This window comes from Marasmius oreades, chromosome 1 (assembly GCF_018924745.1).
Source record: "Marasmius oreades isolate 03SP1 chromosome 1, whole genome shotgun sequence".
In the NCBI taxonomy this organism is placed as follows: domain Eukaryota; kingdom Fungi; phylum Basidiomycota; class Agaricomycetes; order Agaricales; family Marasmiaceae; genus Marasmius; species Marasmius oreades.
In genome coordinates, this window is record NC_057323.1 from 298,261 (window position 1) to 409,756 (window position 111,496).

The 111,496-nt window shown below is 46.3% G+C and overlaps 34 protein-coding genes and 1 non-coding gene across 38 annotated transcripts; 18 read left to right on the forward strand and 17 right to left on the reverse strand.

Moving 5' to 3' along the window:
- Positions 1-5,623: 5,623 nt before the first annotated feature.
- On the reverse strand, positions 5,624-6,531 carry E1B28_000062 (uncharacterized protein; the record flags this gene model as incomplete). Its single annotated transcript, XM_043145859.1, has 2 exons — positions 5,624-6,208; positions 6,262-6,531. The coding sequence occupies 2 exons, from the start codon at positions 6,529-6,531 to the stop codon at positions 5,624-5,626; spliced, it is 855 nt and encodes a 284-aa protein (XP_043014558.1).
- Positions 6,532-7,500: 969 nt separating this feature from the next.
- E1B28_000063 (uncharacterized protein) lies at positions 7,501-8,370 on the reverse strand (the record flags this gene model as incomplete). Its single annotated transcript, XM_043145860.1, has 2 exons — positions 7,501-7,755; positions 7,804-8,370. 2 exons carry the CDS (start codon positions 8,368-8,370, stop codon positions 7,501-7,503), a joined length of 822 nt encoding a protein of 273 aa, XP_043014559.1.
- Positions 8,371-8,454: 84 nt separating this feature from the next.
- On the reverse strand, positions 8,455-8,922 carry E1B28_000064 (uncharacterized protein; the record flags this gene model as incomplete). The annotated part of the gene is made up of 1 exon (XM_043145861.1): positions 8,455-8,922. The coding sequence occupies one exon, from the start codon at positions 8,920-8,922 to the stop codon at positions 8,455-8,457; it is 468 nt and encodes a 155-aa protein (XP_043014560.1).
- A 4,805-nt stretch (positions 8,923-13,727) lies between these two features.
- On the reverse strand, positions 13,728-15,343 carry E1B28_000065 (uncharacterized protein; the record flags this gene model as incomplete). The annotated part of the gene is made up of 10 exons (XM_043145862.1): positions 13,728-13,943; positions 14,013-14,136; positions 14,203-14,290; positions 14,352-14,504; positions 14,563-14,641; positions 14,695-14,716; positions 14,774-14,806; positions 14,855-15,095; positions 15,162-15,180; positions 15,254-15,343. 10 exons carry the CDS (start codon positions 15,341-15,343, stop codon positions 13,728-13,730), a joined length of 1,065 nt encoding a protein of 354 aa, XP_043014561.1.
- Positions 15,344-18,872: 3,529 nt separating this feature from the next.
- On the forward strand, positions 18,873-19,079 carry E1B28_000066 (uncharacterized protein; the record flags this gene model as incomplete). The annotated part of the gene is made up of 1 exon (XM_043145863.1): positions 18,873-19,079. The coding sequence occupies one exon, from the start codon at positions 18,873-18,875 to the stop codon at positions 19,077-19,079; it is 207 nt and encodes a 68-aa protein (XP_043014562.1).
- A 1,185-nt stretch (positions 19,080-20,264) lies between these two features.
- On the reverse strand, positions 20,265-20,682 carry E1B28_000067 (uncharacterized protein; the record flags this gene model as incomplete). Its single annotated transcript, XM_043145864.1, has 3 exons — positions 20,265-20,347; positions 20,396-20,621; positions 20,677-20,682. The coding sequence occupies 3 exons, from the start codon at positions 20,680-20,682 to the stop codon at positions 20,265-20,267; spliced, it is 315 nt and encodes a 104-aa protein (XP_043014563.1).
- Positions 20,683-21,656: 974 nt separating this feature from the next.
- E1B28_000068 (uncharacterized protein) lies at positions 21,657-21,836 on the forward strand (the record flags this gene model as incomplete). The annotated part of the gene is made up of 1 exon (XM_043145865.1): positions 21,657-21,836. A coding segment is annotated over one exon (180 nt), but the record flags the coding sequence as incomplete, so codon positions are not given.
- A 2,024-nt stretch (positions 21,837-23,860) lies between these two features.
- Positions 23,861-26,706, reverse strand: E1B28_000069 (uncharacterized protein; the record flags this gene model as incomplete). The annotated part of the gene is made up of 4 exons (XM_043145866.1): positions 23,861-26,320; positions 26,381-26,503; positions 26,565-26,645; positions 26,701-26,706. The coding sequence occupies 4 exons, from the start codon at positions 26,704-26,706 to the stop codon at positions 23,861-23,863; spliced, it is 2,670 nt and encodes an 889-aa protein (XP_043014565.1).
- Positions 26,707-32,713: 6,007 nt separating this feature from the next.
- Positions 32,714-35,291, reverse strand: E1B28_000070 (uncharacterized protein). Its single transcript, XM_043145867.1, has 11 exons — positions 34,827-35,291; positions 34,332-34,767; positions 34,102-34,274; positions 33,960-34,035; positions 33,846-33,893; positions 33,647-33,791; positions 33,413-33,574; positions 33,345-33,354; positions 33,037-33,288; positions 32,955-32,976; positions 32,714-32,895 (listed from the first exon to the last, which is right to left on the reverse strand). The coding sequence occupies exons 1-11, from the start codon at positions 35,262-35,264 to the stop codon at positions 32,843-32,845; spliced, it is 1,815 nt and encodes a 604-aa protein (XP_043014566.1). The 5' UTR covers positions 35,265-35,291; the 3' UTR covers positions 32,714-32,842.
- A 3,897-nt stretch (positions 35,292-39,188) lies between these two features.
- On the reverse strand, positions 39,189-44,113 carry E1B28_000071 (uncharacterized protein). Its single transcript, XM_043145868.1, has 25 exons — positions 43,508-44,113; positions 43,337-43,450; positions 43,275-43,283; positions 43,147-43,217; positions 43,007-43,082; positions 42,896-42,951; positions 42,824-42,834; positions 42,675-42,767; positions 42,565-42,612; positions 42,488-42,507; positions 42,310-42,430; positions 42,094-42,251; positions 41,969-42,042; positions 41,718-41,910; positions 41,609-41,635; positions 41,500-41,555; positions 41,351-41,426; positions 41,193-41,296; positions 41,078-41,137; positions 40,964-41,017; positions 40,647-40,907; positions 40,496-40,586; positions 40,053-40,432; positions 39,792-39,987; positions 39,189-39,733 (listed from the first exon to the last, which is right to left on the reverse strand). Exons 1-25 carry the CDS (start codon positions 43,655-43,657, stop codon positions 39,542-39,544), a joined length of 2,691 nt encoding a protein of 896 aa, XP_043014567.1. The 5' UTR covers positions 43,658-44,113; the 3' UTR covers positions 39,189-39,541.
- A 678-nt stretch (positions 44,114-44,791) lies between these two features.
- E1B28_000072 (uncharacterized protein) lies at positions 44,792-47,852 on the forward strand. Its single transcript, XM_043145869.1, has 5 exons — positions 44,792-44,938; positions 45,006-45,261; positions 45,322-46,360; positions 46,411-46,568; positions 46,629-47,852. The coding sequence occupies exons 1-5, from the start codon at positions 44,865-44,867 to the stop codon at positions 47,709-47,711; spliced, it is 2,610 nt and encodes an 869-aa protein (XP_043014568.1). The 5' UTR covers positions 44,792-44,864; the 3' UTR covers positions 47,712-47,852.
- Positions 47,853-51,100: 3,248 nt separating this feature from the next.
- On the forward strand, positions 51,101-56,253 carry E1B28_000073 (uncharacterized protein; the record flags this gene model as incomplete). The annotated part of the gene is made up of 14 exons (XM_043145870.1): positions 51,101-51,253; positions 51,311-51,445; positions 51,504-52,684; positions 52,742-52,979; positions 53,049-53,158; positions 53,211-53,401; positions 53,464-53,549; positions 53,612-54,232; positions 54,295-54,738; positions 54,809-55,265; positions 55,321-55,412; positions 55,474-55,589; positions 55,644-55,961; positions 56,037-56,253. 14 exons carry the CDS (start codon positions 51,101-51,103, stop codon positions 56,251-56,253), a joined length of 4,359 nt encoding a protein of 1,452 aa, XP_043014569.1.
- Positions 56,254-56,448: 195 nt separating this feature from the next.
- E1B28_000074 (uncharacterized protein) lies at positions 56,449-57,883 on the forward strand (the record flags this gene model as incomplete). Its single annotated transcript, XM_043145871.1, has 4 exons — positions 56,449-57,186; positions 57,243-57,332; positions 57,396-57,590; positions 57,656-57,883. The coding sequence occupies 4 exons, from the start codon at positions 56,449-56,451 to the stop codon at positions 57,881-57,883; spliced, it is 1,251 nt and encodes a 416-aa protein (XP_043014570.1).
- Positions 57,884-58,534: 651 nt separating this feature from the next.
- On the reverse strand, positions 58,535-59,402 carry E1B28_000075 (uncharacterized protein; the record flags this gene model as incomplete). The annotated part of the gene is made up of 3 exons (XM_043145872.1): positions 58,535-58,734; positions 58,806-59,270; positions 59,354-59,402. 3 exons carry the CDS (start codon positions 59,400-59,402, stop codon positions 58,535-58,537), a joined length of 714 nt encoding a protein of 237 aa, XP_043014571.1.
- A 3,146-nt stretch (positions 59,403-62,548) lies between these two features.
- On the forward strand, positions 62,549-63,296 carry E1B28_000076 (uncharacterized protein; the record flags this gene model as incomplete). The annotated part of the gene is made up of 5 exons (XM_043145873.1): positions 62,549-62,668; positions 62,732-62,771; positions 62,825-62,921; positions 62,982-63,089; positions 63,170-63,296. The coding sequence occupies 5 exons, from the start codon at positions 62,549-62,551 to the stop codon at positions 63,294-63,296; spliced, it is 492 nt and encodes a 163-aa protein (XP_043014572.1).
- Positions 63,297-63,842: 546 nt separating this feature from the next.
- Positions 63,843-65,703, forward strand: E1B28_000077 (uncharacterized protein; the record flags this gene model as incomplete). The annotated part of the gene is made up of 15 exons (XM_043145874.1): positions 63,843-63,871; positions 63,932-64,024; positions 64,088-64,115; positions 64,175-64,256; positions 64,314-64,346; positions 64,408-64,419; positions 64,486-64,499; positions 64,559-64,667; positions 64,729-64,796; positions 64,860-64,933; positions 64,990-65,011; positions 65,054-65,111; positions 65,167-65,248; positions 65,332-65,479; positions 65,548-65,703. The coding sequence occupies 15 exons, from the start codon at positions 63,843-63,845 to the stop codon at positions 65,701-65,703; spliced, it is 1,008 nt and encodes a 335-aa protein (XP_043014573.1).
- A 274-nt stretch (positions 65,704-65,977) lies between these two features.
- Positions 65,978-68,254, reverse strand: E1B28_000078 (uncharacterized protein). 3 transcript variants are annotated; one of them, XM_043145876.1, is made up of 9 exons: positions 68,115-68,254; positions 67,880-68,053; positions 67,694-67,815; positions 67,421-67,631; positions 67,232-67,362; positions 66,643-67,179; positions 66,403-66,574; positions 66,249-66,335; positions 65,978-66,168 (listed from the first exon to the last, which is right to left on the reverse strand). In XM_043145876.1, the coding sequence occupies exons 2-9, from the start codon at positions 68,025-68,027 to the stop codon at positions 66,065-66,067; spliced, it is 1,512 nt and encodes a 503-aa protein (XP_043014575.1). In that variant the 5' UTR covers positions 68,028-68,053; positions 68,115-68,254; the 3' UTR covers positions 65,978-66,064. The 3 variants fall into 3 exon arrangements, with proteins under 3 accessions (XP_043014575.1, XP_043014574.1, XP_043014576.1); XM_043145875.1 differs by having other exon boundaries at positions 68,111-68,254; XM_043145877.1 differs by having other exon boundaries at positions 67,421-67,815.
- Positions 68,255-68,487: 233 nt separating this feature from the next.
- Positions 68,488-71,143, reverse strand: E1B28_000079 (uncharacterized protein). 2 transcript variants are annotated; one of them, XM_043145879.1, is made up of 15 exons: positions 71,089-71,143; positions 70,966-71,041; positions 70,682-70,908; positions 70,592-70,631; positions 70,382-70,535; positions 70,199-70,326; positions 69,766-70,133; positions 69,510-69,708; positions 69,392-69,454; positions 69,279-69,327; positions 69,207-69,227; positions 69,030-69,148; positions 68,925-68,963; positions 68,770-68,871; positions 68,488-68,708 (listed from the first exon to the last, which is right to left on the reverse strand). In XM_043145879.1, the coding sequence occupies exons 2-15, from the start codon at positions 70,987-70,989 to the stop codon at positions 68,538-68,540; spliced, it is 1,704 nt and encodes a 567-aa protein (XP_043014578.1). In that variant the 5' UTR covers positions 70,990-71,041; positions 71,089-71,143; the 3' UTR covers positions 68,488-68,537. The 2 variants fall into 2 exon arrangements, with proteins under 2 accessions (XP_043014578.1, XP_043014577.1); XM_043145878.1 differs by having other exon boundaries at positions 70,682-71,041.
- A 1,747-nt stretch (positions 71,144-72,890) lies between these two features.
- E1B28_000080 (uncharacterized protein) lies at positions 72,891-73,966 on the forward strand (the record flags this gene model as incomplete). Its single annotated transcript, XM_043145880.1, has 3 exons — positions 72,891-73,307; positions 73,386-73,773; positions 73,837-73,966. Exons 1-3 carry the CDS (start codon positions 72,956-72,958, stop codon positions 73,964-73,966), a joined length of 870 nt encoding a protein of 289 aa, XP_043014579.1. The 5' UTR covers positions 72,891-72,955.
- Positions 73,967-74,503: 537 nt separating this feature from the next.
- On the forward strand, positions 74,504-75,598 carry E1B28_000081 (uncharacterized protein; the record flags this gene model as incomplete). The annotated part of the gene is made up of 4 exons (XM_043145881.1): positions 74,504-74,577; positions 74,610-74,724; positions 74,773-75,025; positions 75,081-75,598. 4 exons carry the CDS (start codon positions 74,504-74,506, stop codon positions 75,596-75,598), a joined length of 960 nt encoding a protein of 319 aa, XP_043014580.1.
- A 137-nt stretch (positions 75,599-75,735) lies between these two features.
- Positions 75,736-76,440, forward strand: E1B28_000082 (uncharacterized protein; the record flags this gene model as incomplete). The annotated part of the gene is made up of 1 exon (XM_043145882.1): positions 75,736-76,440. The coding sequence occupies one exon, from the start codon at positions 75,736-75,738 to the stop codon at positions 76,438-76,440; it is 705 nt and encodes a 234-aa protein (XP_043014581.1).
- A 1,026-nt stretch (positions 76,441-77,466) lies between these two features.
- E1B28_000083 (uncharacterized protein) lies at positions 77,467-79,651 on the reverse strand. Its single transcript, XM_043145883.1, has 8 exons — positions 79,320-79,651; positions 79,241-79,255; positions 78,872-79,173; positions 78,112-78,771; positions 78,022-78,060; positions 77,865-77,965; positions 77,690-77,811; positions 77,467-77,625 (listed from the first exon to the last, which is right to left on the reverse strand). Exons 1-7 carry the CDS (start codon positions 79,642-79,644, stop codon positions 77,712-77,714), a joined length of 1,542 nt encoding a protein of 513 aa, XP_043014582.1. The 5' UTR covers positions 79,645-79,651; the 3' UTR covers positions 77,467-77,625; positions 77,690-77,711.
- Positions 79,652-80,315: 664 nt separating this feature from the next.
- E1B28_000084 (uncharacterized protein) lies at positions 80,316-82,719 on the reverse strand. Its single transcript, XM_043145884.1, has 4 exons — positions 82,478-82,719; positions 82,183-82,429; positions 81,625-82,127; positions 80,316-81,562 (listed from the first exon to the last, which is right to left on the reverse strand). Exons 1-4 carry the CDS (start codon positions 82,703-82,705, stop codon positions 80,666-80,668), a joined length of 1,875 nt encoding a protein of 624 aa, XP_043014583.1. The 5' UTR covers positions 82,706-82,719; the 3' UTR covers positions 80,316-80,665.
- A 112-nt stretch (positions 82,720-82,831) lies between these two features.
- E1B28_000085 lies at positions 82,832-82,931 on the reverse strand. The gene has a single exon. It is a non-coding gene; the product is annotated as a tRNA-Gln (tRNA).
- A 59-nt stretch (positions 82,932-82,990) lies between these two features.
- On the forward strand, positions 82,991-84,250 carry SNX3 (Sorting nexin-3). The gene is made up of 4 exons (XM_043145885.1): positions 82,991-83,177; positions 83,243-83,353; positions 83,529-83,750; positions 83,805-84,250. Exons 1-4 carry the CDS (start codon positions 83,112-83,114, stop codon positions 83,868-83,870), a joined length of 465 nt encoding a protein of 154 aa, XP_043014584.1. The 5' UTR covers positions 82,991-83,111; the 3' UTR covers positions 83,871-84,250.
- A 1,848-nt stretch (positions 84,251-86,098) lies between these two features.
- Positions 86,099-87,483, forward strand: E1B28_000087 (uncharacterized protein; the record flags this gene model as incomplete). Its single annotated transcript, XM_043145886.1, has 6 exons — positions 86,099-86,105; positions 86,250-86,326; positions 86,376-86,779; positions 86,827-86,969; positions 87,017-87,409; positions 87,476-87,483. 6 exons carry the CDS (start codon positions 86,099-86,101, stop codon positions 87,481-87,483), a joined length of 1,032 nt encoding a protein of 343 aa, XP_043014585.1.
- Positions 87,484-88,780: 1,297 nt separating this feature from the next.
- E1B28_000088 (uncharacterized protein) lies at positions 88,781-89,311 on the forward strand (the record flags this gene model as incomplete). Its single annotated transcript, XM_043145887.1, has 1 exon — positions 88,781-89,311. One exon carries the CDS (start codon positions 88,781-88,783, stop codon positions 89,309-89,311), a length of 531 nt encoding a protein of 176 aa, XP_043014586.1.
- Positions 89,312-90,686: 1,375 nt separating this feature from the next.
- On the forward strand, positions 90,687-92,272 carry E1B28_000089 (uncharacterized protein; the record flags this gene model as incomplete). The annotated part of the gene is made up of 7 exons (XM_043145888.1): positions 90,687-90,762; positions 90,816-90,858; positions 90,913-91,138; positions 91,194-91,296; positions 91,349-91,523; positions 91,588-91,699; positions 91,760-92,272. 7 exons carry the CDS (start codon positions 90,687-90,689, stop codon positions 92,270-92,272), a joined length of 1,248 nt encoding a protein of 415 aa, XP_043014587.1.
- A 760-nt stretch (positions 92,273-93,032) lies between these two features.
- E1B28_000090 (uncharacterized protein) lies at positions 93,033-94,083 on the reverse strand (the record flags this gene model as incomplete). Its single annotated transcript, XM_043145889.1, has 2 exons — positions 93,033-93,898; positions 93,954-94,083. The coding sequence occupies 2 exons, from the start codon at positions 94,081-94,083 to the stop codon at positions 93,033-93,035; spliced, it is 996 nt and encodes a 331-aa protein (XP_043014588.1).
- A 1,407-nt stretch (positions 94,084-95,490) lies between these two features.
- E1B28_000091 (uncharacterized protein) lies at positions 95,491-98,435 on the reverse strand. Its single transcript, XM_043145890.1, has 11 exons — positions 98,371-98,435; positions 97,951-98,321; positions 97,702-97,893; positions 97,560-97,636; positions 97,417-97,508; positions 97,239-97,357; positions 97,084-97,172; positions 96,926-97,032; positions 96,154-96,872; positions 95,909-96,096; positions 95,491-95,851 (listed from the first exon to the last, which is right to left on the reverse strand). Exons 2-11 carry the CDS (start codon positions 98,122-98,124, stop codon positions 95,743-95,745), a joined length of 1,866 nt encoding a protein of 621 aa, XP_043014589.1. The 5' UTR covers positions 98,125-98,321; positions 98,371-98,435; the 3' UTR covers positions 95,491-95,742.
- Positions 98,436-98,541: 106 nt separating this feature from the next.
- Positions 98,542-100,195, forward strand: E1B28_000092 (uncharacterized protein; the record flags this gene model as incomplete). The annotated part of the gene is made up of 2 exons (XM_043145891.1): positions 98,542-99,362; positions 99,440-100,195. Exons 1-2 carry the CDS (start codon positions 98,604-98,606, stop codon positions 100,193-100,195), a joined length of 1,515 nt encoding a protein of 504 aa, XP_043014590.1. The 5' UTR covers positions 98,542-98,603.
- E1B28_000093 (uncharacterized protein) lies at positions 100,186-101,712 on the reverse strand. The gene is made up of 6 exons (XM_043145892.1): positions 101,277-101,712; positions 101,047-101,207; positions 100,882-100,990; positions 100,780-100,821; positions 100,555-100,718; positions 100,186-100,500 (listed from the first exon to the last, which is right to left on the reverse strand). Exons 1-6 carry the CDS (start codon positions 101,601-101,603, stop codon positions 100,296-100,298), a joined length of 1,008 nt encoding a protein of 335 aa, XP_043014591.1. The 5' UTR covers positions 101,604-101,712; the 3' UTR covers positions 100,186-100,295.
- A 3,047-nt stretch (positions 101,713-104,759) lies between these two features.
- Positions 104,760-105,266, forward strand: E1B28_000094 (uncharacterized protein; the record flags this gene model as incomplete). The annotated part of the gene is made up of 1 exon (XM_043145893.1): positions 104,760-105,266. One exon carries the CDS (start codon positions 104,760-104,762, stop codon positions 105,264-105,266), a length of 507 nt encoding a protein of 168 aa, XP_043014592.1.
- A 3,201-nt stretch (positions 105,267-108,467) lies between these two features.
- On the forward strand, positions 108,468-108,851 carry E1B28_000095 (uncharacterized protein; the record flags this gene model as incomplete). The annotated part of the gene is made up of 2 exons (XM_043145894.1): positions 108,468-108,545; positions 108,606-108,851. 2 exons carry the CDS (start codon positions 108,468-108,470, stop codon positions 108,849-108,851), a joined length of 324 nt encoding a protein of 107 aa, XP_043014593.1.
- A 1,716-nt stretch (positions 108,852-110,567) lies between these two features.
- Positions 110,568-110,924, forward strand: E1B28_000096 (uncharacterized protein; the record flags this gene model as incomplete). The annotated part of the gene is made up of 1 exon (XM_043145895.1): positions 110,568-110,924. One exon carries the CDS (start codon positions 110,568-110,570, stop codon positions 110,922-110,924), a length of 357 nt encoding a protein of 118 aa, XP_043014594.1.
- Positions 110,925-111,496: the final 572 nt, after the last annotated feature.

The window sequence follows — 111,496 nt, forward strand, 5'->3', positions numbered from 1 at the left end:
TCGATCTCGTCATATTTGTTATTGTAGTAATCTTGTAGGTCTCAATAGTGGTTCTGGAACTCAGTGAGCTCTTTGTTAACGCTCTGATGCTGACCCCAGAGGTAACCATATTCAGCCTTCTATTTATTGATGTTGCTTGCATGGTGTCAAGTTTTGACATAGTTCCAGAAATCTGAATGATTCACTCATCTCTCTGTACACAGACAACTAACCGGGAGTCAGACTCCTCAACAATGCCCTCACCACAGTGAAGTAAAAACATTTTGCATATATTGCATTCACTAATGTGTACAATCTGATTAAATTGGTGTGATTACACCAACCACAGGTCACAAACTCGCTGCACTCTGAGTACTCCTCCATAGCACTTCATGTGCTATCAGGACTCCTCCCATCCTCACACTTGATTGTTTCAATCTCTGCGATCATTCTCCCTTCAATTCCTTTGGTTCCTCACCATCGACCACTCTGTCTGACTCATGATCGCTGTAGACCATTATAGATAGAGAGGCCCCTGCCCCTTGACCCCTTACCCCTTAAGTAGTGTAGTATATAAGTACTCCAAGTGTACAGTAGAACTTCACTCTTGTCTGGTCAATTCTACCTAGGAGTCATTCTTTTCCACTTCAATTGTCAGCTTGTCTCACCCAAGGATCAACTCCTGACAATAGACAAGAGTACCCCAGGGGCGACCTGACCTTCTCTACTCTCACCAACCTTTAGTTTGGAAACCTCTCATCTTGATCGCTGTGCACATGTCTGCCACCTTAGATCAGGATACCCACATGAACCCCAACATCTCTCAACATGCTGGACCGGCTCTCCCCAATCCAGAAGTCCTCACTCAAGGAACTGAAGAATGGTTCCAGGGTCTTAACGCACAGCAGCAGGACAGGGAACTCAATGTCAACATTTAGCGACAACTTAGCCAGTTGAATACTCAGAACGAAGTCATTGCTAGGTTACTCGAGAAGAGTCATAGCTGGAGTAATGAAAAATCCTCTGCTACAAAGCCCAAAGCCTTCAACAGAACCCCCGAAGGCATCAATCCCTTCTTCACCCAGCTCTATATTTATTTTCAAAGAAATCCTGAGAAATACACTGTGGACCATATGAAGGTCCTTGAAACCCTTGCCCATCTGACTAACGGAGTACTACCTCCTAAATGAGTGGCTAATAAAATCTGGGAAATTGAGAATGGATGGTGGCCAGCGTCATTCAATGACCTAAAGGCAGAAATCCGTCGAGATTTCGCTGGTGGTGACCAGAAGGATATAGTACAGAGGAAGCTCCACAGCCTGGTCCAGAAGCCTAACGAGTTGGCTAGTCAATTCTTCCTCAAGTTCGAGGAGTACTGAGCTGAGTCCAGGCTCGAAGAAGAGGGACTCCTCATGCTTTTAAAAACGAATCTCAAACCGTTCCTCATTAGCCATATCTATGCCATGGATTCTATGCCACAGACCTACGACAAATGGAAGGAAGCAGCAATTCGGTTCGACCTTCAGAAGCACAGTGCACGGACTCTAAGAGCAGAGCATAATGTGCGTACTCCAGCAGCAAAACCTGCAGCAGCAGTACCCTGGAGTACCAACAATCCTTTCCGGAATCAGGTATCAATGGTACCCACTGTGTCAACCGTGACCTCGGGACCTGCAGAAGCTAAAACAGGAACCGGTATAACCTTCGGAGGTCAAGGATGACCTATGGAAATTGATCAAGCCCCTGCTCGTCCTAACGCTTGGAATGCAAACCGTCAGTGTTACAACTGTCAAGAAGTCGGCCACCTTGTGCAGGACTGCCCTCATCCCAGGGTTAATCGCATGTCTTGACTTCTTAACGAAATCCAGTCATTTAGTACTGCAGAGAAAGCAGAGTTCAGGAAAATTGGAGAGGAGGCGGGTTTTTAAAACCCCTTAGGAAGAAAGATACGCCACCTAAGGGATCCTTTGTCTGTAAATCCAATAACAATTGGTTCAGTGTTTGAACGAATAAGAGTGACTTGGTGAAAGACGAAGATGTATCAGAAAAACCCATGCCCAACTTATCGCCAAAAGCAAAAAGGGACAGAGTACCTTGGCGAGTACCTGCTCGAGTACCCCCTAAAACTAGTAATCCTGAACTCCCTTACCCCACATCAAAGAAGGATGCCTATTGGATCTATTGGAATTTGTGTCACAATGAGGGAAAGGGACGACATCTCCTAAAGAAATGGTCGCATGAAAGCAGGACATCTGAAGTCGACAACGACTTAATACGCAATATTCTCCAGATGACAATCCAAGATGCACTTTTGACCATTAAACAGCTAAAAGAATCTGTTCGATGGATCCAGAAGATTCAAGGAGATTCTGTGTTAGTGCTGACGACTCTGGAGACCCTTAACTCGCACAAAGGACTTGTTACTGAAGCCCTCCTCAATTTGTGGAGCCACTGGTTGCTACATCAATAAGGCGTTTGTGATGGACAAAGGACTCGAATTGAATGAGTTAGCTCGGCCAATTCCTGTCTATAACGCCGATGGTACTCCTAATCATGCAGGCAGGATTTCCCACACAGCCAAACTTCGAATTACGATCCAGGATCACACTGAAGTCACCACGTTTGCTGTAACCAATACGGGAAAAAGCAATGTGATCATAGGGTATAACTGGCTTCGGCATCATAACCCAACGGTGGACTGGAAAAAGGGGACCCTTCAGTTTAATCAATGCCCGCCAGAGTGTAAACGTCGCTGAATGTGGCAAATATGGAAGGAAGAAGATACTGAAGATATCGAAAAAGAGGATTGAATCTTCATGACGCAAATTCGCTTCGAAGAGAAAGCGGAACAGATTCGCGCAGCAAGGAGCATAGTGATGGAACTAGCTGCCCAGTATGCGCAGGAACAAGGAAAAAAGACAATAGAAGAAATGGTACCCCTGGAGTACCTTGAAAAGTACCGCTCGGTATTTGAAAAGGGAGATTTCAACTCCTCACCTGAGTGGAGGAAGTGGGACCATGCCATTGAACTCAAGGAAGGCTCAGAACCCTTCAAGAGTAAACTGTATCCACTATCAGCAGAGGAACAGAAGGAACTCGATGTGTTTATAGAAGAACACCTAAAGACTGGACATATTCACCCATCCAAGCCCCCCATATCCTCGCCCTTTTTCTTTGTAAAAAAGAAAGACAGGAAACTGCGTCCAGTACAGGACTACCGGAAACTGAATGCAATGACGATCAAGAATCAGTAGTCCATTCCCCTCATCTCCGACGTACTCTATAAACTCCAGAATGCCAAGATTTTCACAAAATTAGATGTATGATGGGGATACAATAATATCAGGATTGAAGAAGGGGACGAACAAAAGGCAGCATTTGTGACCAACTGGGGCCTTTTTGAGCCCCTAGTGATGTTCTTTGGCCTAACAAACTCCCCCGCAACCTTCCAAACTATGATGAACGAAATCTTTGCAGATCTCGTTATCGCTGGAAAGGTTATTGTCTACATAGACGATATTCTGATCTTCAGTGAAGACATGGACTCACACAGAGAAACAGTGGATGAGGTACTCCACATTCTACAGGAGCATAACCTATACTTCAAACCAGAAAAGTGCGAATTCCATAAAGCTGAAGTGGAGTACCTGGGTTTAATTGTTGGGAATGGCTGTCTACGTATGGATCCTGTAAAGGTTGATGGAATAAGAAAGTGGGAAACGCCTGAATGCCTTAAGGACGTTCAAAGCTTTCTAGGCTTCACAAATTTCTACCGAAAGTTTATTCACGGGTACCAACCCTTGAATGACTTGACAAAAAAGGAGCATGTATGGAAGTGGGAAGGCCCCGAGCAGAAAGCATTCGACTCGCTAAAGGACGCAGTATGCTCAGACCCGGTACTCCATTTCCCTATCAATCATGCACCATTTAGGATTGAGGCAGATAGCTCGAACTTTGCAACAGGAGCAATCTTATCCCAGAAGCAAGAGGATAGGTGGGTGCTGATCGCATTTCTATCGAAAGGACTGAACGAAACTGAGAGAAATGTTAGGAGTCATGCACATTCACAGACTCACTACAACTATCAGGACTAGTGGGGATTAGAGGCAAAGTGTATATAGTTAGAATATCTACTTGTACAGTAGGTTTGGTGAATGTTAATGATGATCTTTGCAAAGCAAAGGGTGCTTGGGTGGTGTCTTTGAGGGGTTTGATGCTTGTAATAATGTTACAAGGCCGTAATTGAGGTTGTTCACACAGTGAGTGGGCTTGTAAGGTTGAATATTATATATTCAGTAGTAAAAACAAGAGGTAAGAGTTCAGAAGAGAGGTAACTTGGGGGGAAAAGGGTACAAAAAATATCTAGGCTGAGGTTTCGAGAAGAAACCTCAAAGTTTATATAGTCTACTATGTATGTACTTATTTATATACTTATTTAACGAATGTGGGCTATTGTATGTATTTTGAGATGAGGTGTACATTCTGCACGGGGTTCTCGGGGAATTTAATAAAGGAGTCCCTGGGGAATGGGGCCTTCTCGGAAAGGGGTACTCGGGGTACTCGGAAATGAAGGAGTACTCGGCGAGGCTGTACAGGCTGTGTGTATGGCTGAATTGAGTGGGGTTTGTTGGTAAAAAATTATAAGGGGACTGTCCATTGGTTAGCATGCTTTGGCAGGCCAGAAAAGTGAATGGTTCGTAACAAGAAACTACGATATCCACGACAAGGAAATGTTGGCTATCATGCACACACTTTCGGAATGGAGGCATTTGTAACATATCGTATGTCTCGTAATAAGGAAGTACTACGAACACCCGAAACGTTGTCTACCAGCAGGGAACTGCTTGGCACTAGTCAACTTAGTACTTAAGGAGGTGGTTAGTTGTGGTGAACACAAGGGACTCAGAGGGAATTCTGGCAGGTAAGTCTGGTATAGACTCAGTTGATAGGTTGATTCACAGATGGGCAGTTAGACTCAGAGAAAAGAAATAGATTGAAGAATACGAGAAATACTGATAGTCAGGGAGAATAGCGAGGTTGGGAAACCAAGCAGGATAGTACATGGGTTTATATACTATTTAGCTAGCTAGTCTGGAATGTTCCACAGTATTCTACAGTATTCTACAGCATTCTACAAGATATGAGTCAGAGTGGAGCCTTCTAAATGGGTAAGTAACCTAGTCAGATGATTAGCCTTGAGGATGAATCTGTGGAGTAAGATGTCCAGGATGTCCAGGATGCCCAGGATGCCCTTGCAGCATGCCCAAGGTGTCCAGAGTGTCTATAAAAAATATATAGGGGTCCCAAAAGTGTACGGTACATTACAGCATTATCTCATGAATGGAGTACTGACCTATTTCAGTCAATCCGGAAGGTCACAGGTCACAGCCGCTCAAATTTGCGAAATTTTTCGGATGGTCACAGGTCACAGGGGGCTTGTCCAAAACCAAAAAAGTGTGACCAAACTTTTTTCTTTCTGACTGAATTCTGACCTGTAAGAGTTTCCAGTTTCGTTAAATACAATTGAGTACAAACTACAGTGAAAATATCATTCGAGAAGCATCGAAACCAGTCACTGCTCAAAGGGAGTTCCCACACTTGGCATCTCTTCTTCATCAACCGTCATGACAACGCGAAGGAGCTCTTAGAACCGCTTTGGTGTGTTCTTTTTACCTTCCCTTCCTTTTTGCGACTGATTCTTGGTCTCGGTCCTGGTTTGCGAGGCTAGACCAACAATCTCTGAATCCATCCCATTCTCGGCATTCAAGCTCAAGTCCTGGTCTTGGTCATTCACGTGCCTCCACCAACCGGTATACAACCGATTGGGCTTTCTTTCTCGCTGGCTCTTTCTCTGTGCATCTGTTGCCAAGACTTCTGCAAGTTCAGGTAGATTGCCCTCGGCTTCAGCACAGGATGAAAGCCCTGCCTGTAGTGTGCGTTCAGTATAACAGTGGTTTCTCCCGGGTTTCTTCATGACATGCACGGTCAAGTCTGCCATAAGTACGTCGCTGTCATCAAGTCCTCCTTCATCATTGAGTTCCGTTGCCTCAATATCCTCTGTTAGCTTCTCAACAGTGGCTGGGCACAGTTCATCTGTTGTCGTTGTGTTGAGTTCTCGCCAGAACTCCGGCCGGGTATGTTTTATGTTTCTAAGATTCTCACGGGCTGTGAATGACGTGAGACTTTTGTAGGAGAGATTTAGGCACCCTGTGGAACACATTTCAAATGCCTGGAAGTCAAGTCAGCTCCGTATCTACTACATGATTTTGGTACGAGACCCACCCTTTGAACTAACACAGTTTTCTGGATTGCTGAGAACGCGTTCCAAAGCCATCCAATGCTTGCATCACGCATAGGTCCAATAGAGGTGTCGAGGGACATGTCTTTGCCATGTTTCATCTGCGACAGCAAGTTGTCGACGAGCCATGCATGGTAAGAAATTTTCAACAACTGTTTGAATATGCAGTTGACCACAACATCTAGGGGTTGCGCAACGCTTGTGCATTTAGCCGGCACAAAGTTGATCAAGATAGTTGGGTGAGTTGCTTGCATCCAGCCATGAAATGCTTTTGACCAAATGTACGGACCAGACGTCAATTAGCCACAAAGATTTCTGAGTGGGAGGAAGGCCCAGCTCTTTCTTTTGACGCTCGAAATAAGGTGCGAGGATTTTGTCAACAAATCGCCACATGGTGTTCTGATTTGACCAGTGATTCAATTTAACTCCCGATGGAACAAAATCGAAGCCAGCAGTGATACAGTCACTGTAATTTGGTGCCGCAGGTGAAGGGCATACACGGGCAGTCTCGCCGCCAAACACGCATTGGATAGGAAGCATGTAACCGTCGGCTGAGATTGATAGTAGGGCTGTGAATGCCCATTTTTCCTCCAGGTCAATAAGGGACACTTGCTTTTCTCCTCATGGTGCCCATGTGAGTTTTGAGCCAGGGTTATAGACAATGGGAGTCTGGTCAGAATTGACAAACAACTCAATGGGTATGTCTTCCTCTTTGATTATGAAGACTTTTCAGTAACACGAGTCCTCACAGAGCTTTTCCCAGTCATCAGGCAACTTGTGTGCTGCCTTCGTTCCTTTTCGCTCCGACCAAGCCATCGTATCCCGGAGAAATTGACGACAGTATGACTCTGACACTCGAAAGACAGACTTGTCTTTGAACTCCTTCAGGAATAGCGAGGGTTCTTCATACTCGATAATGGCCACAATGATTGCTCATACGGAGATGAGCGAAAGCGGTGCACCCGCTTCATGAAGTCCTGTGAGCTGGCTTTGAATTTTCTTAACGAGTTGTGGGTAAGGTGTCTGTACTTGCATGAGTACAAAACCTCTAAATATCTCAACAAACATACCAGAATACCCTTGCTGCCACCATTGCCATGGCCCGGCATATTTCCCCGCTCAGCACACTTCAAGACCGAGTCCTTCCATTTTGGTTCGAGACCTGACTGGTCAATCCAGTCAGAAACTGTGCTAGTACTGAGCTGCCCAAAAGTTCGTGCATCTCATTTTTTCAACTCTCGCACGATCTCAGTAGGACTCATCCCTGTCTTTTTCGCCACAGTCTTGATCTGGGTCCAACAGAATGGTGTCAACCAATTCACATATCTTGCAGGGCGCTTTTCGTGAACCGGGTTCTCCAATAGTTTATGACCAGCAGCCTTCCTCGTTTTCAATTTTATCTTCTCAGCAATGGCCCGCGCTGGTCGTGACTCTTCCGCAACATCAAATGCCTCTGTAATATCATGAAGGTCCATGGTCTATAAGTATATGAGTGTTTGGTCCTCGTTGAGAAGTTGGACACAGACTTTTTGTCTCTTGGGCAGCTGACCATCCTCATCTCTTATACCCTGGACAATCTCTTGTTTTCGTTTTCGCGCTCGACTTTTCTGCTTCCGCAGTCGATTCTGTTCTCGCTTTTCCTCTTCCATCCTCATTTTCCGGCGCTCTGCTTTCATCATCGCAGCCTCAAATCGCTCATTGTCAGCTTCAGCCTCGTGCTTCAAACGGTCCTCATGTTCCTCCTTCGTCTCTCTTTTGAAGTAACGGAGCAGTCCCTCAGCCTTTGATCTTTTCGGAGATTGGTCAAGATTGGACTCAGTGTTGACAACCTTCCTTTTACAAGCCATGTCACCAGTGATGGATCCGTTGTCATCATTGTCGGATTCAGATTCAGATGAGTAGTGAACTAGTGGATTTCTGGATTGTGGTGGTGAGTTTGGCGAGACGGAGAACGGAAATTCTGGAAGATCTTGGTCATCACAACTCGGCTTGTCATTGTTGTCAATATTCTCGTTTGGTGGTGAAGATTCAGATGGAAATCTAAATGAGAACTGACACTCCAATGATTCATTGTGGAAGTCCTGTTTATTCATGTAAGTTCCGAAGCTCATTTACAGTAGCAGGTCCATAGCTACCTTTGCCTGATGCCGCTCAATCACCCTCAACAGAATATTCAATCATTCATCGGCAACTGCCTTGGCGTCAAGTAATGGATATTTGGCTGGATTGAGATGATGTCCAAGAGCATTGACAGCAAGAATTCCGCAAGAGAATCCATCACGCTGTACCGTGCTCTTCATTGTCTCCCATTTGAATATCCTGCTTGTATGCTGATATACCCACCAGCTGTACGTATCCTTCAAAACCTGATTCATCTTCCACCCTAATGAACATCCATAATAGAATTTCTGTTGTCGAAAATCAACCACAAGCCCTACCCAGTGGTTACCACCGACATTTGCCACTGTTGCCAAGCACTTTCTCATCCCCGTCGCAAGTTCCTGTGCCTGATTCCGAAGCCAAGCCTCATGTTTATCATTCACATATTGGTCAGGTGTCGAGTAGGCACTCCTCACGGCCTGAGCATGAAAGCTGTCAACTAATAAGGTGTCGGAGGAAGCGGTGAGGCCCAGTTCATTCTGCATAAGTCCAATCATCTGATTTTCATGAATTGTCCCCAGCCATTCTGTCGTACAGTAATCTCCGAGTCGATGGATTGCATCATAGTCAGAGAATCCTCTGATGTCCCCTGTACACACGACAGATTTGAGTGCTGTTTCCGCTTTACGTATCAAGCGAAGACTTGGTTTGGATTAGCATGTCTGTCTGCGCTGCTCCAGAGTGTTGAATATGCCATTCCACTTTCGCTTGACTTCGTGTAGTTTGATCTGACATTGCCAGAATGTGACAAGCCACAGAGGGTAGAACTTACCACTCTGGAGTAGACTGTGTGGGCAAGTGACGGAGTGGATATTTTTCAGGTCGAGGGCTTTAGAGATTGTATGAATGACAGATGCATGGGGGATTGGAATTTCCCGTGGATCGAATGTCGTGCAGTTCGGAGGTGCAGCATTCAGAAACCGATGAGTTTCTGTGATGGTTGTTAAATCTTGTTGTATAGGTAGAGGGTATTCAAGGAATTCTGAAATAGAGAGTCGGCTACTTGGAAAAGTTGCGTTCTGAACCTCGAGTGGTATGGTTGGGACCATGTTGAAGATGAAAGACAACCTTCCAGTATCAGATAAAAGTAGCCTGCAAGCTCCACATATCTCGCCCTATTATCTACCACTAATGTAAAACAATACTGATACTCAGGGTATAAGTGAGTTCCATTGTCTGTCCGAAAATTTTGGTTTGGTCACGGGCAGGTGGCTGTTGATCCGGATTCTCAAATTCAGATGAGGGGGTCACACGTCACACCCCCATCCGGATTGACTGAAATAGGTCAGTATGTTGAGGATCGGCTGATCATGGTTGGCTGTGGTCGCTCCGACATCACCGTTAGTCCCGAGTCCATGTGGTATATAGCATATTTCATATTGTATTCCCTTATATAGTACTGGATATGTACAAATACGAGCCTTTCTGTCCTTTTCCCCCGTCGTCTCCCTCTGTCGACACCGTCCCTTCTACAGAGTACAATTCAAAATCTGGACCGATCACCGAAATTTACAATACTTCATGACGCCAAAAACCCTCAACTGACAACAGGTGAGATGGTCGGTGACTCTAGCAGATTACGACTTTGTACTGGTTCATAAACCAGGAAAATTGCAGACTAAACTGGACTTACTTTTGAAACGAAAGGGCCATGAGAGGGGGGAAAATGATAACAGAGACATTGTCCTTTTAAAACCCGAATTCCTTTGTGCCATTCACGCTACAAGTACCAAAGGTACTCCTGGGGATCACTTTCTGGAAGAAATCAAGAGACACAAGGCAAAATGGGAAGTTAAGGTCTTGGAAATGGAAGAAAACAAGGGCAATGTCAAGAACCATTTTCATCATGACACCTACTTTGCAGGACACCCAGGGCAGGCAAAAACCACCGAATGTATACTACGATATTATTGGTGGCCCACAATCTATCGGGATGTCAAAGCATACACTAGGGGATACCCTACCTGCCAGAGAACAAAGACCTTTCCCAGTAAACCGCAAGGACTTTTAAGTCCTAACATCGTACCTAGTCAACTGTGGCAGTATATATCCTGCGACTTGATCACCAAGTGTCAAGAATCGAATCATTCACTTTCCAGGGCATGTCCAGCTGCAAATAATCCCCAGAAATCGATTTTTGGGCATCCTGGGCATCCTTGCCATTCTAGAAACCTTGACATTTGGTCATTCCCAGTCATTCCAGTCATTCCCAGTCATTCCAGTCATTCCCAGTCATTCCAGTCATTCCCAGTCATTCCAGTCATTCCCAGTCATTCCAGTCATTCCCAGTCATTCCATCTTATTTCCTATTGGCTAAGTCTTATCCCCATGTAGATAGCTCAGTAGTATATAAACCCACCATGTATCTAGCTTTTTCCCCAGCCTTGTAATTTTAAACCCTCCATTTGTTTTGTCTCTTGTGCTTTCTGTTTTTCTCTCTCTCTCCTCAGTGTTCCCAAGTGTTCCCCCAAATATTCCAGTGTCCTCAGCCCCAGTATCTTTTCCAGTGTGCTACAAGTGCTTCCAAACTCCCTCCCAGTATTCTCTAGCAAGTGTTTACCATTGAGTAAATCTTGCCGCCTCGGCAGTCCCTATCGTTTAGCTTGCCACATAAGCCTTAAAACCCCACTAGTTGGGTGCAGTGGTTCTAAGGTTGAACGGTTCGTTTCACCAAGCTCCCAGAGGCTCATGGGTACACCGCTATACTGGTAGTGGTTGATCGACTTAGTAAAAGAGTACGCACTGTACCCACTTATGACGAAGTTAATAGCGAAGGAATTGTGAAGCTCTTCCTTGATCGGGTTTGGAGAGATTTTGGCCTCCCAGAATGGGTGATCAGCGATCAGGGTATGGTATTTATCTCCAAGTTCTTGAAGGCGCTGTACAACATCCTGGGTATCAAGATGAATGTATCGACAGCCTACCACCTGCAAACAGATGGCCAAATGGAGCATGTCAACATGGAAATCAAGCAGTACCTGCGGGTCTTTTGTAATTGGAGACAGGACGATTGGGACGAATAGATTCCCATGGCAGAATTCTGTTACAACGACTGCACCCATAGTTCGACCAGGTACTCCCCGTTCTATCTGACGTGTGGCTTCCACCCCTCGAAAGGCAACCGAACCATTCACAAAGACAAACAATGAAACAGCGGAAGAGTTCTTTACCCAGCTTAACCAAGCACGCGATGACACACAAGGATGCCTTCGTCGCAGTGCAGAACTCATGAAGGAGTACTACAATGCCAAACAGAGACTGGTAGAGGACTATAAGCCTGGAGACTTAGTTTACCTCGAAGGGAAGAACATTAGAACATTAGAACAGAATGGCCTTCGTCCTACAAATTGGACCTCCCCGCAACATGGAAGTGAGTGCACAGTGTCTTCCATACAGTACTCCTCACCAGTCACCAACCTTCCGTTGCTGAGCACCAAGAAGAAGATGTGTCCCGAGAACCAGCAAGTGTTGAGGACGGCAAAGCTGTATGGGATGTGGAAGAGATATTGGACTTCAAGATGGTGTTCAATCATTGGACAAAAGCTTCCATCTTACACTACCTCGTCAAATGGCTCATTTATCCATTATCGGAATCCACATGGGAACTGGTTGACAACCTTGGCGATGGTTGTAAGAAGATGATTGAAAAGTTCCACTGTTTCAACCTGAGTGCTCCAGGGTGGATTAATGCAATCCTGCCATTTCGACTGCAAGAAAATTACACCAAAAGTACTCAGAAAAGTCAGCCTTGGGTATATGGTATAACGACGAAGCCTTCGAGGGCGAAGGCCCTTAAGGGGGGGGGGTAATGTCACAAACTTGCTGTACTCCGAGTACTTCTCCATAGCACTTCACATGTTATCACGACTCCTCCCATCCTCGCGCTTGATCGTTTCAATCTCTGCGATCATTCTCCCTTCAATTCATTCAGCTTCTCACCGTCGACCACTCTGTCCGACTCGCGATCACCGTAGACCATCATAGATAGGAAGGCCCCTGCCCCTTGACCCCTTACCCCTTAAGTAGTGTAGTATATAAGTACTCCAAGTGTACAGTAGATCTTCACTCTTGTCTGGTCAATCCTACCTAGGAGTCATTCTTTTCCCCTTCAATTGTCAGCTTGCCTCACCCAAGGATCTACTCCTGACACCACAACTCTGAGCAATAATAGGGCTTTCAGTTTGGAGTGCTTCCTTCTCTAAAAAGACACTGTCAAGGTTGAAATTGAATTTTGGATGTTATCAGATATGAGAAAGTATCAAGAGGAATGTGAGTGCCTGGGTTTTTCTCCTTCATTTTTTCCTTTTTATATCAGTTTCTCTTTCTCTTTTGGTTCTATCCTAGATCTATCAATTTGGGGGAGTTTCTGCCATTCAGGTTCTCCTTTTAATTCTAGGTACCAGTCTGGTGCAGCTAATTATTTACATTTGCTTTAAAGCTCCACAGTAGCATCACCAAGGTTCCACAGCACATGGAAGAATATTTTCTTCCATCCCAGTGGTGGCCAATAATTTCAACAAGCATGTTTTTTCCATAAACCTGTTTCTCCTAGTTCTGTTCTCCATATTTATTCACTAAAATCATTCAACTTTAGATGCTCAAAGCCTGTCACTAACCAGTGGCTATATATTTCTGGAGTACAAAAAATGGTAGAGTTAAGGAACAGCCATATTCTGTAGATCTGACTGATTGTTCATGTGAATTTGAAAGGTTGGACAGAACATGTAACAGTTATAAGACTTTTGAGAATACAACAGCAGCTGGGTTGTTGTCATTTGGTCTTGGCACTCAGGTTGGTTGAAGCCCCTGTGCAGTGAAAATACACAAGGTGGTGTGGGTTGGATTGAATGCAAGGCCTCTGCTCTCCAAACACCTAACAGAGAGGTTTTCCATGGGGCATGGCAGGATGATTACTACTTTACCATCCCACACCCCCATGCATATGGGTTCAATGACCAACTCAATTCAAGCCTGATACTCTCATCATAATGGATAACAGATTATATAGTCCTTAAAAGATGGGAATATTTTTAGAGAAGAGTATTATTATGAATACAGGAACCTGTAGCCCTTCAAAAAGTGGCCCACTGTGCAGGCATGGGGAACCCACACTATAATGCCCACAGGACCCCCAGCCACTAATACTGAATGATTGAAAAGGTGAATACCATTACAATAGCCATAGAGCTGTAATCCAAGCTTCCCATTATAATGTTTGTAGAACTGCAATACAGGGATTTATTATAATATCCTTACATGGTTTGTTGGTTCTTTATTACTCACTTGCCTACTAGACATTGCCCTTTGCTTTCAAACCATCTTCCTTCCTATCCAAAGCTTCATTGCTTGGTTGTTGCTGTAACTGCACTGACTGGCTCTGTGACACCACTGACACTGCAGATATACCAGGGGCAAAGTGCATTGTTGAGTGTGCCATGTCACCTTGAAAGGTATCCATGGCTTTTCCCTTTGCCAGTCTTGTGATGATCAATGTTGGTGCAATACCCTGGACCCATTCACATTCCCATTAGCTCTCACATACAGTATTAAGATGGAAGCAGCACTGAGGACTAACCGCAGCCTGAACACAAAGTGGACTGATGTCAAATGGAATAGAGCCTTGAGCATCCGGATCATAGGCATAATTTATAATTGTCTGAACCAGCTGGACAGAAGGGTAGAGGATACCAGATTCCAGGCTGGGGTAGGGTGAGATTGAGCACTGTTTCTGACCATACAAATAAAAGAATACCAGGAAAACGCACATGATGGCAACTATTGTTTTGTACCTCTTGCTGACATTTCCACCTATTATTGAGCGTGCCTCATGGGTAACATACCAGATTCTCCCAGCTGTAAGGGAAGCCAATGATGGTCAAAGACAGTTTATTAATCTTAAAATAACTGAATCTACCTGTTAGTAGCGTGAGGAACCCATTGAACGACATGTTTGCAAGGAAGTATCCAGAGTTGATATTATTTCCAATCTGATAAATCCTCACATTTGAGTCAACATCCATGTTAGACCCAGCAACTGCACCCATAATAGTACTTGCTAGTCCGATAGCTGAAAAACAAGTACAGGATTAGTCATTTCACTGAAAAACAGTCTGATAACAACCCACCATTTATTACAGCTGATACAAGTATCAGAGGAATCCCAATTTGCTGCCTTGAGTTCCAAATGACATAACACCGGTGAATCTAGAAGTCCCCTTCAAACAGAAGTGAGGGCTTATGGGGGGAAAAGGCCTCACAAGCATTGTGTCAGTAATGAAGCTTTATATGGAGGAGAAATTGGTCAGCCATATTTTACTTAAAAAATGGGAAACTTACTTCTGGAGTACAGGCAGGACATTCAGAATTGTACTGACATGGAAGGTAAGTACTGTGTAAAATGAAGGGCTCTGAACTTACAAATGAGCAACCTTCACCATATCGTGAGCATTGTACCATATCAATGGTAGATAATCTTTGGATTTTGCAGCATCAAAGTCAATTATCGACTGTCGAATCAAACTCCATGCTTGGATGATAACAAGTATGGTCATCAAAGCGAATAGGGTTATTGTCCAGCATAAAAATAGTTTTCGATTGGGCCGGTGAAGCTGACGAGCCAGAGAGCGAACAGCAATGCCGAATAGTAGAATATAAAAACCTGGAGTCCCCCAGTATAACCATTTATATCAAGGATGATGAACCAACCATAACGGCAAGCACGCACCATAGACTAAGAACATGGCCTGCAGGTCAAGATGGCATTCAATGAGTATCATGAAAAACATAAGTGTCTGATCCGTCCAACAGTGGACTCACCGACAGTGTGCTAATGGGGTGCACAATAATTTGTCTGGTGCTCAAAAACGGAGCCAGTTCTTCTTCAGGCGAGATTGACGACGAAGCCATAGTGTGGATTAATTTTCCTTGAGAGGTGGGGATACTTCTTAATACTTATAGGTGTTGTTGAGGTGACTTGACAGATCTAAAAGAGTTGTAATCTCCACTCGCGGCTCCTCTCGTGTTACGATAAAAACGTATAAGGTTCAACACTTCCGGATACCAGGATAGTTTGTGCCTGAACTACTCATGACTCATGTTGGAGCAATCAACCGTCAAAGGAAATATTGACCATAATAGGCTTCAGCGGATGTCGGCTGCTATAATCGAGTTCATTGCATCAAAGGTGGCATATCATATGCTCTTACCAAAAGAACGGAGTTTTATCTTTGGTTTATCCAAGAGATGACAACGGACCAATAGTCCGTTGTCCATTGAGTGAAAACCGCCACATAGCGCCTAAATCAAGACCATTCTTCGACGTTAAGGTGATATCCCGAAAACTCGCTTTATCAACCACATGTTCTGTTCTGAGAACCATGTATATCATCAAAGAAGGTACATTTCAGACCGAGATTTTTCAAAGTATTATCTGAGAGGTAATCACCATTGCGAGGACACAGACGAGGTTAACGCATCGTCAATGAGAGTCTCCCAAGAACTCCCGAGAACCACCCGCCGGAGACCGGGATATATGATAACATACCATCCTTCGAATCGAATTTCCGCGGCGAGCCCGCTGAGATGAGATCTCCCTACTCGCATGCTCGAAGACCAGTAATTGTACCGCCCTCGTCGAAATCAGTCTAGCAGGTTTAGAAGTAGTCACGCATATTGCTTGGAATCTTTGAAACCTATAAGCCCGAGGCTACACCGAATTGGCGACGAAAGCCGTTCTGAAGCAGAGGGATTTCCCGCCGAAGTCCCGAAGCTACCGACTTGCTATTGACCATAGATATCTGAGTCCCTTGCTCGTCCGTGCAGAGTACCCGACCCGGCTCAAATTAAAGGCGTCTACCTGATCATCTCGGTGGCTCATCAATATGATCGCGCTAGTGAACGTACCTTAGGTTGGTAACCATAGTAGCGGTTTGAGGGTGATGAAAGAACGGATACAACGCAGTGCAATGATGCCGGAAACTGTTGTCCAGGCTGTTCTGTATATATCGTCGGGACTTGCCACCTTCATTAGGCTTTATAGGTCTGTTATCTCCCCCGTTTAGTACCGGACTTTCGAGGTTTCCAAGATAGCAATATGTCACCGGTCATCTTCCCCTCGACCATACAGATCCGGAAGTATATACTATAATATAGCCAGGAAACTCACATGCGAAGAACGAACCGAAGAAAGAATATAAATATCATCGTGTGAGTTACACCAATATCAAATAGGAAGGTAAAAATTCATTGCTTCCACATCGATCTCGCTCGATCCTCTGATCATGAACCATTAAAAGAATTTTTCATTTGTTTTATTTACAGAGTTAGTAAAAGCGGGTAAAAGCGTCTACTTCTATCGTAGATTCCACTTCACACAGCCCAGTCCCCAGATACAACCACGAATGATAGTCAGATGTATACTAGGGGATACGGTGGGAGTGAGCGGAACCGATGGAGATTAGGGGATGGAAGCTTGAACATCTCGTCTCCAGCGGTTGCGGTTCTAAAGAGTGGTCAGAGAAGAGTAACACCGGTGCGTTTTGAACGACTGTATGACGTATAAATGAACAGAAACTGAGGTTCGCAAAAACAGAGCGTACGTACCTTCAAGTTTCATCTACCCGATCCACGTCCTTCCAACCCTCAAAATATGTGAAGACTCGACGTTCGGCCACACAAAGACCGGCGTATCGACTCATGAAGATTTGTGAGCCCAGGAAACGTTAAACACCTCCCGAATCAACAAACTTCGGAAAAATAAATAACACGTTCCAAATTCCGGTCTTGAATGCCTTACTAGTCATTACGTTTGATTGGCCATGCGTTATCATTGGCAGCTGTAGAGGAGTCCGTAAAGTTCAGAGTGGAACGTTGAAAATTCGCAGGCGGGCGTGGATCAAGGCTATCGGCATCCGTGGTCTACGTCAGCTATCTGTAGCTTTTCGAAAATGAAAAGATTCCGAATCGACGAAGAAGGACGAAGATCAGTGGAAATGTAACGCTCGTAAAAAGGAGACCCACGTACCTGCAACAAAACACGTCCTTCGAACCTCGAAACCCCTCCAAAACAAACTGCATACCGACTCAGGAAGGACTGAGGATCGAGAAAACGTTAGATCTGCCAAATGAACACATACGTATGTAACATGTCCCGAATTCCACCCTAATACACCTCAGAGGCCTCCGTCGTCTGGCGTTACGTATAATCCGGCATATCTGACACTTTGGAAGCTATGGAAAGAGTTCAATGTAGGGTTACGTTGGCGATGTAGAGACTGGGTAGGGGTGAGAGTTCAAACGTTCATGGACGAGTTGAGGGTACGATATGGTGTACAAGCGAAGGATTGTTGGTTCGAGTAGGCTTAAGTTCGTGCTGTAGGTAGGCTGGCAGATCGTAAGTAAATCGAGAGTGTTTGCACAAAGCGCTCCAAGAAATACCTTCGCGTAACCACACAACCACCTATTCTAACCCACCAGAGACCTCCACACCTTTACCCAACCCACAACGAATCCAAATCGTAGTTCCTGAATTCCCCAAAACGTTAGAACCACTACTTTGAATTGGAGCTCACCTTACATACCCCAATCGGCGTGCAAGGACACTTCCAAAGTTGACCTTCGACCCTGAGAACGCAACAACGTTGAGGAAATGTACGTAATTTTCTGAAGAATTCGATTGGTACGGAGGGTGGTGTGGATGAGCTGTACGAGGCAGGAGTCGCTTTAATACTAGATAGCCTGTAGCTGACTACAATTAGCATAGCTGTAATGCTAAATGAAGGCACACTTACCCTCCTTAGTCTTATACACACGAATCGCGTCCTTCCACCCTCGAGTTATCTCATGAACCCAGAAACCACAAGAGAGCTTCTGGACTAGTTAATCGGTGGAATGTTGAGTTTCGCACTCGTTCGACATTCCGAGTAACTGTTGTTGGCTGAACGAAGGCTGAGTATGGAGGGCACAGAGGTTCGGCAGAACTTCCAGCGTCCGGGTTTCTGCGCAAAGGATGTTTGGTGTAGGGCGACGGTGTCAGGGATTTCGCTACACGACAAGTTCAGCAAATAAAATCAAAAAGAGAAACATACCATTTTCTTAACAGCTCAATGGCTCGGCCAATGTGATGGTCCGATTACCGGCTGCCTTTGCTTTAGCTGGTGCTCGTGCATGGTCTTTCCGCGCCATCCTCCATCCATATCGACCCAACAGGACGATACACGTTTCCTCCGGCGTCTGGGATCGAGAATGGGAAGAGGTCAATTTTCTGTAAAGTAGGTTACGGCAGTCGCTGATGAACCAGGTTTTCGAAGGAGGGTTCGTGATTGGATCGAGGACATTTGAATGGAGGGTTGGTAGTGACGGCATCCCAAGGAAGAGACGGGTTGGCGGATATGAAATCTCATGAAGCTACGGGAAGCTATCAACGTCTACGCTCACCATGAACGAGAAGACTCTCCTTTCCGATCTTCGCCAAGGTCTGACTAGGTCTTACCAGCCGTATACTTCATCTCTCTCTAAAGCCTCCTCTCTCCCTGCTCCTAGCCTCGTTTATCAAGGCATCCATCCATCTCGACACCTCAAGTATCCAACCGTCCCTTTCACACCTGACTCAATGGTTCTCCCTCTCGGTATTCCTGTAACCTAAGTTGCTTATGAACGTAAAGATTTTCCGTGCTTCCTTTCGTTTGATTCTCGGTGAACGCGTTTTCCAAGGTTGACAGAGAAAGAAGTGTTGCCCCAGAACACCGAGAGGTCCAACGGCACTATTGTATTCTTCGCGGGTTCAAGGAACAAACAGTTGCGCGCGTAGTATGCCCACCAATTCACTCCAAATTGCACTGCCAGTCATCCCAACAGCATGCCCTAGAACCCGCACACGTAGATTGATATATATTGGGTTTATTCGTTCTGGGGAGATTTATCCGACGCTCCTCTCGACCATCTTCACTCGCATGTAGAAAAGTGTATATCGTGATTGTGGCTAGGCCGTGGTATGAATGCATACAGCACCCTGAAGCGCCGGAAATCGTTACGTCGATCGAGACTTCGTTATGATGGGTACCAAGAAGGAAGTAGGCAAGCCAGAGATTGCGATTTTGTGGAAGGCGAGGGTGGTTGTGAGCACCGTTAACGTAGTTACTTGGTTGATAGGTCCGAACGGTACGTTACTCTGCTGTATCGTTCCGAGCTTTCTTTGGGTATAGATCTATTGACGCGGTGACGCCGTCTTACTAGCGTAAAAAGTGAGTGGCGTCCTATGTACTAAAGAAAAATCAATTGATTCACGCACCGTATTTGGCAAATACCGAGAAAAAAAAATGACCATCGCATTCGAGAACTCAAATCAGGCTCGTATTAGGAGATCAGGTATCCTCCTTCTGTATTGTAAAGCTGGCGAAGGATTGCGTAGAATCTCTTACCCTTGATTTGTGCCTAAGAACAGTTTCGTCGGAGGATTGCCGGCCTGTAATTTTACAGTAGGCCGAAGCTGATAGGTCTGAAATTTGATGATATTTAGAACAAGGACATAAATGAACGGGGAAACGAGAATGCTATACCTGCGACTTCCTTAAATACCGATGGTGTTCGATGTGAGCGCCGACTTGTGCGGGTTCCATGGACGACGTATGAATTGATGATCTCTCCTTCTGCTGGTGCGTACGGTGGGCTAGCGATTCAAATTTTGAAGCTCGCAGATGTTGAGATTGTTTTCTGTGAGCTGCACGCAGTTCTCCTGGAGGTACGAGACACACTTGACAGGCTGTAGATGACTAAAACTTCAATTAACAGTAATGTAACACTCACGAATGGAGGCAACATACTTTCTGTCTCAGTCTCCAGATACCCGAATCAGCTCCCTCCAGCTCTGACTCACCTCAAGAATGAACTTCAGAAATCCATCGACACTGAAAACTGAGGAACATTCAACTTTGCCGGGTGAACTTTTGGATAGATACGTACCGTGTCCATAACTCTGCCTTGAATATGCGAAGAGCACTCGTTCTGAATCAGATTCATGTCTGGTATGGTCATTTTGAAGCTGCAGAAGCGGTCCGAGTTCTGGTAGGTTGAAATTTCGGTGGCGTTGCGGAGTGTGGGCGTATTCACAGATTCGAGGCCTGTGAAAGCGGAATGGCCGGGTATGAACGAAGTTGGAACGAAGTTCATTGGCCTTATAAAATAAAATCTGATTTCCATCTGTAGATAGAAGAATGGCTTGACTTTTGGACGGGGTGACATACCGTCATATAAACGCACAACCTTTCCAAACCGCAACAACCCAAAGTCGTTATAAGTATACAAATTTCAGCTTCTGAGTTCCGCAGGTGATAGATCATCAGAAACGGCCGGAACAGCTAGTTTAACTGAATCGCACCTTCCCTGTCCTAATAGATGGCGGTCTTCTGAAGTTTACTATCGACCTTTGCCGTTGGCAACGTTATGCTTTGAAGGGTTGGTGGACATGAGTCGTCTGCAGAAGGAATATGCCTGTTGGCTAGTGAGTGCAAGAAATGGTCCGTGGCCCGTTCGGGACGTTTGAGCCCGGAGGGACCTCCGGTTCAAAACAATGACCAAACATAAACAACTTTTGGACTGAGACCATCGCGTTCAATCGTTCGTTCCAGCTTATATGATCACCATATCATGATTTTCAGGTCGATTTGAACTTGTCAGGTGTGCATTTTGATTGACGATTTGGGGCCTAATAAACTAATGAATAATCATGTCTTCTAGCTTGCCTTCAAGTCGACACCTCTCGGGGGAAAAAATCGACAAGAGCAATGTCATCACCTTCCGAAGGACATTGACAAAATGACAGGACGCATCTGCTTCGGGATGAGATGGTTAGCGTCAGGAAATCCGCCTGGAGAGTAAGAGGGTGAAGATAGGTTAAAATCGCGTTTTACTTGGAAGGTCGAGGTTACCAAGATCTAGACGGTAGAGTTTGGTGAAACGTTATCGAGAGCGTTGTTGACAACCATCCAAATCCTTTCATCCATCCTCAGGTATGCTTCTTTTCCTTTTCAGGCCTCGTCAACTTCTAATGGCTTTATCCCCCATAGGCCCTCGCCTTCGAGCGTCTCGGCCTTAAAGGCTGCACCATCATCCGTGGCACGACTTCAGGAGGAGCTTTCAAGCTATTGCTTGGGTAGAATGTGGAAGGTTTATCGTGGACGGGAAGAGATGGAGGAGTATAGCAGGAGGCGAGGCTCGTGGGTCGATGGTGGAGGCAGAGACGAATGCGGATGCCATCGCTTGCGCTTCTTTACCTTCGACCACCACCGTCGTTGACTCGGTGATCAACACTGCCAGCAACGATCTATATACGACAGCTCAATGCGATTTCTTCGAAGGTAGCAGGGTGTCGAGATGGTGGTTACTGCTGTATAACTGGATCCTCGTACGTTCAAACTTAGCCTCTCCGCCTATTTATTCTATATCTGACTTTCTTCTCCTTACAGTGTAAGCTCGTAGAATCAATATCCATCGTTCGGGCGCTCTCAGTCAGGACAGATAAAGAAGACGATTATTACCATTGCGGCAACACGGTGAAGTGAATACTATCTTTGATCGTCAGTTCAATGCTAATACTACAGATGTCTTTACCCACAGCAGGCACGGTTCCTATATGGCCTCCGCTGTTTATTAACATGACATGAAATGGCTGTCAGTCTACACTGTCATCGTCCTGGGAACTACTTACCATTGGCACGACCACAAGCACTAGTCCGGCTACCCCCTCGATACGTGGAGAAAAGAAGACTTCTGGCATTTATAGTGGTCGACGCTATTCCTTGCAATCACCAAGCAATGGCGTCAGTATTCACTGTCACCGTTCCTGAGAACTACTCGCTATTGGCACAAACCCACGCGCCTCCCCAGTTACCCCCGATACATAGAGAAAAGATTCGTTGTGCTTGAAGGTATCTTGTCCTTTATGTTCGTCCTCCATAACTGTGGTTTACCCTGAACTAGCTCCCAAATCAATACAAGACCAATAAATTAGCCATCCTGAATGCTTTTTGGTCATCCACCGTCGGCTACGAGCCAAAGTCCGTAGGGATTGTATTGGACTTGAAAACGTGGAGGTGATTACACTCTTTCCTTTTCACGGACACTCTTATTCAACCAATCTATAGGCCTTTTTGGTCGTTGCGACGAACTACAGCCTGGAGAAATGAAGACGGAAGAGCAAGGGCCAAGCTCGGTAAGTAGCTTCTCTCTCGTGCTTCTGATGTCTTAATTCAACACGTCTAGATTGCCTACCGGCGCCGTTACATTTGCGACATTTACGACAGACCTACTCACGACAGAAAAAAAACTACGACGAACACTTGTCCAAGCTGCATCTCCTCCAGCCGTTCCCAGATATCGTACAACCCTCTACGAGCATCGTTGGTATCCGTTGAACCTCTGCCTTCTCGGGTTGCTCAATGTGATGCCGCCTCCCAACCCATGGCTGTGCACCCAGCAACGTCTTTCGCGTTGCGTCTCCTGGGCGCCGAGGGATGCCTTCGGTGTTCAGCGTTGACGCTCAGAGGAGACTGTGCATCCTGATTAGGTATTCGAGGGATGGAGTAGGAGGAATCATTCCAGGTGTGTCATCTCCAACGTCCTGGAGTTGAGATCTTGCTAACGCCATCCAGTCCCTCCATCCATTCTATGTAGCCGGCGCAAGATAGAAGTAGAATCTATCAGCGAACGAAATTGTCATTTGAGCTGCGACATTCGAAAACCACATATTCCCAACCAAACCTAAAGGGGTTTTGGCCGGATGTCTTCGCCCGTCCTTCATTATCATGCACGTCTCTTCAAATTGGCTCCGAAAGGCCAACTGTTTGGTGTCTCCCTGTGGCACACCCAAACTTTTCCCTATCCAAAAACTATCTTACACCGTCATATTACGAGCGCTCTTCTGCCCTACAGCCGGATTCAGCTACACTCCTACCCATAAACCCATTCCCTTGACAGTTTGCGTCTACGTTACTTGACAGGATGCGATGTTCATTAGGCGCCTGTCACTACGACATTGTACGAAGGCTAGATAATCGATAGACTTTACAATCACCAGCATTCCGTGTATAGGCTCCCTCACGTTTATGCTCTTACAACCTCAACACGAGCTGTAGTGCGGTTGGTCTCGACCCTCCGGTGACGCCGCGTTACTTTTCCCAAGTTCACATCTGCCTCTAGTTATCTTGTTGGGGGACACCATTTTCGGCTCTCGATTACCGTCTACTCCCTCTACTACACAATGACCAAAATACCCCTTTCTGAACAAACCTTACGTCTTCATTCTAAACCAACATTTGAGTCTTATGCAGTCTTGTTTCTTATACAATACATGATCGTTCGACGTAAAACAAAGTTCATTTGGATATAGTACAAGTATCGAACAACGGAACAACATATCCAGATCATATCTCAAACATTGTTTTCGGCATCTGGTCCCCCAAACATCTCATGTTCATCTTCACTTTTACGCCGCTGCCTAATGTGATTGTATGGGTCCTTTCCCTTTCCCTTTGTTATGTCTGCTTTGCTGTGGTGTTCGTTGCCACTGCTAGTTTGGGAGAATGTATTGCAAGTTCTGACAGCTTCTGTACCATCTCCTGGTTGTTTGTTATTATGAGAGGATAGCCGTGCTTTGTCCCCTGCATTGCTATCATCCTTTTCATACCCAACAGCTTCCATAGACCCTGCCACATTCCCAGTGTGTAGTCCTCTGCTAGTACCAAAAGTGGGTGCATCTGTGCTCCTAATCCCATCATCTTCAATCCTATTGCTTCCATCTCCTTCAGGATTCCCTCCTGCTTCCACTCCAGTGTGAGTTCTCTCTGCTTTCCACCAACCCAAAGATTCCCCAGTCCACCTTCTATATTTGGGTATAGGTTCAAATGAACGAAGGTCATGTATACAATCCAAAGCATTCACCCATCGCTGAATGGCAGTATAGGTGCAATAGTGAACCAATTCAGGTTCTTCGATCAATTTCTTGTTGATAAATGTTAGGAAATCCAACCCCTGTTCTGAGAAGATTATGGAAGAGGGTGGTGGGGCATGGAGAGGTTCCTGTGAACTGTCTTTGTTTGCTGACTCTGGATTGAGGATATTCAGCATGAGTGAATGTGAAGCATGCTGTATGTGAGTGGACAGCATCAAAATCAATTTTTTCTTCTCCCATAATTTATCAACTCTGTCCCAACACTTCTCATAGGAGTCCAACACAGGTACAAGGACAGATGGAGGTGTTGATGCATCCTTCAAGAGGTCACGAAGCTCATCCATGAATGGTGGAAAATAACCCAGAACAGGTTTGAAATGAGAAGGCGGCAGCCCATGGATGTTTCGTAAGTGTTTCAATACCTCTATCCATCCTTCATGCTGTGAACGCAATTGGAAGAAATTTCTTCTTCCACATATTTTGTTGTGTAAGAACATGAGGAAATCAAGACCACTGTTGGATGCTAAAGTTGTTGACCCTATATCCCTCCCCAATTTTATGAATGAGAGGATGGACCTGGTCAACCTCTGTATCAGATCAAGTTGGCTTTTATAATCCAATTCATCCCAGTGCTGCATATGAAAGTCCAATGCTTCTTTGCGCCAATCCTTGTGTAAAGCCAAGAGTAATGTGTCAGGACAGAAAAAGGCCTGATTAAATTGGCTACTCTGAGACTCCTTGAGACAATGCCAAAGATGTGTTGCTCCTTGCTTGGGGAAGGTGTGTGTAAGGAAATTGTGATCGAAAGTAACCAACAAGTGTTGGAAACATAAAATCTGGAAAGCAAGGTTCAAATCATGTGTTGACAAATGATCACCAAACAAATCATTGTCACTCCTGGTGACTGAGAAACCTTTCAGAGACTTGTTTAGGTTGAATCCAACTGGTGAACCCCATAAATCAAAAATGGTGTGCATGACTAAATGGATGGGTAGTTCATCCAGCACATTCTGCAGATGGGGTAACATAGATGGAATGTCACAAGTCTCCTGTACTAGCCACCGAAAGCCCATGAGTTCATAGAGGTCAGGGCAGTATGCAATCCTTGAGAATCGCTCAACAATGCTCAGGTCAAGTGTTGTCCAGCTGGAGGGTTTTAAGACATTTTTTGTTATGATTTTGTTGAGATCATCTTGAGAGATGCTCCAGTACTGATGGAACCAGCAAAGGAAAGAGAAGAGAGACCGTCTACAAAATGGAAGGTGATATGTAGCAGAAAGGAGCTGGAACATAAGCCATGATTGGGGAGATTTGTAGGGGCATACAAAATTGATTAATGGTAGACAATCTATATCCTTTGGCTGAAGGAATGACCAGTCTTGAGCAAAATATGGATAGGTTTGGAGGACTTGTTGGACAATACTGATGCCAGGAAGGAAGGTTGTTATAAAGTAGAAAAGCATGGCTGCTCCAACAACAAACAGTGCAAATCCAAATGGAATAGGATGTCGGCTCCATAATAACTCCAATACTCCTGTAAAAAACAGGAAGAGAGCAACTTCCAGCAAGATGGGGAGAGAAGCAAGGATTTTGGGAACATGCCATCTCTCAAAGCTCTGGTAACGCAACCATCTGAGGGCTAATGCTTGGCCTGGTGTCCGTGTATTGATTTGACGTTTATGCTCACGAACCCATTGCTTGCAGAGGAGTGCAAACAGAGCATCAACCAGAGCAATGATGAGGCTAAGGAACCAGAATGTGTTTATACGGATGTCAGAGGAGGAGGGGGTAAATGTTGGGGGTTGGGGTAGAGCAGTGCCATTCATCTGCCAGTAAGAGATTTGTTGTAGAAGGGTAACAGTGGTGTCTTGAGGATTTTCTTTTAACCACTGGTATGATTCTATTGTAAAAGCAGTGACAACTGCAGAAAATAAACCAGCCTGTTTAATGAGGGTAGAGAGTTAGAGCTTATTGGTGCAACATGGCATTATATAACTCACAAAAACTAGAAGTGTGTCAATATCTTCTTTATATCCCCCCACCATGTCCTCATCAAAAGCAACAACTGTCTTTGTAATTGCAGCCCAAGATTCCTGCAATGTTGGTTTTGCAGACTCTGGATCCTGAGTATAAATTTTAGTCAGTAAGGCTATAGACATGACAGACAAAACAATGAGGGCCTACTGGAGGGAAATCTATTCTTTTTTCTTCCTCTTTCTTGATCAAAAATTCATATAATAGCTTGAGAGTTGGGTCAGAGGGTGCCTTTCAAAACAGTTTGGTTAGCAAGAGGAAAGGGTTCATGATACTCATGACTCACCTGCATGGGGTCCTTTCCATTGCTGTCTAAAGGCTCCTTGGATATAGGTTCTGAGGAATTCTAAACTATCTTCAGGGAATGGGAAAGACTATTGGCATTTGAGCAGACATACTGTTTCTTTTTTGTATTTATCCCCATCTTGTAGTGGTATTAATTTTTGTTTTGGGTCCAGATTCTAGATATCAAAGTGAGTACTTTGTAGACTCTTAAGCTCAATCCCAGTAAATGTACCTTTGAACCTTCATTTGAAGTCATTCTGCAGCAAGTAACAGATGTCAAGGGTGTCAACAATATAGAAAAAAAAACAGGGCAGAGTGAGTGTGGGATGAGAGTGTTGCACTCTCTGGGGCTTTGCATGGGTAAAGGACTTACACTCCAAGGGAAAATCCATCACTACCTGTGCTGAAAAGGCAGTGTCTGATTCCATCCCAGCTGTTACATGTCAAGTGCATACAGCAACTGTGAATGATGAATTGATGTTGATGATGATTATCCACCTAAGGTCCCAATGGGTTAGCCCTGGCACTTGGTATCAATAGGATAGACATGCACAGGCTGCCACTGAGTTGGCAGACAAATATGGCCATATCTATAGCACTTTTCCCTTACTGTTGTGTGTGGTCTGTGAATTGCAAGGAACTCAATTCAATTATTGATGATTATATCCAGGCATGTAAGGTTACTTGAACCCTGAATAAACTTGAAGACAGCACTTTCATCCAATTTTCATCCCAGTTTGAACTGAATAAATAGACCTGAAGAAATTCTGAAGAGCAGCGAGGGTGGTGGTACATGTCACTTTTCCCAAACCATATCAATCTGAATATAACACTCAGTTGCATTCCAAGAAGATAATCAAAATCTTTGTTGTATAGAATCTGGCCTGTAAGTTTATTGCTTCAATCTCAATCTCAGGCTCACTTACAATTTTTAAAAAAACCATTTGATTTATTTACAGAATTAAGAATGAAAGTCTGTGAAAAGAATCCGAGGTCTGAAATTTTAGTCAAAAAAAAAACTATGTTTATCATAGCTTCCACTTCACAAAGCTGGTAGTGTGACTTAGTTGAACTATGCTACAAGGTTCTTTTTGCACTCTAAACAGTGCTATAGAGCGACATTTATCATATTAAGAACTAGAAGTGAGCCCGAGTTGCTAGTTAAAGCTAGTGTCGCTAGTTAGGTGTGCCATAGGCGCAGCTAGGCCAGCTAGAGAGAGCCATAGATTGTGTTGGAAAACTGTATGACTGTTTGAAACCTGTAGAACACTATGAGCAGAGGACTTAGACAAAGTTCTACTCTCTACATTCTACTATGCACTGGTATACCAAGGGATTGTATTATTAGAAGACTTGTAGTCTTCACAGAACTGTTTGTAGCAGAACTTGACAGAGTCTAAAGACCTTCATACTAGGAGTACCTACTTCTACGGGGGATTTAGTTGACAAGAATTCGGACATAGGACCATCTAGACTAGGAGAAATATGACATGACTATAGATTGGTTCCTGATCACAGGAAAGACAATAAGAGATGATATGAATGGCAGATCGTGGATAACATATCTAGGAACCAGGCAGGAATGATTGATGGATCTCGAAATTCTTTTTGTTCATGCGCTATAGCAACTTGAAACACTTGATCTGTATGCTGAGACCACTTGATCTGTATGCTGAGACCACTTGGACACACAAAGTCCATATGATTTGATACCGTTGAAAATGCAATTCAATAGTAGAATAAGCTCCATAGGCAGAAAATACCATATGGTATGCCTCCATGCAATTTTTAACATTTAATAACATTTGAGTTATAAAATATGGGAGTGTAGGACTAGAGTGAGCCTGAACTACTAGTCAAAGCACAAACCTCTATGTGAGACTTTAAACTGTACAAAAAGTACAAATTCGGAAGATGAGAGACTTTGTGAGGTTTCGAAAACTGTAGAAACTTCAAGAAGCAGCCTCTTAAAAACCTTCATCTTTTGTTTGGAAGGCCTTGTCTTACTTGCGGAATGCTTGGAGTGAACATAGGGAATTTATTGAACACTTTGCTTTGGCTTTGTGAAGTAATGTTGGACAACTCAGACTTAAAGGATTTATAACGATGGATATATCGGACAAAGGACCTACATGTGGATTTAGGATAGAAATATCCAAATCACATGCAGTCACAAGGAAGGATAGGATTATAACATATTAAAATAAAGGAAACCCAGACCTCGCAAAGTTTACATGACAATTGTTGCTGGAAACAGGACCACAGGAAAATGTCAGAAACGGCAACTGGACCTTTCCCAATTAAGGGAGCAACAGGATACAAGTGAAACAGGACATATGTTTCCAAGGATATGTGGAGGACTCAGGGACTTCAGGAAGTCTAGATCTTGTATTGTACCTGATTAGGCAAGTTTCTGTTCGACTGAAAGGGATTTTATTATTATCTTCGAGTTTCTTACATATCTTATTAATGCTCTCAGCAAGATCACTGAGAACTTTAAAATAGACTTCAAGGTGGGGTTTTTATAGGTTCAATGTCAGGAGTCGATCCTTGGGTGAGGCAAACTGACAATCAAAGGGAAAAAGAATGACTCCTAGGTAGGATTGACCAGACAAGAGTGAAGTTCTACAGTACACTTGGAGTACTTATATACTACACTACTTAAGGAGTAAGGGGTCAAGGAGGTAGGAGCCTCCCTATTTACGATGGTCTACGGCAATTGCGAGTCAGACAGAGTGGTCAACAGTGAGGAGCCGAAGGGATCAAAGCGATGGCGATTGCAGAGATCGGGACAATCAAGTGTGAAAACAGAAGGGGTCGCGATAACACGTGAAGCACTATGGAGGAGTACTTGGAGTATGATGAGCTCATGGCATTCAAACAATATATTCTGTGTTCACAAATTCACAACAAAGGCCTTGTCAGGAGGCTGAACCACTTATGCATATGCTGGGCCTCAAGCCCTGACGCTGAGGATAGCATATGCCTATAACAACCCAACACCCACATAGGGTGTGCTCCGAGGGGTACCAACCCCTGGTACTCCAACCTACTATGAGATTGTACTCCAGACTAATGCTGGCGAATTATCCTATGGGCCTATCAGCAATAGAGGATGACAAGAGCTGGTGGCCAAGGAGAATGAATAATAATGATATCTGATACCATGAATATCTGTGAACCATGTGGTGAACCGTACGACGAACTGCACTCCCATAACAAGAGTAAACCTTCGGCAATGAGAGTGTCCTGTGATGAGGACCGTATCCTCACGAGCTAGTACTCCAACGGTGACGAGAGCATACAATAGACGGTACCCAATGTACACCAATGTAGTGTACCACATACCTAATCCATGTGTACCCCATCCTGTACTCTAATGCAAGGGAAGGGACTCTAGGACGAGTCCAGACAACAACTGAATGGTGAGTCCCCTAATAAAGGCAACCTGGACAATGTAGAGTGACAGAGTGAATGGGGCAGAGGCAAAAGGCAACGATAGGAAAAGGATAGAGAATTAGGACAAAGAGGTGATGAAAGGAGATCAAATTCTAGGGAACTACATACTACTAAGTACTCCTTATATACCTATCTAATAGAAAGGGTTGTACTCCTATACCAATGACCCCTTCTCCTAAGATTAGGAGTACTCTCCTATGAATCGACCCATTTCACATGATATTTCCCTTGATCGTATATCGAGTCCAACCGCAGTTGACTCTATAGGTGGAAAAGTCAACAGTAGGTGCTACCCCTGGTTCAGTTCATGGCAGGCTTTCTACGAAGTTCACTACTTTGATGAGGTGTTCTAATCTTTCCAAGTTCAAATAGACTAATCAATTCAATTCAAATGCAAGTCCAGATGACTCTTCAGGTTCAGGTGTTCCAAGAACCAAAGTGCCAATAATCCAAATCAAATTTCAAAGTCCAAATCAATCTTTTCCAAATACAACACCAACTTCGAAGAAGTGGGGCAAAGTATGAGCCAGAGTCTCCTAGTGAAAGCACTTAGGCTTCTGTTGTAGGTTACTGGGGAAATACTGCTGCTACCACCCCTCCTTATATACACTTTTTCTAATAAATAATAATCAAAAGTCGAAAATATAGTAAATTGTCAAAGATACTGAGAAATCCCTTTCAGAGATACCAAAGTACTCTTAATCAGGTATAGTACATGTTAATTAGATACAAAACTGTCCAGACTATAATATTTCAAAGTTCTTTTCCTATTATTTTCCTTGTTCCTCTTCCGAGTCAGATATCTTCAACATGTGAATCTGAAGATGCTACTGACCCCTTTATGTTTCCAAGGCAAGTCCCCAAGGGATCTCTTGTTCTCCCTTGTTCTATCCGATCTGGAATAGTCTGAAATGTGTCATTCTGCATCCCAGAGGTTGTTTCTATGGTTCTTTCTAGGTAGAATATCTGTTATTCCTTTTCTAATCGAAAGTCAACGACATCCACCCCTTTTTCTGTTTCCAGTCATAAGTTACAGCCACTGGCATTATTTCTGTTCCTTTAAGTCTGGAATGGACTTTAGATAGTTACATCCGTCTTTTCAACCAATATTGAAGAAATCAATAAATTGATAGTAAAATCAAATGTCCCCTTGTTTGCTACCAGTATTTCCGAGTGAGACAAGGCTTTTGCAAATGAACAAAGGTTTTTAAAGGCTGCTCCATCAGTTCCTACAGGTTTCAGAATGTCAAAGACTCTCATCTATGGGGTATTTCATACTTTCTGTACTTTGGATAACTTGCAAACAGACCCGTGCTTTGACTAGCAGTTTGGGCTTACTCTAATCCTCATATTCTGTTCCCATTTTGATCATATTAAGTATAAAAATGTTTAAAATGTGTTTATTTAGGTACTAGTAGGCTCTATCCGCAATACTGCATACATAGAAAAATTTGCTAAGCACTTGGGAGAATTTTTCTAAGTATGCAGTCTGGCATGCATGTGGGTGTAAAGCAATCAAAACAGCTAACACTACCCTGCATCTTGGCCTTGATTAAATACAAGCAACACTAGTAGCCTCAGCATTTGCTCTGAATAATAAACTATTCACACTAGTATACACTTATCTACATACTTTCATTTACGTGAACTATGATCAACTCACTTCTTCTCAACCTTCATGTCAGGTTGAGATTGAGTTGAATTTTTGAAAAATTGAAATTGAAGTTAGACTTTTTAAGATTGAGATTTGAATTGAATTTTTAAGATTGGGTTGAATTAAATTTTGAGAGCATGATGGAGATTACTATATTCTACAGGGCTCAGAGCTACTAATAATATTGTTCACAGTGGGCACTTAAAAGGTTGCTCAAAATAAATTTAAATTTTTGATTTGAGTTTGAGTTGAAAGAGATGTCATGACGTCTCCGGTTTAAATGAAATGCATGAATTTACTGACTATTACTGGACACTGTTATTTTTATGCTACATGGACTCCTCAGAAGACTCTTTCCAACCACAACCACCGGCGGGGGTGTGCGAAGTGGAAGTTATGATAGAAATAGTTTTGACGATAATCTCGGGTCTCGGATTCTTTCAAGCCTTTTTTAATTTTGTAAATGAATTAATTGAAATCTTTTGTAGGGTATTTACCAAAGGTTCGGAGCAACGAGTGAGCCCGAGCTCGACGCCGAGGCAAGCTTCTCGCGTGCGGGCTGGACTCGGGAATCTCTGACTAAAGAAGAAGACGATGCGAAGAGCAAACCCCCAGATCCAAGAAGCCCTGTCCCTGAATGACGGAAAGTCGAGTGACAGAAAAGTCACCGGCGGAGGAGGAAGGAAGTATCATCAACAGTATGTTACTATTCCAGCCTAGTTCCATTCGGCGTTAGATTTACAAAAAATCACAGCACATGATTTATTTAAATAAAGGTGAAAGGAACAGTGGCAAAGGAGCGGTCGCCGAGGACTGCTTATACCGAAGAGCACCTGGTTACCGGTTACCTCCCGCTGTAAGTGATAGCAATCAAAAACCGACAGGTCCACTTGGTGCACCAGGTCACGGAGTGGTTCAAGGAACGAATTGCGTATATAAAGGATGTCCATGCTATGTACAACGGCTGTTTGTTTTTTACTTATTCAACTTGGTATACAAGGTCAATTATGGCAAACGTTCAAACAAAGTTTCAAGTGAGAAGATCCTTGAGCTTCTTGAAGTTCGGAGTGCCAAGACCGGTGACTAGCAGATACGTCAGTACATCACGATTCAGCTCCTTCTCAGAAAAAGATGATTCGTACCAGGATCCCATCCTTTTGTCGCCTGAAATATTCTTCATTTAGTATCGATAGCTCATCATCCATGCGTGTACTGGCTACTCACATTGAATCCCGGAGTTCCGCAACCAGGGTTATTCCCGAATACGATATCGTTGAACCCATCACCGCCTTTACTATAGATCAACGGATTCAAGAACCCGAGAGGAGGCTGGCCTTTCTTCAACCTAGCATCGTTCAACAAAGCTACAATACCGGCAAATGTTGGAGATGAAGCGGACGTTCCACCGATGGATCTCGGTACACCATTGAGCCAGATTCTGAAGCGAAGGCCTTGAGCAGCGACGTCCGGGAAAGCCTTGTTAGATATGTATATGAATTAGCGCAATCACGGTGCAGTGGGATTTTCCTCACCCGTCCTCCACTACAGTGAACATCAGTCGAGTGAATCATAAGGCGGTTGACATTAGGAAAAAGCTCACGGGTTGAACAAGCCCTTGTATAGACCTTCAGGAAGTTTCTTCAAGTAGGCATTAACCGCATTCTGCTGGTATTTCGGTTGCGACCAGTAATCGCTGAAACCGCCTCCCGAGAAATCTACGGCGATTTCAGGGACATTTACAGTACCACCTACAGCGGTAACACTTGCGTAGGTATTCAAGGTCAACAAATGGTGGCACGCTCGAGTGAACACTTGAAACTGGGATTTTACTCACAAGGGACAACCCGCAGGGAAGCTTGGCATGAACTTGGTGACGTTTCTGCCATCGTTGGTGAAGCATTGTTGTAGTGCAGGGTCGGATTCACCATCCCCAACACCTCCATCACCGCTAGAGAAGAAGAGAGAAACTCCCCGAGCACCTGGTTTGTGAATTTGTTAATAGACAAACCTGAGTCCACTCGAAGAGAACATACCGAGCTGAGCGAACCCGTTACATGCACGGCGGGCATAGTTTTTCGGTACTATCATAAGTAGCTGATAATCAGAAACAGTGGCTCTTATGCAGAAAAGGGCATTAAACAACTGACCAGTCTGTTCGGCCTCCCCGTAACTTGTGGAAATGACTAACGGAATCTCTTCTTGTGCCAGGACAAAGTCGAGCCACTATTTTTTGGAGCCAAAAAGAATCAGTCGGGAACGTCAGAACCACATTAAAGGTGAGAAACGAACATCGTTGTAAGGTTCGTTTGAATTTTCGGGTTCGGTTGCGTCGGGCTTGAATGGGGGTCGGCCAGCGGTAGACCAAAATGTCGATTTGATGGGGAAAGAAAGACCGAATGCGAACTGGACGTCTAGATTCGCTTCAGCGCCAGCCTCTGACAGGTTCTGGGAGTTGATTCCTCCTAAGGTACTATCGGTTAGGCCATTTCGGATATCGGAGATCTAAGACGGCGGCTGACCTTTAACGGAAACAAAATTGAAGCTAGTGTTCAAGGCGTCAGGTCGCTGTTCTGTATAAAATGACTGCAAATCTTGAATGTTGGCGAACTGTTCGAGATATCCAGTGATTCCGATTGAGTTATTAATGTTGGCAGATGGAGTGTAGCCAACAGCGTTGTAGAGTTGCTGCAAACAGGAAATGGTGATGGTAGTATTGCAGGTGGGATCGACGGGAACGTGAGCGTCGGCGTTCAAGCTCGAATCCAACTTCGGAGGTTGAAATTCCTTTACTGCATCCTCGACAGAATGGATGGTGGTCTTCATACCCTTGAACCGGGCGAACATGGTCGTGGGTTGGATAACATCGATGTGAGCGTGGAGATGGTCTGGAAGACTGTAGCTTGTAGTACGGACGAACTCGTCCCCACTCTCAACGTGTTTCCATACATAGTACGTCTGCAATGCGGGGAGCCTATTATAATGTGTCTCAAAATGTTCAAATGGAGCAATCTCACCGTGTCCAAAAGTTTCTCGGCAACTGAAACGGGCACAGTAAGATACACCCAATCCTTCGCTGGGGACCGTTCGAGATCAGCTTCTTGGAATCCGTGAGAGGCTAGCCATGCGGTAACAGAGTCGATGCTTTCCGGGTGAGGGGCGACCAATTCTTCCACCTCTTCTTTGGACAGATGTTGACCATACCTCTCGTGGAATGGGTCGGAAATCTCGTAGAGGTGCTCTTCAAGAATGTGGAAGTTGGGTTGTGGAAGGCCAATCCTAAGTTCGATTTTGTGGTCAGGGTGTGGTCGGTTGTGTTGGGCCCATCCCCGAGGAGGCAAAACGCTCTCTTTGACCGTGGACGTGGACGGTACGTGGATGGTTGAGCCAGCAAGGGAGAATGAAGCAAGGGCCAAGGTGAGCACGACACGGCGAACGACGGATGACGACCACATCCTCGAAGGAGTGGGGGTTGGAGTGGGTGATGCGGATCCTTCGAATAACAGGTTTTATACACTCAACCGAACAACCGGATTTGATAAGTATTTCGTTACTTGGTGTTCCATTCAGTGCGTCCACATGGCACACGTCAGTCAGCTTGTCTGTAACCGTCCTTTCTGATGAAACGATATAGTTTAAGATAATTACAGGTACGTTCTCAAGCTTCTCGAAATTGGAGTTCCTTGAAGGTGACTTCGTTCAAAACACTCACACCATAAAGACGCAGGGTTTTTTCGTGTATTGAAGGTAGCTAAATCAAGAAGGAAGCTGATAGCCGGCTAATCAAATTGCCTTTGATTTATTTCCCACGCTCAGACCGGCTCCTTCCGAAGCCGCCAGTTATACTGTATGCCACATGGTAATCTGTATTGAAGTACGACTCATTCCCCATTTCTTCGAGGTCCTACCAATGTAAAACTATTCCATCAGGAGCGTTATGTTTCAGTGTTGTTTCAGCGTCAAAGGTTGATAGAAAACTCATGAGTTTCAAGGCCGCCATCTGGGACACGGAAGGAAGCTGAAACATCTGTTTTGAATTGCGAATTGAGCTCTATATTATACAAGGTCAAAAGGGCTTCGGATTTTGATGTGGTGAATGGACAACGACAGTTGGTCGTGCGTATCATGCGAAGGTAAGTATATGTTGGCGTGCTCTGCTCAAAGGCACTCAAGTTACTCACTTTTCTTGTGCACTTACAGACACATATGCCAACCTTCCTTTGTCCATACCCCATTCCGCCGCTTTCCCGACGGCGCCTTCAATGAATGTGGACATCCCTGACCTACGCACAGCAACGCCGCCGAGTCTCCAACGTAGCAGCTTCCAAACGGTCTGAAACGCTTGAGCCTTGACAATGCATAGCTCTGGTCGGAAAAAGGCTTGTCTTGCGTATCTAAGGCAGATTCAACACGGCACGTATCCCTCTCAAAGTTATTTACCCAGTGAAATTGAACATTCCTCGGTTGTCAGCCGTTTCGAAGCCGATTGGGATGTGTTTTGAATTTCTCAAAGATTTAGTCTTGAGATGCTTTGAGGACTGGAAGGACGTGATTCGGGTGTGTGGGATTGATAGCCTGAGTATGTGTCTTCATTACATCCGCGTTGATTATAGTCATCATGCAGCCCATCAAACGCAACTCATATCTCCGAAAAGCTACGCACAGCTCGTACCACCCATCCCAACGTCTCCGCGGTTGGTTTGCCGCCCTGACCTTCCGCAACGTCGCTGACTTTTCGATGTTAATCCTCGACCTTTCGGACCTTTCTCTTTGGACTCTTTCGGAGAAAGTAAAAATGCCTTTCAATCTCTGTGTTCTGGGACGACACCGCTTCAAATTGCGGATCGATGAACCTCGGATTAAAAATTCTTAACTGACGCTCCGGATTTCTCCATCGACCTTGAAAAGCGCGTTCTTCGAGAACCAAGCCAAGGAAGCAAGGAAAATCTATATCTTCATCCTCATTAGTAAACAGGGAGTTACTATTTCCTACAAACGATCGTCCTGCGCCTCCCAGTAACCCTCTTTCGTGTGGAAGGAGCCCGAGGTCAAGTCTGTCAAGAGCTGTTGAGGAAAGCGAAAATGGCGCCAACAGCCACTCCTATTTCCGAATAATCGAAGATAGATGGCAGTCTTCATGTCCACAGTCCTTCTGAGTCTTCGTATGGCTGGCCAGGGTCAACGAATCTGCCGCAACAACAGATCATTTTAGAACATCCATCAAGAGCGATGTAGCCACTGGTCTAGGCATCCTGCCCGAAGTTTGAAGAGATGGATATGTAATATGTTGTTCGCTGGAAAAGTAAAAGTCCGTTTGTTTCAGAGATCGGTTTGCCATAATTGACCTTCTACACCCAAGTTGAATAAGTAAAAAGCAAAAAATCGCTGTACTTAGTATGGACATCCTTTATATATGCAATTCGTTCCTTGAACCACTCCGTGACCTGGTGCACCAAGTGAATTCGTCGAAGCATCAGGTGCATTTGAACGACTATGTATGGCGTGATTCAGCGTAAACCTAAGGTTTGCAAAAAGTGTGTGTACGTACTTCAAATTAGTATCCGACGTATGTCCTTCCGGCACAGCGGAATGGCGTTGGTCAAAAATATTGATATCCGTGTTGGTCTGTGTGGCTGGACGTAGCTTTTTTCGCGGGATTAAACGGGCTGTAGATTACTAGAATTGACAGAAATGTAACGCTCGTGGGATGGAGGCCCACATACCTTCACTGGTAGGACCCAAATCCCGTATACCACGCCCTTCCAGCCCTTCCAGCCCTCAAAACACCTCCAAAATAAGCCTTCGGAACCAAGGAAACCTTCACGTTAACTCAGGCACGACTGAAATTGAGCGAACGTTGAATTCTGCCGAATTGCTAATGGTTTCGTCAATTTTTTTTGGATAAACGTAGAGAATAAGGAACTAGCCTCAAATATAAAGTGATATATAAACGTAAAAGTCTTCAGATATGAGGTCTCTGAAAGGAATCGAGGACGGTGAAAGAACGATAGTGGTAGTGAGCGGAAGAGCTGGTAATTTCACACCGTGACCGCGTGTAGGTCACAACTCTTTCCTCGACCACTATGGCGGTTTGACTCTTGAGCTTGAGGTTCCCATCTGTGTCTCCGTTCATCTTCACGCTCTGGTTGTCTATATCCTTTCTCGGTAGCCTAGTTCTCGATTTCCACGACTTTCGGGCGTCAACACTAGCTCAAACACTACTGGCATAGCAATCTTGGATGTCTGTTTGACTCGGTACTGGGTGTACAGGTGCGTGAATTCGGTCATTCAATTCGTTCAGTTTGATGACTATGACGAAGCTTCCAGCTTTCGGAACACTCTCAAATCGGGGATCGAGAGTCGAGATCCTGCAATGGGTGCCCAATATCGCCTTCATCGAACTGCGAGGCCTCTACCTAGTACCGTGCTCTAGGACCAGATCACCACTTTTGACAGTATGAAAGCTCGTCTGTTACGCTTCCCTTCTCAAGCAAACCACAAGATGCAACCAGATACAACCAGATGGAAGAGAACTCACCCTTCAGGCTTCGTCTCGGTACTGTCTCTATACTTCAAATTCTAAGAACCCGGTTTCAAGCCGAGCCGAAGAAATGGGGGCCAGGCGTCAAGCGGTATGTATTAGGTGTCAAGAATGGCGGCTTTTAGGTCCAAGTGACGTACTCGTTCAGAAAAATAAACTTGTTTTCTGGGTCTAGAGCGTGTCGTTCAGTGACTCGCGGATAGTGGTGTGTTTAGTTTTCAATCTTCTACGCCAAGTGGGTAAGGCTAAAAACCTCGAAGTTACGATGTGCAGTAGGTAACCGCATCGCATCACGATAAACCTCAAACCTCGAATGCAAAAGATTGAACCATAGACTGAACTGGGTAGACATACCGGTCGTTTTCCGTCTATCAGCATTCGGTTCGTGAATGGGTCGTATTATCCATAAAGCAGGCCCCTCTAACCGGGTTTTCCCATAGCTAGAAGACAGTGGTAAACGCAGTGAATTAGAGATGACCCAAGCAGAGAACTTGAGAGAAGCGCCTCCTCTGGACCCGTCGAAGACATCACCAACTTAACGCGCGCGCCGCATACCGCCGGCTTCTACCGTCCCTTCCGCGAATCATGATTTCCTGCCTTTCGCTACCCTCTCCATATCCGAAGGTGCTATCCGCGTTAGGAACGTCGAGATTAACGAAGACGACGCGGAAAGACAGGATTCAAAGGACGGTCGGACGAGCTATCCGTCGAGGAAATGGGTAGAGGATGCTATGGATCAATCTGATTCTGATTCTCAGTCACCATCGACGTACGCAGATGGGCGGGCGTTGTCGCCGACTGATAACTCTCCTCTTTTCATAGATTCAGAACGATCACTGGAGTTACTCCGACAGTCCTTCTAGATCTTTCAAGCAAAGCCGAGTCAGAAGACAAATATAAATTCACTGGGTTGACTAATTCTGGGTCTCGATTTGACTGAGTCGTATATCCAAGATATCAATGGTCCATGCATCAACTAACTGCTTAAATGATAAATAGGTACGAGGGAGCGTTGATGGGCGTGAAAAGAGAAAAGAGTGAATATGCTCGGTCTGAGTGAGTGTTGAAAGTAGCGAGCTGTAATGGGATGAAGGGAAGAGAGGAACAAGAGAAGAAGGTGATCAGTCTCGCTCCTGGTGGACCCTCGATGCCGACCCCATGCTTCGAGTACAGATGTCAAAAGAAATCACTTCAACTTGGAACAGACACGCCCACTACAACCGGACTCAACCATGTCTCGTAATCGAGCTCATTCGAAGGGTCTCCGGTAACTTTCAGAGCGCTGAGAAGGATCTTATATGCGCCATTAGGAACAGTCGTCCCATTGGCGAATATTGGTTCAGTGATATTGAACTGATTGAAAGGATTTAATCCTCCTTCCTCCTGTGTAATCAACATTGTCAGTTCTAGACTCAAAGGTGGATATGAAGGATAGACCTACGAGGGTGTTACGAGGGAGATAGGGAAATTCAAACAGGCGGCCGGAAATGGGCACGTCCGTAAAGATTCCTCCAGGTTCACGTTTGTTGGGGTTCGTGAAGGCAGGCCCAAAGGAACCACGCTTGTTGAGGGTTATGTTTATCTCAGTGTTGCTTTGGACTAAATCAATTATAAGGAGAGGCGTTCCGAAGTTAAGTCTGGAAGATAGATGCCATTAAATTTAGATATGGGCTAGCAAAAAGAAACGACCAGGAAGACATACCGTGCAAGAAGTGACGGAAAGTCACCGTCTTGGAACGTATAATTCGTTGGTACTTCCTGAGGGTCGCCGGTGGCATTGAGAATGACAGGCAGTGTCACTCCAAAAACTACATCAGTGTTATCGATAACTTGTCTGTCTTTGAGAGAACCTCCGGCTCCCAGATACGACACATGAAGCGGAGGTTCTCCGTCGTCGCCCGACTCAATTCGGATAAATCCAGAGTAAACAGGTAAGGTGTTGGAGTCCTCTTTCAATGGTGCAAAGGTAGCCGTAATGGTCTTGCGTTCGCCGGGTTGCAACGTAAATGTCGTTTCACTGAGGGTAAGATCGGCATAGTCGTTCGAAAGAGGCAGGGGTCCGACGGCGGTAAAGTTTGTTCCCTGAAGGCAAGGTTAAGTAGTTGAAATACTTCTCACTTGCGAGGTTCCGACAAAACCACGTACTTCAGTCACAGTGGCAACTGTCCCAGCGGGTTCGTGGGAAAGCTTGTATGTCTTCGATGAAGGAGCGCTATTGAGGACTGTGAAGTTGTGTCTGACGTATAAGGTAGTTATAATCCGAGGTAATCCTCAAACAAGGGATAATCCAACTTACACTGGCTGGAAATTTTCCGTGTCGTTCAGGAGGAGTTCACCGGGCGATACGAGTGTTGTAGCATACGCTGCGTTGAACGCATTGACGAGCCCTGCCCCTTGCTGGGCGAGCGTTTGCAGCGGGGCGCCCTCTGTGTAGTTCGAAGGAACGCTGGCAGCAGTCGTTTGAAGGAGGGTTCGCATGTTACGGGAAACCTCGTCTGATTGCCCATTCACTTCGAGCAGCAAGGCGACAACCCCTGCAACATAGGGAGTCGACATACTATATCGAGGTTCAATACCGTTGAGGTTGGACTAGCGGCAATGAGTAAGGCGCACCTTGTCCCGGATCTGATACCATATGAACCCAAGGCTGTGGGCAGGGTTGAAAGGCTGCAAGAAGGATACGAGGTAAGCCATATTCGTCCTATCTCACAGAACTATCCTACGAACATATTGCCCCCAGGTGCAGCAACCGATGGTTTGAAGTCCATTTCATTTGTGGGACCATAGCTAAAGTGAAAACATTTCACTCAAAGGGAAGTTAGAATCGAAAATGACGACGAACTTCGAGAATAAGGAAACCAGTCCTCCTGCTGGATCACGGAACTGTTCCAGGTCTTCATCGAAGGATAACATAATCGGCACGCCGTCAACGAATTGCTTGACAAGCTGTTGACTGGATGAATGGCCACATCCGACGTCGGAGGAGAATGAAGCACTCACGAACTCTCCGTCTTCTGCACGAATTAATGCGGCTTGGAACTCCCCAACCTCGATTCCCAGGAGGCCCGGTTCGTTGCTGAAGGATTCAATATTCAAGGATCAGCATGCCGGGTCACATGGACTCGTCAGAGGTAACAAACAGCACGTACTTGTAAAACAGAGTCAAGTTTCCTCTCTTGGCCCCAATATTCCTTAACTTTTGTTCCTATTGATGAGGTCAGCGATGCATAGAATGGCAAACCGAAGCAGATCCTTTACAAAAGTACATGAACCTCTGCGTGCAACCTATATATCATAGCACATTTTAAAATCAATCAGTCCTTGAGCGGTGGCTGGCGCTGAGCGCTGAGGCAACAAAGACACTGACCACCACATATTGCGACAGGTCAGGAATGGAGTCCGGAAGTGGATCGCATGCATCATCAGCCACCGTGGTATCATTTGAAAGAGCAAAAATAGGGAACGGTGTTGGTACCGAGGTCAATGGGAACACCGCATCGTATGGTATCGGAGCGTGGTCTACGCCGTGGACCCTTGCGGTTACTACGGGAAAGACCGAGCTGAAGGAACGAACGAGCTTTAGTGGACATACGGAAGGGTCAGGATAAGTCTTCTTACTTGTCCACGCTGGCCACGGAAATGACACTCTTGCCGCCTGCAGGAAACTCGGCGAACCAAGCGCCCGTCTTCCCCTTGAAATAACAATGAGAACGTCAGCCTTTAACAAGGAGTATGCCGCGCACCTCATTTCCAGCTGCTGCTGTGACCGCCACTCCAGAGTCTGCGATGTTGCTTGCAACGAGTGCAGATGGTGACTGTGACCAGCCGCTGGGGCCGCCAAGTGATAGTGTGATGACGTTATTCCCATCCTCCGCTGCTCTCAACAAAGCCTCGATGACCACTGAAAGACATACGTTTCATCAGATATAGTCAAAGTCAGAGTTCTCTGCCTGACTCACCTTCGTCTTCAACGCCACCCTCACACCCTAAGACGCGGTAAGCCGAGAGTGAAGCCGAATATGCTACACCGGTTACATTGAAGGGATTTTCAGGTCCGCCGGGGTCGGCACCGATTATTCCCTACGAGTCAAAATCAACCACAAAAACGACGATGGACTTGAAGAACTAAACCCTTACCGCGACGTGAGTGCCATGTCCTGCATGATTATAATCAGAATCACAAGACGTGTTTACAAAGAGACTGTTGTACGAACCATTGCATTGATCCATGGGATCCGAGTCTGGTACAGGTTCATTGGCACCTAAAACGATTTCGGATGTTAAAAAAACGTCAATCCTCCATTACGGCATGACAAAAAAGTACCGGTGTAATCGTCTCCGACAAAATCGAATCCTCCCACAACCTTGAAGTTGGGTCCAATGCCACCTCCCAGAGCAGGATGTTTATAATCAACACCTACGAAAAAAATGCTCAAGTTGGTTTTCGTGCGGAGGAATGCTATGAATGCCAACCTGTGTCGATCCTATTTGAATTTTTAAACCCATTAGAGTGAAGCCAAACTCGGATGCCTGAGGTAAACGTACATCCCGATCTTGATTCCTTTGCCAGTAATGCCTTGAGCATGAAGCTTGTTCACGCCCTGAAGGAAATATTATCATTCCGAAGTCCTCGAAACACCATAGTACTGAACTCACAGTAAGCGTATGACTCGATTGTGAGTCGGTTGGAAAATTCGGGTCCTTTGCGCTCGAGACGACACGAGCAGGGACACTATGTTCAGTGGTATGTGAGACTCGACTCTGGCATTGACGTTGACGTTGAAGGAGACACTCACCGAGGGGGAGGGAACCTGCGGGCTTGATGTACCGCTTTCACGCCAGGAAGATTTTTCAATTCGAAAACATCCTAGTATTTTAGATAGGTTTCAGCATGAGGAGAGCGAAGACAATATGTATATCTCACAGTATAATCCTAAAAGAATATGTCAGTTCTTCGATGCTGTTATCGCAGAGACTAAGATGTACCTCTACTTGTAACGAAACCCCTTTGAAAACCGGATGATTATACTCCTTCCTGACAACGTGCCTCACATCCTGCGACTCGAGAGCCTGGCGAAATTCTTGGTGTGGGGTAGAGTCCTGAAGTTGAAAGAGCTGGAGTTAACCCTCGCTTTCATACCCCAAACAACAACGTACACGCTTAAAACCACTTGCATCTTGGTTGAATTCAACAACATATCGATTCGGGATCGGCCCGGAAGAATAAGGGGCATGCGAGTTGATGGAAAGAGCCTGAGCATCAGCAGAGAGATATAGGAGGGCAAAAAACAAGTGCGAAAAACCCATGGCAGGGGGGTTGGTTAGAGAACACAACTATTCGACTCGCACCTTAAAGTATAACGGTCGCTAGTATATGGCGGCTTCCTCGGTTCTCATTCAATGGTTCAGTTCGGGTAGTAGGCCGCACATTCCGAGAGCGCCGAGCAAGACGATGGGGCACAAGCAGAGTTCTTTTCAGAACCGTTTGCGAGTAAAATGTTTCTCCCGGAAGTTTAGCACTCAATTTTCAGTGCTCAGGCTACCTATAAGTACATCAGTGCAGGGGCTGATACCGCAGCGGTTTTTGCAGTCATACTAAACTTGAAGCTTGAATATTGAATATTGAATGCTCACCGAACCTGGGTACGTGTGTAGGGAAGAATACTGTGGGACCACTGGCACAGACAATTGATTCATCCATCATGACTCGGAATTCGCGGTCTACGAGGATCTTGAGTGGACGAAGAAGATACAGTACAAAGTAGGACAAGTACTTGTTACTAAGTGACGGTAGTAAGGCTGTACAGAATCTAAACTCCGCCGGGCTTCGGTTTCGGTGTCATCGGTCGCCCTCATACAACCACTGTAAGTTCTTGATAAGTTCGTTACTTTTCGGTCATCTCTTTCCCAGACGTTTGTATTGAGGGCGGAATGGTCAAGCTTTCCAAGTGTTTCTGAGAAAGTACAATCGGTGATATCGGAGCTCAGATTAAAATGTTCGCCGTGGGCTTGTTGTTGCTCACTTCGAATCTCAGTCTGTAACGTAGCCTTTTGTCTTTCTCGAGGCTCAAATTTGCTGCGGGGAGAGACAGTAAGAGGGCTCAAGCGCTCAATATTCATTTCCCGGAGCTGGTCACGGTCAAGGCGACTCAAACCGCGCGGAACGGCCCTCCTATTAAGTCAACTAGTACATGAACACTTCATTATAATCATTAATTAGTGCGCAGAACAGTTATGGATCTCTCATTCCTAGTCAGAGGGCCATTATGTATATCTACAATGAACTTGCCGCATTAAGAAAAGGATTCTCTTATTATGTGTAGTTTCGGGACGAAACCTGGCCAGTGGTTTTGATCATATTTTCCACATATGGTATTTACCGCCTGGGAATATAGCCACATTCACGTTGCGGTCACGTTACGGTCGCGTCCTCCTTTGTTTCCTTCTTTCACCATCTGCCACCGTCAATTGTTCCACAAGCCCTATAAATCTCCCTTCTCTTTACTCTATCAAGATGCAAGCTTTAGAATATGAATTCCCGAAAGGTTGCAACGATTCCTTATGCGCGTCGGGAAAAGACTCCTCCAAGTCAGCCTGTTGACCCTCCTCCTCTTTGTTCTCAAGCTGACACACCTATCCGACGCCCCGATGGTAGCCTAACCATTGATATGAAGCTACCCGAGCCTAACAAAGTCATGAGACGTATCGGATCTTCGATGGACTGCAAATGGTCTGGTCCAGTCTCCCCACAACAATTCCTAGACAAGTTTCTCAACATTGCGGTACCCAAAACGAAGCCAAACTTCACTCTTCAGCGCAAGAAGGCTCTTAAGGCTGCTGTTACAGGATCTTCGGACCTTCAAAAAGGTTTTAAGACTGGTCATCACGAACGTTTCTCGTACAGTCCACTGGTGAGTCTGCATACCACTGTAACGGAACCATGCATTCCCTTACTTTGAACAACTCTTCAGATTGACCAACTAAAAGTATATTGCCCCATGCTGAAGCTCGAGAAGACCGCCGATAACCCAGAAACCATACTCTGGAACAACCGCAAACTCACCATCAAGCCTGACATCACAGCGTACAACTCGTCCGATTCCCCGACGGATGGGCACAAGACAGATTTAAGTCGAGCTGAAGTTCTTTTTGAGCTGAAGTCCAAAAATGGTGTTGATTCCTTCGCAAAAATCGATACTGGGAGACCAAACAGCACCGAAGCTGACAACACGCTCGATCAGATATCCACCTATGCCGGTGCCGTCTTCGCCAGGCAGTTTCGGACGCATCTTTTCTCAGTCTTTATCTTCGGCGAACATGTTAGGTTGATTCGTTGGGATAGAGGAGGTGCCACATTCAGCGACAAGTTCCACCTTTGGGAAAATCCCTTCCTTTTGGATTTTCTTTGGCGGTACAACTACGCTGATGCTGAGACACGCGGTCGTGATCCATCTGTGATTCCTCTCGATGTGACGGACCCAGTTGGAAATAGACGGGCCACAAGGGCGAGGGATATCTTGGGAATGAAGGAAGGGGAGAAGGTGTACAAGTTCACGGTCGATGATGAGGCAACGCAGGAAAAGCGCGCTTTCTACGGCGGGAAGGTCGTTACAGAAGCACCGCCGGTCTCTACTGGACGCTCTACTCGTGGTTTTCTTGTCACCACCTTGGATGCGTTGGACTTGATTGGTTCCGTTACAGACTGGTCAAGTCATATCCATTACATGAAGGAAACCTGGCGGGTTATGGTTGATGCGTTGGAGCCTGAATGGAAGATCTATCAGCGACTCAAAGATGCCAATGTTCCGCATGTGCCAACGATCCTCGCTTCGGGTGATGCTGCGGGCGACTGGCAGGCAACGGTTACAGGAACGGTCGTACCGAAGAACCATGGGCTCGATATCCGGAGACATCACCATTGCTTTATCGTCATGAAGGAAGTTGGGCTCCCCTTAACCGATTTCAAGGTTCATAAGGAGCTGGTGGGTGCTATGCGTGACGCGTTGAAAGGTAAGCGCATTCTGATTCATTGTCTTCTATCACTGACTAACTGTTTGCAGCCCATCAAGGAGCCTACGAACGGGCAAACGTACTCCATCGCGACATTAGCGTCGGCAACATCCTGATCTATGATCAAGGAGGCCTCCTTATCGATTGGGAATTCAGCAAAGTTGTCAACCCTCGTATTTCCAACACGCCACGCCTGGACGAGCGAACAGTGAGTTATCTTTGCGACTAAAACACGAAAACGGTTACTCAAGGCTTAAAAATCGGACAGGGAACATGGCAGTTTATCTCCGCTCGCATTCTGTTATTGGCGGGACAGGACATATTGCATACTCTTACCGACGATCTCGAGTCTTTCTTCCACGTGCTGTGCTGGGTGGCAGTACAATACGTTCAACACGAGCTATCCGACAGCGAGGTCGTTGATTTATTGTGGATGGTATACGATCATGCAATACAATCAAACGGCAAGGATACTGGCGGGCAAAACAAGAAAGAGGCTATGACTGGGAAGAAATTTTCCAAAGTCGTCCAGTTCCAGTCAGGTCCATTGGCGCGGTTGGTGAAGAAAATTGAGGCCGCTTTTGCTTCCTGGTACAACGATACCGACAATCACACAGCCAATCCGCTAACATGGACATCGGAAGACGTTGCTTTGCATTTGAAGAAAGAAGGCGTTCCGGAGGACGTGGTGGCCAATTTTCGCGTGGGAAACATCACAGGACCAAGGCTTCTTGAGTTGGATGATCGCAGTCTCCTCGACACCGTCGCAGTCACAAAGAACATCAACCGCCGAGATATCCTTGACATTATCGAATGCCTGGAGGAAGAGAACGCCGAATCCAACACTAGGACCACGGTAGCTCAACTCAAGAATCATGGTTGGATGATAGACATGTTTGACGTCGCTTTCGACTTACTGAAGGACAAGTCAAGCGAGGCCCAACGTGCCGTTAGTCGCAACCTCTGGGATGCTGTGAGGGCAGCTCGCACTCCTGAGGCCCGGGAAGGGAAAAAGACGACGCGGACGGAGTACGTGGAGAATGAATCCTCAAAAAAATCAGCGAATAAAGCCGATCAAGAAGCTGTTGACGACGCTGATGCACCTCCCAAAAAGAAGCCAAGAACAGCCGCAAGTTGCTCAAATACGGCTTGTGGAGGCGGGTCGAATACTCGAACAAATGTTACGGGTGGTCGACAAGATGTGCCCAGGAAGCGTTCGAGGTCTGGCGGACGCCTAGAACAGTCACGTCCCTCTTCGAACCGATCGGTAAACAGTTTACGTCGCAGTGCGCGCCTGCGAGAAAGGTCGCAGAACGGAAGTCTGTCGCGGCGAGGATCTCGTAGTAGTTGATATTACACCCCACTACTAAGTTTCTGTCCATATCCATATCTATCTTCGACTGTCTCTGCTTTTACCCATGCCTTGTATATTACTAAATAGAGCTAAATACCTATGTACTAGACTCTCGTTCTCGTGTATTTATACTGATAGCATCTCATTAGAATGTAGCAATAGCATACGTGTACAAATTTTCCGGTTCTACTTAGATGTTCGTGCTCGAGTCTGCACGCTCGAAAACACCGGATATAGCTTCAACCCCACCAACTTGACCCTATGGTCTGAAATATAGCCGACTCTGGATTTACACAGAGGATACATATCTAAGAAAGGGAAGGGGCGGCGAATTAGAGTAAGTTGATTATTTAGTTGAGGATTCTGAGATGTTTCATGGAACCATGGTAATGGGTTGGGAATAGGCGACGCGAGCCATCTGCCCGACGGCGCACAACACTGAGCCTTGAAACATCTAAAGTCGAAGCCTTCCAGCCGGAGCCTTCAGCAAAAGGGCTTAAACTGTGTACAACTGCGAGGACGAATCTTGTCGCCTTGCTATTCGTCATGACGCACGTTCCACAGATTGATTTATTCATACCGCAAAACGGAAATGCTATAGGTTTCCGCTACTCAGTCAATGGCCCATTTCTCTATCGTCTGTCTTGAAATCCGTTACGGGGACTACAATTATCCACCTCCGGCCTCTGCAGTTTGTGCATCACGGTCGGTACACCAGGTCTGAAGTCAAACAAACCGGAAGTGACAATTGGTCGATCAGGCCTCAGGCTGGTCACTCGTAAGATTTACTGAAAGACATTCATCATCCTCATTGAACGCGTCAATAATGGCTCGATCGAATTCCCAACTAGATGGTAATTTTGAGAGGTAGCGCCAGAGGACGTCAATATCTTGGAGAAATTCGACACTCGACAGAAGTGTCTTAACACCGAATTGATGGAATATTACTGCGAAGTTTGCCTTGGATCCAGGAAGTCCGCGAATCAGGACCCCTTGTTTTGGATCTACCCACAATTCGGATTTTGAGTACCCTAGGTTTGTCTGTGCATCCCGTTCATCAACATCAAGCACATGGACGATCCATATATGCTATCAGACTCACTGCTGATTCAGAGAGACATGCTTGCACCAACATATTGCTTTGAAACTTCCCGCAAATGTGGGCAATAGGTACGAGCTCTACGGTTCATATAAAAACATCAGTTAGCAAAGAGCAGAAAACAGCACGAGGATACATACCGCTGTGGAATACTAACAAAGGTACACTGCACGATCGGTTTAGACCGAAGAGTTGAATGTGCCTCACACCTCTAATAAAGGTGTTTTATCCATGGCCAGATTCCCACTCGAGCCTATATCAAAACCTACATAGCTCCTGAAAACCGCCTAAAATCTCTATCTAGTACCTGACTTCCGCTTAGTTCGGGGTTCAATGGGAAGTAAGGCCAGGGTGGGACGAACCGTTTTTGCGTCTCGTCCCCGATACGACGCCACTGCGAACCCTCGTCAACCTTGTATTTCGGCGTGACAAATCCCTACTTCAGTTGTGATTACCTGTCGTTTCCACAACCGCCGAATAAAATGTGATGCAAAGTCTTGATGGATGTCTCGAAACCTGTACACATCCCGTCATAGTACTACGTTTATCAATGGAGACAGTCTTACTGAGATTCAAACCACAGACCTCATCATATATCGTACGCATCCACTTGTTCGGTTTAACGAATCGGTTGTAGTATCTCGTATTTATCTGGTCTCCTTGGATGTTACTGAATGCGGCTGTGTGAATTGGTACCCTTCGCGCGACGTTGAGAACATCCGCCATGAGTAATGTCTAGGAATGATGCAATGAGGGAGGGAAGAAAAAGATGAGGGGATGGGGATGGCCAACATCAGCAACTTACCCAATTTAGTGGTGAGCTTTCTCGGCTTTTAAGGGCTTTTCGGGGCTTTTCAGCCGGTTTGACCAGCTCGCAAGTTCAGCAGTCCACCAGCTTGTCTGTACATCGCAGCTATACTCCATAAAATAGATTTAAAACAACTTGTCTAAAGTCTAAAATATGTTATTTGCTCACCAAGGACCCCCAGCAGCGGAGGTTATCTCAAAAATGTATGTTGACCAGAAAATCTTGGCGGACGGACCCGAGCAAAATGGAGCTGGTCGGGAATCAGACATGACTGGTGGCTGGCGACTTGTTGGCTTGTACAAGCCCCAAAAAGCCGTAAAAAGTCCCCACCACCAAATTGGTAAGTTCCTGATGAAGAGGAAAGAAAGGCGCAGAGTTGCCGGTGGACTGCTGTCAATATATATATACTGAAATCTGTGTATGGTTGTGTGAATTTGAAAGCACGAGCAGCTAGACCTTCGGGCCTTATCTCCAACTGCGCTATAACAGATTCTCTCGATCCTTGAAGCCGGGGTTAGGCACGGGAAAATCAAGGGTAGACTCTAATTCGAAAATACTGCAGAGCGAAGCCAGGTTGATGTATATTTGATACGCCTCGAGAACGAAGAAGTTTTATCATACGTGTAGCCGAGCCTGGATATATTCGCGAGTAGTAAAGAACGTACTCTCGAGTAAAGGCTAACCAAGGTGTAGGCCAGACCGAGTCTATGGTTTGACGTAACATGTAAGAAAAGGACCTTCACTTGTTGTGCAAACGCCAACGCCTTCCAACAACGTAATCATCATGGTTGTCCTGACAGCTGACATCTCCCCAACCTCACGCTTTGACCACACCAGTGTGAACAAGATCCGTTGTAAATGTACATGCAGACTCAGTGCACAGAAAGCGTTTATTCGCCTGGGTTCCTGACGACCGCGCGGAGTGAAGGCTATTTGCGTTATAGACATGCCTGATAGTTTCCAGAACTGCAGCATTTTCGCTCAAGATAATATCTGCACTCGTCTCGAGGTGAGGCTGATGTCTTCACAGCGAAGAAACCGGGTGTATAAGTGGAGCCGAGAGATACCCGTTCATTAAGACAGCATCTAAAAACGACCAATGCAGAGATTGATGGACTTGATTACTTGAGCCGCGTAAGGAAGAGATTCTGTTGAAGCCACGGACCTGAACAGCGCTGATGCATTTGATGCAGCTCGTCAACACTGGTAGTGCACAGGAACCAACGCCTCCAGCAGTCCTTTCCGATGCCTTTCTGAACAGATACTAGGCTTCCAGGTTGATGAAGCGGGAAGTCCTAGTCAGGAGGGAATACCATCGCATGAAGGGCGGAAAAATTTAGAGCTGGGCGGAGTCCGCGGTCATATAACTCTCTGTGGCTGTACCAGCGTGACCGCAACAAATTAGCACTGCACAAGCGCTAGACGACGTGTTTGCCTACGTCTGACAGACTGAATCCTCCTTGAACTCCTACGCCCATCATGATCCTCAGACATAGAGGACCTGGAGGCCTCTTTCTCCTCTTTCTCTTCGTACTCCATTACTTTACTCTATCAAACGCTCAGAAACCTACAAGTAAAATCACATCGTTCGACAATTTACCTGCAAGGTTGTTCTACTTTGATGATTCTCCAGTAAGTGATAGATATATCTGGCTGCAGAAGGCTTAATTACCGACCACCTTGCTGTAGAATGCTGTCTACTTCGATGCCATAGCGGGTGATGTTTACGTTTCGCAAGATGAAGGAAAGAACTGGGACCATGCGAGCGGTGTACCTCAAGGCAAAGCAGTCGTGGTCGTTGAACACCCTACAGACAACAAATACGTGCGTTATTTGCCCCTTGCTCACAAAACATACAGTTACACCGAAAAATCCTTTCCAGGCTTTTATCCTAACTGCAGGAACAGACCACTACCTCACCGACGACCGCGGTAAAACCTGGCGAAAATTTTCGATGCCAATACCGCTTGCCATGACCTCGAGTCCTCTTTCTTTCCATTCAGATCCCAAAAACTACGGTTACATTATCTACCACGGGACCGAATGCAAAAAAATTGGCTGGGGTACTGAATGTCACGACGAGACCTACTACACCAAAGCAGCTTTCGGCGACGAGCCCAAGTCCCTTCTGGCAGAGGATTCTCGATGCCAATTTGCTCACTCGAGCAAGGATTTCAAACACGATGCCCACCCAGATCTCATTTACTGTGTCGTCACGAAACCAGCCGAACCCTCTATCCTACTTTCCTCTACCGACTTTTTCGAGGAGGAGAACAAGGTGGAAGACCTTGGGATTGGCGCAAAGAACGCTCGCGGCGTCATTGCGCTCGCAATCGTATCCAAATTTGCCGTTGTCGCTCTTCATTCTCCCAACTCACGCGACGAAATGCTGCTATACGTCACCGTGGACACCAAGACCTGGTCACATGCCCAGTTCCCTCACGCCTCGTCGGCAAAGCTGCGGGAAAACGCGTACACCATTGTCGAGTCAACAACCCATTCTCTCGCTGTCGACGTCGTTTTACACGAAGGAATCACCATAGGCACGTTATTCGTCAGCAACTCGAACGGCACCTACTTTGTTGAGAGTCTCAAAGACACGAACAGGAACGGGATGGGATTCGTCGACTATGAACGTGTCTATGGTGTTGAGGGTGTCGGTTTAGCGAACGTTGTAGGAAATGCAGATGCTGTCGAAGGTCGGCAGGCGGAGAAACAGCTGAAAACTGTCATTACGTTTGATGATGGGAGGTCATGGTCACCCATCCAGTCAGACGATGGCCCACTTCACCTTCATTCCGTCACGACTCCGCATAACTTTGGCCGAATCTTTTCTTCACCGGCTGCGGGTATAGTGATGGGAGTTGGGTCTGTCTCGCCATTCCTGAAGCCCTATGAGCAGTGTGATACGTGGTTGAGTACGGATGCGGGGGTTACTTGGTCGAATGTCCTGAAAGGTCCACACAAGTACGAATCCGGAGATTCTGGCAGTATTCTTCTCGCTGTAGACGACGAAGAGTTGACTTCAAAAGTTCAGTATAGTTTGAATTTCGGGAAGAATTGGTTAGTTCCCTGTTTATTTCTATATGCTGCTTCTGACGCTAAACACATCGATAACAGGCAAAGTTACGACCTGGGGATAACCCTACGAGCTCGTGCTCTGACGACGATCCGGGATAGTACTTCGCAAAAGTTCATGGTTGTAGGACAAGTTGCACGAAAGGATCAACATAACCAGGGTCGATATGTTACCGTCTTCCTCGACTTCGCTGATATGAGGGAGAGGAAATGTGAATCGGGAGATTATGAGGAGTGGTTTGCTCGTCCCAAGGGCAAGGAATGTTTGATGGGACATAAGGTTCGTTGTCGTTCTTTTCTCTCGGTGCTTTTCGCATGATCGAGTGCTGACTTCATCGCTGGCGGATAGCAATACTACAAACGTCGCAAGCCAGACTCGGACTGTTATGTCGGAGGTAAATTCATCGATCCTGTTCCAGAGACGGAGGATTGTGAGTGTACGGATGATGATTATGAGTGGTAAGTACCTCGTCTGGTCACCATCCCCAGATATTCGACGTTCTTTGAACAGCGACTTCAATTTCAACCTCAACCCCACGACACACGAATGTGAACTTGCTGGTCCTGAGCCTATACCAGATGGTGTGTGCGCCAACCCGAATGACAACTATATGGGTAGTTCTGGGTACAGAAAGATACCCGGAAACACGTGTAAAGGAGGTGAGAATAAGGAGGGTCAGATAGAGAGGGATTGTAGGCAAGGTAAAGTCTCCTTTTGATAACCAAGGATGTCCCCCTCCGACTTATCTCGTTCATTTGTCCAGCCAAACCCCCAGAAGGAGTGATCGTCCATACAACCAGTCCATTCAGTGCTCGCATCGACCACCATGCGTATTTCAAGAAATCGCAGGTATAGCGTTCTCGTTCCTCGCTCGATTATTTCGATGTCTTAAATATCATCCCCAAACCCAGACTATCCTCGTCTTACTGTCAAACCATGAAATCTGGCAATCCACCGACGAAGGTCACAGATTCGTACAAATCCAGGAAGAAAACAGATTTTATGCGTTCTATCACCACCCTTACAGCAACGACCGAGGATACCTTATCACAGACGACAGGAAGATGTTTGTCACGACCGACAGCGGCCGGCTATGGACTGCCGTGCCCGTTCCCTTACCTCCCAACATCTTCGGTATCCAAGTCTTGAAATTCCAGCCCGAGTCCGATTATATTATCTGGACTGGCTCCCGAGGGTGTGGAAGTACCAGTGGGGAACCTGAAGGAGATGAAGGGTGTCATGCCGAAGCTTATTATTCGAGGAACAATGGGAGGGACTGGCATTTCGTCGAGAAGTATGTTGCTAATTGTGGGTGGGCGAAGGATACGAAGTTACAAGCCGATCCTACGGAGATTATCTGCGAGTCGTATGCGGTTAAGAACGGGAATCAGCCGATGAGGCCGCAGCAGATTAGGGAAGGGGTTGAGTTGATTGAAGGGCCTGGGTTTTATCAGGATCCTAACAAGAGGAAGAAGCTCTTCCCTTCGGCTGTTGGGTTTGCAAAATTTTCGGAGTTCATGGTCGTTGCTGCGGTATGTATAGATTTTTTCGCTCTAAATTCTTCCCTCGATAAAACGTTTATGATTTTACTTAGCTCCATCCCGCTACCAACTCACTCGAACTACAAGTCTCTCTCGACGGAGTCAACTTTGCGCCCGGTGTCTTCCCACCAACTATGCACCCCGAAACCCACGCGTATACAATCCTCGAATCTTCAACCCAAGCTCTCTTCCTCCATATGACCACCTCCGACGTTCCACCATATGGCGCCGTCCTCAAATCCAACTCGAACGGAACATACTTTGTCGTTTCCCTGGACAACGTGAACAGGAACGAGGATGGCTATGTTGATTTTGAAAAGATTATTGGGTTGGATGGGATTGCGCTCGTGAACGTTGTCGGGAACGCGGAGCAGGCATCCATTGGGGGGAGGAAAAAGTTGCAGACAAGGATCACACATAATGATGGAGGTACTTGGAAGCCTCTTAAACCGCCTTCTGTGGATGCATTTGGGCAAGAGTATGAATGTCGGGATGCGGTAAGTCCTTATCCTCATGCGTTGCCAGGGCTATTCATCGTTTCTGACTCTTTCTTTTCTCGGATTGTAGAGCTGTAATCTTCATATCCATGGGTACACCGACCGCCGAGATTCACGAGCAACATTCAGCTCCCCATCGATCGTCGGAATCATTATGGGTGTTGGAAATGTCGGCCAATCTCTCCTCCCATACAAAGAATGCGACACCTTCCTCTCCCGAGACGGCGGTTTCACATGGCACGAAGTCCGGAAAGATGCACATCTCTGGGAGTTTGGCGATTCCGGCGGGATACTCGTCGTGGTTAACGATGAAGAGCCTACGGACTTCGTTGCGTACTCCATCGACCAGGGAACGAGTTGGAAGGAATACAAGTTTGTAGGTGAGGGGGAGAGGAAGGTGCGGGTGAGGTATCTCGTTACGGTGCCTGCGGATAATAGTAGGAAGTTTATCTTGTTCGGAGAGCGCGCTGGTGGAGAGGGATCTGTAGCGATTCAGATCGATTTCTCGTCGTTGATGAGTAGGCAGTGTGAGTTTGCCCCCGGAAGAATTTGGCAATCGCTGATCTTTGTTGCGACTTCCAGGTGTCTTGGACCCAGATGATCCCAATCACGACGACTTTGAACTGTGGAGTCCTAGTGAAGGGAGGAATGAAAGATGTCTCTTTGGGCGACAGGTGAGGGTTCTTGTTGGATTCTTTTCGTTTCCTACGGTGGAGTCTTAATGTTCCCATATAGACGCTCTACCATCGCCGTCTACCAAATGCAATGTGCTACGTCGGTGATGGACTGGAGAATGAAGAAAGAGTCAAGATTGTCGATAACTGCCCTTGCGTTGAGAGCGACTTTGAATGGTCAGTTGATACTTTCTCCCTCATCCTCCTTCTCTTTCTTACCCTTTCTCGCAGCGAGTTCAATCACATCCGTTCTCCCATTAACAGCTCTTGCATCCTCTCGCCCGGCACAACGCCACTGGCTTCAGATCCTTCTAGCTGTATGACAGACCCAGACTCTGACGGATTCTGGTATGACCGAACGGCGTACCGGAAGATTCCCCATTCGACATGTGTAGGTGGAATGAGGTTAGATCGGGGGGAGAAACACGTCTGTCCTGGGCTAAAAGGGAAAGGATGGGCATTTTGGATTATAATGATTGTTGCTATTCCTGTGTTGTTTGCTGGTTTGGTGGGTGCGTGGTGGTATAGGAAGAGTGGTATGGCCAGAGGGTAAGTTGTGGTTTCTTTCCCTCTCCTTTCATCTCCTCGCATCCTCTTTCGAATGCTAATACCCCATTTTAACAGAATGATACGGCTACCGGGAGACTCTAGAAGTTTCCGAAGATCGTCAGGTGGAATTCTGGATACGCTTGCTTCTGTACCGTGGTTCTTGATAGGACTCGGACAGATTGCTTTTTCGTGGATAGAACAGAAACTTGGTGGCTTGAGTGGGAGGAGGGGGTATAGGAATATCCCGATTGATGAAGATGCGCAGGTCTTGAGGTTTGAGGATGAGGAATAAAAATTTGTCTATTGTGACGGTTATGTTGTATTTATTATTTGTCTATGTCGTCCTACATTAGTAGTATCCGTGCATCTGGAATTAGATTTCTAGTTTGTTTCTAGTATACGCGTAATCTACTTTCATGGGATTACATAAGGCTCACTTTTCCTTTGGATCTCAACTACCACGTCGGCCACTGCGCACTCCAATAAGATGGCGTCTGCGTCACCTCCAGAGGCATTTGTCGACGACTCCAACACGCCTACAGTAACGGCTATCATCCCAGGACCACCACAACGATCCATTCAAGCACTCATTAGCGATCCACCTCCGCCTTATCCTTCTCCCCGTCGTACTCGTCGAGTCAACAACCGCTCTCAATCTAGCCCGAATACTCCAGAACCGGTACATCTACAAGTACCTTCGTCCGAATCAGCACATGAGCCAGTCGAGGAAACAACACCTCTGTTGGGTAGCAATAACACTGGTACGGTTGGACGACGAAGAGGTACGAGACCAAGATCTGGGTCTCATACTGGAAGTGTTTTTTCGTCTGTTTCTGTGGCACCGTCGTTATCACAGACGGTCACCTCACTGTTCCAGACGGAGTATGATTCAGATTATGGAGGCGAGGATGCGGGTGACGAGGGAGATAGTACGGATGAAGCTCCTGAAGGAAGGACGAGGACACATGAAGGACATCAATACACACCATTACCGACAACAAACAACGGCCAGTTCACCGTCCAAGACGAAGACGAGGTCCAAGAAGGACATCGTTCAAAATCATTGTCGTGTTGGAAAAATCATTGGTTCCTGTCGAAACCATTTTGGAGACGTTATTACCACCCCTTTACTCGGAAACCTTATTACCATGCCTTTATCCACCTCGCAGTCATCAACTTCCCCTTTGCCCTTTTGGCTTGGATCTATCTTTTCGTTTTCACTTTGGTGGGTAGGATTCAGGTCGTTCGCTCGTTTCGAGGCTGACGTTTTGTCATTGATAGACGGGTACAGCTCTACTCATTACTCTTCCCATCGGAGCACTCTTATGCTTTCTCAACGCAATAGGTGCTCGTACATTTGCGCGTGGGGAGGTACGTACCCTTCGAGTCGTCATCCGCTATATTCTTCCACTAATTTAAACTTGGTTCCTACAGCTTTACCTCCAAACCAAATTCCACAAACCATCCCTCCATCTCTACCCCGCATTGAACTCTGACTCTCCCTATCCTCACCCTTACCCTCTCTTCATTCGGTTACGCCCACCAACCGCAGCAGAGATCGAGAGCGGCCTCGCTTCGAGGGGAGATTTACTACCCGAAAATTCATTCTACAGGAATTCATATGCTATGGTACGTCGCCCCTTTTTTGGGTCTGGGAAAACAATCCGTTCTGAGCTCTCCCGCCACTTGGCTAGTTCGCAGATCCAACGACATACCAATCCCTATTCTACTTCCTCGTCATCAAACCAGCTATCACCCTCGGTTTATCGCTTCTCATAGTGATCGTGTTCGTACCGATGATTGTTTTGGGGCTCGTCACGGGTGGGCTTACAGTGCCTCCTGCGATGAGAGCTGTCAGGAGGTTGGGTAGGTGGCAGGCTGGGGTGGCGATTGATGGGTTGGTTCCGATTCGGAGGACGTGAAAAGGGGGAAGGTGAACGGAGGTGTGCTATTGGGCTGTTTGATATCTTCGCTATACGATAACCTTACTGATTTTGCTTCTCACTTGTTCCCTCGTGCTTGTCATGTATCTCTTAGTCTTAATATAGTTCTGTGATATCTCCGCTCTTGCTTTATTCTCTTCAACTGTTGCTAGTCCGAACTCGCTATTTTTTCTGTCATTAATTCAAAGTGTCGACATAGGTAAAGTCATTGAACAGATCCTTCTCGAGTAGTGTGAAGATGTTGTAGGTCCATGTAGGTGATAACTTCCAACCCACCTCCACAAGTCGTCGCACCGCCGGTCTGAAAGCGGGAGGGGTCTTACTCGGATGTCAATATAGCGGGAGGGTTTCATCAACGGCCGTGATCTAACAATTCCTATCTGATCCATGAACAAAACCCTCTCCTAAAACATCTGTATTCAACAATTCAACTACATACGAACACAAAAACCAGCAACCCCATCAATTACATTTCATCAAAAAGGCAAAGAGCGGAAGGATTTGATAAATACGTAGGTCAGCAGGACAGAAAAAAGGGACATAGTTTCAAAAAAGATTTGATATGTATAGAGTACGATGGAGGTAGCAAGTCGACGTCGACATAAAGCGATAGCGATTCCGCTATTTCTTCTAGTTCTTGTCATCAACGGGAGGTTTCTCATCCACAACATACTGAGGCGGAGCAACAAAGATTTCCTCCGCATCAGCAGTCTCTTCGGTGAGTCGTAGATAACCATCCGTGTCCTCTTCTTCGCTGTTTCCTTTGACGGCGCGATAGGCGACCACGGCGAGAACCCAAATCATTCTGATGAGAACACCGATACCGCAGCCTAATTGTTTTAAAGAACGAGCGTTAGGTATAACGTAAAAACGGGAGGAATGATAAGGGGGGGAAACGTACCGAGAACAAAAGCTACAGCTCTACCCTCCCAAGCTCCAAGCGACATGAGTGCGTAGTGTAGACGCATCATGAACGGTCCTCGGTGGCCATGTACACGTACATGTCCAGAGTGGTGATGAGGATGGGGATGACCCCCAACCACACGCCACCCACCGCGATCAGGTTGACGCTCAATGTATGGGTGGGATTGAGGGATAGGCTTCAGTTCGAAGGCCTTATTGACCTCGATAAGAGGCATTCCAAGTGCCTGTCGGAAAGCATTCGAAAGTTCAAGAGATTTCTGTCGAAATCTGGATCTAGCGCCAGCGCAGGGAATTCCTCCTGTATTGGTGGTGGTGGTGGATATACTAATTACTCGAACGCCCTCGTTCTGGTTCTGACTCCTACCCACGGCGTGTCCAAAACGCAGATGAGGAAGAGCGGGTACTGATGGTTCTTGGGCCACCGCGATTGGACTCGCGAAAACTGAGTCAGAGGGAGAGGGGAAAGAAGGACAAGAAAACGTCAGTAATGTAGTCTAAAGAATACCGAAAACGATGTTAACGCACCTGCCCCAACAACCATCAGGACAGAACAAGACAAGGGTGTAAATCGCATTCGTATTTGATCTCAGTTATCAGTAATCCTGAAGGAATCAAGAATTGAGTGGTTTACAACAGAGAAAAGAGGATATAACAAAGGACTCACAGTTAACTGCGATGAATGTAGAGGATGAAGAGAGAAATGGATTACAAAGCATGCGACACCTGCTTGCATCATGATTACGTGGCTGTGCTGTCAGCCGTGCCGGGCGCGCTACGAATGCCCGAAACAGGCTTCTAGAGAGTAGAAATATATAACGGGAAAACTACTATTAACAAGTAAGAGGATAACATTGAGCAGCCCAAAAATGTCTATAAGCGTCGAGTCTGCTCCCCCAGTGAACAGAACTGGGAAAATGATAGAGCGGGCGCCAAAACTAAAGTCATAAATCGTTATATCCAACAGTCCGACATCCTCGCCTCCAACTACATAGCATAGCCAACTTCAACTTCTCCTGTCGCTTCTTCTAAACGGAATGACTCGGCCACCTGTACGAGCATCATTCGTTGTCAACGAAGGTGCTGTGCCGAAGAAACACCGACAGCCCGTCCTTGTACCTCTCCATGTGTAGAAGATCGCTGAAGACCTCTTGGACGTGACGCGTAACAGCTGTCAGCTTCGCCGAAGGGGGTACCCGAAGGACACGAATCATCGTACGTTGAACCCGATGTAAAAAGGATACCAAACAGGTAGGTTGCGCGAAAGTACGGTTGTATGGATGACACCGGTACAACGCCGCGAACGCCGCGAATGATCAATGAAGTTGCTTGTCATTTATGAGGCCCGAACGGTGTGCTGCTCTCTGCTGTATCGTCCCTAGTTTCTGGAGTCGAGGCCATCTAAAGACAAACCTAAGACCGTTAGAGAGGCTTACTGTGCTCAAAAATACCGCCATTTAACGTACCGTTTTCAACGAAAGCTGATTAAGTCTCTACCATCCCCGAAGGCAGAGAATTGGAAGGCTGGCCAATCACTCAAACCGCATAACCAGAACATTCCACCAACTTGACCCTATCTTCTCGTACAACTGCCGGTTAAGCCTAACCAAGGAAGGCGCTCAAAGCGGCGTATAGAGACCTCGATGTGGATGTGAACAGGTAGTGCTTTGCTGAAGGTGAGGGGTAGATGCTGTTAGCTTTTGGGTAAACGCCGTTGATGCGGTCCCTTGTTGGATGGACATCACTCTGCTGTATCGTTCTGATCTTGATGAAGATAGTTAGATATCGACGAAACGCGGTTAGAGGCGCTTAGTTTGTCTGAGAATGGCACCGAGACGTACCTTATTAACGGTACAACTTTCTTTCCCATCGCAACACGATAACTCGAAGGCAGACGATTAGGTCGTCCTCGAAGTCGAGTGATTAATGGAAACTTGTGGTCCGTGATTTCGAAGTATTAACATGGACCCTTTCGGAAAACAATCAACTTCATCAATGACCCCTAATCTTCATGTGAGTGGCGTGGCTTAACGAAAACGCCTCAAACACCCACGAGTCACAAAACAAGTTTTTTTGCCTGCAGCGAGTGCCGTAGGGCGATCTGTGGTCACGTGTACGGTCTGTGAAAACTTCAAATCAGCGTCTTAAAAGTCGAGGATACAGGAGTTGCAACGCACGGTAATTGAACCATTGTTCTAGTAGTCTTTTTCGCGAGGTATCTTGCATCACTGCGCACCCCTAAGAACCCCATGTTTCTATCCTCTCCTACACAGAAGATCAGTCGTGGTAATTCTGAATGGCTATCGGCTTGGCCCGGTCGTATACATGGACTGCTGAGTGGTGGTGTTCGACTGGTTACTCCACACGGAAGGTGAGGCAGAGGGTGTCGACAAGGGCGACGTCGAAACAAGTCCAGCGAACACTGTAAGCACAGTCTGGCCTATCGCTGCGGATGGTCCGTTGCTCTATTGTAGCACCAGAGGTATGCGTTGGGTCGCCTAGATAAAACATCGTGCCATTAAACACTTGATTTACCGGGAGATACCGCCAATCCACGTACCCATTATTCTACTTGCAAGGGAACGTAATTGGAGAGCTGGACTATCGACAAAGTTTCAGGAACCTACGGTACTTCCAGCCATTAACCTTCACAGCTTCCAGAACAGACCGACGAGAGACGTACTCTCAATGACCCTAGATCGCATGGTAGACTTTGGTAATTCAGACAAATAAATCTATCGAATAAACGAATAATAATCAGCATCACGAAATCTATGAGCTGAAGAAGCGCAACAAATAGATGGCACGATCAGGATAACTAGGATTATTAATAAAACACATCGCGCTATCGCGCTCGTTGGTGTATTTCAGGTAAAAGAGTTTCATCACCAGACAGTAGGAAGGCGAGAACAGAAGAATCGGAAACAGGACACACCATAGTACCAAGCAATCTTCCACGAGCCTTTGAGAGAACACGCTCAATGCCATTAAGCTAGGCATGATCGGGTTTCTGTACCAAATTTCGAGGGCTGACGAATAGCTATGTGCCAATGCTCCGGAATATTCTACGAACCTCAAAAACTGCAGGTCGGTATCTTGAAGCCGAGTATGCAGAAGTTCACAACATACTCGCTGAACGAAGCCATTTCCCGCTACACTCCTCCGTTGTAAGATTCACGAAATTCTCTTGATCTGTTGTTCTTCCTCTCTAACGTTTTCGACTTGGGGATTGTTGGTGTGCTACATAAGCCGCTAATGAGTAACCATAGATATCATGATCACAAGGATCTCACCATTCCAGGCAAGGGCAAATCTTCATGCTTCGAGATTGGCCTTTTTCGTGCTTGCTCGGCATTCGGTGCGGTTTTTTCTGGTCATATTCGACACGAAAAAATGTTTACGTTGCAGTCGAGCCTGAGTGGACAGGAAGGCGATGGAGAAAAAATCGTCGCCTGGCGCTTGCGCAATGTAAGAAGGTTCCAGATTAATAATAAATTGATATTTCACCGCCGATTCACATCCCGAAGTTTCGCGTGGCAAAATAGTCGAGGCGGCCAAGAGGCGGCAGTCAATATTTCAATGCCCGACCCAACGCACTCAGCTTGCTCCCACCACTGACACTAGTACAGTACTGTCCATCGACTTGTCAACTAGAGGCGTCGTTCTCCTTCGGTTATAGTACCCCACTTTTGGGGCTCAGAATTCCTTCGACAAGTTCTATACATGTCCATCTCTGGCATCGCCTCGACTATCACTCTGCCACGCGAAAGTTCGGGTATACAAAATCGGTGGAATCTGGAACTTGCGGTCTTCGCAATCGCGGAGACCTGCGTGACGGAACCAGTACGAACTCAATCCGGATCTTTTATATATGCGACGCGAGTGCTAACTTTGTCCTGATATAAGGGACAGCGACTACCCGACTTAATTACCATACGTCTACTGTGTACGGAAACTTGAGTTGAGGATAACAGAAATGACTCAAACTTGGAGGCACAGCAGGAGAGCTCACGGCACTCGATTTTCTAAAATCTCAAGTTTCTTCATCCCTGGACCGAAGTTCAATTATGAGTAGATTGAATAGTGTTTGCGGGAGGTAGGCCCTTACTCAATCCAGGCGGGGTCTAGGGCCTTTCCTTACATTACCTTGATCCAGGACAGTGACATCTACATATTCGCTTTGTACGACATGCTGCCATACCTTGGTTCGATTTGAGGTGTTTGCGAGCTTTCCCTACCGTTCAATATCCAATATTCAATACCCGTGCGTTCTGATGTCACTCTTCCGTGTCTCACCGTTGATGCCATAGTAAATACCCGTCTGCAACTGGGGCACCGTGTTAGCCGATTCCGATTGTCACACAGTTCAATCCACCAATCAGATATCTTAATTCAACGCATCTTCAAACTTCAATCCAGGGTGGTCAGGATTCTAGGTGCCGAACGAGCAAGCGCGATTGAATCCGGATAAGAGGTTCGAGCGAGTTGTTACCGGATTGAGTCTAAGCTTGTTATAGGCAAAGTATAATGGTATCCTCTGCACTCACAGTCTTCATTATTATATGTCTAGGTCTTGCCGTCCTCGAACGTCAAACATCCACCTTACCAGCTAACCACGCCCAACTGGGAGAGGACGTAGCTCTTTCACTACGTAAGGATGTGAGATTGAGGAGGAGTATGGGATTACTGTGATATAGATTTATCGGTTGCGAAGGTGTTAGTGAACATCCTTATAACATCCCTAGCAAATCGCTAAGCTGTAAGTCTCGTCCCTTAGCCTGTGCCCTTGCAAAGATTTAAATAAACTCCACCTCCGATCAGGTTGTTATGCGCAGAAACATGTACAGAGTAAACTCCCTTGTTATCTTCTCGTAACTGCCATTGGCGCCGTATTTAACTTGCAGGTTCGGTGGCGTTTCCCCATGGAATATAAAAGCGTCCGCCGTTTACCACAGTACATAAGAGAGTCCCCTCCCTTCTGTGTTGAAATCCATCAACTTCAGTTCTTTCTTCAGCGATGGCCCCAACAAACCCTGCAGCTATTGCGTGAGTGGGACCTGTTTCGACGGCGTTTCTCTGTCTGCTCACTGATTTCACGTTCTTTAGCCACGGATGGATGTTCATTGGGACCATTTTCAATGTCTGCATGATGGGGGTGATTATTATGCAGAACTATCTTTATTTTGTCACCTTTCGCCAGTCTGTATCTCTATAACACTGTCTATGTCCCGGTCGTGTTGACTGACATGCACTTTTCTACAGTCGAGACCCAAGCTGGTTGAAGTCGCTCGTTAGTGTTGTCCCTTCTCGGTTCTTTGTTCTCCCCCCCTCATCTTCATCGGTCTTTAGGTTGCTTTCGTTTTCTTTGCGAATCTTCTCAACACAGGATTTGTTACCGCCGATCTGTACCTCGCCCTCGTAACAAACTACAGTACGTACCCGTTTATTTCCATTCATCGTAATCACTAACGCGACTTTCTTCCCGTAGTGAACCCAACCTTCCTGGGCGTCTCTACTTGGCGTATGTCAATTTTCCTCTCTCTTTCACCATCGGGACCTCCTAACCTCTCTGGCTACGACAGTGTTCGATACCGGTAAATCCGTTAACTCTTGGTTTATCTCGTGAAATGGTTACTGAAAGACCCTTCTGGATAAAAAAGATCCCGTTATTGTCGTAAGTCCCACAACAGCCCCCAGCTTTTTTCATTTTTCTTTACGGCTTTTAATTTCCAGGGTTTGATCGCCGGGTCGATCCAGCTGTTCTTCTCGTGGCGTGTCAAGGTTTTGACTGGTAAATTATACCTTGGATTGATCACTGCAGGTCTCGCCTTGTCGCAAATAAGTAAGTCTTTCTAGGCTTTCTTGGTCGGAAATTTAAGATTCTCACCAACCCCTCTACTTAGTTTGCGCCATGCTCATGGCTTGGAAATGTCGTCAATATCCGGCATGGGGAGATTTCGCGAAATTCACGGTAAGATTGCAGTTTTCGAGAGAAATCTTCTCGAAAGTGCTCAAAACGGTACCTTGCTTCTAGGACCTGATCTACGCGTGGATGATTTCCACCATCCTCGTCGATGTTGTTATCACCGTCATTTTGGTGTGGTACTTGTACGTATATTCATTATATCTGTAACCCCTCTCATAATTAACGTGCCTTTCTCTAGGGTAAGAATCGTCCCTCTCAACGTTCACATGGACAGGCGACTCAACTCCATCCGATTTTTTTAGCGAGGGCACAAGACTGGAATGGCTCGATCTGATGAACTCGTTGACCGTATCATTAGGAGTGAGTTTCTCGTCGTCTCGTGCCTTATTTCGTTCCTCTGATCCTTCCCCCCCAGTCACTATTCAAACTGGTGCACTCACCTCCGTCTGGGCCCTTGTCGACCTCGTTACGTTCCTGGCTATCCCTGACCAAGCAGTGTAAGTCCTTAATTCCACCCTACTCGATGCTACTTGCGCCCCCTCCTCACATGTGACTACTACCCCCCTCCCCTCCCTTTTAGCCACCTCGTCTTCCAAGTCTCCATGGTCAAACTCTACACCCACTCTTTGATGAGTAGCTTGAACAGTCGTGGTGTTTGGATCGGACGAAACGAGACGTCGGGTATTAATACTACCGCGAAGATGGGTGGAGATACTACCGCTCGTGCAGTACGTTTCTATATTATTCGGACTAGTACAACCATTAACTTTTTTTTAAAATCGTGAATTGTTTACAGAACGTTTCCTCTGGTGGTAAGATTCCATCTCAAGTCACCGTCCGCGTCGAAAGACATGAAATGACGGATGCAATCAATAAACCAGTCGATACTATCATGGGACAAGAGATGGATATGGATATGAAGGATCCCAATTGGGGCAGCAGGGCTGTCTGAGTTGTTTCAAGAAAAAAAACAGACTCGTGACGGTCCGTCCGGCACGAAACATTTTGCGTGAGCAGGAGAGTTGCATGGGTAGCGTAGTCTTGCCTTCTGAACATAAGTAGTTATGAATTGTTGAACACAAAAGTAGGAGAACAACGTCTCGGTACCTATTTCTACGTGGTGTACTTAAACAAAATTGGTAAAAGTCACCTTCAATACCCCGAACCCTTCAAGTTCAACATAGTGTGTACATACCGAACTTACGACACTCGGCCCCCCGATACTGTATACATGCAATGTCCGAATCTCATTGTCCAAACATATCTACACCGTGTAAATAGGCGAAGTTGTATATATTAAATGAGGTCCCACGTCAGACCTCGACACCGAAAGGAAAATTGAAAACATTGCCCGGGTCTACCTGCCTCTTGATTGACACTAGTCGTTCGTAGTGGCTTCCAAAGTACCGTTGTTGCCCTATAAATGTTAGAAAAGGTATGGCAAAAAATCAAATCAATACCGTCATTGGTCAACTAAGGAGGGGTATCGACACTTACAGTTAGTCAAACGGTCCTCAATGTAATTCATATAAGCACCGTAGTTCCAGGAACTAGGCATAGTAGATGTCATCGCGTTCATCACCCCTAGCCGACAACGCGGGATCAGAAAATGGATACGAGGTTTGAACGGGAGAAAACGGTGTGTCATTACCGTCAATGAAAGTAAACCCATTATCGGGGAACGGCGTTCTGTCACCCGAAGATGCATAGATTTGCATGGTCAAAAGGCCATCTCGTCTAGCGAACGAAGTGCTATCGGCTGACACAGAGTTGATCTTTGAGTTTTGACCGCCGAACAATTCGATTTCTATGAACCAGTAGTCCTAATACATTAAAAAAATGGGTTCGAAGGCCATTAGACGTTTTGAATTAACAAGGGAAACCTACTCACCAGGTTCGGAACATTAGACCCTTGATTGGCTAAATAATTCATGAAGCTGTCGCTCGCTTCTTTGCTGAGAACCTCATTCTCCGGGACGATTATAGACCTAGCATAGAATGTATCTGTGACATCCTGTCCATTCATGTCCAACCCTCCATCCTCTTCAGCCAGTATCCGAACGGTATCGATGTATGTTCCATCACCTTGAACCTTGAGCGAGGTGCTCGGTAGGTTCATCGCCGATATGAAAGGTGTCATGAGACGTTGGATCCCACTGCGACCGTCAGACCCGTAATAACCTCCTTGAACGGTAAAAGACAGGGTGCCGTCTGTCCATCCTTGTCCCAATACGATTTCCAAACCGAGTTCTCCAGGGAGAGAATTCTGTTGGGGGTAGGATTGAAAGACTTGGAGAGCAGCTGAAGCTTGTTGAGGGTCGAGGGTGTTCCATTGATATGAGAAGATCAGGGAAGATGTCGGAAGGGCGAAGGTGGTAGTTTCGATTGATGTGACAATACCAAATGAAGGACCGGCACCTCGGAAGGCCTATTGAATAGGAGAGATTTACTGGAAGTTCCGCGGAGATGATGTCACGTACCCAGAAGATGTCAGATTGGGAAGCAGCGGTCGCGCGAACTATTGTACCGTTCGCGAGGACAGCGTTGACAGCTTGAACAGTGTCGAGAGTAAGACCCCATAAGCGCGACGTGTAACCAAATCCACCGTATGCTGTTCATTACTGCTCAGTGAGGAAGCATTATATAACGTAGTCCCGAAGCTAACACACCTGAATGTCCACCAATACCAACGTACGGACAAGTGCCATGAGGCAATGCTCTTCCACCGGCATTCAAAGCTTTCGCGACATTTCCTAACCTATTACCCGTCTCGATGGTCGCAACTTTCGTGTTCTGGTCGATGTTTATGGCCTTCATATTGGACATGTCTACGACAAGAGATCCAGATTCTCCTCCTAAGCCGTTTGCAACGTAACTATGCTGTTCAACCCATTCAGCCCGTCAATAACAGGGTCAAAAAGTGGCAAAAGGTAGACCCGTACACCACCGCTTCGAGCGGACACAGATATCCCGTTTGCTACCGCAACCTTGACGACGTTCGACACATCTTGAACTGTTTCCGGGTATGCAATAGCTGCTGGTGTGAAAGTGAATCGCGTATTGTCTTGATATTGAGGTAATTCAATCAGCAAGCGCTATCATGGACAATCAAAAAAATAAACTCTCACAAGCCCTTGAAGCACCTGCAAACTCGCTGTCTCCTGGGAAGTACGCGGTGACACCGGTCTGACTGAGATCTTCACGTAGATCAGCTGCAACAAACACTACCAGCTGAACACTAGCGACGATGCACCGTAGCAGAAACTTCATCTGCATTTCGACGTGCAAGCAAAATTGAAAATCTGGGGGGAAAAGGGATGAGTTTCAGACCACGACTCCTTAGACGATAAATATTGCACCAACAACGGGCATTTTTCGCCTCTCTTGGGCGCCGTGAACCATGAGATTCGGTTCCCGAGAGGTAAGGCTTTTAGGCGGCATGCCTAAGATTCTTCAGGACAAGCCTGAGGGCGATGCGTCTCCACAGCATAGTGGTGGTTGACGGCGGAAGTTAACTTAGTACCGGGAAAGCACGTGGAGAGCCCATCGGATCGGGTCCGAATCGGGTAACGGATTTATGCTTCGGCAGTATGCAGCCTCAATATCAATGTTCATGCACATGAATCGAGGCTGCCCGACCACGGAATCGTAGGAGAGCTGGTACAGAATATGAACCACTCACTGAGCCTCACGTACTGTTGGCAGCTCCTCAACTACCTCAACGAGCTATAACGCTGGTGGACTAAGAATCACTGAAATTAAACTTTGAAAGGACAGTTATGACACTCAATGTGAGCGATAGTTATCTACAAACGCCTTATCCTCGCTGCTCAACCCAAATTCAAACTTGGAGAATGTATCTGAGGCCTCATGGAATTCCCTCTCAATAACTTCAATGACCTCAGCTGATCGAGGTGTGATGCAAGCCTTGAATGGGCATGGAGCGGTCAATATACCCTAAGTTACAAGGTGAACCCCGTCAGTCAGACAAAAAACAACAGTATGTTGAGTACTATACCTTTTGATAGTCATCGACATTGACGTCGATGACTCGTCCAGTCTCAGGGTTGGTGGCCCGAGAGAAGTTGAACGCCCATAGTAACCTCATGGTATTCAGGTTCTACAGGGAGTTTCGTGAGTTACCTAACCAAGAGAAGGATATTCTTAACGCACGATCGAGTTTTGGGCGAGATGAATTCCAGGACAGATGCGCTATAGTACAGGGAAGAACAATCAGTCAAGTGGTTTGAACGCTAGAAAATCGAGAAGTAAACCAACCCTTCCGCATCCGAATGCAAGGTTAGCCCTCAAGTCGCTTCCATCAACGTCAGGTTTGTTGCCGTTTTCAGTGAGAATGTAGCGGTCAGGGTTGAAATGGTCAGGGTTATCATATATGTCTGTGGCCGAGGCAGACGTTAAGTATCACTTCGTGAGATGGTAAGCTGAGAAACTCACTGGGATCGTGGAAGACACCCCCTGAACGATTTCAGCCCTCGACACATCAGTTCTTGAAGAGGATTAACTTACAAACATTCACGAAAATAGTAGATCCTGCCGGAATATGGTAACCTTGATACTATCAAACCATCAGCATCTTCCGAAGAAAATGGGAAGGATTAACGAAAGTGTACTATACTCACCTCCTCATCTGTAATAGTGGCATGGGGTATCATCAACGGAGCAACCGGACGGAACCGGTGGGTCTGTGAAAGAATTCTGCCTTAGCAATACAAATAGCTGGCAAATGAGAATAACCACCTCTTGTATAATCGCTCTGATATATGGAAGATCCGGGAGGTCATCCAGCGTGGGCAACCTATGAGAACCAACGACGCGGTCGAGCTCTTCCTGAGCTTTCTCCAGCGTTTCCGGGAAGGCAATCATTAAAAGAACGACGGATTGAAGGAAAGAGGAAGTAGTATCGGAGCCACCCTCGATCAAGACACCACCAAGATACCTAAACAGAAGAGAGCTGATCAAGGACGGCCACAGATAAGTTCCACTAGTAACGTACCCCGTCATCTCTCTGTCCATACCAAACTCTTTTGCGCGCTTGATAACCTCTTCCATGTAACACCCGTTCTCTTCGCCCTTTTCCATCCGTGCTTTAGTTTCATCTAAGAGGCCGAAGTAGAGATCCCGTTGGTGCTTCCGGCACTGCTTGGCGTCGGTTTTCCATTTCGCCCAGCTTTCAGGAACCTTCTGAAGGAATGGCAGCAAATCGAGTGGCGGTGTGGCACCCGGCTCGAGCAGGAGTTCCCACTCGTGTTGAGCACGAAAGAAAGCGGTAGTCTCTGGCGTTTCGTATCTCGGGGATCTCTTTCCGAACAGCACAGACATGATGACGGAGTTGGAATACCGTCGAATGTGTGTATAGAATGACTGATGAAAAAATGTAGCGCCGATCAAGTCGAAGTACGAGTAAACAACAGATTATTATCACTCACGTCGGGGGTTTGGATAATGTCATAGAGTAGTTGCGTCGCCTCAGCATATTGGATAGGGAGATGTTTAGCTGACATCTGCGGCGTCAATATCGAATGCGCCGTTCTTCGTAAGGTTCTCCATGTATCGGCTATAGTGTGGGGACAATGAGTGAAGAGTACGTCGACGAGGGAAATTGAGCGTACTATAGCGGGCGAGGACCAAGTTCAACCCTCCTGTAACAGATTCTACAATGTAATTTGGCGGTCTGTCGCTAGTGCTCTGGCTTCGTTTGTCCATGAGTTCCTTGATCGCAGCAGCGTCGCTGATGACGATAGCAGTAGCGGGACCGAGCTTGAGCTTTGAAGATGACCATCTCGTCAGTATTCCCGAAGAGTTAACTTAAACCGACATACAGAGTAAATCCCTCCCCAAAGTCGTGCCCATTGAGTCAACCTTTGGTCGTTAGCTAATCATAGTACGGACAGAGTCTGTATGATACTCACTTCAAATAAGCAAATTCTTTGGGGAAAATACCCAGGTTTCCGAGCAATGGCGTTGTTGGAGGGCCAGGAGGTAGTCCGGGTTCTCTCTTGCCGACATCTTTCAACTTGAGGTACGCCCAAGTGAGAGCGGCGAGAACGAAGATTAGAAGGAGGCCCATCGATACGTGGTAGTGGAGGGTCACGAGCAGCGATATATGTACCGTATGTTGAGAGATGGGAAGGGTCGTCTAAAAAGGATAGAGTCCTGCTTCGAAAGGTACCGTGAGCGTATCATTGTAACGTACAGAGATCCTATAGCATTTAAGCATCTCCGACGGAAGCCTGACGACCCTGACCCCACGTTTGAATGAGTTACGATATCTGTACGCTATGAAACTACATATTTCACTGCCGGAGGAGGCACTTACTAGCAGAATGTTCCATTTGTTATCAGGGAAATACGCGTGAGGTGACGGTTTGAAATTGAGGTGCTAACGCGGGTTCGCGGGCAAAACAAAAACTCCCACGCAATCCTTCAAGCTTCAACGCCACCGACCAGGGCTAAACCAAGCCTGAGCCTGATCATGAGCTCTGAGATCAGACCAAGTAAACTTGGACCTATGATCGTGAAAAGGCAGTTTAAGTCAGCTTGAATGTCGTTGCTAACAATAATATAACTAGGACATACTCCCAAGTTGCACGTAAGTATCAGTTCAGAGGCGGAAACCTACTCGCTACGAATGCTCCGAAGGGCGTTTAGGCGTTCCAGATCAGAAAAGTAACGTAAAACGCCACCGTCACGTAGGTACATAACCGTCGTTTGAACTTCTCTTTCACTTTTGTTCGTCCATTCCTCGTATGTGCAGCTTATCATTGACGACCAGTGAGACAACACGAGCATCTATGGAAAATTTAGTAAACAAACATACCGATTCTGCTTCGTCCGAGTTCATGTATCGGGGGTTATACTTCGGGTCCAGTACAGGTGAAGAGCACGTGGTTTGCCCATGCTGTCGCAGGCCGCTGCGGCTGTTTCTTTTCTCACATCCACATCAACGCTTTCTCACTTCCATGAGATTTTATTCTATTAAATTATTTCCACTCAAACCAGTGAAGGAAGTACGTAGCAAAAGAGCATACTTGATCCGAGAGATGTCTTCAAGTACGATATGGGATGCGTCTGGGCCGACAGTTCTTTTTTTCTAAATTGAACACTTGCTGAGGTACTTCTTAGTTTCAATGAACGAGGAGGTACTAAAATTCACCTTTAGATCTTTTGTTGGTTTATTCTGGAAGAAGTGTCTCACACCCGAACCATTCCTGCTACCTGAGTAAGCCGGCCCACCACTCTAATCGACCGTGGCAGAGCTCATCTCAACTCCTCGATAGAACGGGTGGCAGGGGTGGTAATAGGCACCTTGTTCAGATGTTTCACCTAGGCGACTTGGAGAATTTTTTCTGCCACTTTGCTTGAACCTCCATACCGTAAATGCGAGCGCAGCTCAATAATGAAGGCTTTATGAACGATTTATGAACGGCCGCCAGGAAGAACTACATATTGCAATATCGGTCTGTATATCCATGGTTAATGCGTCTGTTCAAGGTCGTTGATTGAATTATTTCTCACAACCTATAGGCAGTTGCCTCCCACTTGCGTCACCTCCTGAGTCGGCCGCGAAATAACTCTAATCTTCTCGCGTTGAGACACAATCGCAATCGGAACCGCAGTTCATAATTCATCGTTTGGATCCCCAAACCTCTCAAAAAATGCTACCAAGTGAAGACGGTCAAATTCCGCAGCGTGCAGCATCTTTCGGTCCCCCGAGGGTATGCTAGAATTTCTTATTTTTTTTTTCTTTCTTTAAATGGATTAATTGTATACTCTTATTGTGTAAAGCCTCCCGTCTTTGGAGAACGAAGGACGCAAAATTTACACCCCGGAACTGGAGTGTTCTAGTGTCAATTGACTCAACGGACCCCACAAGCAATACTTACTGCTTAGAGTTGTCTTGCAAAGCCGGACTCTCCCGCTCTGGTCTCTCAAAAGGCTGAATGGGCTACTCAGGAATTTTCCAAACTCCGGGACGCTGTGCAATACTTACTACTTTCAAGTTTTAGGGCCTCTTAGCGTCTATCCCGCAGCTGCTAGTCGCCTCCCATCACTATCCTACCTGCACTTATTTAAACAGCAGGTGTCTAAGCTTGGATTTAACTCCCACAACTGCTTAACCTTCTCATCGTCCCCTGCCTTCTCACCTCATATTCAAAGCTTATAGTTCCACCCGATTCCTTGAAATGGGTATCACAGGGGCCGTCAACCAAACCGTCTCTGCCGAAACGCTCTTCTTCCCTCCGGCGGGAACGACCGACGGAACGAACCCCCATCGATACTTATACCCCCCACCACCAGGAAAAGGGTACACCAATTACACGAACGTCAAACAGCGATTGCAAATCGAAAACATCCGTGGGAAAGAGGGAAAATATACCCTCGACGAGGCTGGATTCCAGTACATCCGGGAGACACTCAAGTATCAGGGTTTTGACAAGGACGATCAGGAAGATGTAAAGAAGGAGTATTACCCCGAGGTGATTGATATAATCAAGAAGACGACTGGAGCGTCGGAAGTTATTATTTTCGATCATAGTCAGTACCTTCTTCCTTAGTTTTCTTTTTTGTTTCTATCGTTCCTCAAACCCCATCCCATTCTTCAACTTTTCACAGAAATCCGCCGCCACATCCCTGGTAAATCCAGATTTGAAGACCCTGTGAAACGAGGTGTGGTACCTATCGTTCATGCCGACGAAACGCCCGTTTCTTCAGTCTGCCACGTCCACCGAAATACCTCTTCCAAAGAAGAAGCCGAAGGTCTCCTCAACAAACCCCGATTCCAAATCATCAATATCTGGAGACCCATCACTCACCCCGCGTTCGATCACCCACTTGCGGTGTGTGATTACCGAAGCGTGGATTTGGAGAAAGACTTGGTGTTGATGGATTTAAAGGTTTCGGATTCTGTTACGGACGAGACGTATGAGATGAGGTTTAATCCGAAGCAGGAGTGGAAATATCTGAGGGGTATGAGGACGGATGAGGTTCTTTTGATGAAGTGGTGAGTGGAGTTTTTGATTCGTTCTTTACCTTTCGAGTATTCACAAGTCTCGATTTTTGTCAGCCATGATTCGATTCAAGATGGGAGTGTGGCGACGTTGGTCCCACATGCTGCGTTCTCTGACCCGTCGACTCCTCCGGGAAGTCCGTTCAGAGAGTCGATCGAGGTCCGGGCTTTGGTTTTTTACGATTAAATGATTAGATGGAATGCGATTTTGGACGTGGTTTTAATTGTCATTCCCACCCTGCCCCCAAACTGATATCGCTATGACCTCTGTCGGCGAACAACCTTACTTAAATTGTCGTCGCTTTAAGTCTGTGCTGATTAGATCGTTTGTATGAGTAAATACTAAGACAAACTTGTCGGGATTCTCTTCTTTTTCACTTTTTCACTTTTTCTTTTATATGTACATAGCACATAGGCAGTAATTTTGTTCAACCAACTGCCGAAATTATGCGGATTTATAGAAATTGACCTGAATTCAACTCTTGTAGAACTCATAAGTACAAAGAGGCTAATAGATCTGTAGGATAAGATATAAGTGAGTGAATAGATCAACTTGAATAGTAAAAAGTACTCACCCTCATATGGCATGTACGTCGCGATTATCATGCTGTTATCAGTGATTATCTGTAATTAGACTGGGGTAAATTAAAGCAAACCTTAATTTATACGGTTTGGTAATGGTGACTGTGACTAATATAACCACTATTCTTGTCTCCACACCACCATGAACAACGTCCACAAATTCGTCTTGTATATCTTTTACATCAAGCCATCGACAGCCAAAAATGCCTCAGTCGCGTTAGTTTCGTTAACTGACCATTTCGTTAAAGTATCTCTCGACCAACCAGTCGACCAATTACTGGCCCTCGCCAGGGAGAGGGTGCGGGAGGAGGGGTTATGATACTCTCGAAGGTCACAAAGTCATCGGGGGGGTCTGTATATTGTGTCAGTGTGTTGTCAATCGTTGGAAAAAATATACTCAAACCACTATAGCCTCACGGAGCCGGCATGCCTTTCTTGGGAAAAGTTTACGCGGACCTTGCGCAACAGCCTTTGGAAGATTACGCGGAGCGATTTCATCTAGATTCCACTATTCAGGAAGCTCTTTGTCCCGGACAAGATACGCCTCCCCGAAAACCCCTGCTTGTTGTTTTACGTCTGTCTGCTGTACCTTCTGGCCCTCAAGGCCTCAAGCGTCAACGCTCTCCTAGCATGGAAGACGAGGATGTTATGCCATTCACAAAAAGTGCGTTCTCTCTCACTGCCTTTACCAACGTTTCTTAGCAGCCAGCTTTCATCAGACTGGAGGAAATTCAAAATTCACGCCCTGAAAGGGAAAATGCCCTCCAACGCCGCGAGATCAAGCGACTATGCCGTGAATCAGTCTTCCCCTGACGGTGCCCTTCTAGACGGACGTTTCGTCTCCCAATCTCCAGTCGATACGACCGCCCCTCCCATCGAGCTCTATCATCGCGCGTTTGCCCAGTTCACTGCTCTTACTCGGGACCCGGCCTTCCAGTTCCCTGACGACGATGACATCCTCAGTAACACAGCCGCATTAATACGAAGTTGTTCCAACATCGAGAGGTACGAAGGACCGAGGAACACGAAGATCCGCTCGATCCTTGGGCGAATCCTTCATCTCCCATTTGACCATGTCGAAAATGACGACAGATCCGCCGCTGACTACACATCCTCACACGGAACACCGTTGGAATCTGTTGCGGCTGCGCGTGTCATTGTAGAAGTAAAAGGAGAATTGGGATCAACGGGTACGGACCCCTCCGTCCAGGCATCGTTCTCTTTCACCAGGTTCTAGTGCCAGCCGCAGGTAAGCAACGCTCTTTACGATTGTCGTTACGCGACTCTTTTTGTTCATGACCTTCCCTAGCGAGATCCCATCACTGATCACTCCAACTGTCCGACGTTCATCGTCGGGATTGCAGGTCCATCATCATGGGGGGTGTTCTGACAACTCGACCCGTCATCCAACGGTTATCCGACTACATGTGGCTGGGGAACAGTCGCGTGCTGGATGAGAACCAGGTGAAAAGGGTTGCTCGCAACCTTTACGCTCTTCGAATGGCCACAAAAACCCTTGAGGAGTACTGGGACTCTTTCGTAAGGCCCTGTCATGTTAAAGGATGCGAACACCCTCGCTTCTTCCCATCCTTCGACAGCTTCATTGATATCCATACCAACGAGACCGTCGATTTTGTCTATGTGAAAGCATTGCAGGAGGAGCCTTCTTGCGTCACGTTCCTCGCCAAGAAGCCTGCTGTCAACGAGGACTCAGGAGACGAAGATCACATCGTTATCAAGTTTGTCCGTCGCTACAGCAAGAAAACACATGTCATGATGGGCGAGCAAGGATTTGCACCCAAGTTACTCGGGTATCGCCCATTGAGAGAAGAAGATCCCGGATACGACGATTTGGTCCTATTAGCCATGGAGTATGTTGAGGGCGAGACACTCTTCGATCGGTATAGGGGTGATGTGCTTCCTAAGCGAGTCAAACAAGGTGTTCAAGATGCCCTTCAAGCCCTTAACGATGCTGGTTATATTTTCGCGGACCTTCGAAGGCCGAACCTGATTGTCCGAGAAAGTGATGGGAAGGTTCAGTTGATTTTGATTGGGTCTGTCGGACGGGTGAGGGGATAAGGTATCCGTTTCATTTGTCTCGTGATGTTACGAAACGATCAGGGGCAAGGGACAATGATGTTATTACTTTGGAACATCAGGAGAAGAGGTTCCAGAGGCTGTGAACGAGGGTTGTGGTGGGAATGGTTATGTTGTTTCCTTTCACTTGTTGTCTTGTCGCTGGACTTGTAATCGTTTTGTTTTCTGATACCATCCTGTACATTACCACAAACTTCTCACATGTTTACAGACATCTGTGGTGCGCTATGTTGACGCACAAGATGTGACGAAGGACCGATTATTATGTAAGTAGAAGAACGATACTGTTGAGGTTTCGGAGGTGACGACTCGGAGGTTTCTGTCGTGTCATTGCTGGAACGGTGCCGGCTGAAGCACAAACGTTTTGCTATAACTACTTTGTAGCTTTATTCCCCAGGAAAAGAATTGATTGGATTTTAACCGCCACCGTTGTCCTACGAGTTAAGAAGCTCGATCTTCATGTTCGACCGACTCGGAGCCCCAAAACACCAGAATGGGATCCGGATACGCTTGACAATCTTCGACTCCCCTGGTATATTCTGGGTACAAACATGATTCATGAAAGGCGGACCAAACCCACCCAAGCAGCCTCAGAGATAAAGGATCGTCAACGACCAGTGCCAGTGGTTGACCGCGGCCATGCACTGTGCCATCTTCGTGGAGCTCTATGATCTACAGCCCTGTTCAGTGTTCAGGTATGTATCCAACTAACCGAGCGCATTTCAAAGTCTGAGATGTTCGTGAATGCCCGTCCGGTAAGTATAGTATAGGTTCGTGTGCAGTGGTTGGTATCCTACTAACAAGAAATGAACGTCAATTGACTGGGAAGTTGGTAGGACCTGGATATTGCAGAAAGGTGGATGCCAGTGGTTAACTCACATTCTAAACGCTCTATCGTCTTCGCTTTGTGGCCACTGGTCTTGCTCCATTCCCCTTCAGCCTTTGTAAACTTAGTCATCGCGTCGAGGCTCCCGTCTGCCCATGGTTTACCACCGAGGTTATCTGAGAGCCAGTTTGATGTACCACCCACTTCAAGGGAGAGGGTCGAAATCTGGAGGGTTGGTAAGACGCATGGGACACTCCAAGCAGAGGTGCAAGTAACGCCAGCGGTGCACGGCTTCCAGAGTGGCCGGTTGTGGGACCATTGCACAGGTCACATAATACATTCTGAAATTTCCCTTCAAGAGGGTCGACCTTTAGAGGAGGGAGTCCTCACAAAACGCTTCCTAACCTTACTATAACTTTACTAAGCACTACTTGTTCCACGTCAAGTAAGTCTCAGGTATCCAATGTGGTTTATCCCATGTCTTCCCCTCCATATCAGAGAGGATCATCGAGGCTACGATCTCCCCGCTAGAAAGAAGTTCAGATACGGAGATAGACACGGAATAAAGACCAAGGCGTACCATGCAACAGCTCTAGGCATCCCATGTCCCGTATACCCAGCAGCAACGTATTGACGAGGAACTCTAATTTTCTCGGAACCTGGGTTTAACACGGGACCCACCTATGTAACGAAAACATCAACAACAGTTTCGTACAATGATAAGAAATCCTGCGTACGAAAGGATCCCCGGTCCTCGTATATCCCATGATCCCAGTCTAGAGAATCATCCGGTCAGCTACACTAGTTAAGAGCAGTAATAAACGAACCCATTCTTTCTCGACGACTCCCACCCCACTCCCTACAAACACACTACCCAAAAACTTTCTCAATCCTTCTCCAACCTCAGGATTACGCTCCGAATCATCCGACACGTACGCCTCGTATCCTTTCGCCATCTCTCTTGCTCCTCCAAGAATAATCAACGGAAACGGAGGAGGTGTACCCGGGGGTGTTTGTGTACTGGTACGCATACGCAACGACTCGGAATTTGGGATGTGAGGTCTCGGTCTTGGAAACCAATACTCGAATCCTTCATTCCCATCCCACGATAACTTTTTCATCTCTCCATCTTTCTCTGTTCCCCTCCCGAGGTTGTGACGGATGGCGATTACCTGACCTCTCGTAGGAATGATCCCATTCGGTCCGTACAGGGAGGGAAGCAGATATGATGCATAGGCGTTGGTGGCATGGAGGATGTAGTTTGCTTTGATAAGGCCGCGGGGTGTGTGCAGAGTGTGCTGGTGTGAGCTGTCTGTGCCATCCGAGGTTATCGAGGTAACGGGTGTTGAAGTGTGGAGGTACAACTCGATAGAGTTATTGGATTCATCTGCGAGCTTTTTGCTAGCGTTGAAGAGGGCTGTTACCAGTTTCGAAGGCCAGAGGTTGTAGCCTCGGATTTTGAGGCCAGGGTAAGGAGCTCCATAGCGCTGTAAGGAAGGTATCAGTACAGTAAGGCTCATCGTTTCGAAAAGTAGGATAACACCATCAACTTGAAGAAAAAAGAAAACCAGAAAAAAAGGGCCTCACCCGTTCGACAACCGGCTCTTCGACCCATTCAATGTTCTCAAGCTTCATTCCAGCCTTTAAGGCTTCATCGTAATCCACCTTTACACTCTTCTCTTCTTCTTGCGTGAATAACAACATCATGTGGCCGCCTTCTACCAAATCGATTTCGGACGCGATCCCCGAGCTTTGGATAAAATCGAGGATATTATTCGTGCATCGCGTTTCGAAATCAAACGCTTTGATAGCTTCAGATGTTCCGTGCACCGACTGAACATGAGAGAAGCCCAAGAAAGGGTTTGGGAGGAGGTGCCCTCCGTTCCGACCTGAAGAGAGGAATGTAGGTCAGCTTATTTGTTATCGTGGTGAGTGGTTCGAAGCTCAAGCGCTCACCGGTGGCACCAGAACCTACCAATAAAAAAACCACTATCAGAAACCGTGGACTCTTTCTCCTCGTGAAAAAAAGACTCACAGAAATCTCGAGCTTCGAGTACCATCACTTTGACCTTCTCTTTCCCCTTTGTCTCCTTGATCTCGTGCAAACCCTTCAAGAGATACCACAAAGCCGAAATCCCAGAAATCCCAGATCCGATGATACAGATATCCACTTCATCGCTGCCCAATGCTCCGGTGCTGCCTTCTTTCAACAGTGGGTTATCTTCTGGGGTCAACCAGAAAGACTCTGTGGGGTTCAGAACCGGAAGAGATGGACCTGGAGTACCTGGCGGTGGAGGATGGCTGAGAACATCGAGAAACGACGCGAATCGATTGAGTGGCACGGAGATGGTGGGTGTCATTTTTTAGTTGCCGGCGGCCGGCGTGCTCTGGAGGTAAATCGCCGAGGTGCCCGAGTCCTCGGACAAGAGGTCCGAAAGTTATTTTATGGTTTTTGAAGGTTCTTCGGGGGTTTTATACCGTCCTACTAGAAGTGAAAGGAAAGTCTGATTCATTTCAATTGCTGCGGACAACTGCGGAATTCAGCGGCAATCTTCAATGACCGAGATCGAATATGAAGTTCAACGGTATGAAGTAACGGCGGGAACACGACTCCACGACTCCTCTGTTGGTACTAACCTTGAATAGGGCCACTAACTGCCGCGGAATAACCACAGATACCGTATCTTACCTTTACTAGGTTTCCGGAGAGTGAGACGCTGAAGGGGGAGCTGGCGGCGCGGAAAGAGTCGGTGGTTTGGAAAGAGGCTTATAAAGGGTGGTTGAGGAGTACTATGTTGTGGTGGAGGAACGTGGACGGGTGAAGATTCAAGAAGGGTATGAAAGTATTATTGACGGAGTAGATGATGAAATGAAATGCATGGTGGTACTCATACTTTACTGGATAGACTGAACGTTAGGAAGACATTCGAGGGAAATCTGTTGCCCGATCATCAGCTCCACAACAAATGAAGGTCAAAAACTGCCGACAGGTGTGTTCTGGTATAAACTAAGAGAGATGATGTACACAGTACGTATGATGGGATTAGCGAGCATTTCTGAGAATAAGCGTGTATACCATACAGTTCGTAGAAAAGGGTGTAATAAATTATTATAAGATAAGGATAAGAATAGAAGAATATACGCTCCATCGCGTCGATGTTAGACACAACTGAGGGAGTTACTATATTCAGTCGAAACAGCCAAGAGAAGCCTCCAAATATAACAGATCGATCCTTGTCTTTTGCAATCCCTCTATCAATCTCCACAGAGGCGAGACGAGACTGCGATGATCCTACAGCTGCAGTCCCGACAGCCCCGTGCGAGAAGCATGTTGTCGCTATACAGATTCCGGGAAGGGACGCAGCACAAGCGTTCAAACGTTCACAGCTTCTCGAACATTCTCTCCTGATGTTCCAAAGTAATAACATCGTTATCCTTTGCCCCCGACCTTGTCCTAACATCTCGAGACAAATGAAACGGATACCTCATCCCCTCACCCGCCCGACAGACCCAATCAAAATCAATCAACTGAACCTTCCCATCACGTTCTCGGACAATCAGGTTCGGCCTTCGAAGGTCCGCGAAAATATAACCAGCACCATTAAGGACTTGAAGGGCCTCTTCAACACCTTGTTTGACTCGCTTAGGAAGCACACCACCCCTGTACAGATCAAAGAGTGTCTCGCCCTCAACATACTCCGTAGCTAATAGCGCCAAATCGTCGTATCCGGGATCTTCTTCTCTCAATGGGCGATACCCGAGTAACTTGGGTGCAAATCCTCGCTCGCCCATCATGAGATGTGCGTCCTGGTTGTAGCGGCGGACAAACTTGATAACGATGGGACCGTTACCATTGTCTTTGTCGGGGGCTGAGCCCTCAGCAGGAAGCTTCTTGGCGAGGAACGTGACGCAAGAGGGCGCCTCCTCCAATGGCTTCACATAGGCAAACTTGACGTTCTCGAGGGTATGGACATCAATGAAGCTGTCAAAGGAGGGGGAGAAACGAGGGTGTTCACATCCTTTAACACGGCGCGGCCGTACAAAAGACTCCCAGTACTTCGCAAGGGTTTTTGTGGCCATTCGAAGAGCGTAAAGGTTGCGAGCAACCCTTTTCACCTGGTTCTCATCCAGCACGCGACTGTTCCCCAGCCACATGTAGTCAGATAACCGTTGGATGACGGGTCGAATTGTCAGAACAGCCCCCATAATGACCAACCACGGACCTGCAATCCCGACGATAAACGTCGGACAGTTGCACTGATCAGTGATGGGATCTCGCTGGGGACGGGCATGAACAAAAAAGAGTCGCGCAATGACAATCGTAAAAGAGCTTTGCTTACCTGCGGCTGGCAGTAGAACCTGGTGAAAGAGAACGATGCCTGGACGGAGGGGTCCGTATCCGTTGATCCCAATTCTCCTTCTATTTCTGCAATGACAAGCGCAGCCGTGACAAATTCCGACGATGTTTTGCATGGGGCTATGTAGCCAGCGGCGGATACGTCATCGTTTAGGACGTCGAATGAGAGCCCAAGGATTCGTCCAAGGATCTCGCGGATGTTCGAGTTCCTCAGTCCTTTGTACGTCTCGATTTCAGAACAACTTCGTATTAATGCGGCCGTGTTACTGAGGATGTCGTCGTCGTCAGGCAACTGGAAGGCTGGGTCCCGAGCAAGAGCAGTGAACTGGGCAAACGCGCGATGATAGAGCTCGATGGGAGGGGCGGTCGTCTCGACTGGAGATCGGGAAACGAAACGTCCGTCTAGAAGGGCAACATCAGGGGAAGACTGATTCTCAGCATAGTCGCTTGATGGCATCTTCCCTTTCGTTTTGTGACCCCTAAAGTCTGACGAGAGCTGGCTGCTGAGAAATGTCGGTAAACGGAGTAAGAGAGAACGCACTTTTTGTTAACGGCATAACAACGTCGTCATCCAGGCTGGGAGCGCGTTGACGCTTGAGGCCTTGAGGTATAGGAGACAAACGAAAAACAATAAGCAGGGGTTTTCGGGGAGGCTTATCTTGTTCGTCCGGACAAAGAGATTCCTGAATAGTGAAATTTAGATGAAATTGCTCGGCGTAATCTTCCAAAGGCTGTTGCTTAAGGTCCGCGTAAACTTTTTCCAAGAAAGGCACGCCGGGTCCGCGAGGCTATAGTGGTTTTAGTTTACTTTTCACGACGAATGACAAGAGACTGACACAATATACAGATCCTCCGATAATTCTGCGACCTTCGAGAGTATCATAACCCCGCTCCCGTGCCCTCTCCTCGGCGAGGTCCACCAATTCTTGTACCATTTGGTCAAGGGATGCTTTAACAGCACAGTCGGTCAACGGAATTAACTCGACTGAGGCATTGTCGACTGTCGATGGCTTGATGTAGAAGACATACAGGAGGTGGTGGTGGACGTTGTTCATGGTGTTCATGGTGTTAGTCACAGACACCATTGTCACACTGGTAGAAGAAACAGGTTCCATCCGAGCACATCTAATCTTACAAGCGGGGATCCCGCTCTACTTATCACGGCGAAAAACGTTAGACAACCTGCTCAAAGGTGCTACCAGGGTTCGAACCTGGGTTTCGGGAAATCAATGTTCTGACGGATCATCCAGTCATCAAAATCCCGAGTGATGACCACTACACTATAGCACCGTTTGCCTCGTTTGCCCAATGCAAGAATATAATCACACAGTGTGACCGCCCAAGTTCCTCCGTCATCTGTCGTCGAGGTCACAGCACCGCCTCGCCCCATCGCCTCATTATCCCTCTTCCCAACTTCAGCCAGAGAGCAAAGCGCAGCAAATATAGGTGAACAGACCTCAAAACAAGGAAATGACAACTGTCTCACCATTCGCGCGCGTAAGCGCATTCGACGAAACTATCGGTAGGGAGCAAACTGTAAGTTTACAGTATCCGTATCGTTGATATGAACTACTACTGAGCTTAGCTTCTATTTCTTACAGATCGAAGAAATGTACAGCGTTCCTGAAAGCTTTTTGGAAATCGAAGTCCGAAACCCGCAGACGCATGGGTTTGGAAGGAAGATGTATACGGATTATGAGATCGTGTGCAAGGTCCGTTCTTTCCTTCTTCTTTTGTCCATGTTTTATTCTACGTTTCTGCCTTTCCGGGTCTTATGTCTTACGCTGTCTTGCGTTGGACTTCAATTTTTCCGCTATGGTCCTCTGCCCCATCTCTTTCCACCCGTTGTGCAGCAACTTCTAACCTCTACTTCTCTCCTCCTTTCAGACCAACATACCCGCATTCAAACTTCGCCATTCCTTGGTCCGAAGACGTTACTCCGATTTCGAAGCTTTCCGAGACATCCTTGAACGAGAAAGCACGAGAGTCAATATTCCTCCTCTTCCAGGAAAGGTTTTCACGAACCGGTTTTCGGACGAGGTCATAGAGAGTAGGAGAGAAGGTTTGGAGAGGTTTTTGAGTATTGTTGCTGGGCATCCTTTACTACAGGTGTGTGGTCGCGGAAGTAGCGATAGGTAACGATGTTAATGACTGTTCGCTTAGACGGGGAGTAAAGTTCTATGCGCATTCCTACAAGATCCTGCTTGGGATAAGGCTCAGTGGATTTGAACTTGACGGGAACCCTGTATCAACTTTACGAGCTTAACGCTTTCCACCGTTCCATCATCCACCAGTCGTACCATTCGTCGCCTGGACAACTCATACGTTCTGTATATCTATCCCTACCACACAACCTCTGATTTTGGATTTTCGGGATCTGATACGTATCGCCCCAATTCCTATTCCCATATTCCCCGCCTCCCGCTTTAACCAGGTCCATAACGACCCTATGAAACTTTGCATACCGTGTCTTTAATGCTGTTTTCTTCGTCCTACCTACCTTTTTCTTTTGTTCTTCATTCCTTCGCTTTCTCCGTGTACATAAGTATGAACCATGAAATATCAAGTACTTTAAAGGGTATGGATAAGTATGTGATATTACTCGTGCTCATTGAAACTTGGGGTTAGATTGTTCGCCGGAACGAAAAGAGCGTGGCATCTAGTATCATTACCATCTAAGGATGTAAACCTCCAATAATAATAATAATAATAAGGACTGCAGCATCTAAAATGAAAGCTGGCTGGCCTTTCTGCGATTTTTGCGTGCACGTGATTAATCACTCCCTCTACAAACCTCCACGATTTGCGAGTCTAAAGACATACCATCCGAATACGCGACGCCCTCTGTACAAGCTTCTCGGCTCATGAGGAAGAGATTTCTCTCAAACATGAACTGCCAGATGTCTATGATACTGGAATTTGAAGATGATCAATGAAGGAGCTGTGTCCAAGAAGACGACGAAATCTCCTCGGAACTTGTCCTTCAATGAATAGACGGGCAATCCTCGCCAAAACTTGTAGAAGTTTTAGTACGAGTCCTTACACCTCTCCTGGTTTTCCCCATCCCTCAAACCTCAAACCTCAAACAACATCCGCATCAAAATGGATCAACACTGAACAGACACTGAACAGTACAATGATCGCTGACGCAAAAGTATCATCCCTACCCTGAGCCCTCACAGAACACCATTATCACCTCCTACGCATTATACTGTATTAATCGACTATCTGGGGGAAAATCAGTACGTTCCACGCCAGTGGTGACTCATCGAGCTCCTTCACCGGCTTGTTGTTTGCTCTCGTCTAATGTTCGTGCGTCGAACAAACCTCCCCATGCAAGCTGGCTGCTTTTTTGCCTATATCTGAACACATCAGTTTGTGGCACGAGCTGAGAATCTTCCGCAATGTTTGCAGGACAAATTTTGATCTCAGAAGACCTCCTGCTTCCATAGTTACGTCTGCCATCAAGAGTCAAACCTCCCCTCTGCTACGGTCAAGATACGGCTGGGGTCAACCAGTCAATTCATTGCCTTGTTTCGATGCTTTTTTCTATTGAAACTTCAACAAAGTGGGTCAGTGGTTTCTGGAGCTCATTGGGTGAGCTAAGTGAACATAAACCGAACAGTTGCGCTGCCCGACCGTCTGGAGAACGACTATCTTGTTTATGTCTATTTTTTCTTCTTTTTTCCGGCAGCGCCGTTGGGGAAAAGGCGCCTCGTAGGTCCTGTTAAAGTCAACCGTTCACACAACTATACCGCCGTTGCTATCATACTATCAACAAAGCGGTTCATCAAACGCTAAGTTGTTGAACATCTCTTTCTTCTCGACCATCGCCATCACTGTCACCACTGTTAAGGCTGATACCCACCACTAGAGCTTCTCATCGTTACGCACCTTTCCTCCCCTCCATGAACCCGGCAGGGCCAGCATATTCATCGCGAATAATGAATGTTTTTAACGGCGCACACGGGGTATCGATTCGAACTGCTACGTTCAATAACGTTCAAGGGAACCAAATAAACAATACCTATATCTTTGAGCAGCAGGAGAGGGAGGGTACGATTTATGACGAGGCACGTATTTACTATCACAAAAGCGAAAAGTGGTTCATTGACGAAAGCTCTGCAGTACCACAACGTTATTAGTGGGGATGTCTACAGGTTCAGTGATATTCATCATGAAGACTGGTTTCCGTTGATCCGTACTATGCGAGGGAGAGACGGAAAATATAAAACGCTTGAAAAAACGATTTGTCACGCCGAAGTAAGAGGTAGGCGGGAGTTCACGGTGGTGTGGTATCGGGGAAAGTATGCAAAATCGGTTTGTAAATTCTAATTCCCTGAAATCATTTCGCGTGACTCCAGAGCTAATCAGTACTCAGGTATGGGAACGAGATTTTCGACGATTTGTAGAAGCTGTGTAAGTTTGATATCGACTTGAGTGCGTGGTATCTGATCATGTCTGGTGCGATTTTTTTAGAGACACGAAGCACATCCAACTCTTTGGTCTGAATCGATCAAGCAGAGTGCCTTTCTTGATATTTCACGGCGGCATGTTCTCGTTGTTGTTTTCCGTTCTTTGTTGGTTAACTCTTGATCTGGATCATAGAACTCGTACCTCTTGCCCATATTGAAGGCAAGTTGAGTGGCAAATATTTAGTCCAAGCATACCTTCGTACGTTAGCGGTGAGTCTCGGGTGAAGCATTCGTGTACTTAATGACATATCATCCATAGGCGAATCTGAAATGTCTGGAATCTGAATTGTGGGTAGATCCAAAACAAGGAGCCTTGGTGCGTGGACTGCCTGGTCCGACCACATTGGACAAACTATTCCGCTTCTTTCTTCCATTTGGCGTCAAGACACCTTTGTCCAGTGTCGAATTTCTTCAAGATAATGCTGCTCTCTGGCGCTACCTCTCAAAACTGCCATTGGAAAAGGACCTCGATCAAGCCGTTATCCACGCGTTCAATTGGAGTGCTGATCGCCGTCTTCCAAATCCAACGAATGTTAAGCCTAATCGACCAGTTGTCGTTTCCGGCTTGACATATTCAAAAATTGCAATTGGTTTTACATACTGGGAGAGTCCTGTTGTAGGATGGCTGGAGCCCGAAGTAGTGATGAATGACGGAAGAACCAGGTGCGTCGATTGTAAACGTAAAATGTCAGTGACTACATCAATTATAGAGTTAAACTTGCAGAATATACATTCGGTACACATTTGCGGTTGGACTATAACTGGCATCACCCCCAAAACGAGTGGCTGTCGCAGGCGTCAAGTGTTTTTTATCAACTCGGGATCTCATTAGACGGCGATCTTTCGCATATTGGTAAGCCTTCTTTCTGACAACACCTATCCAAGGCTGACCCTCTTCAGAGCTCATCACACCACGCATTTCTTTGGAAGGACAACTGGAGAGGTCCGAAGTTCATCTCCAGCGACGCTGGGAGGTTCGGCCCATCTACCTCTTCATGCACCCTCTAGTACTCGACAGTGACCTCATCGATCATTACTGGTCTCTTGATGCAACTGGAGGAACGCGCATATCGGAGGAAACGTGCAATGAACTCGGCCTTCCCTTCAAGCTTAGGGTGGTATGTTGGACAGTCGAGCGATTCCCGTGGTACACCGAGACATACAAAGACATCGAGCGATGGCAAGTTGATAGAGGGTTTGACCCGAAGACGACAGACTTCGCTCGTTACCTTGGATACCCCGTCTTTGAAGTCGTACAACCAGATTCAAGCCGCTTTGAAGAACACAAAGAAGGTATGTTCCTTTCCGTATATCCAATCTCTTCTCCAATCTCTTCTCCCATTACTTCGGCCACTTTAGATGCTTAAGGCCTGTCACCGATCACTCGAAACATGCTCACCACCAAGTGGACCTTTCGTCGAAAGGAGTGTAATATTTATTCAATGATTGATTGCTAATGCCAAAAATGCAGTAAATTCACGGGAGGTATATTACGTCACGACCCATTCCGTCAAACTGCAACAGTCCCCTCATACCCCTCATTCTGTTTGACATCTGAACCTCATAAGCTCAAGCTCAATAAATCAATTCTCTTACCCCGAGGGCTTCAGCTTCAGAGCTTCGCCTACTCCCCAGCGACAGCGGCCGGCAGGAATACCGTTACCCAAATTGCCGGTCGGTTAAGTTACGTAAAGTGTGTTCAGTTTTCACCTTTAACGACAACCCTCGACTCGTCGTATATCAGTTTCTCATGCTAGGACAACGGTATTTATTGTGATTCGAGTGAATGAGGTGTCGTAGGACTTAAACTGGGTCGTGCTTATGGATTCCGTGTTAGCAGGTACGTTTTGTTTTCAGCTCGTGTCCTCGGGCTGTCTGATCTTGTACGGTACTGATGAAAAGAATCGGACACGACGATTTTAGATCGACTGTAAGTTCTCCAAGGAAAAATTCTCTGGCACGCATTCACAAGTGATCACATCGGTCGTTGTGTCTACCAAGTGTCTACGCTCTGTGGATAGTAATCCGGAGAGGAAGAGACCATAGCAAGGAGGTAAAGGAAAAAACAGAAGGAAAAAGAGGGATGCGTACAGTACGCGCTAACTTTATGTCCGGGGGGGCAGACTCGACGGAGCGGATGAAAGCATAACATCAGGGGGGAAAGGTGGGACTTCAAGGGATGTGGGAGAGTCGTTAGCAACACGCCAACCGTCAACGGCTACTTGCGGAAGCCTGCGTTTCGAGAGGAGGCATCACCTGGCACCAGTTTGTTCCATCACGGTAGGGGTCTCGTACGTTTGGAGCGCGCAAAAAGATGGGGCTTTATCGATGACGGTATGATTTCACTCTTGTGTGTTTCCTTAGCGGTCGTTTACCAGGCGTTTTGTTTTGCAGGCCCGGGTTCCAATAATATTCGATCTATCTATCTATCACACTTCTGTCGACTTCATCCGCAAATGCTATATCTCCGCCATCCTCGTTATGAAGATATCAGAAGCAGTGGATGCTTAACTTGATTCGATTGAACCGATCTTACAGGGGGTTCCCTGCAGAAGAAAATTTTCAGAAATACAACACCGTCGCGACTCGTGAGCGGGGGAATCGGAGACAAGTCTAGGAAGAGAAAGAGGCACACCGTTGGCATGATGGTAGCGTCCTCGGAGCATGGACCTCGAGTCGAGTGGCATTATTTTGTTCGCCCTCCAGCTCACCAGTTTAGCCGATGAGATGAAGAAGTCGGACGACTTCAGCTGTACTGCCGGCGCAGTGAATTTCAAAAAGGAATCTTGCACACTTTCCCCCCCAACCCCTCAATCTTCTTCAATACAGTCCCTCGCCGCGATCCTATCGACTTGGTACAGAACTCTTTGTCAATGCTCGTCCTTCGTTAAAGCGAAGGAACTCGACCTGCGCGAACCTGGTACGCCCCCCAGTATCGCCGCATATTGCCCTTCAGTTCATCCCTTTTTCGCCACCTTGTTGCTACTTCTCAATCATAATCTCACTTTTTTCGCCTTGGCTGTCATTTTCATCGTACGGGTATACTCAAGTCTAGGATCGAATTGGGCGCCCTCACACACGAAAATAGGACGACCGATGATAGTCCTACCGGTTGTTAACGAGACGTTGTTGCACGCCAAGATTGTCTGTCATCTGTGCCGGAGTCGATCCTTCCCGACTGCTGACCTCGAATGATATCTTCCATGCCTTTCATCCTTTTTTTAACCGCGGAAGCTGGGAGCCCAAGTCACACGCAAACATAGGACGACCGATGATTGGAATATACCGATGAAGGTACGTTCCTGTTACCGGTCGTTAACGAGACGTTTTTGTGCGTCAGGATTGCGTGCCATCTGTGCCGTAGTCGGTCCTTCCCGAATAATTTCGTTCCATGCTTTCCAAAGATGGTTCTCATCCTTTTTTTAAAGCCTAGACCACTATGCACTGGCAGATGCCAACATTCGCGTCGCATAATCCTCGCATCTTTCTCATTATTGCTGTGTAAAAGGGGGCAGAAGATGGACAGTGGACAAAGATTGAAAAACAGCCGAAGACATGATTTGGAATGGCTGAAAGGGAGGACGGAGCCGTCGTTGGTTATCGTCAATTCGTAGTTCGATGAGATCCCCTCCGCGCTCGATTCCCAACTCCCCAGGTCAACAAAGTTGCCTCCTCCAAAGCCGTCAATCTTGCCGAAGGTCCAAGTGTCGTGTTTGCCGCTACAAAAATCACCTGAGGGGTACTCATATTCGGGATGTTGAGAGCTGGGAAAGCGCGTACGAAAATAGGTCATGAGAGCATCATGAGGGTACGTACCCCTTGTCTTCTATACCGGACGTTCGCGAACAACAGCTTCGAGATGCGTGACCGCGCTCGAGTTTTTACCTATTTATACTCGATTTGTCCATGCCTTCCAACCGATCATGATACTATCTTTCCGCTATGCGAACACTTGTATCGCCCAAACCATCCGGCGGCGGAAGCGTGGTACCCTCCAAGTTCAAATCAATTGGGCCGGATATAGTACACAGTTCGGACAACGAGGTCGAGGTCTATTTCCGGTGGCCCCATTAAGCCCGACTAGTCACATTGATGTATGTTCAGACTCGGGTAACTTCCCGGGATATTCGGTTGTGAACTGGCAGGAAGATTGAAAGCGCCACTTACCGACGGTAAGTTGTCAACTTTACAAGTACACGCTACTCCGAGTATACTTATCCGGTTTCGTTAAGAAACGTCTAACTGCACCCGAGGACAACGAGACTTACGCGTGCTCTGACCTCATGATTACTCTGGAACGCTACTATCTCTGTTCACAACCACCGCCCACCCAGTACCGAGCGCGTTTCTGAAGTTTTGACTGGCAGTTCGGAGCTTCTTCAACACAAAAGGTAAAGTATACGTAACGTGATAATCATTTCCACAAAGATTGATGGCCCCATGCAGTTATAGATTTAGAACTCTAATAATCCGAGCTCCGCACCACCTCATTTCGCCTTATAACCTTGTTACAACTCCGGCCTTCCTTTTTCCTGCCCTCAGCGTCTCCCGCTCCTCCTCCGTCTACACCATGGAATCGACGCACGACATAGGCGATAATTTGCTCATCAAAACCGCAAGGATTGTCATCGAGGGCCCTTGCTATGGTACGTGCTACGTCCTGATCTAATCTTTGACAGAAAATGTCAAGTTTCTCCAGGTGCCTACCTCATCCTGATGTATTTCTTCCTCAAAATCTTCAGGTTAGCTTCAATCCATAAGCGCATCGACTCATTGACACTGAGCTTCGTTAAAAGTCGCCGTCGCCTCCGCTTGAAACGATCCATATTCCTCGCAGCAATAACCATCCTCCTCTTCCTATGCTCAACATGTTTCTTCGTCACCGACATTGCAGACCTGATCATCCGAATCCGAATTCTCTTACTCGACGACTTTGATCCTTCATTTGAAAGTCGGATGGCTAAAGCGGATGGAGTTACTGAGCCGTTGATGTGGACGGGAACAGTCATTTTCATTTTCGCTGTGGGTACACAGTCCCCTCCCATCCCTCGAGCCTACGCTAACGGCTCGCTGATAGTTGAGCATCGGAGACTCTATCCTTGTATGGAGAACGTGGGCGTTGTACCAGGATCAGTTAATATACGCAGCCTTGCCCATTCTTACACTCCTTGGATCCTTCAGTATGTGAGACTTTTTTTAAATTCCTCGGGTTGCTACTCAAAACTTCTCCAGCGAGCGCCTTGTTTGAACTCGGCTGCCTCATCGAAACACACTTTTCCACAGACGAAGTCGCTCCGAACGCTTCTTCAGTGGGTGCCGACCAATGTAAACAGGCCGATAAAGCAAGTTATACTTTGTCCTTTGTCACAAATATCGTCTGTACGGGCTTGATTGTTTGGAAGGCTTGGTAAGGCCCTTTGTACCCGTGTTTCAATGTCGGGATTTTAACTGACCCGCCCTTGAACGTTTAGGTGCCACAGAAGATACATGAACACAACTCTAGGACGACAGAGAAAACAGACACAGGTCGATAGGGTGTTATTACTGTTCTGCGAGAGCGGTGCGATCTATCTGGTACTTTATGTACGTCCTAATTCCTCCCCTATACCTACTCATTATCACAGCTACTCACTCCTGGAACAGATCCTCCAATCCATTCCAATCTACAACACCTCCCTCTCCCCAGGCGCCCTTGTCGCAATGAACATCGTCAACGCCGTCATTCAACAAGCCATGGGAATGTATCCAACCGCCATTGTCGTCATCTGCCAAATGCAAAAATCCCTCTGGGACTCATTCGAAGTGCCCAGTTCATCAGAGGCTACGACCAGTTTATTTGGGACTGGGTCTTTCGCTCCAACTACGATTGTTTTGGATATGGACCAGATGGGTGTTGGTAGGGTGAACCGAGGTAAGGGGAGGGGAAGAATGGAGTTTGCAGCACCACCACAGCTGCCGCCGCTTCAGTCTCAGGGTACGGTCAGTTCTGCTACGGGGGTCTCTGCTGTATGTTCGTGTTCCTGTGGTGGCTGTAAGAGCGAGGGGCGCGATCACGAAGGTTCGACTGACAATTTGGAAGGTCTTGGGGAGCGAAAGGTGCATCTGCAAAGGAAAGAGAAAAAGATTGGTGAGGTAGGGTTCTTCGATGTGGTTTGAATGAATGATCTTTTGCCATTTTTGCCATTTTTGGCTGTACTTACTTTTTAATTGAAATTAATCTGTTTGATTGCTTTCTTATGCCACACTACATGCCCTACAGTATGTTCAGACCTAGCCTCTCGAAGTTGGAGCGAGTCCGCACTGTCAATCAGGTATCAAAATTAAACAACATGTCATGTACGAATAAGCGGGTCACGACCATAACGGTGATATTGTATCAATTCAATCAATGCTATGGTGGAGTCGCATCTGCGGAGTAGAGGCTTCTCCATGATCGAAGGCGCTTATGTATCGAAAAGGTACATCCTACTGTACAGTTCTGTGTTACCACCTTTTGGAGCGGCTGGCTCTGCATTGACGTCAGGTATTGAAAAACACAGGTACCCGAATAAATGCTCGGATATTGGAGTGAGAGACTGTACTAGCCTTTTGTGTAAGTCGGAAAGCATCTGCGATTGTTGGAACGTTGGAGGTTCGGAATGACTCTCGACAGCTGAGTAGATGACTCGCCTGTGAAGGAGGCGACAGTTTCATGAACGCCTCGGACTCATAGAAATGGTTGAAATGCAGTGGGGAGCTCAAATCCTCACGGTCATGCAATCACTTCAACCGCCTTTCCCCCCCTCGCATTGCGACGAAACCAAATATTGATTATTGATCAAAGATGTCTACTATAAGTTACTTCGGTAAGTAGGAACCAACTGGTAGAGAACAGAAAACCGTAATTCATGGGCAAGTTGTGAATCTGCGCTGGCTTTCACGTAGGATACATCGTGATGACATTCCCCCCGTTATCGATGACCAAATCCATGCCATCAGAATTGAAGGGTGGACTGTTGAGTGACTTTTGCCCCTGTCCTGACAACCCCCAGTGCTTGAGTCGGTAAGTTGGTGCAGTGGCCGGTCCCCATGGCGCAGGGTCTTTCATCCCCTGCTCGAGAATCCACTGCAAGTCAGCGTCCGTCTTGCTTGAATCGAACACTCCCTTTGAGGGATCCCCCACCGTGCCATCGGGTCCGATGAAGTGGTCGTTACGAATATTAACGATGGCCTCTGGAGTCAACAGAGGTGCATTAGTAAAACCTTCGGGCAGAACGAGGTTGTATTTAGGCGCGGTGCCGACGTCGACAGTCTGGGTGCACGTCCCAACAACCCCTTCAGCCACACAACTTCCCCATTCCGTATTGAACAGATTAGGGGGTGCGACTTCGAAGACGACCTCGTACCCAACCTTCCAGTCCCCATCACATTCATCAAAACCTTGGGTACATTTATAATTTGTGTTCGTCGCAATGAGGTTTGCACACTCGAAGCATTCACCTGTGGCAATGGGGTGTTGCCTACCGTCCGGACTGACTGCAAAGAGGTTGAACGAGATTGACACCATCGGGATAGTACAGCTGGCTTCTCCGCCGCCCGTCCAGTCGATAGTATTTATATCCCAAGGGTATCTGGGGTAGAACTCGAATGCACCGGAGGCGGACGTAACGCTGAGCGTGCATTCAAAAGGCTCGCCAGCTTCGGAACTCTGCGCAGTGAGGTTGCCTTTGTTCAGACCGGCGTTCGGTGAGAAGGCAGCCTTTCCAGAGACATCATCGCCATTCAAACTAAGACCTGGGCTTGCTGAGGAGTCCCGCTGTCAGTAATCGTTGACTTAGCGGGACGTAGTCTAACGCACCAGCTCTCGTGACAACAAGACTTGGACTGCGCAAGTCGATCGCCTTTGAGGCTGCTAGCAAAGGCATTGTAACGGGGAGGAGCACGAAGGCGCTCATGAGAGAGAACACAGAGCATCGTGAGGCTATCATGGTTCGCAGGACCGTGTCGGACCTCCGAAGCGACTGAGAAACAGTGACTTGAAGTTCAACGATTGCAATCCAGTGGTCTTTTATACCATGAACTTCGATTTTAGGGGGTTGGTGAGAGTCCGTGGGGCTAGGACGCTCATGAATTCTCGGTATTTCTGCTGTTTTGACAGGTAGGTAGAGCACAGGTAGGCCAGATTCAAAACCTGTTAAATGTCAATCGCGCATATCGATGAATATATATGAGCTATCACCGGCGCATACTTGTAGGGCATCGAAGGGAGGTTTTTATATTTGATATTTTCGCCTGTCTTGTGCACTGGAGGATATAAGAGAAATTCGGAGGAAAAATAAATCAAGAAAACATCGACCGATATCTTCATGAACTTCAACATGCTTCGCGCCGTGAAAATTTAGCCGTACTGACTCAATTCATGTCGCATCCCCGCCGCCTGACAGATGGGTGGACCTGACTATTGATATCGCTGGAATTTGAATAAATTAACAAGTCACATTATCATACGGGAAACGGGCGGGCTTAACTGGACGTGATACATCACTTCAAGATTTGAATTAAAGCCGGCAGGACTCGTCATCTGAACCAGGGTAGTATGAGGATGTACTGGCACTGGTACCGGTGATAGCTTGATAGTCGAGTCATTGGAACATTCGAGAAACATTAACATTTCCAAAAAAGCTGTGTCCGCAGATTCGTGCAACATGAAATGAATGCTCACAAGTACGCCGACCCATCGTAACTGGAAAGCTTTGTAGCGATAAACTAAGCCATGGCTGAGTGGCCCCGCATATTTGCCCAACAACAATGTGCCACTGGTTGCTAGGAGGGATAGCGAATTCGAACTGGCGTCACTAAGTCAATTAACCTATCGTTAGCGATGTTGAGTAACAGTTGCGGACCTGCGAGGGAGGATTCTGTGAATCTTCAGTCGAGGAGCATGTTGAGGCTGGTAATCTTGCTGCACTCTAGAGAGGAAGGAAGGTATAGGGAAATACGTTAGTTGGAAGGGAGGTTGCGGGTTGCAGAGCGATAACTACCATATTTGGAAAGCCTTACAGCCAATGATCTCTTCCCGCGCTTACACTTCCTTACGCATCGATGGATGATCGATGAACGTTTGGACCGTAACGTTGAAAGCGAATATACATGGCACGGTGTGACATCGTCATGTAGACCCGCGGGGGACCACCAGTAGCGTATATGTACGATTCAGGACTTGAGAATGAAAGTTTGCGTTTATTCTTCATGTCGCTTTGGAGAGGGCATTTCATCGATTGTCGGAAGTGGATGTTGGACGAAATGTTGACCCCAACCTTCTCCCAAGGGCCACCTTTCGTCATTTCCGACCAATGACCATCGTTTTTACACCTTCAAATGTCACCAATAATGTGGAACAGAGCAAACAAAACTAGACAGGGCGAGTCCTCGTATACAACGACAGCGTTTCCTTATACAGCCGCGACATAAGTAAAAGGTACAGTACCAGAGGTTCCGAGTCGAACTGGGTTTCGAGGAATATGGGCTAAACGATAAACATGTATGCAATATTAGACCTTGACCAGAAATACGCAAGGTTCCGTGGGGCCAAGGATTATGCACCCCAAGGTCGAGAGTTTATGTTGATAAAATGACCCAAAAGGACTTTAACCCCCAGGCTTGCGCTCTCGGAGACGATACGTCGAAAAAACAGTGTCCAAACTCGCCAACGGCGAAAAATCCCAATGTTGCTCGCGCACGAACTCAATCTTATGCCTATAGAACAGTTACAGTCAGTCATCGTAAACTTTAAAAGATTCGGGATCCTCTGACGTCTCTTTCAAATGCCTTTTTACATTTTGCAACGAAGACCGGAACGAAGGGCATTCCTTGCACAGATAATACCGTTTCATGTTGTTCCGATCCGAAACCAAACATGCTTTCTTTTGTAAAATGTCTTCCTCCAAGATGAGGTCTTCAGTTAGAGCCTCGATGCCCTCCCAACCGCGTTGTACGCAGACCTAAAAAAGCATCAATAAGTATTGAAGTGACAAACTTAGAAGGGTAAGGTAGCTCACCTTGTTACCCCAGGCTGTAAAAACCTTTTCCCCGCGAAACGCATACTGTAAGAGAGGATTGAGAGCCATCATCGTAGACATCCGCGTTGAAGTAACATCGATCCCATAAACCGCTCCAATCTTCTTCGTAATCTCCACCGCTTCATAATCCACTTCAACCCGAGCTACGACTGAAGGGGCATCATGCCAGTGCCCATCCTTGTAATACCATTCCGGCGCCTCGAAATCGAAATCTCTGGACTTCGATCCGTTTCGCGTAGTCCAACAGTTGTGTAACAACACCGCTGGGTATCCGAAGATCCTCACCCCACCGTCTTCAATATCACGAGGGGTACAATGAGGGCAATTGAATAGGGAGGTTGAGAGATGGAGGTCGGCTTCGGTAGCGTCGGGTTGGTACTCGCGTAGAGCACCAAGTATCTTTTGGGTCTGCTTGCGATTCCATTCCTCGACTAAGGTGGATAACTGCTGTAATGCATCGTTGAAAATCGATGGGTCCGAGCCTCCGTCCAGCGGTAGACTTTCAATAACCGATTTAAAGGGCTCCCATAAGCCAATATCGTGATGCGATGGCGTTACAAACGTATAGGTCTGCTGGTCATCCCAGCTCCGAAGTAGATGTTGGAGGACACGGAAGCGGTCTTTCTTCAGCTTCAAGAGCACTTTATCGTGGAGCGAAGGTAGGAAGAATTCAATTTCAGGTTTGATTTTGGCCCAAACTAGTTCTCTACAAATCAGGATAGCGGGTTGGAGGAGACGAGAATGGACCCGCCAGCTTCCGTCAAAGGCTTTGTTTGGTTTACCAGCCTGTGGTTACGGAACTCGACATCCAAGGTAAGGACTGGGCTCCATCCAAGTTCTTGAACTCTTCGAGTGATTCTGGTCCTCCGGTTGATGAACGAGTCATAAGAATAGTGACGAACAACATACGCATTTATCCGATCCACTCTAGCCTCCTTTAGCCCCAGTTTGCGCTTTCCTTGCTGAGCCGACAACCACGTTTTGCAATCACCTACCCGCTGGAAGCAGAATTACCGAAAGTTCAGAATGAAGGATGAGCATGTATGTGATACGTGACGGCCCACCTCCTGCACACGCTCAGACATCTCGACCTTCTGGGAAAGCCAGGTTTCGGCATCCTCACTAGATAGCGAAAGATATTCATCGACAAATTGCTTGCTGAGATCTTTAAGGTAATACGTGGCTGCCGAGTATACATTGAGTCTCCCTAGAGAGTACTGCGACCAGGGGTAAACTTAGTACCTTTCGAAGAGCTGTCGTAGTATTGAGGTAATGTGTTGAGCAGAGCCGGCGGGAGTTGTTCACCGTTTGAAATGAAGGCTAGGGGTGCAAACCTAGGACAAACAGTTGAGATGAACGACTGTCCGAGAGAAACAGTGACGTACTCTTTCGATAAACAGTCTTTGCAAACGCGAACAAGTGCTGACCATTTGACATGGCCTCGAGCGACATTTCCGCAGAACTGAATAGGTATGAAAAGTCAGCAGAGTCATTCGAAACGGAAGAGAACTGAGCGCAAAAACTTACATGACAATTAGGGTCGAAGAGTAAACTGACAAAAGCTGGTTCGCTCATTGTCGGAAAGGGATCTGGCAAGCCAGCGTTGGCACGAGCGGTTGTCCAAACGGTAGTAGCTGAATGATTCAAGATAATCTGCCGAAGTTGTTTGCATGTCCTCGAAATTATCACCAGATCGTAAGGTTCAAGGTGGCTAAAAATCTGGAATGATAGAGTTTAGTCACTGAGCTTAACGCCTATATCGCTCTGCTAACGCACCTGGTAAAGAAGGTTTAACGGCATTTCCTGGAGATAGTGTTGAGCGTCCGACTCCTTGCTTTGTGTTACTTTTCTTCCACGTTTAACCGATGCCCGCGCCCGCTTTCTGTCGTTACCATCGTCATCTGCATCGGCCGGTGGGGGTTTGGCCTGTTTCTTGCGCTTGCCTGACATTACGGTTTACCCAGAAGGGATCAGGTCGTATTGCATGCAATCTAAGTGGCGGTGAGAGTCGAAGAGAAAGTGGCGGGAGCCTGTACTGTCAATGGCCGAAAAGTTCGATGGAGGTACCTGGGGATGAGGGCGGAGCAAACAACGTCAATGTCATGGTTGGACGCCACATTCCGGATTCCCTCTCAGGTGATTAAGGACTAGAAAAAGAGGGTAGCAGCAGACATAAAATCAACCTAGAGTACCGACATTATCCAATCTGTCTGAAGTTGTGCGTCAACATAGCGACGACGTGGCTGAGAGGCAAGAGAGGCAAGAGGGCGTCGGAAGTGTCGGCCAGGTCCAGGGACCGGACCGAACCTCTCAGCACGTGGTACTCCTGACTCTAGATCAACCGACGACGAGAATTCCAAACTAAAGTTCTTCTTCACCGCCATTCTCTCGCATTCAGTATCCCGTCGCCATCCCTTACTTACTCTCCGATGCGCGAGCTTCCTCCCGAAGTCTTATCTCTCATATTCACTCTTGTAGTAGAGAGAAATTGTTTTGGCCGGCCCGAGCTTTGCGATTCTCAGCAGATAGGAGCGTCTTTCTTGTTCCAAATATGTTCGCGGTGGAGAGCTGTCGCTCTGGATACGCCCGAGATCTGGGCGCACACCTGTATTATACACGACTTCGAATTTCCCTTGGCCCATGTCACGACAGAAGTAGAGCTAGAACGGCTGAAGCTCTGCATCCGGCGTGCCAAATCCTTTCCTGCTTATGTGGAGATCATTTTAAAGGACACAGGCGTCACATTCGAGGGAACGTACCTAACAGGGGGACACATTATCTTATTACGGGAACTTATGAATGGGCTGAATTGGGAGAGCCTAATAATTCGTATGAAGAGAGTTCAACCTGATGTTTGCGGGTTTGTCATCGGTATGATAGAGGACAGTATCTCAGAGTCTCTTCGACGACTCGAGCTTCGTTTTGACTACATTCAGGGCATACAATCGATGGAATCATTCTTGCAAACATGGGCAGGAGCAGCGACATTCCCGAACCTTCGAACTCTTCGCCTTCAAGATACCCCTTGGTTCCCTTATCCACAGTCTTTCGGAACGATTAATGACTCCATCTTTCCGTATTCACAACTTACCGACATCCATCTTGAGCTTATACGCAGTCCTGAGGAGATGCTGGAGGTTCTACGACTTTGCGGTCGGCGTGTACGCTCCGTAAACATCGACTCGAGTGTCATTTCCCTCGGTAATCCCGTCCTTCAACCTGTTTCTCTCCCCTTTCTTCATTCTTTCGTAATCAACTCGAGTAGCGTCACGCTTTGGAACTCATCAGTGCGCTAACCACACCATCCTTGAGAGACCTATCTCTATCCTGCCGTCTTTGTGGAGTTGGCGAATGTTTTATGGCGACACATTCGTCCTTGTCTTCACTTCTTCGAGCGTTGACTGATTTCCTGGAACGGTCTGGGGTGTCAACGACTTTACGAAAACTGCACCTTGCTATCCAGGGTGTCGATTCATCGTTTCTGGGAGCATTGATGGGGGTCTTGGAAGTCGCAACCGGATTGGAGGAGCTTTTGGTGAACGTTTCAGAGCACGGCAAATACAATGACGGCCAGCGTTATTTTCAGCTTCGTGCGGTTGATTTTCTGAAAGCCCTAGCGAGCGACGATGATATACTTCTTCCGAAATTGAAACACCTTCACATTCATCATATTGATCACTTCGATTCGGGAAGCCCGGACCAGCCTCAGGACCGCGCGTGGGTGAATGAGTTAGAGAAGATGGTGGAATTGCGGAGTCGCCATGAACTCCAATCGGTCATTCTGGAAGTTGAAAGGGTTAGTGACGATGACAAGTCGGATATGGGTTTGAACTTGGAGCGGTTGAAGCAGCTGGAAAAGGAACGTGGATTGGTGATGCGGATTGTGAAGACTTGTGGGGGCAAAATCTATCATGAAATCCTAGGTCATGGGCGTGCACAATCGACTTTGGACCACCACCGTTTATGGCTGCGAACCCCAGCGGCGATTAGGGAGATCGTTGACGAAGACTGGATGGAATGATGGCAGGTTGCCTCGTAAATAATTGAACGGAAAAAGCTATTCTGGTAGTCCTTCAAAATTAAGCCAATAATATATGTATCAGTAGTTCAATCACATTTGCTCAATGCCTCCCCGTGAACAGACTGACAAGTGAAACCTTATTCCACCCGGGCTGACTCGAAACCTTCCCCTTCCCAACAGCAATGCTCCACTCCTCAAACGTCGTCAACTTTGGACAAACCTTCTTTGTCAACTCCAACTGTGAATCAAACTCCGGCACACTGCCGTCAGCTACAGCTGCAGAAGTCCTCTCAAAGAACTCGATCCTAGATGCGATAGTAAGCAAGTGGTAAGGTAACACAGAAAAATCGAGGACGAACATTTCCTTCAGATGCTTGTTCATACCCAAAATTCCTTTCGCAACGATACTCGGGACGGATGAGATGTTTTTGCCAGTCGCTTTCTTGTAGATTTCCGCTTGTTTGGGACATGTAAGATCGTCCCCTCGAAGAACTAGGACTTGGGATTTGAAAGGTTCCGGGTTCTAAGCAAGATTTCTTGACGTTAAAGGAAAGTAGCTACTCAAGAACGGCGTCGATACTGACTTGAATTACCCCAGCTGCCACTTTCCCAATATCTTTAACGGCCTGTTATGAATATGGATGTAACGACGTATGGATGGCAAATTGGCAATCGGATAGACGAACGATGAGGTGTAAAGTCGTAGTCGGCTTCAAGCCTACGGAGAATATGGACCATGCGAGACCACCCATCTGACCTTCGAAGTTCTCCATGAAGCGGGTTGGACGTAATATCCTAAGCAACCAATTCAGAAAAGGTACATGGAATAGGAAGACGAGACAACAACGAACGTCCACGGAAGGCCCAACTCCTTAATCCGTCTCTCTGTCCTGACTTTCGCGATATGTGAGGATCCAGGTTCAGCTTTGTCGTCAAAGATTTCACCAGCACGTTCGAACGAAGAGTAAATAAAGCAGGAGACTTTATATTCGTGGGCTACTTCTGCAATGATCTGAGTTATAGATCGTATTAATTCGTCAACGCGTGCATCCTCAAGTAGTAACAGCGGAACATCATATACCTTTCCTTGCCGTTCCTCGCCAGCTGAATCGTTCCCAAGACCTGGATAAGCGACGACAGCGAATACACCCCATATACCCTGCCCATCCCTTCCTTTCCCTTTCCAGCTTTCGAATACACCTCGGATTGAATCATGAGAGTTCAAGTCACCCTCAACGATAGTGACTCGTTCAAACTCGGAGGCAAGAGATGTAGAATGAGGTGTAGAAGCGTTTCGTGTGAGAGCTATGACATGGAAATCTTTGCTGGATCGTTGAAGGGTAGATATGGTAGCTCGACCTTGTTTTCCTGTTGCCCCAGTAATCAGAACGAGTTTTGACTCATCCATGCTTGAAATTTTCTGCAGAGGAATTGGAGGTAGAGGTGAGGTGGTCAAAGTGACTCGCAAGGGATTTTCGTTCCCACAGAGACGGAAGAAGTTACTGGGGCAACTGATGGATAGGAATCCCCATTCAGTGATATAAATTGCATAGCCGAGAAACCCAGCACTGTCAGGGCCGCGGAAATAGACAACGGATCAGATGCGAAGCGTAAATGAAACGCCATTTTTCAATTTTGATAGGATAACAGGATTATTGGCAGCCAGCGTCTTGAACCAGGACCCCGGAAAATGGGTGGGAGGGTCGGTTCCAAAATGGGCCCATTTTCGGGGTTTATAGGTGGAAAGAAATATTGCCTTTTATGGTAATTGATAGGTGGAAACTGTCACCAGCCTCCGAAATCTGGCCGCGAGTAGGTGGATGGATGAACTAACATCTAGAAAATCGGAAAAAATTTAATTATGCTTTAACAACCCTTGTAGCTACTTTACAATGTATGTAACACGTCATTTCATTCAACCCTTGCATCATAGTCCCAGATTGTCGGATGGTAGATCATCAGAGGTGGGCGATAGCTGCAAGTGTCGTTTCAAGCTCTTGGACAACGACAGTCGGAACTTCCTTGTATATTCTTACTTGACCAATCCAAGACCTGAGGGATTCATGATTTATAGCGGGTTTGAGACAATGAGCAGGAAGGGGAAGAAAAAAATGAACACTATATTCATAATGAGCAGATGTACTTCTTACATTGTCACCCCCTTCCTACCAAACGGTTTCCCTTCCCTAACCCGCCATATCCCACTATTATAGACCTGAAAAAGAAACAATGAGCAGAAGAGGCTTGACGTACCAAAAGGGCTGAGAACTACAATGGGTGGTCACTGGTGGAGGTTCAGAGTAAAGGGTATGCAATGTGGGGCTGTAGGTGGACTGCATTTGACCCTTGCTGGACAAGGGCTGAGTAGGTGGATTGTTGAACAGGCCTCCATTATGTCATCATGGCCGATAGGTGGACTCTGAGTGGTGGGAGAACCAACTGTCCTTCCTAAAATGGTCGCCGGTAGGTGGATTGGGAACTAACTCTCCCACCCATAATCCAGGGTCCTCTTGAACCCCTCGTTGACATTGTGCATGGAAGAAATTTTCAGTTTCTTGACCCGGGTTGAAAACTGGGTTGTCTTTCAACATCATCTCAATGAGTCCCAGGATGTTCTACAGCAGGGGAAAGCACAGGTGTGCCATTACTAGTAAAAGGAGAAGAGCCCGAACAAGTCTCATCTTGTCCCAATCAACTCCTCGAATATCCCATTTCTACTGGTCCAAACCGTACTCTCTAAAATGAAGCATAGTTGGCAACATGAAACACCCTTTTTTTCTTTGACTCCAGAGTGAGACGGGTGCACTACAAATTTTGCGCCTGGAAAACAGAACATAAAACAGATTTGTAGAAAGGCGACGCGACACGGGCCCATAGAGCAAAAGAGAAGACTGAAAGGATTGAAGCAGGAAGAGCTGAGAGCTACCCCAGGGCCCACGGCCTCAACAGAAAGCTGACCCAAAGGTATGTGTAAGTTTGCTGCTTCTGAAGCCATGCTCTGCCGCAGATTCAGTGTAATCATCTGTTTATTCGAAGCAACTCCAGGTCTCCCAAAATTCTGAGTGTTACTATTAATCCGACATGAACTGCCTCAGAGACAGAGATGGCGATGTCACATGTCTCACAGATCCCAAGTAGAAGGCCAGAAAGACCTATGTCTATAACATGGTGGTCAGAAGATGGGAAATGGTTAGCAAAGAGACCTGGTCGATGCTTAAGAGAAACAGTATAAGGGTACATCGAGCATGGGAATAGTCACCAAATTTGGAAATTATTATCTCATATCTCCTTCTCATTCCACAGCTGTAAACATCTGTCTCTATAAAATTCTGGGCACATGTGGGGGAAAATCTTGAAGGCCAATGTCCGTGGGATATACTTAGAGTCATGAGAATACTTGTGACCCGTCTCTGTCAATTCATCTCAGGGTTCGATTTTAGTGCCTTTCGCCACTTCAATGCAATCAACATTGTTTGAGCTTGGTCCTCTTCCATCTAAAGTTCTTCTGACCCCTCTGGGGTGTCATATGTAAACCTAGGAACAATACAGAGAAGTGTCCATGTACCCTGCACAAGGATGACACACTTTTCTGGAGTGGTAGACCTACGGGTCTCAATATTTGTTTTATTTCAACATCGTAACTATGTTTTACAAGTAGGAACTCGAAATCAAGACGGGAGATGCTGCCATGGAAAATGACAGGACTATCCTGATTCATTATTGTAAAGTTTATAGGCCCACTTTGAAGTAAGTTTATTTCACAGTATTTCTCCCAGTTCATCGGCACTGGAGTTTGATTAATGTGCTATGTTCCTTTTACTTGTTTGTTCGAAGCCTCCTTTCTTATTGATTCCCGAATGCTCTACATCAGCCTTGGAAAACATTTTGTACTACCACAAACCTAGATCCTTGGCTATAGTCTCCTTTTTTGTGATCTTTAAGTTCAGCAGTGTTCCGTTTCCGAACATCGCATGTTGTAGATTGCTAATGCAGATGGAGTGGCAAGCAATGTTTGAAATGTCAAACATAGCTCTCTGGTATCGATGGTATGTAAAATTGAATTTTTTTTGCTTGACAATACACATCCTGATAAATGAAAGTAACATTGATCCACAGGGATCTGAATAACTACAATATATAGACAACGATAGTTTGCAAAACGAGAGGGAGAGGGAGAGGAAGAGCTAAGGACTGCACCCTCCAGTTAAAGCCCTAGTCAGTATTTACTTAGTCTCCCCTAGACAGTACTACACTGTCACGACCTCTCTGAGTGAATTCAATGTCGGTTGTGATATGTAGTCTGCCAGTATTGTCAGGGGTCTAACAGCTGGCCAAAAGTTTGACGTCATTAATGCCACGTGCATTGACAATCAGAGTTATACGTCCAGCACGCACATACTCTCACTGCAACTACGACATGTTCTAACCATCTGTCTTCATGATACTGCATTTTTTTCAATAGAAATTTATTCTTATACCTCTCAAACCCATAATGGATCACTTTTACCTTTCGACACCCATACAAAGCTCTTAAAATCCTATGGAGGATCTGACAACAAACTGAATGCCTCCTCCACGTTCTACTCCTTCGAACACTCAACGAAAGTCTCAATTTGAAGCCTTGAAAGAACAAAGGAGGACTCAAGGAAGACCTCCCCAAAATCTCTCACCACCACCTTCAACTTTTTCTGCCTCAAGCTTACAATCACCCACTGTTCTTTTACAGTTGTCATTCACTTTACCAAGCCCAATTACACTGACAACCTCCATTTCAACACCTTCCATTGCCTCTTTCCAACAAACCAATTTCTTTTATGCAGCTACCTCCCAGGAGCATCCCAGTTACCAGAACTCTTGTGAATATTGGCCCCAGTTTATTAAGAAATCAGAGTTGACAGAGACAGAGAAGATGGAACATATTATGAATGTTATTTTTGATGAGCTGGAATTCAAATCACTCAGGGCCTTCCTGCTTGCTCTCATCCCACCCATTCCTGCTCAAAATTCCATCAAATATGGCAATCGTCACAAGAGGAAGCTGAAAGCCTTTCTGCAAGGGACCAGGCCATAGACGTTGTTACAGCAATTTATACGCACCATTATTCCTCTCCAATGTACAGGTCCAAGCAATCCCATGAGCGAAAACTAGCTTTCTCTGCTAGTGAGTTGCCTTCAAATATCTGTTATGCCCGAAGCATTATCTCAAGCTGGGCAACTCAGCTTGTCAGAGATCGAGTTCATAAGGGGATCAGATTGCTCACAGTTGACGACAACAAAAATCCTAGCCCGTCTTTTCACTCTCGCTTGGCAGCTTCTGCAAACTCTAGAAGCAAGGAAAAAGGCATTTTTACAGTCACTCGTGAAGACATGCTGGCATTCAAGGTCTCGGATAGGATCAGCCTGTTCAAGGAATGATCTCCACTATCATGGTATCTGACAGAATGTAGGGCTGGTCCGAAGAAGAATGGAGTTATAGTCTTGCATAAACAACAACCTCATCCAATGGTATGTTTCCATATCTTATTCTCGTTACGGTTGTCTGAGAATTTTATATCAGGCTCAATTCACTGCTATTAGTTCATTTGCTCTTGCATGTAACAGATTTGCAACAGGTTATCTGGCTGTTTATGATGGAGTATGGCACATTGCCTGTAAGTCGCACATTGATGTCAAGAGGCTCTATTGTCGTATGTCAGCAAGTATACACGACTTGACTGCTCATACTGCACTGGATACCCTGGCTGATGACACACTCCAGCAACTACGCATTGAGGTTGAAACAGCAAACCGGGAAGGAAGGGTTGTGTGCCGCTGGGTCCTTGATAATACTCAGCGATATGCAGTTGTTCATGAAGGGGGGATCTCTCAGGAAAATCAGTTGATATCTGGAATGGTAATGTGACTTTTGACATCTACGCTACATTATGTCCATTTCAGCACATATACTAAGTGCTTTGGAACAATATAGACATCGTATGAGAACTAGAGTGAGCCCGAGCTGCTAGTTAAAGCTTATGGCCGCTAGAAGAGTACACTAGTACAGCTGAGAAATAGCTAGAGAGCATCCCGTAGAGCTAGCCTGAAAACTGTAAGACACTACGCGAGTGGTCACTATTCAGAAAGACCACTCTCTATACTCTATTATGCACAAAGCGATTAAGGGATATCAGGTTGAGGCTTATGCTTCAGTACTGGACTCGTAGCTAAGAGGGAGGAAGTCTTAAACAGACGCCTAAAGAGAGAGAGCGAACACTCTCGAACAAAGACGGACTTAGAGAAAGGCGCGCCAAAGTGTTGAGCGCTAGCGGTTCATACGGACCAAGCGGATGCTACGGAAAGAAGTAAAACACATGCCCAGGACCAAGGACAAGGTGAAGTCAAGTGCAAGCGATCAGAGAGGTGTCCGAACATGTGCAAGCATCAGAGAGAGACTGTCTTTGGACAGGTCGGAGAGAGCTAGTGCTCTCGGATAGGATTGAGGATCGGATTCCATGCGCCGAACCATACAAGTTCTTGCTAAGAGACTAACTGATGAATAGAGACCAGTGACGTTAAGAACTAGACTCTTCCAGACCGTGTGCAGATGCCTGACGGAAAGAGCTAGCGAAGTTAGAGGCATATGCTAGCGGTATTAGCAAGCAAGAATGCAGCTAGATAACATCGCCTGCAAGAACCCAGCATGGGCAGCCAAGCCCGAAGACGATTTGTAAGCTAGTGTAGAAATTGTATATATACCGGGCCTGTATCTGTAGTTAAGGCAAGCAAGTACTGCCAGTGTGTAGGAAAGTTTCAGAGCAACTGCCCACGTGTAGCCTCCAAATAGAGATTAGATTTGCCCTGTTAAATCAGTGATTGGATAAGAGATTGGATAAGAGCGAGCAATTCAGAGAACAGTTCAGAGACCTTCAGAGTTATTCAGAGAACAGGCTTTGTATTGAGTTTCATAGTCCACAGAGGACCCCTAGCTTTCCACTCTCCCTTCTAAGTCCACGGGACACAAAGCAACCCTACTACAAAAACCCCTAGCTGTTCAAGTGCATAGCACAGATAGCTGTAACTAAGAGCTAGCTTTCCCTAGTCTTTAGTATTACCCTTTTTGAGATAAGAAGCATACCCTTTGACAAGCATTTCCACCCTTGCAATTCTTCTGGGGTGTTGAGTGGTGATAGACTCTTCACAACTGGGATAGCTATATTGTTGAGGATTGATTGATTTGTCAGTGCTACACATAGCACTGATAGGTTGGTTTGTTCTTGAGGATAGAGGTAGATATATCATTCCCAGCACCCATTACCGGTCCTCAAATGGGTTCTCAATCCATAGGATGTGCGAGGGTAGGAAGACTCGCGTCCAGCCACTCAGTACAAACACAGAGAAGGAAATTGAGACATCAGGGATGATTCAGTGTCTCAATGACTTCTACCAGCAGTCAGGTTCAAGACCAGAGTGTGCATCAAAGCTCATATCATAGGTCTCTGGAGACAGTGGTTCTGTACTAGCAATGGACTGGGCAAAAAAGTACCTTGCAACAATGGTTGATCCGTCTAGACCCTCCACCACTGACTACAAAACCCTCCATAATCTATTGCCAACAATGGAAATATGGCATATGCAAGCAACAAGCCAGAATACCATCACTGAAAATCACTATGGACCAGCAGCCACTTCGGACCCCTCGGCTTTGTCCTGAAGTGCAAGTGCAGCACAGTTCAAGCACTCTACAAGCTTCAAAGACTCTTCAAACTTCTACCACCTCTCGCGTTCCATGGGGACTTTCTGGGATGCCATGACTATCGACTGTTGGAGGCAAGTTCTCCGAGTCTGTTTCTAAGGCAAGAAGGTTACTGAAATACACTAGGATTCTTCTAGGACTAGATACATATCATGAAATTATCCTGTACTTCAAACAGCTACAGGAACACAATTCGCTTCCTTCCTTTGATAACCTTTTTAAAATTGCTCATGTATTAATCAATCATTACACATCACTGGAGGCATATGAACAGGCACTATCACGCACAGCCAACAAATCAGCATCACAGAGCGACAGGTTCCCTGTTTCAACTCACTGCCGTACCTCTGGTTTGTCAACAATCTTATCTGAGCCACCTCTAGACATGACTACGGACAGAGAAACCAACATATCGGAGCCCACTGAGTGTGTGAGCGGGACGGAGATAGATTCAGGGCCACAAAAAAGCATTTGGAGGTTTTCAGGGAAGCAGCAGAATTTGATGGTGACCGAGTGCTAGCAAATGCAGTGTTGTTCAAGATGGAATATTCATGGTGGATTGAAGCAGCATATACAGTGTCTGAGGGTGATATCAGGAGGGCATTCGAGGTTATGAAGGTAGTTTCCTCTCTCTCTCTCTTGCAATTCTCTCCAATGCTAATCATTCACCAGATCTAGATGTTCATGTTTGCAGGCTCAAACAACAATAACTATTGGGATCTACTGCTCGAGATGTGGTGTTTATTTGAATATGAATCAAGCCAGGAGCTTAAGGATGCGATATGGAATAATTGGTTAGTAAACCTCACCAGTGAACTCGGGAAATGGATACCTGTGAACCTCATGCAGGAGCATTATAATTGGTGGCTTGAAGAGCATGTTGAGAAGAGTGGGATGTTGTTTGATGATCCGTTCTTGTGCTGAACGATATCACCTAATGTTGACTTTTTTCTTATTCTAAAGAAGGAGTTCGAGCTCACGTTTGACCTCCATAAACATTCACACTCCCACACATCTCCTCACTTGTGAGACGAGTTCAAAGCCCTGCTCAAGCTCTATGGCGATATCACGGATAAACTCTACTAATACCTAAATAAACACATTTTTAACATTTTTATATATAATATAATCAAAATGGGAACATAATATGAGGATTAGAGCAAGCCCAAGCTGCTAGTCAAAGCATGGGTCTATTTGCGGGTTATCTGAAGTATGAAAAGTACGAATTACCTTATAGACGAGAGTCTTCGACGTTCCGAAACATGTAGGAACTGATGAAGCAGCCTTTTAAAAACCTTCGTTCATTTGCATAGGCCTTGTCTCACTTGCAAATACTTGTAGCAAACATGGGGACACTTGATTTTACTATCAATTTATTGATTTCTTCGATATTGGTTGAAAAGACGGAAACAACTCTTAGAAGTACATCTGGAAGTAACAATCGGACGGATGTAACTATCTAAAGTCCACTTTGGACTTAAGGAACGGAAATAATGCTGGTGGCTGTAACTTACAGCTGGAAACAAGAAAAGGGGCAGATGTCGTCGATGTCCAGTCAGAAAGGATATTCTACCAGGAAAGAACCATAGAAATGATCCCTGGAATGTAGATCGGACAGTTTTGGACTATTCCAGATCAGATAGAACAAGAGAGAACAAGGGAGCACATGGGGACTCGCCTTGGAAACAAAAAGGGGTCAGGATGTATCCACATGCAAATGTCAAAGATATCTGACTCGGAACAGGAATAAAGAAAATATGAGAAAAAGAAATAAGAAATACTATATTCTGGACAGTTTTATATCTAATTGACATGTACTATACCTGATTAAGGGTACTTTGGTATCTCTGAAAGGGATTTCTCTATATTTTCGACTTTTTAACATATCTTCGACTTTTGATTATTATTTATTCGAAAAAGCATATATAAGGAAGGGTGGTAGCAACAGTATTTTCCCCAGTAACCTATGACAGAAGCCTAAGTGCTTTCACTAGGGGACTCTGGCTCATACTTTGCCCCACTTCTTCGAAGTTGGTGTTTGTATTTGGAAAAGATTAGATTTGAACTTTGAATTTGATTTGAATTTGTTGCCACTTTGGTACTTGGGAAACTTTGAACTTGTAGAGTCGCTTTGACTTGAATTTGAATTGAATTTGATAGTTCTATTTGAACTTGGAAAGATTGGAACACCTCCTTGAAGTAGTGAACTTCGTAGAAAGCCTTTGTCATTTTGACTTGTGAACACAGAATTGAAATTTGTTTGAACCATATAAAGCCCCACCTTTGAAGTCCTATCTTAGAGTTCTCAGTGAACCTTGCTGAGAGCGTCCATTGATACCGACCTCCACAAATCAACTACGCTAATTGCTAGTGTTGGGTTTGGTTTCGCACACTTCGTGCTTGGAGTGTGTTTTGCTGCACCTAGTAGTAGTTTTTAGTGCCGTTAGCGAGGAACATCTTCATTATTTTGTTCAAGGCCAGTCACTTGGACATGTAGCTATGAAACTTTTCAGTCGTGGTTTCGAAAAATTTGACAATGGTATACTTGACAAATTATTGAACAAACACAGTTTTCGGGTGGAGGTTTCACAGATGATGAATGAAATACGAGTCCACGCTAAAAACCCCTCAGCTACTCCAATGACATCTCTATCAACTCTAACGCCGTCATGCTCCCCAACCCTATCATCCTCTGAAATTGATAGTAGTGACATGTCTGACAAGGACGATGGGGATAAATTGTCAATTGTGGGAATTGACGACGAAGAAGTAACTGTCGGTGATGAAGATCACTCCCACCTCAGAGTAGGCCTTGAAACGATGCCGTTAATTGACCAAGAGATGGGACAACTGGTGAATGACTGGATGGATGATGAAGAATTGGAATGTGAGCTATTGAACTTTGATGCAGGGGAGGACAAGGAAGTACTAGTAAGCTTGAATGACGACAAGTCTGAGGACAGTGGGTTAGACAATGAATCTGACAAAATAGTGTAACGTACTATAATACACCATCAGGCTGATGCCTTGACCTCCTTGAGCGAGTGTTAGTTCGGTAAATGGGTCCATAGTCTGCTGCTGCTTCAACCGCACTTATAGCTTTTCGTTTTGCTTTTGGTACATTTGGCAGCATGTCAGTGAGAGGCCACTTACGAGGAACAGGCTGAGACTGGGTAGGAGAGACTGGTGGCAATGGGGAAAGATCCTTGGAGATATCCTGGTCTTCAGAGTCACCCTTGCTACTCATTCGTTCATTTTCTGAATTGCTGGACAGCATCGTTGACCTTGGCTTTGGTTTACGAGAGGAAATTATTGCTGAACACAGGGAGGAAAGCACGTTGTACAGCTTTTGGCCTTGAGCTTTGTGAAAAATCCACTTAGCAGAGAGTAAAAGTGGTTCCAGGCTTGAGAATGATTTGATTGTCGAGATTTCAGAGATAAGAACCTTAACAAGGGATTTGGGTAGATAGGCACTGCGGGGAAGATAATGATGAGAGAGCTTGGAATGCTCTTCTAGCCACAGCTTGCCTTCATAGAACATGAGCGCATCTGTTATGATAGTAATCTGC

What these genes read in the sequence shown, in the direction of transcription:
- E1B28_000070 (XM_043145867.1), bottom strand. Translation starts at nt 35,264, where the DNA reads ATGTGGTCGTCATCCGTCGTTCGCCGTGTCGTGCTCACCTTGGCCCTT. An exon ending in CCGAGAAACTTTTGGACACG is followed by an intron (nt 34,768 to 34,826) that starts GTGAGATTGCTC and finishes CCCGCATTGCAG; the next exon opens with ACGTACTATGTATGGAAACA. An exon ending in CAAACGAACCTTACAACGAT is followed by an intron (nt 34,036 to 34,101) that starts GTTCGTTTCTCA and finishes TCCAAAAAATAG; the next exon opens with TGGCTCGACTTTGTCCTGGC.
- E1B28_000071 (XM_043145868.1), bottom strand. Translation starts at nt 43,657, where the DNA reads ATGGGTTTTTCGCACTTGTTTTTTGCCCTCCTATATCTCTCTGCTGAT. An exon ending in TTTCCGTCACTTCTTGCACG is followed by an intron (nt 39,988 to 40,052) that starts GTATGTCTTCCT and finishes TCTATCTTCCAG; the next exon opens with ACTTAACTTCGGAACGCCTC. An exon ending in ATCTCCCTCGTAACACCCTC is followed by an intron (nt 39,734 to 39,791) that starts GTAGGTCTATCC and finishes TTGATTACACAG; the next exon opens with GAGGAAGGAGGATTAAATCC.
- E1B28_000072 (XM_043145869.1), top strand. Translation starts at nt 44,865, where the DNA reads ATGCAAGCTTTAGAATATGAATTCCCGAAAGGTTGCAACGATTCCTTA. An exon ending in TATGCGTGACGCGTTGAAAG is followed by an intron (nt 46,361 to 46,410) that starts GTAAGCGCATTC and finishes AACTGTTTGCAG; the next exon opens with CCCATCAAGGAGCCTACGAA. An exon ending in CACGCCTGGACGAGCGAACA is followed by an intron (nt 46,569 to 46,628) that starts GTGAGTTATCTT and finishes AAAATCGGACAG; the next exon opens with GGAACATGGCAGTTTATCTC.
- E1B28_000078 (XM_043145875.1), bottom strand. Translation starts at nt 68,192, where the DNA reads ATGCCGCCTAAAAGCCTTACCTCTCGGGAACCGAATCTCATGGTTCAC. An exon ending in TGCAGGTGCTTCAAGGGCTT is followed by an intron (nt 67,816 to 67,879) that starts GTGAGAGTTTAT and finishes CTCAATATCAAG; the next exon opens with ACAATACGCGATTCACTTTC. An exon ending in TGGTATTGGTGGACATTCAG is followed by an intron (nt 67,363 to 67,420) that starts GTGTGTTAGCTT and finishes AGTAATGAACAG; the next exon opens with CATACGGTGGATTTGGTTAC.
- E1B28_000079 (XM_043145879.1), bottom strand. Translation starts at nt 70,989, where the DNA reads ATGCTTAAATGCTATAGGATCTCT. An exon ending in TTAAATGCTATAGGATCTCT is followed by an intron (nt 70,909 to 70,965) that starts GTACGTTACAAT and finishes TATCCTTTTTAG; the next exon opens with ACGACCCTTCCCATCTCTCA. An exon ending in TTGCATTCGGATGCGGAAGG is followed by an intron (nt 68,964 to 69,029) that starts GTTGGTTTACTT and finishes CCTGTACTATAG; the next exon opens with CGCATCTGTCCTGGAATTCA.
- E1B28_000083 (XM_043145883.1), bottom strand. Translation starts at nt 79,644, where the DNA reads ATGACACCCACCATCTCCGTGCCACTCAATCGATTCGCGTCGTTTCTC. An exon ending in AAGAGCCGGTTGTCGAACGG is followed by an intron (nt 78,772 to 78,871) that starts GTGAGGCCCTTT and finishes CCTTCCTTACAG; the next exon opens with CGCTATGGAGCTCCTTACCC. An exon ending in CGAGGACCGGGGATCCTTTC is followed by an intron (nt 77,966 to 78,021) that starts GTACGCAGGATT and finishes TTCGTTACATAG; the next exon opens with GTGGGTCCCGTGTTAAACCC.
- E1B28_000084 (XM_043145884.1), bottom strand. Translation starts at nt 82,705, where the DNA reads ATGAACACCATGAACAACGTCCACCACCACCTCCTGTATGTCTTCTAC. An exon ending in TCGGAGGATCTGTATATTGT is followed by an intron (nt 82,430 to 82,477) that starts GTCAGTCTCTTG and finishes AAACCACTATAG; the next exon opens with CCTCGCGGACCCGGCGTGCC. An exon ending in GGTTCTACTGCCAGCCGCAG is followed by an intron (nt 81,563 to 81,624) that starts GTAAGCAAAGCT and finishes GCCCGTCCCCAG; the next exon opens with CGAGATCCCATCACTGATCA.
- SNX3 (XM_043145885.1), top strand. Translation starts at nt 83,112, where the DNA reads ATGACAACTGTCTCACCATTCGCGCGCGTAAGCGCATTCGACGAAACT. An exon ending in CTATCGGTAGGGAGCAAACT is followed by an intron (nt 83,178 to 83,242) that starts GTAAGTTTACAG and finishes TATTTCTTACAG; the next exon opens with ATCGAAGAAATGTACAGCGT. An exon ending in CTGGGCATCCTTTACTACAG is followed by an intron (nt 83,751 to 83,804) that starts GTGTGTGGTCGC and finishes CTGTTCGCTTAG; the next exon opens with ACGGGGAGTAAAGTTCTATG.
- E1B28_000091 (XM_043145890.1), bottom strand. Translation starts at nt 98,124, where the DNA reads ATGTCAGGCAAGCGCAAGAAACAGGCCAAACCCCCACCGGCCGATGCA. An exon ending in CTACGACAGCTCTTCGAAAG is followed by an intron (nt 97,358 to 97,416) that starts GTACTAAGTTTA and finishes TATACTCGGCAG; the next exon opens with CCACGTATTACCTTAAAGAT. An exon ending in AGAGTGGATCGGATAAATGC is followed by an intron (nt 97,033 to 97,083) that starts GTATGTTGTTCG and finishes CCGGAGGACCAG; the next exon opens with AATCACTCGAAGAGTTCAAG.
- E1B28_000093 (XM_043145892.1), bottom strand. Translation starts at nt 101,603, where the DNA reads ATGGATGAGTCAAAACTCGTTCTGATTACTGGGGCAACAGGAAAACAA. An exon ending in GCGAGGAACGGCAAGGAAAG is followed by an intron (nt 101,208 to 101,276) that starts GTATATGATGTT and finishes TCTATAACTCAG; the next exon opens with ATCATTGCAGAAGTAGCCCA. An exon ending in GAGTTGGGCCTTCCGTGGAC is followed by an intron (nt 100,991 to 101,046) that starts GTTCGTTGTTGT and finishes TTGGTTGCTTAG; the next exon opens with GATATTACGTCCAACCCGCT.